The sequence below is a fragment of the Mytilus galloprovincialis genome, chromosome 10 (assembly GCF_965363235.1).
Source record: "Mytilus galloprovincialis chromosome 10, xbMytGall1.hap1.1, whole genome shotgun sequence".
Taxonomy (NCBI): Eukaryota; Metazoa; Mollusca; class Bivalvia; order Mytilida; family Mytilidae; genus Mytilus; species Mytilus galloprovincialis.
The window spans coordinates 54,397,588-54,541,766 of NC_134847.1; the positions used below are offsets into that span (position 1 = coordinate 54,397,588).

The 144,179-nt window shown below is 31.7% G+C and overlaps 4 protein-coding genes and 1 long non-coding RNA gene across 14 annotated transcripts; 2 read left to right on the plus strand and 3 right to left on the minus strand.

Moving 5' to 3' along the window:
• Positions 1-12,358: 12,358 nt before the first annotated feature.
• LOC143047864 (uncharacterized) lies at positions 12,359-72,406 on the plus strand. Of its 10 annotated transcripts, none has more exons than XM_076221173.1 (28): positions 12,359-12,487; positions 27,284-27,554; positions 28,030-28,237; positions 28,667-28,780; positions 31,780-31,881; positions 40,208-40,464; positions 41,406-41,663; positions 42,625-42,830; positions 43,650-43,768; positions 44,157-44,310; positions 45,564-45,760; positions 46,610-46,731; positions 47,371-47,439; positions 48,243-48,464; positions 49,964-50,156; positions 50,765-50,859; positions 51,309-51,387; positions 52,131-52,332; positions 53,056-53,097; positions 56,030-56,235; positions 56,946-60,080; positions 61,350-61,417; positions 62,166-62,370; positions 62,751-62,847; positions 63,542-63,615; positions 64,333-64,398; positions 67,370-67,484; positions 68,967-72,406. In XM_076221173.1, exons 2-28 carry the CDS (start codon positions 27,300-27,302, stop codon positions 69,082-69,084), a joined length of 6,978 nt encoding a protein of 2,325 aa, XP_076077288.1. In that variant the 5' UTR covers positions 12,359-12,487; positions 27,284-27,299; the 3' UTR covers positions 69,085-72,406. The 10 variants fall into 10 exon arrangements, with proteins under 10 accessions (XP_076077288.1, XP_076077294.1, XP_076077293.1 ...); XM_076221179.1 differs by lacking the exon at positions 64,333-64,398 and adding an exon at positions 64,699-64,716; XM_076221178.1 differs by lacking the exon at positions 64,333-64,398 and adding an exon at positions 65,685-65,702.
• Positions 33,858-39,181, minus strand: LOC143047861 (uncharacterized). The gene is made up of 7 exons (XM_076221168.1): positions 37,943-39,181; positions 37,047-37,468; positions 36,657-36,775; positions 35,469-35,592; positions 34,895-35,168; positions 34,503-34,706; positions 33,858-34,078 (listed from the first exon to the last, which is right to left on the minus strand). The coding sequence occupies exons 4-7, from the start codon at positions 35,573-35,575 to the stop codon at positions 33,890-33,892; spliced, it is 774 nt and encodes a 257-aa protein (XP_076077283.1). The 5' UTR covers positions 35,576-35,592; positions 36,657-36,775; positions 37,047-37,468; positions 37,943-39,181; the 3' UTR covers positions 33,858-33,889.
• A 6,526-nt stretch (positions 72,407-78,932) lies between the features above and the next one.
• LOC143047862 (deoxyribose-phosphate aldolase-like) lies at positions 78,933-91,365 on the plus strand. The gene is made up of 8 exons (XM_076221169.1): positions 78,933-79,035; positions 82,183-82,280; positions 83,356-83,503; positions 86,043-86,141; positions 86,832-86,966; positions 89,335-89,463; positions 89,804-89,916; positions 91,023-91,365. The coding sequence occupies exons 1-8, from the start codon at positions 79,005-79,007 to the stop codon at positions 91,227-91,229; spliced, it is 960 nt and encodes a 319-aa protein (XP_076077284.1). The 5' UTR covers positions 78,933-79,004; the 3' UTR covers positions 91,230-91,365.
• Positions 91,366-93,761: 2,396 nt separating this feature from the next.
• Positions 93,762-112,970, minus strand: LOC143047863 (putative neutral sphingomyelinase). The gene is made up of 8 exons (XM_076221170.1): positions 112,869-112,970; positions 109,334-109,436; positions 108,601-108,677; positions 106,355-106,538; positions 104,837-105,046; positions 103,426-103,555; positions 95,566-95,685; positions 93,762-94,217 (listed from the first exon to the last, which is right to left on the minus strand). Exons 1-8 carry the CDS (start codon positions 112,898-112,900, stop codon positions 93,874-93,876), a joined length of 1,200 nt encoding a protein of 399 aa, XP_076077285.1. The 5' UTR covers positions 112,901-112,970; the 3' UTR covers positions 93,762-93,873.
• Positions 112,971-139,697: 26,727 nt separating this feature from the next.
• On the minus strand, positions 139,698-141,527 carry LOC143049236 (uncharacterized). Its single transcript, XR_012970139.1, has 2 exons — positions 141,331-141,527; positions 139,698-140,010 (listed from the first exon to the last, which is right to left on the minus strand). It is a non-coding gene; the product is annotated as an uncharacterized LOC143049236 (long non-coding RNA).
• Positions 141,528-144,179: the final 2,652 nt, after the last annotated feature.

The window sequence follows — 144,179 nt, forward strand, 5'->3', positions numbered from 1 at the left end:
TGTTAACTTTGTTTTCAAAACAAGGAACATTATAATGTGTTGCCATGTTTTCAAAACAGCACTGACCGAGTGAATAATTTTTTGACGATTATATGAAATGGATGCGTAAAAAATGATAAAATCGTGCACATATAACTACGTTCATGATATTTGCATGGTTCAAGAATTGAACTAACTTTATTTTTCATCATTCACTCGTTTCATATGACTTTAACAGGTATCTTATCATTCATTACATTTTCATCTCAAAATATATTTTTGGTTTTCTAAACTCTTTTGAAATTGAAGTTCAAGCCATGTACGCACAAACTACCAAGTACTTCAATATTGGCTAACCTATCGTATCTTTGGAATGGTATATCCTGTTACCACATTGGGTCATACATATATATTTTTTTTAATTGATACTACAATGTATTTCTTCGTATCTTGTTTGTTATCTTAAGTTGTCTGTTTAATCAAGTCGAGAGATTTCTACATCGGTAAAGTCATTTCGCCTTTGTTTCATGTAGAGTAACAATAAGAATATTTTTATTTTTCTCGTTTTATTATTTTTTGAAACGTCTGTGAATACAGCTAATCGTTCACTTGTATTTTGACATATCTCAAACAAGATCCTCTTTCTTTTTCTTTCAGACAAGTCTTGGCAGATCAGTAGACAATAATTAAGGACAGTGTTTCTTTTATAGGTTTGTATCTTTTTTCTTCTTTTCAACGAAAACGAACATTGTTCTTTTTTATTTGTACTTTCTTACTTGTAGTTTATATTTTACATTATATTTTGTATTATAAATTTCAGATTTGTTATAAGCTAGAGTCGGACATGTTTATTTCATACACGGGCTTGGTGCATAGCATTTTTCAATATCTGCTTTACATCATTCATGTTATTTCAGAACTAAACATGCATTAGAATTTCAATCATTAAACGCTCATAGAAGTGGCGTAAATGGAAATTAAAAGGGAAGTTCAAATGTTTTAAATTAAACAGACGGAAACAATTACATTTGTTACGTTTTAATAGTCTTACAAAATGATGTGTTTTGGTATATTTTCGCTGTTTGTAAGTACAGTATGCCTGGTAAAAGGTATTGAAAATGTCAAAACACATGTTTAAGAGAATATATGAGTTTATGAGCAAAACAGAATACCTATATAAATCATCACCTTCAACGTTGTGCCATATGCAAATAATTAATGCATATGCATTTAAGGATGTACACCTCTGAGGAGCAAAACATTTCTAGAATTAAACTTTTTTTCTTAACCTGATTTTATGGTTTATAAGACTGTAACAAAATAATTGGTAAAGAAAAAATCATATGGTGGTGCACTTCTTTTTTTGCTACAGCCCTTTGAAAATGCCCAATTTTAATGATTTTCCCATTTTTCATCGATTTTTACCTATTTTTGGGCTATTATCGAGGAAAAAATCACAGTTCCACAATTAAACTTCTTTCATACTTTCTATGAAGATGAAGTTGACCAATCTGAATAAATTTTACTTATAAAAACTATAGGTAGGTGTTAATATAAGAAAGTTTTATCATATTTTGACGCTTTTTTGTGTAAAATTTACCATGCTGTCAATTTTGTATTTTTGTGATTTTTCTCAGTTTTAAGAACAAAATGCATATTATTTCAATTTTTTTGTTATAAATGATAGCAAAAATACATATCTCAGAAATTTAAAAAGACCAAAATGATATGGGATGTACATGGTTCTTGTAAAATCATTTTTGTATCCCTTACCCATTTTCTCAAAATTTTGGCTAAAAATATTGACTTGATTGTTTGTGACAATTTGAAAACTGGATTACTCAAAAACTATTCATTTTAGATACACAATTTTTTCACAGAGTTATGTTTGATTATAATGTTTTTAAAATTTATTGATATTTTCCACTAGTATCACATGTTTTGGAAATAACTCAAGAACGAGATTTCAACGAGACTGAACGAGACTGAAAAGTCAGAAGAATACATCCTTAAGTGTTATCATTTTTCCTCCAAAAAAGAAGTTTTGTTTTGTATTTCAAACAACAAAAATGCAGATTAAATTTGATTATTATTGATTCTATTCAAACAGCAGAGATGCGATGTCAGTTGCGAAAACAAAACTAGATCAATTGTGTCCTCATATCAATATGTGTATTAAGGATAAGTATTATTGAAACTTACGTAGTTTTTTTTTTTTTTTTTTTTTATTATTGAAGAATATAGTTAAAAACATACTGCTGATGAAAATCTAGACATAATTTTTTGGAACTATACGAGGGAACACTTTTAATATTTGAGTAAATAATTTGTAAAAAATATATAAAGAAAATACGCGTGTAGGGTTGGCAAGATTTTTGATTGACATCACGAATTTGTATAGGTCCAAGTTTCGAAAGAATTAGTAAAATCAGAAAACACCGAATACACAACGTCAATTTTAAGTTCTTAAAATGATTTGTTAGTTAAAGTATGATAAAGACAACCATTGTACATACCATAAAATGGCTGTTGCCTCTAAAAGACAAAAACAATCTATAATTGCGACAATTAAATAAAAAATAATTCTCACAAGTTGTTAAACCTATTTCTCTTATGGCAAAAAGTTGTATGTGCGTGGCCTATTTGTTGCGAGTTGTGTTGCTATGGCCGTTTTTCTTTGCAACGCGTACTTGTTTACTTAAGACAGATATTTATAATTTTTTAAAGTAAAATTTACCAAAATCGTCTAGGGATCATCAAATTAACGTAATTTTGATATCACTTTTTCATATCACACTCCGTACGGTGTGATACGAAAAATATCTATTCATGTGGGAGTTAGATAACAGGCCTCAACCGTAAGACATGTATCTTTGTAATGGATAGAAACGTAACAGATATTTATAAATATAAATTCCATTTTTAAATTAAATAAAAAAGATATAGTATTTTAAGAAAGACGAAAAATATTAAAAGAACAATCAAACAAGTAAGTCCATGTACACAATGTTACAATACCAGTTCCTGCTTTGCGCTCATTCATTGACACACATTGTTGTTAATATGGTGAAATTAAACTTGAGAATGGAAATGGGGAATGTGTCAAAGAGAGAACAACCCGTCCATAGAACAGACAACATCATAAGGTCACCAATAGGTCTTCAATGCCGTGAGGAACTCCCGCATCCGGAGACGTCCTTCAGCTGACCCCTTAACAAATATATATACTAGTTCAGTGATAATAGTCGCCATACTAAACACCGAATTCAAGAAACGAAAATTTAAAATTATACAAGACTAACAAAGGCCAGAGGCTCCTGACTTGGGACAGGCGCAAAAATGTGGCGTTGTAAAACATGTCTTTTGAGATCTCAATCCTCCCCTATACCTCTATCCAATATAGAAAAGTAAACGCATAACAATACGCACAGTAAAATTCAGTTCAAGAGAAGTCCCAGTCCGATGTCATTTATGCACCTGTCATACAAGTGAGAGGTTTAATTATCTATAAAACCAGGTTTACACCACCATTTTTTACATAAGAAACTACCAGTACAAAGTCAGGAATATGACAGTTGTTATACATTCGTTTGATGTGTTTGTATTTTGGATTTTGCTATTTGATTAGAGACTTTCTTTTTTTAAATTTCCTTGGAGTTCTGTTTTTATGCTATTTAACTTATTGATGAGAACATTTAGAAGATATACATAGTCATCAATGATTGCTTTAATGAGTTTAGCCTTCAAAAGACGATTTTATAGACCATTTATTTTTATGGTTATCATCCTGAAGAAATATGACTTTGTTTTTCGTGGAATTACAACGATTCTATGCACTTCAACTTTGTATGACCGTGGTCTTATCTTAATGATTTTGTTTACCCTCTAAACGGTTAGCCTTAGCATGTTATTTGCTTGTAATCATTATCGCTTACCTTCTAATGCTAATTGTAAATTCGTTTGAATTAAATCTGATTAAATAAACTGCAGTGACCAAGACTTAAAGCATTTATCAATAAGCTCGTCATAGATACCAGGATTGAAATTTTATATTTACGTCAGACGCGCGTTTTGTCTACAAAAGAAAGTAAAATCACAAAAATACTGAGCTCCAAGGAAAATTCAAAAAGGAAAATCCCCAATCAAATGGCAAAATCAAAAGTTCAAACACATCAAACGAATGGATAACAACTGTCATATTCCTGACTTGGTACAGGCATTTTCTAATGTAGAAAATGGTGGATTGAACCTGGTTTTAAAGCTAGCTAAACCTCTCACTTGTATGACAGTCGCATCAAATTCCATTATATTGACAACGATGTGTGAAGAAAACAAACAAAAACAATAGGCAAAAATGTCACAAATACCGGTAAATAGTCTAATTCGGTCAAAGACTCATGATTGAGGCTCGAATAAAAAAATGTTAAAAAGGCCAAATAAATTACAAGGTTGAAGATCATTGAGGACCAAACATTTCTATCGAGAAGGAAATCATGCATCACATTAGACTCATGATTTGAAATGGTAACAATGCATTAAAAAACCAAATACACATAACTCTAATATGTTTAAGAATCTGCTAAACTTTAAAAACAAAAATGAATTATAAGACAAAATGTGGCTCCTATTAATTTTTAACTTTAAAACAAATATATTGTGAATATAACCTTGACTTATCAAATGAGTCATATTTGTCTTTCGTTTAAGATAATACTACATGGTTATTATTTAAGCTGTGAATTTGTCGAGTTCGTTTTAGAATATTCAGAAAACTGCTTTGGTGACCGTGAGGAATATTTTACAAAACCTAGTCACATGACATGCAAAATGTATGTGAGTATTGGTCAACGAATAAGATATAAATCAACAAAGTTTCTAGGCGTACTTATTTAGCTTTAAAAAGATATTTATCATCATCGATGATCAAAGGTCAAGGTGACTGCAGTAATATTAATTCAGAGAGTCTCAGACGATAATGATAAATTTCCACTTTACAACAAGCTATTCTTGAAAGTGACTAAGATTGGTCAGTAATCTTATAATTGAGTAACAAATTCTACAAAAAAGGATGAAAAGGGTATGAATACAGGTTGATTCAAATGCAATACTACAGATTAAAAATTGGCTGGACATTTTGGAAGAACCACTGGTCAAAGCACTTCAAGTTTGGCCAACACAACTAACATTTTAGGAAGAAAACACACAGATACTCTGCAGGGATTTAAAAAATCAAAAGGTATATCTGAGACAATCGAGCCTGAAATAAAACATTTTGAAACCCAAATCAAAGAAAAAGATGATATGATGTGTTCATTAGGAAAAGAAGTTTAACACCTTAATAAATTACAACATAAAAACCAAAAGAAGTATGCAAAAGAACTTGAAAAAAAAATCAGACCAGTGTGATCAGAGAAAAAAATCCATCAAATATTGAGACTAGGAAACTTTCACTCAAGCTTAAACAAATACAAAATGAGAATGAGAACTTAAAAATTACATTCAAAGAGAAAATTGATGATAAAGATAAAATAATTTAGAACCTTCAAGGTAGGATACAGTCATTTCTGTATGATAGTGATGGAGAGCCATGGAAAAAAACAAAAAAGGTCTCTCAAAATAACAATTCTTCCCTTAACAAGAAGACTCTGCATCCAAACTTGATTTAAAAACCGAACACTAAAACAGCCCTGAATATCAGTAACAACTGATGAGAGACAGCCATCAATCCAACAATAATATAATTAGAAACAGACACAAGTAATTCACACAATGACAGGAATGATGGGGGACATACCGGTTCCCTGTAGAATACTGAAATCTGCGGTAAATGGTGAATGGTGAATTTTTAAATAATGCAAAACTTGAAACTATTTTCTTTCATGATTCTATTGGCACCAGAGTAAACATTAAAAAATTGTTAGCAGGCTCTGGACAATCAGGTCTCAAACAAACAACATACAGAATAGAAAACGTTATTGAATCATTTGATGATATTTCTTCTGCAAAATAAATTATAATTCATGTCGGATTTCATAATATCAAAGTGAGAGAAGAATCGGCAGAAGATATCTTCCTAAGATACGAAGAAATGATAAACAAAACTTTAAATGAGGCCAATGGTGTCGTGCTCTCTTTAGTAATTCCAACTACGCACACCTTGCTAAATAAAAAAGTCAAACATTGAATGAAATGATAAAATAAAAATTTGGGGCATTATCTAGATTACAAATATGTGGAAATAATAATTTCACATCAACAACGGAGATGTAATGGAAAATTAATACTCTGACTAGATTCGCTTGTCTATATGTCAAGGCACTGGAGGTTTTGCGGGAAATCTGAGGAAAGCTATGTTTTCACACAGGCAATTATACAAGGCTTTATAACTGTTTTGATATGAGCGTCACTGATGAGTTTTATGTAGACGAAACGCGTGTCTGGAGTATTTAATAATAATTCTGGTACCTTTGATAACTATATTCAGACTGATCACACTTAAGTTAGTACCAAAAGAGGGACAAGAGATACCAAAGGGACAGACAAACTCATAAATCGAGAATAAACTGACAACGCCTGACTATAAATGAAAGAAGACAAACAGACAAATAATAGAACACATGACACAAAATAGAAAACTAAGGAATAAACAACACGAACCCTACCAAAAACTACAGGCGATCTCAGATGCTCAAAGGGTAAGCAGATCCTGCTCCACATGTGGCACCCGTCGTGTTGTTTATGTTATTACAAATCCGGTAAATAGTCTAATTCGGTAGGTCACATTCATGAAAGGGAAGGGGATTGTAGTTACGACGTAAGGAACATATCCGATATCATTTGTGAACCGGTTATTCCATAACGGTCAACCAACTGGTGATGGCATCCGTAAAATTGACGAAGGAATGATTTCAACTTTACCATTTGAAACTCTTGGTTTGATAGTTTCCTTGTAAGAATGAACCCGCCATCAAGAAAATCATGATAGGAAATGCAAGCACGGGAATATCGTATCAATTGGGAGATATATACCCCGTATGCAGGTGATGCTGGAATGTTGCTACTAACTATAGAGGACGTACTAACTACAATTACAACCATCGATTCAGAAATACAAGTTACAAGAGTTCTCAATGCAAGAGTGATGACACTAGGAGACCATTGCATATCAATAATTGGTATACACATGATAATAATACAGAACTTGACCATTTGAGAAATACTAATACAGGAAAATACATTCGATTACGATTACTCATACATGTACAATACAGATTGAGAAGTTAACCAATACAGGTATGATGAAAACAGAACATCTGAATATAACCAATCATACAGACATGGATGGAATAGTGACCTTAGCCAAAGTCAGATATCTGACTTACAGAACAGTATTGCATCTGATTTTACTAATGTACTTAAATGGAATGAATTCATACTGATTCAATTATTCACAATCATTACACAAAAATGTAAAAGACAATATTATAATTATAGTATTAGTAATAAGAAAAAATACGTTCAGGTTCTTTTTTACATAGGGGAATTAAAAATATGTAAATTTTAGATTTTGTAGTAGTTCATTTTTTTTCTCTCTCTCTCAATCATTTATAATATATTTGCTAGTTAAAGAAGGATAACTCTAGCTGTTTATTTTGAAAAATTCTGTTTAACTTTGCTATGAATATATATGTTACAGACATTTTCTAAATTTAGGCACAAAATGCCTTAAAAAGTGCAGTCATTTTCTAAAATACCTGCAAGACTAATGCATTTTACATAATGACTAAGTTTTCTAAGCATTTTAAAAAATGCCTTGAAAAAATGAAAGGCTTTTACAAAATGCCTAAAATTATTTTATAGACGATGAAATGTTAAAAACACAATTAAAAGCTGTTTTTTATCATAATTAGTGAGTGTTTAAGTTTGCAATTTAAGAGTTTTGATTATCAAAAATAATTGTTACTGAATTATTCCAAATTCACACAAGCACAGAACTCGACAATAATTTGTCATTTCTTAAAATGGTTGGATGATAGAACTGTTGCACAGTATTTGTCATGAATTTGGCAAATAAGAATAAGACTATTTTATTTCCAATTAAAGGGCCCTATCAAGAGCTTTTGAATTGTTTTACATTTGTCATTTCGAGGCCTTTTATAACTGACTATGCGGTATTGGCTTTGTTCATTGTTGAAGGTCGTACGGTGAACTATAGTTGTTATGATTTCTGGGACATTTGGGCTCTTGTGGAGAGTTATCTCATTGTCAATCATACCACATCTTCTTTTTTATATTTCATCACATTACATACACATACATAAGATTAGACATAAATACATTGTTTGGCGTGATATATTTACCCATAACAAAAAAATGTGATAATAAATCATGTTTTGATGGTAATATTTTGAATAATTGTTACCAAAAATTAAATGCTTCATTAAACATGTCTGTAACGGAGGGTGTTTTAATAACCCCTCAAACTACAGAGGTACGGCAGTTTCTAGCTACTTAGAAAAATTGTTCTCAAGAGTTTTATATAATCGTTTCGAAAAGTATCCAGAAAATAATAATATTAATTGTCATGAACAGATTGGATTTTCATAAAAGTATGTATAACTAGCGATCATTTTAACTCTGAAAACTATTGTAAATAGTAGTTTAAACATATTTATTTATAGTGGAGTGGGAAACTTGCAACTTGAATTAATCCCTTTTCACTTTGCGGGTGCGAGTGCTGGCTTGTAAATATTTAAAATCAACCTAAAGAATATATGTATGTTTTATTGATTTTTAACAAGCTTTTGATATTAAAAATAAAGAGGCCCTGCTACACAATCTTGCTGAATATAACATTAGGGACCATTTTTTTCAATATTTTAAAAGATACGCACAAAGAAGTTTAATTTGCAGTCCGTGAAGGTAATTACTGAGATGTTTCCTCCCCAGTTAACCACAAAAATTACAGTTAAAACAAGGCTGCATTTTTTTCAAATTAAAATAAATACGCTTTTCTGAAATTGATTATAAAAAATATCCAATTAATTTTAACAAATGCAATTGTTCAGTAACCAGACATGCCACCTCAAGACCATTTATTTACATTAAAAAAACACACAAATAATTTAATCATTTCTGCATATATATTCAAAATATCAAAATAACCAATAAAAACAATATCCAAAGATCTCTTTATGGTGTTATATTGATAAATCAATAGAATATTAAGTTATGCAAAGGATAAACGAGTTTACATTGATCATATTTCAGTTTATTGGCTTTGTATACAACATCGCCATGAAAATAAGGTTTTGACATCTCGTTTGTAATAACAATTCAAAATGTAGAGTCAAAGTTGAAAGATATACACACAGTAGGATGGGACAAAAGGAAACCCCCTTAAAAATAGTATAAACAACAGGGAATGAAAAACTAGAGGCTCTAAAGGGCCTGTGTCGCTCACCTTATGATAGGTGCATATTAAACAAAGGACACAGAGATATTCATGACAAAATTGTGTTTTGGTGATGCATGGTAATGCGTTTGTAAATCTTACTTTACTGAACATTCTTGCTGCTTACAATTATCTCTATCTATAATGAACTTGCCCATGTAGTTACAGTGAAAAATATTTTGTAAAAATTTACAAAATTTACAAAATTAATGAAAATTGTAAAAAATTGACTATAAAGGGCAAATAGTCCTTGAGGGATCAATTGACCATTTTGATCATGTTTGACTTATTTGTAGGTCTTACTTTGTTATACATTATTGCTGTTTACAGTTTCTCTCTATTTATAATAATATTCAAGATAATAACCAAAAGCTGCAAAATGTTCTTAAAAATACCAATTCAGGGGCAGTGACCCAACAACAGGTTGCCTGATTGGTTTTGCTCAAAATGCTTTGGTTTCAGAGATATGAGCCAAAAACTACATTTTACCCCTATGTTCTATTTTTATCCATGACAGCCATCTCGGTTGGTTGGCCGGGTCATCGAACTTATCTTTTAAACTAGATACCCCAATGATGATTGTGGCCAAGTTTTATTAATTTGGCCCAATAGTTTCAGAGGAGAAGATTTTTGTAAAAGTTAACGACGACGGACGACGGGCGCCAAGTAATGAAAAAGGCTCACTTTGCCCTTTGGGCCAGGTGAGCTAAAAAATGTATCTTTTGTAGTCAATCTGATTGAAATTTAGATCTATATAACCTCGTGTGCTAATTTTAGCGAAATGACATTAGATATCTATATATTTTGATGGGATTGTTTTGTTATAAACCTTTATTTTGGGCTTCCCGTTAGAAATTGAAATATCAAAATCTAGCAATTATTGCTGTGTATATATACTAGATTTCCGCATCAAAGTCAGAAAATTCTTGATTATTTTAAGCAAAAATATCTTTAAGTGACATTAAGTACATCAATTAAATTGAATTTACGCTGATTTTTATTGAGTCTGACGATAAAAATGGATTAATTGTGAGACATACCTACAACATGTCGATAAACTTTATTGTTGAAACGTGAATGTGCATCTTTAATTTTTCTCGTCACATGCATTTCTAGTAGGTATATACCTAAAATTGAGAATGGGAATTGGGAATATATCAAAGAGACAACAACACGACCATAGACCAGATAACAGACGAAGGCCACCAATGAATCTTTAATGCAGCGAAAAAATCTCGCACCCGGAGATGGGCCTCAGCTGGCCCCTAAAAAGAATGACAATAAAATATATACTAGCACTGTTCAGTGAAAATGGACGTCAGACTAAACTCCAAAACATATAAATGAACTTAAATTAAAAAATAACATACAAGACTAACATACAAAAGTCACAGGGTTCTGACTGGGGAAGGGCGCAAAATGCGGCGGGGATAAATTAACCTGTTTTGTGAGGTCCTATCACTTCCGCTATACCTCAGTCTTCATTATATGAAAATCATGCACAATACCTTCCGTTGGGGGTTTAGTATCAAACAATCATAAAAGATTCCTCGGAAAATAATGTAGTCTTTTGTGTAAGTCTTTAACACAAGCCGCAACAACAGCTGTACCACTAAAACAATAAAATTATTTGGATAAAGAAAGACGAGGTACCAAAGAGGTAATAAATCTTTTAAAAACCACAAAAGAGAAATATTGGCTATGAAAACAAAATGGAAGTAAAGATGACGGTCTAAAATCATGATAAAATCGTTGCCAAAATAAAAAAGCGACGCCAAATGAGTAAGGACCGTGTAACTAAAGCTTTTATCCTTAATAAATCATGCATCAAAACTGGATCGATCAAATCTTAGCTGGACGCTGAATAACATCATCATACACCCGTCCAAAGAAACAACCCATCTGGGAATAATAAGATCAGAACAAAAAAACTTAACATTGATGCTAGATTGAGCATTGAAAGGAGAACACTATACTCTCTTATAAAAACTGGAGTGCATAGATCGAACAGATCTCCTACAAAGTTTAAAATATGAATATTCTGGAAGAAAGGAAGCACCGAATTGTCTTGAAATGCTGTGGTTTGACTGATGAGGATGAGATTCATTTCTTGCTCGATTGTTCGGCTCTATTTAAACAAAATGGTTAAAGAGGCCTTGCAAGAGCTGAACAAATATATGCATAAACATAATTGGACCACAAACTTGGAAAAACACTTTCTGAAATAAACAAGATATTTATATATATATTTACAGCTTTTGGATCGACTGTACAGGCTGTAGCTGCTTCTATCCATTGTTCCAGAAGGGGGACATTAGGCCATATGGATAATCTGTAGGCGAGACGTCATGTCACACGCATAGAATCAGACTATCAAAGCTCTTACTCGGATATATAGTAAACAGGAGATGATTTTATACTGAAAGCATATATAAAGTGGCTTCTGAACAGTGCTCTGCTAATAACTTTTTTTTTCTGTTATGTATATGTATAATATAACTGATAAACAAGGAGAAACATTGTTCTCCCCCGCTTAACTCATACTATATAAAGTAACCTTTTAGATTTCAAGCTTAACCCTGCATAATTTGCATTGTATAAAGTATGCTTTTAGATGTTAAACTTATTCCCACTAAACTTGCAATGTATATTTTTTTCCTTATAAGTTTTAAGCCGGCTCTCTTCCATCGGCTTTATTTTTACTGCACGGTCTCTTAATTTAAAAATATTTTTTTTATTTTAAATATTGATACTGTATAGAATCAAAATGTCCATTTATTTTTTAAGTAAGTTTAACAATTGTGTGACGCGTTTCAATACATACTCCGTTCAATACACATACACAACTGTATGTGGTGTTCCGTGACTGGAAATATATCCATGCAATAGACGGAGTAGATTACGTCCCTTTATCGGAATAAATTCTCAACAGGTGTCCTTGTTATAATTTCAATGGCTGTGTATCAGAAATGACGAATTTCTTAGTCAACAAGGCCTTCTCTATTCTTGCATAACTTGGGATTGAACCAGCATCTTTTTTTAACAGATGAATAGGTAAGGATAGGTTTATGTGTAGGATTTTTTTTTTGTGTAGCCTGGGACTTGGACTAATCTCTTATAAATGCAAGGTAAAATAAAAAACAATGTTTGCGATATTTTTTGAATGTAATTTGTGAAGTTGCATGCATACTTTGTTTACTGTTAATATTAAATAAATAAAAAAAAAAATAACTGTGAAATGGCCCGAAAATATCAATACTAATTCACCCATAAATAAAATGTATGGAAATTTAAAAAGGGTAAACTAAGATCTGTTTCAGTGTTGGTTTCTCTTGTTTTATGTTTGAATTGTTTTGTCTAAAACATGAACATGATGAAGATTCTGATTTGTGTAGATACTGCTACTACCAGTCTAAAAAGTGTAGGAATAAAAATTAATTGCAGGTTTATTAATTACACACCAATTAATGGTTATTTCTTACCTGTCACATGGCTGTCAGCATTGTTGTGTAACAGGTTTTATGTTTACCTTTTACTAAAAGTTAGAACAGTTGATTTCTTTGTTGTATATTAATTTTATTATGAAATTTGAACAATGTGTAAAGACTTAAAAGAGTTAAGATTGTTGGAAGAAGTTTTCTGATTGTCAGACATTTCAAAGTAGAAAATATAAATTGTCCAAGCGTGTACAGTGTAGGGAACCTGTATTCTATTCTATAACAAAAAATCCTGAGGAAATTTTACACATTTGTGATAAATACACAAATTTCTAGTGTTTTTTTTTCTGAATTGAGTTACACCAGTTGACCCGAGATCAATAGGCATAAACAAGGTCGTAAATAGAAACAGAAATGGAGACCAAACACTCATGGCACAGCATTGAGTCAGATTTATAACATGTTCAAAGGTTCACAAGTGTTTCTATCTTTGTCTGTTACCAATGATAACATAAAATGTACAGGAGTTTTGCTTATTGTTAAAAGCCTCACAGTGGCTTACAGTTGAAAATTTGCTCATTGTTGAAGCCTGTGCAGTGACCTATAGTTGTTTATTCCAACTGGCCTACTTTGATTCATCCAACTAGAGAGTCTGTTGAGTTTACTTTCTGAAAAATGTAAAAAAAATATTTTATAATTATTGCTCAGTACAATGTAGATACATGTCCCTTTTTTCACTTCCCTTATAAATGATATTCAACTCGATGGAAGAGTATTGACTTTGATTCCGAAAAGGTTGTGCACATGCACATTTATGTTTTTAGTGCTGATCTTTTTCACTCGAGTCAACCTGAGTTTGAATCGAAATAGGCCCCTGTGTCATTTGTCAAATGATGCATCCTGGATGTAAATGTTTTGCCTGTCAAAATTCTGAAAAGTTTAAACTATAATGCAGGGGTTAGACATGGGCCCTCTAAGCCAGAAGCAAGTACAATTTCCATAGGGCCAGTTGAACATAAAGACTACTAGCCCCAGTACATTTGATTATATTTTCACTTGATAGTATTAATAGTGCAAATTTCATTTTGAGTAGGACCTATACTTTTAAATTTTGTTATGTAAATTAGTAACCCTCTGCTAAATGTACAAATGTATTACAACACATTGAAATGGAATTTTATCAGAGATTGCAAGAATGAATGCATGCACATGTATGTTGCATATATTAAATACCTGCATGTAATAAAATACAATAATGTGGGAAGAAATCTAGTGAATTTGTATTTTATGTTTAATCTCAATTTTTCATCTCGGTTTATTTATAAATAACTGCTATCACAGATTGTAAGAAAATTAAGTCACAAAATTTAGTACACCATAGTCTATAAAAATGGGTCTTCAAATTTCATCAATGTTTTGTTGTTTAGATATTCACACCAAAGTTTGTTAAATGATACAGTGTGATTAGTTGCATTTCCAAGGTGGGCTTTGATTTCGCCAAGCAGTAAAAAATTCTAGTTTTTCTCCATATTTTATTATGAAATTGTTCATAATCTTGTGTCACGCTCAGCACAACAGTAAATACATGTATACATTTGTATTTGTGTTGTTTGCTCTTTGGTCGGGTTGTTGTCTCTTTGATATATTCTCCATTTCCATTCTCAATCTTAATATTCAATTATCAGAAGTTACAAAATGTACATCCACCTAAAATTCAACATGTGAAAAAACCCAAAATCCCTGGTGATATAAATTTGACATGATAAGAAATGAAAGTAAAATTTTTCAGCAGTAAGAAAGATTGATTGTTTTATTGATCATGTTGAAGGTATTACACCACTTTCAAGACTCTTGGCTTTTTTCAGGGATTTTAGTTTTTCAGTAAGAATGGATAAAAAGTAACACAAAAAGCACTCTATTAACTAATGATAAACATCTGATTGTCATCATTTACATGTAGGAACCCACTAATAGTTATTCACTGTAAAACCTGTAACACGCTATTTATTCGTCAGTATACATTTGTACATTGTACTTGAAGATAAGCACGTTATGTTGTTTAAAACTTAAATTTCTGTATACATGCATCATGCATGGACAGCTGTGGTTTTTAAAATTTTTAAGTTTATGTTTAAATTATAAAAACAATATTTATGGTTATTTGGGTTAGAATTGCTAAAGATATGAAATCCACAGAATGTTTACAGTCATTGACAGTGCTTTATCTGGACATAATTTGTAAGAAGAGGAGAAGTCACTTAAAATAAGACTAAGAACTCTTATATGTGTGTATTTTAAAAAAAAATGAGTTAAAGGTATAGATCGTGCATTAACTTCATTTATGTTTGTTTCAGCAGTATATACTTGTATATACTGAAAACGAAAACTATGATAATGAAATAACAGGTAAATTAAGATGTTGTGACTTTGCATTTTGTCTAAAGTTTGAGTGAACTGATAAAAATATATTGTTCAACCTTATTTGGTGTTTTATCAGAACTGAAGATAACAACGTTAAGACATACTTGAATTTTCACTTGTGGATGTAACAAAATACTTCCTTAAAAGGATGAATTGTATTGTGTATGACTAAAAAATATAATCAGTGACATTTTTTTGTTTCAATGTACCTGTCAGATTATGAGTAATTTTATAGAGATGGAATAAAAATGCTATAATATACCCTAAACTTAGTGAAGTCAAATGATTAAAAGTGTTAAATGCATATATGTACTTATATATGTTGAATTGATGATACAAACAGAATCTTTTATCATTGTTAATCTTTTGTTGAAATTAGGTTGTTGGTTGTCTCTTCTGAATTGTTTAACTTTTTGTCAAGCCTGGGTTTTAGAACTTACTATACATATTATGTACAATGTACATGTACTCACTACTGTATGGGTTTCATCAGTAAAGGCCATACTGTGCCATATAGTTGTTTATTTTACCTCATTTGTACTATGGTCATTCTGGTATATGTACATGTAGGTACGTAACTGATAGGATTTCATTTATTGAAATTTTATACATCTCCTTATTATACGTGTGAAATATTAAGACAGATTCTTGGGTATCTGTTGATTTGTTTTCAAGAGCAGTTACATCATATTTACAATTTCTTTTAATGTTTACTTTGAAATGATGATATCTAGACTCGATTAATTGATACATCATTTTTAAAATCTTGATTCTCCTTTTAATTTGGACTAAATGGTATTGAAAATGATGACTCATAAACCGCCCTTAGTGAGAACCCTGGAAAATATATTTGGTGCTGACATTTTGGTGTACAGCATTTCACAAAAATAATGTTGTTGACAATATAATGTACTGTCATTATCCACACATCATGCGTCTAAATACACCCCTATGACTAGTAGGGTCAGTAAACAATAGGGGAAAGTGTAAACGATCTACATTGTGTATGTATTACCTACATTGTGTATCAGTTTCTGTTATGATAGTAATCTATTCATAACCAGTTCATTGTTCTGGTATGTTTACATTTTGTTATGGAAAATTGAATGAAATTGTAATTAGAAAAAAGTGTTGAACAAAGGATGATTTCTTGGACACTGAACTTGACAAGTATATTTGATTGAAAGAAATAGAGCATAGTTTCTTACCTGCGAAGATGATGTAATTAAATTTGTGATGTTTTATTGTCTTTCTCAGCATGCATTGGTATTTTTATGGACTATAAATAACTAAGTTCTTACTAATATAAAGCTGGAAGGATTTTATAATTTTTTAAATTGAATGTACACAGATGTAAATATTGTGAAGCTGGACGTACACATATACATGCATATTGACTTTTTTTGATATATATATTCCATGTATTCTGGTATCATTAATCATATTCATGATTTGAAAGTAAGTAAGATTTTAATATTGACAAGGAAAAGGTCTTCACAATTGACAGTGATCAAATTTGGACAAGGAATCTGTATTTTTAACAGTTTTTTATTGTTGTAAATTGTGTTGGACAATTGCTTAAATTTAGTAATTATCCGACATGTCAACATTCATTTGCAAACTTTTGACCCTGAAATTGAAAGTCTCTACTATACACACTATACTGTCTATTATACATAGACTGCGTTTTGTGTACTGCAATTTTCATATTATTAATAATGGAATTACTGTAGGTGTTTATAGTAGCTGTAAGAATGTCTAATGCACAACTTAAATCCCATTTGAATTTGAGATTTAATTAGCTACTGACCCTTGTAAATATTGACACTGTTGAACTGACACATGGTAAATGTAAACAAAAATGTTATTTATCAAATAGGGAGATATTAAAATATTGAGTGCCTGAGAGAAATATTTTAATGTATTGGCATGAGAACAGGTTTGGTATGATTCAGCTTGGGTAATATAGCACTGTTTCAACTGTCTTTTAGTGCAAGGATGTCAGAACTTTTGGAATAATGACAAATATTGTAAAGGTTCCATTTATAGAAAAAGGTCAAGTTTGAATAGCATTGTTCCCTTTTGGACAGCTATTTCATAAACTGGATATATGAGGGTTTGGATGGGGTTAAATGATTAAAGAATAATGCCCTTAAAAATGAAGATTACAGAATAACTGGCAAAAAAAATGAAGAGTAGGGAAATGCGTGGTCTAATTTTTTTAAAGATAAGAGAAAAAAGGGGTTAATTTTTTGAAGATTAGAGAAAAAAGGGGTGAAAATTAAATATGGAATGAAGTCTTTTATGATGTCATGAAAAAGTTGGCAATATGCATATTTTATGATTTGATGATTTAATCATTCATCAATAACATGAATAATCATCTCTTCATCAACTTTATGATTGATAGACTATTGTCTGAGGTCATTATCCACTCAGCTGACTTGTTACAGTTGATAAGTGTATGGTTTTTCCTCTCAAAATTATTGCAGTACGCAAAATTAAATTATCAACATATTACACAATACACATAGACTGTTGTTTTCCTTTAGTTTAGTTCATGTTTTGTTTTATAGCCATGGCAATTTCTGTTAATTTTCTACCCTTTGGGTTTCTTCGGCCACTCTTAACAGGACTTTTGATAAAACATACATGCATGCATATTATTGCAAGCCAAAAAATAGAGAATAGTGTATACTATTTCAGTAGACAAAACTATCCACATATATATATGTACAGGTGTTTGCAATATTTAATATATTTTTATTTCATAAATGAATGAAAGTTAAAAGTATCATGACCAAATTCAGTATCATATGTTTCTTATTCAGTAACCATTTGCAAGTCTAAACGAACATGTCTAAATGAACATGAGTGAAACTTGATAAGAGAGAGCAAGCTGAAATAAGTTAAAAGCTACTCCAATTTCCTCAACTAAGATTTTATCAATTTTTGAATATATATATACACAAATATTATTCTATATATATATTATACCTTGATATTGTTATGATAGGTAATCAACACCTGTCTGTGTATTACCTTTTATCTCAATTATACAGGTGACTAGACTTGATGGAATATGAATACCTCCTGTTGTGTTTATGATACTCTGGTGTATGACAGTTTGATTATAACTTATGGCATTATGGAAACACATGAACATCTTTTTGAAATGGAACATGAGCCTTTTAAAGATGTGCTAGTTAAAACAAGTTTATAGTTTAAAAGTATTATTGTTGACAATGAACATTAATTTATTCATCAATTTTTAATTCTTTTTTTTTCCAGTATGTTTGTTTGTTGTAGATTTGTTTTTTGTTGTTTTTTTTTTTTTTGGGGGGGGGGGGGTAGGGTGTTGAATAATTTGAAAGAGCTTTGTGACCTCATGAATCTTGTTTGAAGTGGTATCGCAGTTAATGTATTTCTACTTTGTATTATGTTGCAGTGTCTAAAAAAATGTCATTCATCCAGAAAAAAGTGAAACTTTACATTTTATTAGTACCAAATATTATACATTGTTATATTCATTTTATGAAATGAATATTACAATTGAATCAAGCTTTGTTTAAAATTTCCATCAAAGATGGCAGTGAAAAGATATTGATATTAATAAAATTTTACATTTTAACACAAAAATTTATTAACTTATTTCTCATGTAGCAATGACTGGAGCATACCTGAAATAAATTATTCAGTTATGAAAGAAATTTTGTGCACTGAAATTTGTAAAAACATATTTAATACCATTGCTTTTATAAAGAATTAGATTCACTAGTACATGTAGTATAAGTACTTTTTACTGTTGACGAATTAGTTAAACCTGTATCAATATTACTACCCGTCCATGTACTAGTTTCTATTCACCTTACATGTAGTAGTTCAAATGTCTTCAGGGTTAGTTTGGCCACTCTTTATCTTTATTATATACATTGTAAGTTACAAGTACATGTAATAAGCCTTAAAACACATACCGGTATACATAATAATCAACAGGTGGCTTATACATTTTGTATATAGGTGTAGGAGGGGATGGAATTAGTCACAGGTCAGTTACTATTAATTATAGGTCATTAGATAGGACTATAAACACCCATACTTTCCTTTCATATCTTAATACCATTTTGAACTCATTATAACGGTACATGCATTTTCAAATTTTCAAAAGACTGCATTTTCATTTTATGTTTTGTGTCATTTATTCGGCTCATTATTATTTCGTTTTAGCCAAGGTGTCTGGGTAATTTAAGTCTTTATATGAATAAGACCTGTTTGACTTTGTTCAGCTTATTAAGATAATTTAAACCACAAGTTTAATCAAAATAGTTTTGTATGTATACATGATTGTACAGGATGGGTTTTTATATATACAATTTAAAGTTAAACTGGCATAGCATTCTTAGATCTTTAAGGTGCAAATCTAAATTATCTGTAGACAAATTAGAATCTCATTAATGCTATTTTAAAGGAATTTTTATAAACAAGTAGGTAAACATTTGTAAACATTTGTAAAAAGTGTTATGTACTCATGACATCATCTATTTAAAGATAAAGATGTTTGAATATTTTTTCTCTTGTATTATTAATCAAGTTAGAATTAACATGTACATGTATTTATATAAAAAAGTAGTGAGTTTGAAATTTCAGGGGTAAATATCATCATGATCATTCTGCAGATTAATAAAATTAATAGTAAGATGAAGATTTTTTAACAAGCTTGACTACCCACGAAGTGTTGATGGTGTCACACTGTAGGATCTAATAAACAGAAGTTGATGGATCAATTTATAATGTTTTACCTAATTAATGTATTTTGATTTATATTATGCAAAGCCAAATACATGTATGTGTCAAAATCTGTTTTGGATGTCAAAAATAAAATAATGTGTGACCCTTACAACAGCCTTACCTAGGGGCCTAAATGATGAATACTAACATAATATCATGTAGTGACTCTATTTTGATATCAGCCTATCAAATATTTGTTCAGATTTGTACGTATACAGTAGAATGAATTTAGTTTCACTAAGTTTTGAATCTGCTTACATTGATGGCCAGTACAAACACAGGCAATTCAGTCTTACATCACTCTTACTGGTTGCTTGTTAGGCAATTCACTGTGTGATAGAGTGATTTCTTTTGACTGGAAGTGATAAAACACTTAATTATGACCTTTTTATGAGTTGAAAATAAAGAACTTGATGATTAAATTTATAATTGAGATTTTAAAAGAATTGTCACAAATCAGAGATTTTGAATAATTGTAATTTCAGGAAAATTTGCATAAAGATTATGTATGTGTCAGATAGTAAAATTAAAGTTCTTATGATTGCAATACTTGTTAAACATTATTCACATTGTATAGAAACCTGACAATAATTTCTGAAATTACAGTATATGGACCATAATTTGGTATTCGGTCTTTGGTTTCTTTTTGTATCCTTTTTTATAAGTTCTAAAACTTTAACTTTTATTCTGTGGGTTGTGTTGGTGTTAGTATTAATGGAACAATTGAGTTTTTCAAGAAAAAATTAATACATTTTGATTCACCGTTTACGTGACAGGAAACCAAACAGGAAACCAATCTTTATTTTCTTTATTTTGCACAATATATTTCAAAAGACATAAATGAACACCATTACTTGTGTTACTTGCTTCATGTTTATATTTAAAATCTATTTTCGATGTTAGATTAAAGTTTTTTTTAAACGCGACAGGAAACCATAAGAAACCGAAAGCATTTTTTTAGTTTTATTTTATTGCAAAATCTGCTTAAAATAATCTGAACAGTATACTTTTTCTTAAAATCCATCTTAAATGTAACAGTATTATAAAACTCCTAAATATGTGCTTGTTTTGAAAACAATTAGTACAATTTATTCAGAAATTTCCATATTTTCTTCATTGATACAGGATACCATAATCGTTGTATCTTGATGTTTTAGCCAAAAAAATGTATTTATATATGGTTTTGAAATTCCAGTTATATACAATTTATTCCAAATCATTGGCAATGTAAAATTCTTTAAATCCAGTAAAGAAATAAACTTTGAACTTGGAATTGAAATCTTTAAAATAGGCACCATGTGATATTTGTGACCTGTACACCATCTACATGGTTTCCACATTTTAACCTACTTTAGTGGGCTAAAATCAATAAAGTACTTCCTTTCAAGTCATGCATGGTAAAAGTTAACTTCTCCTTTGACAAGTTTATTGCATTTCTGAAAAGTGTTTGCAGAACATGAATAAAAAAAAATAATTAAAAATTGTGACAAAGATACCAAAGTTGTACATTCCAAGTGTAACGGTATATTAACATGTATTTTTTATTAAATTATCTTAATTCACCTAAAATATCCAGTAATATTTACTGCTGAAGCAAAATCAATCCAACGAGCATCGGCACAATGATAAGAGACGTAATTTCGATTGAATTTTCTAAGGACCCTTTACATCGTTATCTGGAAACGAAGTGTGTTATAACATCGTCAAATCTGAAATCGATTTTGTCAAGTCATTGGGCATTTATTTTCACACAAGATCGTATGTAACATTATGCACATAGGAAAAATAATAGACCCCCGGCGCAATCTCTTTGAAAATTGTATTTTCCTTTTTGTAACAAGACAAACAAGTCTACAGATTATGTTTGCTAACATCCTGTTGGAAACAAAAACAATGTTTAGACCTAGTATTTTGTATATCCGGCCGTAAGGGCGTGATCACGTGTTAGTCACATGTTTCACGTATGACCGGAAATGATTAGAACTTAACGACAAAAACAATTTTAATAAAAAAAAGGAAATAGCTGGACTTCTGTTTCGTGTGAAATGTAACGCATAACGATAATGTCATTTTCTAACTTAATTATTACGAAGAATAAAACTAGAATGTAAATCATCTCTGATTTACCTGTTTGAACATCTCTCGAGAGTTCATATTTGCATATATTGATATAAAGAATTCTGTTACAACAAAGCAGATTACATCATCTAAAGTTTGCGTTATGAAATCGGAAACGAAAGTAACGCCAGTGTTCTTACACCTGCTACAGAAATACTTATAGTTCTCGGCAATTTCTTCTGACTATTCTTATTGGATGATGTTCTTTATTATTTGAAAGCAAATTAATTATTACGAATTTGCCAGTGACGATTATTTATAAATCAGTCAGCATTGTGCACTTCGGAAGCGAAAAGTAACGCGAGAAACGACACAAAAATACGGTCGTATAATCTTTGAAATTTGTTAATTTCAATTTTTTTTCTAGAGAAGAGTAGCATACACTTGTATGTTGATAAAAATAAAGGCATCTTTAGATGTAGTTACAACTTTTCTTACAGAAATACACATTTTTATCACTTTTCTATTGTTATAGGAAACAAGCCCAATAGCAAATTATGGACATTGGTCCATATATAGTACTAGTCTACTGAGAGAAATTTTGGAGTGAATGAACCTTAATCACCAGCATTCTGATTCACTATGAAAGTTCACTTTCAACAATGATTTAAGGATGCACTGTATTTTTTGCCTTTCAAGCAATCTCAAGCTCCATAACCTTGTATATAACTGAGTGAAATTGTATCTATAGAACATGCTACATGTGAATATGCAAATATGTGGCAATTAGAACAATGTTAGAGTTTGTTTAAAGAATGATTACATAATATTGCATATATATTAAATGAATGGACAAGGACAATTTCAGAGTTTGTAAAATAGATTCACCTTGGTATTACTGTCTTTAGCAATGACAAGGTCCATTATGGTATAGCTGACCGAGATTATATCTCTAAAACATGTATGTAATCTTAATATATTATAAATGTGCACAAAATTAGTGATAATAGGACTGGGACAATTTCAGCAATTGTTTAAAAATTCAGATATTGCACATTATAGTATGTCCCTTTAAGTGAAACATAACTCTAATAGCAGTAAGCCAGTGTCAACCGCCATGAACTTTGCCATTTTAAATCTATTTTATCTTGATTAGCATTTTAACTTAACACAAAACAAAAACATTGTTAAACATTGAGTAATTATAGACTACATGTACCAGTTGAGTAGACAGATAATAATCAAAGAATTCTGAATATGTTAAAGATGGCTGTATACAGTGTAGGGTGATTTAAACCACATTTTAGGACTATGTATTGGTACTCTGTTTAGGCTATGCAACAGACAAATAGTTGAAAGAAGTTATTTTTACTACTGCATTAGAAGAGAACATAACTTATTTTTCACCTTTTGGAGTCCGCTTACACTTGGCAAGTTGTGTGCTGGATGTTCAAAAATTTTAGCAATGACCAATGTTTTTGTTACTGCAAAAAATTGCAACAAAAGTGGTTTGGAACATTTAAAATTCCTTTCTTTTTCTTTTGACATGTTTGAAACCCACCAGTGACAAGATTTGGGATTTGGGACAGGCATATGAACAATTGACAGGGATATCTTAGTTTGTTGAGCCTTATTTCAAATTTAAATCTTGAACAGCTGAAAAACTGAAAGGTTTTTAAAAGAAAGTACATTTTTATATAAAAATCAATTAAGAAGGCTTACAACTGTATTATAATACTAGCTATTTGGATGAGATGCAATAGTACATAGACCTTATATAACATTTTAATAACTTGGGCGATTATATAAGGAAATATTTGTTTTTATTCTATATGCATTCTTAATGCACCAAGTATTTGTAAATAAACTTTTAATATACATTTATTTATAAAGTTGAAAGAAGAGTTTTAGAGACCCTTTCACGCAGACAGACTGCATCAAAAAACATTTGTGTTTTTGCATAATAAGTTTGTTCGTTGTTATTTTAATTTATAATGTAGACAATACATAAATAAGGTGGAAAGCTATTACTTCACCCTTTAAATAATAATCCCTTTCTTTGGTTGATAATAATTACTTAAGTAATAAGTACTTGAAAGTCACTCAGTGGTAATATTTCATTTTTTTTAAAGGATCAGTTTATTGGTTTGGTTTTTGCCCAAGGAAATTTTATTTTATGATCTACATTTTTAAAATAATTGATTTTGTTTTTTTATAAGCAAGATTGATAATAAAATGTCCCCATAGGGCAGAGATCAAACATTGTTAGTATCAAGAACATATTTCATGTAAATAGAATCAAGTCTCAAAAGTGCAGTCATATTGTAGATATATTGATTAGAGTAAGTTATGAAATATCATCTAGTACAAAAATGCATTGTGATGGAATGTGCATATATAATCTAGGCTTTAAATGTTTGACTTGGGAAGTGAAAATAAACAGCCCCTTTTCATTCAGTATGGATAGCTTTTTGTCTATTTGAAATAAGATTGAATTTCAAGTTCATGAAGTTGATGTAGAAGAATTTCAACTTGATGATTTAACTGGTACATCTTCCCTTTTTTAGAATTTAAAGTTGTGTTCTAATTAGCTTTTGACTTTGGCTTTCCTCTTGAGCCATGTTCATAGTTAAGCCGGCAACAATAGATCAATCAAAGAATTAGCAACTTAGTACATTCTTTTCTGAGGTCAGATAGTATTAAATTGTTGTGGTTTGTATTTACCAGATATATGCACATGTTGTGTTTACAAGTACTTCACTACTTGTTATTATTGAAAAAAAGGTACAGTGTAACCTGTGTTATCTGACCCAATTGGGGGACCAGAAAAATTTTTCGGATTAAGCATCGTGTCCAAATACTTAGGTTTTTTCTGCAAGAATAGGCATATTTTGGAACTTTGATAATGAGTCGAATAAAGCAGGAAGTTGGAATACTTAGGTGTCCGAATAGGTAGGTTACACTGTAATTGTTCCATCAGGGAAATTGACAAGATACAGTATAAACTGTAATAATAATGTTTACATTATATTATAGGATAGTTTGAGCTAAGATATTCAACAGTTTAGATTTTACGCTACCTGAATAATTTGTTTTCAATTTAATCAAGAGAAATAAGTTATGATATATTAATAACAAGCATGACAGACATGTGCATTCTTAAACCCTGTATAATTCCACTCACCTTATTATGGCTCTCTCCTACTTGTACCCTTTGTAGAGCATCAGAATATAACAACTGAATTATTTGGGTTCATATAATCTGGAGAAAGAATGGGTACAAAACTCCTACAGAACATATATTCCATCTTGTTATACCCCATTTATGGGCATTACTTTTTGCTGTCTGTGTGTCTGTTCGTTCGTCTGCCTGTTTTTCCGTCTGTTCATTTGTCTGCCTGTTTGTCTGTCTGTCCTGGTTCAGGTTAAAGTTTTTGGTCAAGGTCGTTTTTGATGAAGTTGAAGTTCAATCAACTCGAAACTTAGTACACATCGTCATGTTCCCTATGATATAATATATCTAATTGTAATGCCAAATGAGAGTTTTTACCCTGATTTCACGGTCCACTGAACATAGAAAATGAAAGTGGGAGTGGGGCATACATGTACTATGGACACATTCTTGTTTTGTCTATTTTGTCATTTTTCGCTTTTTGTTATGGTCATATTTGTTTCTCTTAGACTTATAAACTTTAATTGTTTGTCCCTTTTTCATCTTCAGCCTCTTTCTCATATTTTTTTGCTGTTTGGAAATTTGGTATAATCAAATGTTCCTTGTATTTCACCTGCAGACATCTGGTTTAAATATTGCATTGGTAACAAAATAAAGCAGCTGGCAGCATCAACAAACCTCAGATCTATATTGTCTAATTAACCAAGTGGATTTATATCATCCATTCATACAACATGTACAAATTGTAAGTGAATAGAACATTTTGTTACCTATGTCTATTTATTTAAAACGATGCAAGTATTAAAAAAAATAACTGGTCTGGTTGATTCAAAATCAAATTAAAATTGATATTCAAATGCATGTTTTCAATCAAAAATTTGATAACCTCTGATTTTGAGGGTTTTCTGCATTAGATTCCTGCAGCGGATAAATTAAAAAATTATATATATAGACCTAATCACCTTTGTTCATTTTTGAAAGCCATTTGGGAGTCATTTAATAAGCAGATTGTATTGTTCTAGGTGTCATTCCAATAGCAGAATGCATTGTTCTTGTACACCAACAGACACATATGTGCATGCATGGAGAGAGATATTTATATACTTTTTTAGAGTGACATGGCAGTTTTATTTCAATTAGATTCATCATCCTGAATTGTGTTGGTATTGCTAGACATATCATATTATACTAAATGAAATAGACAGGATAGATAAAACATTTATTTAATGAATTGTGTAGTTTTACAAGGTCTATGTTTGCAATATGTGTGGAAACATATGTTGGTGTTATCTGTGAAATTACAGGGAAGTGTGGGGGAAAATTAAACCTTGTATTAACCTTCCAGAGACAAAACATCTGTAGATAGTACAAAGTATGGGGTAACTTCCTGGCTTCCTTGTGTAAAAATAACTTTTTGTTGTTGAATCATACATGTATCTATTTCTGTATTTGAAATAAAACTTTGTCATTTCAAAACAAATGATCTTTGATAAAGTATCACCTGTGCCATATTTGATTTGTCAAGGTGCATAATCTGATAATTTGGCTTATTATTTTGTATGTAAGTGTCATTTATTGAAAAATGTTTTTTTTTAATTTTTTTATAAGATTTGAACTTCAAAACATAAGGAATTACACAATTAAATACAAATGAAATTAGAGATTTGCTAAAGACAAACATTAATCTGTTTTCCTAAAGCTTATTTTTTACAAGACAACACAAATAAATTAAACTTAAAAAAGAGGGAAGTCTGTAAACATGAAAAAATCAAATACTTGAGAACAAATTAAAAACTACTGTCATACTCCTGAGTGACTTAGTTTAGGCAATACCTGAATTACCAGTTCACACCATGACAGATTAAGTATAAGTTAAAGTTACAAAAATATTGTATATATGCATGTACATTTATATTTATAAAAACTCTGTATGTTTATTAATGATATTTGTATTTTTATCTTTTTTATTTGCAGGTAACAGACATGCAGTATGAATGGAGGTGAGCCTGCCACGTTGGCTTGGCAGTTTGAAAACTTTACCAAGGCAGGCACGTGTAAATCTGTATTATCTACATTCCATGACCTCTGTGATGCAGCAGGACTTAAACATGACACGCACACCAACTTTTATCGTAGACTGAAATCTAAGATCAACTTCTGGAAGGCTCAGAATATCTGGGTTAAACTCGACAAACATGCTTCCAGGAAGGAATACCGTAGAGGAGAGGCCTGTGCTAATACAAATGTAAGTTGATGATGCTTAAAATGTATAAAAATCAGTTAGGACTTCTTTCTCAACAAACACTTTTTTTTTAAATTTCAAATGGCTTTTTTCTGAATGATTTTTTAAGGCAATTTGGGAAAATTAAATTAATTATTAAATTGTTTACAATAAAATACTGTGATTTTCTGGTCAAATAAAATCCTACGCTTACATGAAAAATAAAACCGGTTTGATCTCCTATTTAGATACATAAAAAAGCAAGAAGTTGTATAAAAAGATATGTGCAATGCAGAAGACTATACTAGTCAATTAAGATTGGAGTCAAGTACATCTGCCCTGTGCATGATTTGAACTCACAACGTCAGTGTTGATTAGCTGTGTTGACTGGCTAGCTACATAATGATACAGTAGTTTGACTTCCTTATACTTAAATAGACAATTTTGCCACTGAGGCCCCCTTTTACTTTAATGAAAAATAATCTTTCTTCTTCTACAGGTGTTGGTAATAGGTGCTGGACCATGCGGACTGAGGACTGCTATAGAATTAGTATTACTTGGAGCTAGAGTAGTAGTGGTAGAAAAACGAGACAGTTTCTCACGAAACAATGTACTCCATCTCTGGCCATTCCTTATCACTGATCTCAAAAATCTTGGGGCCAAAAAGTTTTTTGGAAAATTTTGTGCTGGTGCCATAGACCATATCAGTAAGTTATTTATTTTATTTCTGAAAAGTAAAATGATAAAAATACTGAACTCTGAGGAAAATTTAAAACGGAAAGTTCTTAATCAAATGGTAAAAATCAAAAGCTCAAACAGATCAAAGGAATCAATAATAACTGTCATATATTTGTTACTTGGAATAGGCAACTTTTTATATTTGATTAAACCTGGTTTTATAGCTTGCTAAACCTCTCACTTGTATGACAGTCGCATAAAATTCCATTATATTTACAATGATTTGTGAACAAAACAAACTGAAATAATATGTAAAAATGTCAAAAAATGTTTATCAGTATTCTTTTTTCCAAGATCCATGATCTTTGTTATAAGAAAAAAAAGAGCTACAACTGTTTCATATTTTTATGATAAAACTATGTGTAGAATTTCATTTTGTTGTTTTCTTGAATTTGTAGGCATCAGACAGTTACAATGTATACTGATGAAGGTTGCCCTCCTCCTTGGAGTAGAGATTCATGTCAACACATCATTTGATGGCTTGATAGAGCCACCCTCAGATCAATCTCATAGTAAGTATATGACAGAAAACAAAGGGTATGGGGTATTCATCCATGAAACAAAATCAGAACATGTATGTAGCAAAAAACACCCACAAAAAGTCTTTTATTTGCCTTTTTCAGAATCTAAAGGACTATAGGTAATCTCATCGTTTGTACACCAAAATTTAAAAATGTCATTGGTTGAATTTCCATTGTTTAGAACGTTTTAAACCAATTAAAATGTTTTAGCATACAATTTTGAAAATATTACCCAGATTGCATTTGATTCTGAATAGGCGAATTGCTGTGGTTTATCTCAAAGTCACAGTGAGGCATTTAACACAGAGTAATATACATGTACTATATTTATAGATAAATGTGTTTTAAATCCACATATTTGTTGAGGTATTTAAATCTCAAAACTAAAAAACACTTTGCTTTCCAAACTTTAGAATTTGTGCTGTTGAGAATAGCTAAATGATACATTTTGTAATAGAAAAAGTTTCTCCAGAGTTTTAGACCAATTTGCCTTTTCAGTGATACCAATAAAAATGTTAGAACAATTAAACAATGAATTGAAGACAATAAAAATGAACAACTGTAAGAGAATTAGAGCATGAGGATTCATATGGGACACAGCGTTAGGAAACAACTTTAAAAATATAATCAATTAAACAGATTAATTGAACAGCATTCTACAATTGAATTTTCCATTATTATCGTTTTTTTAATCATTTATACAAACAATGTAGGAATTAAGTAACACTAATTTCTTATGTAATACTAGTGAATATCATATGAATGATATTGAAGTAGAATTACTTAAATGTACAGATGCATATATAAGTGCAAATTTCTACAATCCCAAAAAAAGTGGTTATGTATAAAATAGATATTTTGGTTTTCTCCAGGCACTTAGGTTCCTCCACCAATAAAAACTGACCACCACGAAATAGCCCAAAAATGGCGCTTAAAGTGGCTTTAAAAAAACAACGATCAATCGATCAATTAGTTTGGGACGTAGCCTTAGCATTTGGAATATATAAGAAGTAAACGTTAAACTGTAAGGTTGTGTTCTTTCTATATTAAAATAGTTGACTTAGCCCCAACAAGTACCATCTTCAAGATGGGAAATAATGATGTAAAAGATAGTGGTGTAAACATAACCTGTACTCTTTCTTTGAGTAGTATTTTCATTGATATCTTGGTTGAATCACCAGTCAAACAATCAATCAGTGTGAATGTGAATAGAGTAAGATGGAAATGATGGCATTAATAAATAGTAAAGTAGTTCTCTTGTAAAGGATAAAGATCTGTGTCGAGTCTGTGTTGATACAGGCTTAAATGAATGGCTTGTAGATCATTTTTATGGTCTATTTACTTATTTTATATTGAATCAATTATATAAGGAAGAAATTATTTCTATTGCACTGGCTATCCTTTGATATCAATGCTACATTTAATCTCCATGATCTTGTTAACCAAGTAAGCGTTATAATTCAGATTCATTAAACAGGGAAGAAACTGGTACCTTAATAAACTATAATGATTAGTTGATAGGATTACATCTTATATTGATTGAATGATAATTGAAGTGACCAGGTCACCATGATAACTGGGTCAATATTTTTTTCTGTCACAATAAGAAACTTGGAAGAAGCTAGTTCTCTAATTAACATGTAATACTTTGTTGATAGGATTATATCTAATATTGATTGAATGATAATTGAAGTGACCAGAATTACCTGGTCAGTAATTTCTTCTTTCAACCTAGATTGACCATAAATCATAATTGAAGTGACCAGTATAACCTGGTCAGTAATTTCTTCTTTCACCCTAGATTGACCATAAATCATAATTGAAGTGACCAATATAACCTGGTCAGTAATTTCTTCTTTCACCTTAGATAAATCTGTGTCCAGGTTAATAATTATGTTATTGACCCTATGATCTTCTACTTGGTATAGCTTACATTGAAGGGTGATCTATTCAGGGTTTGACAACTTTACAATAAATATTGATTGGTTTTCACAGTTGTAAGGTTCAATCCAACGATGCTAATGTTATGTGCATAATCTGCTTATATACATGCACATGTGTGTCAAGAACCGTAAGATGACTTTTATTGTTTTTTTTCAAAATGATGGATAAAACAACATATTTATTTTATGAATCATGAAGTGAAAAAATCAATGAAATGTGCATATTCATGAAAATAAAGCAATGATCAAACAAGTTAAAGAAAGATAGAAATCAAAATGAAAATTGCATTAATTAGCTATCAATTAAGCAAAATAAAGTTTACTTATGGAAGGTGTTATTTTAAGTAAAAACGGTGTATTTGTATTTTATGAAAAAGTGCATTCAAAGACCCTTTGGTTTTTTTTTTGTGAAAATTCACTATCTCATTAATTAGGGCTGTCAGGAATGCAAATTTATCAGACCCTGCAAATGATAGTCATTAGAATTCCTAAAATAATAGTATTATAAATTCTGTCAGATATGAGTATGAAACACTTTATGTTCTTCCTAACAATTATCATTCCATTCCCCTTTACTTTGAATTTGAAGAGTCCTTATCATTTTGTTTTGTAATAATGCCCCCTCAGAGCAGAGGGAACATTAAGTTTAACACTTTCTGTCTGTACATCCGTTCTTATGCATGCCTCCACCAATATGTTAGAAATTTTGTACGCAATGCTTTTAAAATACAACAAAACTCAGACCAAGTACCAATTTGGTAAGCATCACTTTTATATCCCTTTATAATGTTATACATGCATGCAAGGGCATCATTCCCCATTTATTTTTTAGATGAATTACTCAGACAGCTCAAACCACATAGGCCCCCTACCTAATATTGATGATATATAAGGGTTGATGGGGAAAAGTATTTTATTCAAAGTCTATGAAAAAGTAAGAGGTGTACATAACAAAATATTGGGTAAAAATGAGAAGGACTACTTAATGATCATACATATTTTTCCTTTTTGTTGAATATATTTGTAATATAATGATTGTCTTTCCAGAAACAGGATGGAGGGCTAAAATAACACCAGAAGATAGTCCTGTTGCTGAGTTTGAATTTGATGTGTTAATTGGAGCTGATGGGAAAAGAAATACATTGCAGGGTAAGATTACATTTAGTTTCATTAATAAAATGGATTGTTGTATGTGAAATTTTATTATTTATTGTATACTTATTGTCCGGCATTTCATGGTATAGGTGAACCAAATTTTGAACATTTGACAATATACAAATTTTCTAAAGGCTTTTGTATAAAATTTACAAAACCACAACATATATAATTATAATATCTTGGTAAATACTATGAAAATTGGTACCCACAATAATAAATGAATCTACAGTGCTTTTCACTGCTTAATGTGGCTAATATAAAAGAAGAAAACAAGATTAAAGAACCTCAGGCTCTTGAATCCATCATGAAAACCAATTAGTTTCATATTTTTAAACGACCGCAAAATTTTTAATTTTTCGTCGTATATTGCTATCAAGTTGGCGTCGTCGTCGTCGTCCGAATACTTTTAGTTTTCGCACTCTAACTTTAGTAAAAGTGAATAGAAATCGATGAAATTTTGACACAAGGTTTATGACCACAAAAGGAAGGTTGGGATTGATTTTGGGAGTTTTTGTCCCAACATTTTAGGAATTAGGGGCCAAAAAGGGCCCAAATAAGCATTTTCTTGGTTTTCGCACTATAACTTTAGTTTAAGTGAATAGAAATCTATGAAATTTTGACACAAGGTTTATGACCACAAAAGGAAGGTTGGGATTGATTTTGGGAGTTTTGGTTCCAACAGTTTAGGAATTAGGGGCCAAAAAAGGGCCCAAATAAGCATTATTCTTGGTTTTTGCACAATAACTTTAGTATAAGTAAATAGAAATCAGTGAAATTTAAACACAAGGTTTATGACCACAAAAGGAAGGTTGGGATTGATTTTGGGAGTTGAGGTCCCAACAGTTTAGGAATTAGGGGCCAAAAAGGGGCCCAAATAAGCATTATTCTTGGTTTTTGCACCATAACTTAAGTATAAGTAAATAGAAATCTATGAAATTTAAACACAAGGTTTATGACCATAAAAGGAAGGTTGGGTTTGATTTTGGGAGTTTTGGTCCCAACAGTTTAGGAATAAGGGGCCCAAAGGGTCCAAAATTGAACTTTGTTTGATTTCATCAAAAATTGAATAATTGAGGTTCTTTGATATGCTAAATCTAACTGTGTATGTAGATTCTTAATTTTTGGTTCCGTTTTCAAATTGGTCTACATTAAGGTCCAAAGGGTCCAAAATTAAACTTAGTTTGATTTTAACAAAAATTGAATCCTTGGGGTTCTTTAATATGTTGAATCTAAAAATGTACTTAGATGTTTGATTATTGGCCCAGTTTTCAAGTTGGTCCAAATCGGGGTCCAAAATTAAACTTTGTTTGATTTCATCAAAAATTGAATAATTGGGGTTGTTTGATATGCCAAATCTAACTGTGTATGTAGATTCTTAATTTTTGGTCCTGTTTTCGAATTGGTCTACATTAAAGTCCAAAGGGTCCAAAATTAAACTAAATTTGATTTTAACAAAAATTGAATTCTTGGGCTTTTTTGATATGCTGAATCTAAACATATACTTAGATTTTTGATTATGGGCCCAGTTTTCAAGTTGGTTCAAATCAGGATTCAAAATTATTATATTAAGTCAGTCTTCACACTATAAATTTTAAGGCACAGGCCAGGTGGGCCTTTGGGTTTGGAATTCTACAGGCCCACCTTAAATTTTACAGGCCCCACTATCACCGGTGAGTGTCGCGCAGCGACACGAACCACCTAGGGGGGTTTGGGGGCATGCCCCCCCAAGAAAATTTTGGAAAATTAGATGTAAAATCATGCATTCTGAGGTTACATTTTTGTATCTTGTAGTAAATATAACTTATCCAAAAATGTAGTTTTTTTCACCATGTTAAATGAAAAATTATTATTTTCTCCAATAAAAGTTATAACCGTTCCTTTGCCAAAAAATATTTTTTTAGCACTGAACTACTTCTGCTATACAAGTAATTGAATTTTTATTAGTGAATGTCAAAAAATCAAATCAGTGTTTTTCAAATTATTTAATTTATTTCAATTTTTAATCTCTGCTGAATGAAAATATCATGTTGTCCACTAAGTTTTCTGGAATTTCACTGTCTGATTCATCATTGTCACTTGTGTAATTATCATCATCATCATCATCCTCATCATCATCACCACCAGATAGCAAGCTGTCAATTAGGGCTTGTTTGGCTGTCCTCACTGCTTTCAAAGCTGTAGTTGCTGCCTGAAGTATATAATACATACAATACAGTAAATTTTAGTTCTTGAAAACAAAATAAAAAGTATTGTAAAACTTGACATGCTAATATTTTAACTCTTTTAAATAAAGCATTGTATTTGATATAGAATCATAACCTAACAATAGCAATAATCAAAAGGTGAGTTGAAAGAGAAATTGAAAATGTGTGAATCCAGCACTGTCTCAATGATTATTTTTATTTTTTGAAAGCTTAATGTAAATGTGCACACATTTTTTTTTGAAGATCTAATAAATGCCATTCAACTATCAATTTAACATAAAAATGATGACACAGTCAAAAAGGCTGTCATTGATTTAATTTATTGTTGTTACCAGGTTTAACCTGGTTAGCACTTCAGAATCAGTGTTTGGGCTTACAAAATCATTATTGATATTACTAGTGGCTCACCTGAACATAATTTTCTGAATTGGGTTTGACAGCTACCACTTGTTCAGACTGGTCTTCAGCTGGTTCAACTTCATCAGGCTCTAGTGGACCCAACACTTGTGGAACAGGTTGTTCTGTGTGGCTAGTACCAGGCTGGTCTTCTGTCACAGGCACATTGGTTTTGGAGGAATAGCAAACCTTTCTTTTTCTACCAGAAGGGGTTATCTGTATGAAAATCAATGATAGTTTTTACAATATTTGTACCACACAAGTTTAAAAGTTACAAAAAATATTAAAGCTTGACGTCTCATTGAAGTTTAAAAGCCAAACAAGATTTCTTTATATCTATTTCTTTAATTAATACTGATATCTGCAACTTAAGTGAAATAGTGTATACAACTTAAGAATCTAACCAGCCAGTCTTTGATGGCAGCATCTGGATTAAATTCCTCTATAGACGGTGACTGGAGTTGTACAGACATTAATGTGTCCAGTGTGCTGTTATTAAGTCTGCCTCTTCTCTTGTTTTTGGTCAACTTCATTGATGAAAAGCATGTCTCATTTTTCACAGAAGTGGGAGGCAGACTTCTTAACAAGTCAAAGACACACAGCACATTATCAACATCATTGTTTTGGAATGCTGTGTGGACATCCAGTAAATCCACATTGTTCATGTCTGATCCAAACCTACAAAACATTAAATTATCATATCAACATTGGAGAAATATATCAAAGGCAGGTATGACAAATGAACTGGTTTCATTCAATACACCTCAGATCATAAAGAATGATATGAGGCGCATTTAATGGAAGATCAATTACAGTATGCATCGCCTGTAATACATGTACCCAGGATTTTTTTTATAATCAGAAACAGAACAAAATCATTATTTCACATGGAAGTTATGGACAATATGTAATGTCAAAGTCTGATTAATATTGTTTAAAAGTTAAAGTTATTTCATAATATAAAATTGATATATTCACCTTTCATAGACCATGGCCTTCAACAATGACCACTCCCCAGACAACTGTGCAGTATCCACATTTTCAGCCTGCAGTACAGCCCCAAATTGTTTTTTTACAGTGTTCATCTCCTCATCACCAAAATCTGAGAAATAAAATTCATATCTTATTTTAATATATTTTTAAGCATAAATCTCAAAATTCTAATAGTCATTACTAGTCTACATGTACATGAAATGTTAGTTTTGATTTTTAATTTCCTTTCACATAAATCTTTGATATGAAAACTTATTTCTTTAAGAATATCTAAAAGTGAGCTGGGTTAATATTTTTTAGTTTTGTACAATCCATATGAATTTCTTTTAGAATATAATAAGGTAAATGACTTAATATTAAAACACTATTTTATTATTTCTTATTTCATATCATATGCATTGCAGCATGGCATTGATGTGTAAATAAAATCATGTGTATGCATATTCATAAAACCAAAATTGAAACTCTGGTTTATGAAAGATACTGATAATTATAAAATTTTACATACAAATAATAAAACATCAGAACAAGAAACATGTGCAGGCTGAAAATAAAAACAGAAAACATGCAACTTCAAGAATTGACAACATAAACTAAAAGGAAAGAATAGGCTCAAATCAATTATTAATCAATAAACCATCAACTATAAACCTGAAATATTATCTGATCCACGAATAGGCCAATGGGAAAAGCAAGTGATCAAAGATGCTTTGATTATTGAGGTGTTTGGATTTTCAATAGGAAATCTAACATCCATCTCCTTGAGCACGCATGTCAGGAATTTTTTCCGTAATTCATCAGGATTAAATTTATGCCCTTTGAATTTTACTTCCTCTCCTTGGTATAACTCTGTATCCATAACTACCTGTACATCTTTTACAATGTCATTTGTTTCCCTAAAATCATTCGTAATTACATTTTGCTTATCTTACAATGACTTATACATAAAAAAAAAAAGATAAAATTGTACTAGTGGCAATAACAAAAGTACTTTTTTATTTTCAATTCTTGTAATGCAAAACTGAAAAGAACCATAAGAAATTAGAAACTTTTGGTTTGTACAACTTTTCCAATGAGCAAAGACTGACTGAGTCTTAAAAAACTTGTGCAAAATATTACTCATAAAATCATAATTTTAGAAAGCTCAAATGCAATAAAACATAGTATACATACTTCTGAATTAGTTGTGAAAACATTGCCTTTGTTGCAGTTACTCTCATGTATGCAGCTCCAAGGGTAAGACCATTTTTTTGAAGGAACAACGAAAATTTTACAAGTTGAGCAACAACATCCTGTGAAAAAAAATTAAAATGTCATGTAAGTTACTAAGAAGGCTGAAACAGTCAAATATAGACAATGAAATGTTAATCTATGCTTATAACTAAGACAATGAGATGAAATGTATACTTGAACACAAATAAGTTTGCAAAACAAAGGTCACAGCATGCACAGTGACACTGACTAAGTTGTAACAGTGACAGTGTTAACTTTTATAAAATTCATTGATTTAGATTATACTTCTAAAGTTCTTAATTCTATACTGGTTACTTATGCGAAAATTACCTTCAAAATTAACATGTAAGAAATTATTGAACCGTCTCTAGCCAATTTTGCCAGTCCCTCTGCTTTGGCATTGTTGTGAGATGCAGATTCCAGTTGCAGTCTTATTGCCCTGTATCCTTTAATAAATCCATTTATTGCCCTAGCAACATGTGGCAGCCAACGGGTTCCACCCACTCTTGACGGTAAAATTTGATTTATATTCAGAATTTTAAAAGATCTCTTCAGTGCCTTCTTCTGTTTAGGACTCTTTCTGTATAGGTAATAGAGACCCAGAAGTAATGTCATAAGTTTTTCATAGAGAGCTTTAAAAGTAGATTTCAGGGAGTCTTTGAAGGCAAGCTCTAGTCTATGAGCCAGACAGTGATTGGTGACAAGATGAGGCCATTTTTCCCTCAATCTTGTTGCTAAGCCAGTTTTGTTCCCTAAAATTAAAACAAAACATATTATTATATATATAACATGTTTAAGTGTATTTTGAACATAGAAGAATTTCAATTTACAAAACTAAACATTTACCATGTTTACATTTTAATATTGATATGAGATAAAGAGAATATTTATATCAACTCCCTTTTGACATATATAATTAAGCCTCTTTCAACCTTCTCTTATTGTCAATTTTTGGCTGCATATTATTCTACTAAATTTGAAGCACTTAGCAGACATCACATGTTCAATGTATATACTTGGTCATCAAATTAATGATTATGTGGACTGATATTGAATAAAAAATAATGAATTAAAATTATTAAAATTATGTTTTTCAATATTGATTTATTGTAGTGTTAACTAAGAATTTTGTTTATATTGCAATGTTTTTATTTAAATTATTGCGAAAAATTGTCGTGGTTATAATTGCTTGCACATTTATGAAAATACAAAATAATTAAACAAACCTTGCATATTGGAAGCACCATCAGCAGTAAAGCCTACTAATTTTGAATTTACTGCCTCTGTTAGTCCCATAGTGGAGAACACATTCATAAGGAAATCAAACAAATCACCAGAGCAAGCAGATTCAGCCTCTCCAATGTGCAAAAAAATATCTTCAACACGTCCACTGGTACATGACCGTATATAAACTGATTCTAGGTCCTCCCCTGTAAAGTCAGTGCTGCCATCCATTGTTACACTTAGAAATTTAGCACTTGTCAACTTTTGGACAATTCCCTCTTTTTCTACATTTGCAATACTTTTTATGAACATGGAACATGATTTGTCATTATTATAGTTCATACTGGTATCAATCCCCTTTTTTCTGTCTAATCGGCACAATAGTTCAAAGTCCTTAAAGGACTTGTGGTGTTTTGCCACTGCGTGTGCATTAATAAATTTCATTTTTAAACTGTCGTACTCATTAGATTTAAGTTGAAGTAGACATTGTGAAGCCAGTGATGTTTTAGGCTGTGACTGTGAGGTGGTGTTGAACTTTTGCAAATAGTGAAGATGGCTTTTGCTTGCCTCATGTTGTTTGACAGCCTCTATTTTAAAATTATTTGTGCCATTGGCAAAGGCAGAATCAACTTTTTCTGTTCTGCATGATATGCAGAACATGTTATTTTCGGCCTTATTAAACGAAAGCCATGGCCGTTTATCTTGCCATTGTACTTGAAATTTACGTTCCCTTTTGTTGATTTCATAATCTTTTTTTGCATTTTTCTTTTCATCTTCACTAACAATTTTGTTAACTTTTAATCTCTTGCCGGGCTTTGCCCCCTCAAAATAACGTAGAAGACTCATTCTATCATGACTTGCATTTTGTTTATTTACGTTTGCGTCTTTTTAAACATTTATTTTCTATTAAAATTTGAGGTGTCTTCAAACACTCAAGTGATACAGAAACAAATCTGGATTCCGGTCGGTTGTCATGTTATATTTGCTGCATTACAAAGGTAAAGGAACCAGATGTACACGGTGATGATAGAAATTTTAACTGCGTAAGAAGCGGAACGTTTTTAACGATCTTTCCATACAATTTCGCTACAATTTTTTACGCATATGCTTGTTTCTATCACGGCTGAAGTTATTAACACTACGGAATTTCTACAGGCCCAACGGGCGCGTACAAATTAAGATTTACAGGCCCGACGATGATTTTACACGCCTCGGGCTTCGGACTACCGCCCAAATTCGAAGACTGTTAAGTATTGTGCAATAGCAAGAAATTTTCAATTGCACAGTATTCAGCAATAGCAAGAAATCTTCAATTGCACAGTATTGTGCAATAGCAAGCAATTTTCAATTGCACAGTATTGCGCAATAGCAAGAAATCTTCAATTGCACAGTATTGTGCAATAGCAAATATTTTCAATTGCACAGTATTGCGCAATAGCAAGAAATATCTAATTGCACAATATTGTGCAGTAGCAAGAAATTTTCAATTGGAGTTATCTTTCTTTGTCCAGAATAGTAGTTGAGTCAACTTAAATCATTGTTTTATACAATATACAATGTTAAATTTTTCTCATTTCAGATTTCATAAATAAAAAGAAAATTTCTTCAAACATTTTTTTGAGAGGATTAATATTCAACAGCATAGTGAATTGCTCAAAGGCAAAAAAAAAATTTAAGTTCAATAGACCACATTCATTCTGTGTCAGAAACCTATGCTGTGTCAACTATTTAATCACAATCCAAATTTAGAGCTGTATCCAGCTTGAATGTTGTGTCCATACTTACCCCAACCGTTCAGGGTTCAACCTCTGCGGTCGTATAAAGCTGCGCCCTGCGGAGCATCTGGTTATCATGATATCCTAAGTTTTATCAACCCTTCGTTGAATGTTGTTGATTTTCGATTTTCAAATATTTTGGCCTGGGGTATCATTGAAATGAATTGTTGAAATGAAATCAGGTGTAATAAAATTGATACCGTTAATGTTATAACTAAAGAATAATAACAAGGATAACATGATAAGCTTTATGGATAAGGTAAAAGTCACAGAAGTATCAGTCAGACTCAGTTATTGTAGAGTTTTTATTTTCTATCTGATACATATTTTTTGGGGTATTACTGTATTGGTAAAACCCCTGTTTATATATTTAAAAAAAGAACAAATTTTCTATTAGAATATATACAGACTTAATCTAAACCATTATCTGAAATAACCATGAAAATGAATTTTTTTTGTTTTTAGATTATAACATTTTTTTGTTTTTATCAGGGTTCAAGAGGAAAGAATTTCGAGGGAAACTTGCCATAGCCATCACAGCCAATTTTATTAACCGTAATTCACAACAAGAGGCCCGTGTAGAGGAAATCAGTGGTGTAGCATTTATATTTAACCAAAAATTCTTCAAAGATCTAAATGAAAAGACCGGGATTGATCTGGAAAATATTGTTTATTATAAAGATGACACTCATTATTTTGTTATGACTGCTAAAAAATCAAGTCTATTGGATAAAGGAGTTCTTTTGCAGGTTTGTAACACTTTGTTGTTATGTAGAAGGAAAAGAAACCTTATCCTTATGAATTTTTTTTACAAGACATACATTTCACTTTTTTGTGCACAAGACACACATTTCACTTTTTTGTGCACAAGACACACATTTCACTTTTTTGTGCACAAGACACACATTTCACTTTTTTGTGCACAAGACACACATTTCACTTTTTTGTGCACAAGACACACATTTCACCTTTTTGTGCACAAGACACACATTTCACCTTCTTGTGCACAAGACATACACAAGCCACACATTTGCCTACAAAAGACTCATCATTGACACTAAATTTTAAAAAGTAAGAGGGCCAAAGAAAGTATGAAGTTGAAGAGCATTGAGTATGTTGAGGTGGAAAGTTACAATGTATACCAAAAACAGCTACGCTTATATATTCTTATAATTTCAAACAATTTAAAGTTATTTACCTGTGTCATATTGTCTTTGCATCATTTACCTATGTTAAATTGTCATGACATTACTTACATTGTCTTTGTATTATTAACCATTTTCTACCTTTGATGCTTTTCAAACATCATTCACTGGAGTCACATTGTTATGGCATTATTTTAATTGTCATAACATTATTTACCTGTGTTGTATTGTCATGACATTATTTACCTATATGTGACAAGTCATGGCATTATTTACCTGTGTTTCATTGTCAAGACATTATTTACCTATGTCACAATTTCTTGACATTATTTAGCTGTGTCACATTGTCAAGACATTATTTACCTATGTGACATGTCATGACATTATTTACCTATATGTGACAAGTCATGGCATTATTTACCTGTGTTTCATTGTCAAGACATTATTTACCTATGTCACAATTTCTTGACATTATTTAGCTCGGTCACAATGTCATGGCATTTAATAGTAATCAATGTCACATTATATGTTGTTCTGTGTTGTAGGATCACCCAGACACAGCCACACTGTTATCACAACAAAACGTATGTAAAGATAAATTACTGAACTATGCCAAAGAGGCTGCCGATTTCTCCACCAATCATCTTCTTCCTCATTTAGACTATGCCATCAACAATTACGGACAACCAGATGTTGCCATGTTTGACTTCACATCCATGTTTGCTGCTGTTAATGCCTGCAGGGCTGTTAAAAGAAATGGTCATACATTACTCAGTTGTCTTGTGGGTGATAGCTTGTTAGAGGTTTGTATATATTAAAAGCTTGTACTATAAACATACATTATGTTTATAGTACAAGCCTCTGACCTTTGTTAGTCTTGTATTATTTTAATTTTAGTTTCTTGTGTACAATTTGGAAATTAGTATGGCGTTCATTATCACTGGACTAGTATATATTTGTTTAGGGGCCAGCTGAAGGACGCCTCCGGGTGCGGGAATTTCTCGCTACATTGAAGACCTGTTGGTGACCCTCTGCTGTTGTTTTTTATTTGGTCGGGTTGTTGTCTCTTTGACACATTCCCCATTTCCATTCTCAATTTTATTATATTTATCATGTTAATATTTAATATTAGTAAAGTTTGTTAAATTTGAACTTGTTTAAATGTTATTTAGAAGTTTTGCAAAATGTATCTGTTCTTATAAAACAATATTCTAGATTAATCAAAGAGCATAGATCACCTCACTTGAGGGAACATCAGCAAAAAGTCTATGATTACAAATCAAACTTAGATAAAATTGAGAATGGAAAGGGGGAATTTATCAAAGAGATAATAACCCAATCAGAGAGCAGAAAACAGCCCATGGCTATCAACATACATGTAGCAGGAAAAACCAAATAGATAGTTTGAAGAAGTCCAGTAAATGATTTTTATCTTTGCATAATGAACATAAATTTTTCTTATGATTAATTGAATTTTTATTCAGTGATTTCACAATGGTCCAACATTCATCAAGAACAACAAATGTTAACTTTTAGCTACTAGATTTTTCCACTGTATTAAGTCTGCAAAACTTGAGTTGTGAAGTTTTAAAAGGTACCTCTGCAAATTGTTCTACAAAATGGAATACATCTCAACTATTGCAAGTGCATCAAATGTGTCTTCAAATAATCATTTTAAGTTGAAGCTAAAAATATCAGTCTCTGTTTAAATGTATAATTTACATCTTTTCACACGCAGTGAAACATTTTCTATTTCTATTTCAGCCTTTCTGGCCTACAGGATCAGGTTGTGCCCGAGGTTTTCTGGGAGGATTTGATTCAGCGTGGATGGTAAAGAATTGGGCCTCTGGGAAGATGACACCATTACAAGTCATCGCAGAGAGAGAAAGTATTTACCAAGTGTTATCTCAGACTACTCCAGAAAATCTAAATAAAAATTACAGTGAATATGGCTTAGATCCCAATACAAGGTAAATTAATATAGAAAACCTCAACAATTATCTTTACAATTATATTTTTTTTAGCCCCAAAGTTGATAATCAGGTGCAAAAATCGTCAATTTTGACGATTTTTCATCCCATTTTTTCACCTGGAAGACACAGAGGGATGTTGATATATGTATCTATCTGTAGTCTGCATGTACAGTGGACCCCAGTGAACACATTTATCACAACAGTTCTTAGGTCACAGTGAAGCTGATCTTTCTTCAGCAAGTCTAAAGAAGGTCATTTTGACCAAAAATTTGAAATTTCTCATTTTTTTCTCTCATTTTTTACTTCAACTGAACCTGCAACTGGATGTAATTTTTCCTAGGCATAATTGATAATAAACATGATTAGTAGTTATATGCTCATGGGTTAATACTATTTGTGGAAGATTGGCCTCTTAACTTATTGTGTCAGACATTGAAGGGAAGCCCACCCCTCCAAATATCACTTTTATCTGATTTCTTAAGTCCATATTTGAGCTTGAAATGAACATAAAAACAGAGGAACATGACAATAAATGGTTTTAAAATTAAGATAACATGCATACACTACGAAATAAATGTTATAAACTTGACCAATTAAAGTATGGAAAGCCATTGGAGCCAAATAGTGGTATGCTGCATGTTAAGGGTTAACATTCTGTCCATATCTATTACAATTACAAAGAATTGTATTTTCTTCATTTTCCGGCTTTGGCACTTTCTGTACTTACACCCATTGATATTATATAACATAGTCCTGAAAAGAAGAGTATGCACATAGTTGGTTCACAGATTTTATTGTATATAAATTTCTTTGTAGATATTCCAATATGAACTTTAGGACAGTGTTACCACAACAAGTAAGGCATTTATATGATACAGGAGATGGTACTTACAGTGATGAAATCATAGAGGTGCCTGCTAAACGACCAAGAAATGGTGAGAAATTATTCAATCAATTTGATCCATTTTAGAAAAGTTATTAGTTATTAGAAGATAAGGTGTGAGTGCCAATGAGACAACTCTCCATCCAAGTCAAAATTTGTAAAAGAAAACTATTATAGGTCAAAGAATAGTCTTCAACACGGAGCCTTGGCTCATACCCAACAGTTAGCTATAAAGTATTGTCCATATGCAAATGTCAACCAGAAATATTTAGTCCCATTACTGTATTTTAACTATACACAAACTCCCAATAAATGCATTTTCCTGGAAAATTTATGTCTGAAGACACTGAAGACAAAAAATCTTTCTGTGATAGATAAAACCAACAATGAAATCTTTTTCAAGATGTTTTTTCTTATTGATAATTGTTTTTTTGTTTTAGATGAGTATATTGACAGTTATTCATTATTACGGTGGAGTCAGAGAGTATTGAACAACAGTTCCTACAGAAATGTACACATCATAGATCTGACAGCATCCTGGAGAAGTGGACTGGCTCTTTGTGCTCTTATACATTACTTTAAACCTGATCTCATGTAAGTTGGTGAAAATGGGACATGGATTAATGCACTGGCAACATGAAATGAATAAAAAGACAAACTGACTGAAATAAACATCTTGTAGCCATGGTTTATTACAAGTATCTAAAAACACACTTTTTTCTACCTTCTGTTCTTGTAATTCTTACATCAGCCAATCAAAATGTTATCCTTCAAATTTTTATGCCCCACCTACGATAGTAGAGGGGCATTATGTTTTCTGGTCTGTGCGTCCGTCCGTCTGTCCGTTCGTTCGTCCGTCCGTCTGTCTGTCCGTTCGTTCGTCCGTCCGTCTGTCCCGCTTCAGGTTAAAGTTTTTGGTCAAGGTAGTTTTTGATGAAGTTTAAGTCCAATCGACTTCAAACTTAGTACACATGTCCCCTATGATATGATCTTTCTAATTTTAATGCCAAATTAGAGTTTTTACCCCAATTTCACGGTCCACTGAACATGGAAAATGATAGTGCGAGTGGGGCATTCGTGTACTGAGGACACATTCTTGTTGAAATTGTAAATCGTTACGACAAGACCAGAGGATTCTGAAAGTCTTTAAAACAGAAAGTAGAATGAAGCATTGTCAGATGCCTGTAAACAAAGCCCAAATATAGGTTTGATATTTTGATAATTGGAGTGCAGAGCATAAAAATATAGGTCAACACCTTGAAAGTGTTAAGTCACTATACACTTTTTTATATCTTTTATAACATTAAGGGGGTGGTATGATAACTAATGTGGCAATTGCTAAATCAGCAGTTGTTCTGTTTATCTTTGAGATTAACAGCGATTAATACCATTTGTGCTTCATGCAATGTGCATATTTGTGTCAAACTGTTTGTGATACCATTGATGCCAAATGTATAAATATCAAAATGCATAAAAAGAATTGGAACATTTAAAAAAGAAAACATTAGCAATAATTTTGTGGAAATAAAAAGAAATGTGTAGACAATACCAAACCAACAATCACTGTGATAAACAAATATTTCCATGTTAATGAGATACACATTTCTGACCAATGATATTACATGTAAATACAAACCTGTAATGTACATTTGTAATGGATAGAAACGTAACAGATATTTATAAATATAAATTCCATTTTTAAAGAGTAAATCATGAATAAAGAGCAATGATGGTGTCATGGTTAAATGACAAAGGTATGTCTATGAGCTGAGCATAGACAAAAAACTTTCAGCCAATTGGAAGATGTGTTGCATCCAAAATTCATTTATTTAATATTCTATTTTCAGAGATTTCCAATCATTATTATCTAATGAACCAATCCAGAATAACCAGTTAGCATTCAGTGTGGCCGAATCCTCACTGGGTATAAAGCCTATGATGACACCCCAGGAGATGGTCAACTGTTCCCTTCCTGACAAACTAACCATGGTCTCTTATCTGTCTCAGTTCTATCATAAATTCAAGAAAGAAAGACTTGCAAATGGTAGGAACCGAAAATAGATGTTCATTTATTGTGGATTCAGTATTATTCATGGGATACCAATTTTCGTGGGTTTTGTCAGTACAGGTGAACCATGAATTCAAATGTTCAACAAATAACATATTTTCAATTGGCTTCATATACAGAGATACTCAAAACCACGAAATCATATATCCACGAAAATGCAAGATTTCAGTAATCCACGAAAATTGATACCCACGAAAATATGATTCCACAGTATTACGATAAAAGATTTGATAAAACAATTGATTCTAGTTTTTAACAGCCTTAATTAGTTAAATGAGGAAACAGTAAACTGCAATGATAAATGTAAATTCATTGATTTTGATTAATTATTTGAGCAAACAATTTGTACAAACAAAAGCAAGCAAGCCAACCAAAGTCTTTATCTACAAGCATTTGGAAATTAGCTCTAACAGTTCAAAAAGTATTGATCTAATTTCACTAGATACAAGATAAGCAACACGTGAAACAAGTTTAAGCAAGTCAAGTTAACAATTAATTATAGAGATAATTTCCTTAATGTGGACCTCATGTTTTGCAACTTCATGGATTGCTTCATATAGCTTTCAAAAAAAGTTATTTGGATTTTAAATTGTTGAAATTTTTGAGTGTGCGTCAAGCTAGTTAAAATCAGGATAATGGTTTTCATAATGTTATTTATTGAAGCTCAATGAAAGATCTAAATGATATATTTTACATTAATTTTGAAAGGTGTATACATTGTTTCGAGTTACGTTGTTTAAAAGCGCGGAGAAGACAACAAATTTAAAAACAATTGTGTAATGCATATTGATTATATCTTTAATTGTATTTTGTATTTTATTTCAGCTGAATCTGCCAGTACTGTCTTGTTGAGAGATGAGCCACAGAAATCCCACAAGTCTCCTCTAAGTCGACTGTCTATACTTCAAAAACTTAGAAATAGTGCAAAGTTTCACAGATCAAAAAAGGTATTGTATAGACAGAGAATTTATAAAGAGATTTGTATGATGTGTTTTGTATAGACAGAGAATTTATATAGAGATTTGTATGATGTGTATGTAGAGAATTTATATAGAGATTTATTTGATGTGTATGTTTCTTAGAATTCAGCTACTGTAATTATAGAAATTAGTATGTGCATTTTTTATTGTGATTTTGTCAATTTAGACATGTTAGAGAAAAATGCAATTTTAATTTTGCGATATTGAGATATATCCTGTTTATTTTTTATAAAAATTCAAAATTCGAATTTAAATTATTGTGATTATAACCCTATTGCATTTTTCACAATAACGAAAAACATTGCAATAATTTCTGAATTTACAGTATTCAAATTTATTAATTAAAAAAACATAACTCTATAATGCTGTGAATCTAATTCTAAGATATCATTGTTTGGAAGAAAAATGATACCTGTAAAAATATTAATTTTCATGCTTTTCAAGTTGTAAAAAGATATTTTGTGAAGTAGATTTTATACTAATTTACTAATATCTGATTCCCTCTTTCAAATAACTTGACCACCAAAAGCTACAGTACACAAAGTCGTGAGGATTTTCATTGTTACAAATTTTCTTAGTTAATAATAACATGTTCTCTTATTCCAGAGAAAAGATAAAGATGAAGACAAAGTCATTGAATCTTCACTGTCCAAACGAAAACATAAATCTCCTGAGGTAAGTGGTCTGTCCTTAATTGTATGATCCTCAAAGCAGACAATTATTGGATGACTGTGGATTTATTTATTTTCTTGGATTAAGGCAAACTTACATGTTAGTGGATATTTAATTTTGTGGATTTGCCAAAGTCTGTATACTACAAGACTATAAAAAAGTTGGCATTCATTGAATATTTAATTTTGTGGTTCAAATTTAACCATGAAATCCTCCAAAATTGGAATCCAACAAATAATAATAAATCCAAAGTAGTATTTTTCAGAAATGAGGGATAATTTTTTTAAGATTATATAAAGAAACTTTTTATTTTAAATGACTCTAAAAGCAGGCATTTTTTATTTGGACTTATTTTAATAGAAAAAAGGGAGACATGATTATGAATGAATTTAATTTATTTTAATATGTTTCTCCAAAAAGTACTTAAAACCACTAATTTAGTAAATTATAAATAAAAACAGTTTTTTTGTCAGCATGGTTCTAAATATCAGTACAAAATATGAATAAAAGATTGATATACATATAAATTTGTCATAGAGATACACATATACAAATTGTAAAATGGACTGTTACCAAATTGATCATATTCATGTTAATTATGTGTGTTGGCATTCTATTTTGGATTTTTTTTGTAACAATAAATATTTAAGAAAGATGAAATTGAGTTTTTTTGTACAAGATATAGAAGTAAAATGAAATTCTATTTTCATGGGTTGTTGGGGTCTTCGAAAATGCCCTACCATGACCCTGATGCACTTTATAATTCAGGATCAGCAATAAGAAAATCAAGTCATTCTACTTTTCAGCATTTTGAGAAGACTGAAGTAGAGTTAACCAAATTTAACAAACTGCCAATGGAGGAGATCGCTAATAAACTTGACATGAATCAGAAGTTCAAGGACATCAGTAATCAAAATAAGATTGACATTGAAGGCAATGTCAAGGTCAGTGCCATGGCAGAAATATTGGCATCCAAATTCCAGAGTCAAGCAGAACAAGCAGTAAACCAAACACCTGTCAAGAAACTGGTAAGTTTGTTTTTAAGGATTTAGGGATTTCATTATTTATTATAAAGAGGAGTTTCATTGGGAAAAGTGCTGCTATGAAAAAAAACATATTCAGAATAACCGATGACATTTCTAATGCTTAAAAAGTATGTATGTAAACAAGGAAATCAGATTGCTCGGTTATCATGGTTAACAGACAATGTTAACTTCAAGTTAAAAAAGAGATACAAGATACGAAAGAGAGATTTGAAAGTCAAAGCAAAACTAATAAAATCATGTCAATAAACAAAAAAAAATGTTGAAAAGAACAGTCTACAAAATACAACTTTAAAAAACTAAACAATTAGCATCACAAACCACACCAAAAAACTAAACAATTAGCATCACAAACCACACCAAAAAACTAAACAATTAGCATCACAAACCACACCAAAAAACTAAACAATTAGCATCACAAACCACACCAAAAAACTAAACAATTAGCATCACAAACCACACCAAAAAACTAAACAATTAGCAACACAAACCACACCAAAAAACTAAACAATTAGCAACAAACCACACCAAAAAACTAAACAATTAGCATCACAAACCACACCAAAAATCTAAACAATTAGCATCACAAACCACACCAAAAAACTAAACAATTAGCATCACAAACCACACCAAAAAACTAAACAATTAGCATCACAAACCACACCAAAAAACTAAACAATTAGCATCACAAACCACACCAAAAACTAAACAATTAGCAACAAACCACACCAAAAAACTATACAATTAGCATCACAAACCACACCAAAAGACTAAACAATTAGCAACACAAACCACACCAAAAGACTAAACAATTAGCATCACAAACCACACCAAAAGACTAAACAATTAGCAACACAAACCACACCAAAAGACTAAACAATTAGCAACACAAACCACACCAAAAGACTAAACAATTAGCATCACTAACCACACCAAAAGACTAAACAATTAGCATCACTAACCACACCAAAAGACTAAACAATTAGCATCACAAACCACACCAAAAGACTAAACAATTAGCAACACAAACCACACCAAAAGACTAAACAATTAGCATCACAAACCACACCAAAAGACTAAACAATTAGCAACACAAACCACACCAAAAAACTAAACAATTAGCAACACAAACCACACCAAAAAACTAAACAATTAGCATCACAAACACACCAAAAAACTAAACAATTAGCAACACAAACCACACCAAAAAACTAAACAATTAGCAACTCAAAACACACCAAAAAACTAAACAATTAGCAACTCAAACCACACCAAAAAACCTAGTTGGGATCTTGTTACCTCAGAAAGGGTAAGGTAAGCAGATCCTGCTCTACATGTGGTACCCATAATGTTGCTCATTGTTGTTCAAAAGTCATAAAAAGTCTCCTTTAATTCTCCAAGTTAAACAAAGTTTGCTTTAGCTCTCATTTAAAATGTTTTAAGAAATGTATTTACATAACAAATTCCAAAATTTATTTAAACAGAAGACTCCTGGCGTATTACTAGCAGCAACACCAGTAAGTGAAACCTGTTTCTTCTGTAAGAAACGTGTCTACCTAATGGAGAGGATGAGTGCCGAGGGTCTGTTCTTCCATCGAGGATGTCTCAAGTGTGATTACTGTGACGTTGGTTTACGGTTGAATAATTATAGTGCTGATAAACTGCCAAGTGGGGAAGGTAATAACTCTTTATAATTTGTAGATGATATTTAGTTTGTAATGCAATCACATAATTTTTACATGTATAAAGTTTTGATGGTAATAAACTAATTAGGTGTGGAATTTCTGTCTTAAAATGATGATTCTTTGACTAAAACATCCTTATAAGAATAAAGAGAATTGTGGTATAATTGCCAATAAGATAATTATCCACCTGACACCAAAAGACAAATACAAACAGCTAATAGGCCTTTATCAAAGAGCAAAACTTCTTCCGCATGGTAAGCTATAAAAGGTCCTGGATAACCAAATGTGAAAAAAATCAAAGGGAAAACCAACACCTATATTTGTGCTAAAAACAATATGCAAAAAAACAAATATTGCATTCAATAACCAACAACAGGCACGTAATGCTAGGCTCCTTACTTCAGATAGGCACCAACAAAATCTGGAAGGATTCAAAAAGGTTGTTTGGGCTTAACCCTCTTCTAAGTTTTGATCAGCCACACTCACTGAAAAAACAATGTATTATTTTACAGTAAAACCAATGTCATAAGATTTGTGAAAAAAAGAAATTATTCAATTGAATGAAGAAGTCTGTATTTAGAGAATATTATTATTTTTCAGTGAAGTTTTTCTGCTTCCGGCATTCCAGGTTAGAAATGAGATTTTCTAAATTTAAAAGAAAAAGAGGATACAATGAAGAAGAGGAGCAGATCAAGGTAAACATTTTTTACAAATTTTTTAGATTTTTTTCAGTAAAAAAATTGAGAGGGGGGGATAACCCCTACCACCAATAATCCATAATTGCTTGTTCATATTTGTATCAAAATAATATTTGCTTTCATCCATATTACACACAGAAAAAATATTATGAGGTGTCAAACATTCCAATAATCAATGCTGTGAATCCAATGACCTAATACAAATTGTAATAATTACCAAATACTGTACACCAACTTATTTTCAGGGATACTTTATTTTCACTTTTAGTCCTTTTATGCCCTTTTCACGATTTTCAAATTTACTTTATGAAGTATAATAAGGAAAGATCCAAGTTTTATATTTTTGGGACTATTTATATTCGCATAATTTTTCTACTGGCAAAAGTCACAAATAATATCTCTGGCAAAATTTAGTTGGTTTACAGAATACTTATGTATAATTACAGGAAAATATTCCAAAGGTTGTCATTGATGCTGGTCCGTCACCAAAACCTGAGAGGAGAACATCTCCAAAGAAAATTCCAAGTAAGTCAATGTGTTTATGATTTTAAATGAATTTGTTTGTATTGATTTTTTCAATCTATAACAAGACATACTGAGTACTACTTAGAAGTCAAAAGTATTGATAATACAGAGAAAAAAATTATGTTGTCTGTTGGATACTTTTAAAAGATCTGACACATGTGACATTAAGTACATCATGCACATAAGAGAAGAAAAAAAATATTCCCATGATAAAAAGATTTTTTTTGTTGCACTTTCGAAGTTTAACGAAATGTGTTGATTAAGGAAAAGAAGACAATAAAATTTGTCTATATACCAAAAATGATTCTCTCACAGTGTCAGAATTCATAGTTCAGAAATGTATTAATAGAGAGAGAGAGAGAAATAGTGAAAATTATGAAAGAAAAAATAGATATAATATGGACATAGTATCTTAAAAAAACCAAGAGATACTAGTATTAAGATAAAGCCCAACAGATTAAGGCAACGGTAGGTTATATAATTGCTATGTTCAAATCTAGTAAATCAATAAAGAAGACATATGAAGGTAGCAATCTACAACTGAGGAACCCCAAGAACTTCAAAATGTGACTACAGGGAAAGCTTCTCCTGCTATACATGTATCAGTTACTTAGCTAAATAACACTCCATCAAAATGTCAATTTGTAAAATTTGTAAAATTACAGATTAGATAATATATTATTTATTTTCAGCGCCATTAACCCTTCTATTACAGATTAGATGATGTTTTAATTATTTTTCAGCGCCATTAACCCCTCCGTTATCCCCACCTGATGATGAGCCAAAACCAAAGAAGACACCAGAGCGTATAGAGTTTGAGAACAGTATAGATGGTCTACAAGAGGAGTCTGAGGAGGAGCTTACAGAACACAATCTGAGGGCTTCCATGTCGTCTGATGCCTTACTACTGGACATGGATGATGACCTCAGTGACTCAGATTTAGAGTATGTATATGTATAAGTGTATAATCTTTTCGCAGAGCTTACTTATAATCTGTATTTATCTCATGTGTTTTTTCTTAGTTGAAATTCATTTTATGGATTTGATATTTGATACTTTTATTGATGCAGGATTTTTTGGGATTTGTATTTAAAATGTCAAATAATTATTTTAAAAAAGGGGGACTGTTACCAATAGAAATCTTGTGCAAGAATAAATGTTTTTTTATTGAAAATTCATTGAAACTGAAAAGTGAAATAGACTTTATAGGATGCAATTAAGTTTAAATATGTACTATCAGAAATGGAGACAGTAAAGTCAACTATTGCCTAAATAGGACGTTTCTTTAATAATGATTTTTAAGTCCTGAGATGCACATGCTATAAAAAAGGTTATTGGTCTTATCAATCTTCTCTTGAATTTTAGTCTTTGTATTTTGAAGCTAGATATTACAGAGATCTTTGAAAATAAAATTATTTGTATAATGAAAAATGAAACTCATATTTTGGGGATTTCGTTGGTAAGTGTAACACCATAAAATTAATTGCTCAACAAAACTTAAATAGTAAGACTTGTATTAAAAAGTGGTTCAAACTGAGAGATTAAGTATGTATGAAAATAAAGGTTACCGTCAGTACAGAAATTTGGTCCCCACAACAATAAATGAATCGAAAGTAGATAAGGTTTTAAAATGACATCACCAGTAATAATTTGCATTGTATTTTCAGTGATTTAATAGATTATGAGATGGCTCACACGCTGAGTCAATGGTAGGCTTTGAATGCCAGTGTGTTAAATTAGTTCTTGCTACATTGTACCTGGTTGATATTTGTTGATTTGTGTAGCCTAGATTTCTATCCCATCAAGAAACTGCACATGTTGATTTGTGTATTCTAGATTTCTACCTCACCAACGATCTGCACATGTTGTGCATCCATAAAATCACTTTGATATGACGTTGTTTATTATTTATGTATATAGTTGCATATAGTTTTATATTCAATATTGATCCCTTTAGTTAGTTGGTTTTAGAGACCAATTAGAAACAAGAAAAGATGGGTTTCGATTGACACAATTGAGCCAGACTTACTTCCCTTTTGTTGCCTTCATGCACATGTACAAAATCTTTAAACATCAGCCAAATTTGACTTGTTATACTGACAGCTAGACTTAAAAACAAATTTCTGATTTCTTTAAGCCTTGCTTGATTCATCACTACAGAGAAATAACTTTAAATCAAATTATGTCATATAGAAACCTATCTGTAAGAAAAACACACCACTCAGACTCCTGTAGAAAAATTGAAAAAAAAAAGTTTTCTAAGCATTTGATATCAGTTGTTGTTTCTAAATAAAGTTCTTTTTAAGCATGTTTGTTTGTTTGTTTGTTTGTTAGTCTTATTTTGTTTTTCTTCTTATATGTTCACAGCCTGTGTTGTCTTATATGTAGACTTGAGTCAGAATGAAATATTCATTCTTAGAGCAATAAATCAGTCAATCAACTAAATTTACTTAAAAGAAAATCATAAGTTATATGAAAAACAAATGAGAAAAAAAAGTGAAAATCACAACAAATTTATTTGCAATTTGCATATTTTAGATCAAAAAGGTCTTTATAAGCAGGCTGTGACATGCAATGTGCTTGTATTTTTGTGCAAGTTTGAGCAAATAATTCTTTGTTTCAGGAAATACAACAAAAAGAGAAGGTACAAGTGATCTGTTGTTCTCAGAAAATATAATGAACTCATTTTGGTTTACAACCAATTTCTAGTTTTATGGTTCTAAACTTGTTTTCAATGTTTTATACAATTTACTTTTGGTCAGTTGAAGATGAACGTCAAATAATAAAGAAAGCAGAATTAAAAAAAAAAAATATAAAAAATATAAAAATTCTGTAAAATTAATCATTCATAGTCAGTTTAATTGAAAGATGTAACACTTTTCTATATCATGTACATGCCCATCGGAATCTTAAAAGGTTTAGTGTCAAAAAGAGGAAACAGATCAGTGAATCTATTTATAGTACAGGCAACCATTGATATTTGACTGAGAACAGCAGAAATGCACAACTGATTTACCTCCAAGTGAATCCCTACACACCCTAAGCTCCTCATAAAGTAATGGAGTGCATTGTTTATTTTTCAGAATGAGATCATCATTAAAAACTTTACTTATGTTTATGTAAAGTATAAATTATTGCTATCTATCAATTAATTAAATCATTTGTAGCAGGGCTATTAAAACGTAGAAACTAAAATGAAAGGAAAGGGCACATTTCTTCAATACCTACAGTGTTCACCCAAGGACCTTTTAGCATTATGGTGATTTGACGTTATTGGAAATGATTTTCTATTAATTTTTATCTGGATTTTTAAATGAAAAAAAATACATGTACCAGTTATTTTATAGGCATAGTATGGATGGTGGACAGGCATCCACAGCTGTTTGAGTTCAAAAACTTCAGAACCTTTTAAACAATACTATTGTAATTTTACAATGTTGTTTCTAATGACAAAACGAAGATCAAGTTTGATTAAAAAAGTTAAAATTTTAAAATTTGTCTATGTGAAATCTATGGGGAGAACACTGACTAACACAATTAATTTATTTCAGTAGCTATATAATTCTTTATATTTTAATATCTTATCATTGCATATATAATAGTTTCAACAATTGCTGTTATTTATTGGAATTCTAAGCACTCAATCTAAAAGTTTAGGATTTAATACCACTTAATAAAATCATTGCCACTTCACACAATTTACATAATCTTTAGATTTAACTCTTTGCCTCTTGCTGCAATTAAGCCAAAGAGCCCATGTGTGCCTATGCAGCATTCAACCACCATCATTAAACCTATGACAGCATATTTTTTTTAATTTACATCTGTAATAATTCTTTGATTTCTTTTATTTTTTAAAGTGTTTATTTTATATCAAATTAATAAAACAATAATTCATAAAGTATAAAGCATACTGGTTTAAAATTTAAAAAAAACAAAACAATTATTTTATCTTTCAAAATGTTGAACTTTTGTTTGTGTTCTTAAATCTTTGAAAATGAATACAATACATATATTAACCATATTCTATCATTTAGGAATTTTATGCACATATTTGTTTTTTTTTTTATCTTTGCACTTCAATTTAACAAATCTTAGATTGGAATATTTAAAATTGACTAGTTAAAACAAAAAATAAAACTAGACAAATCAGAATGCAGACAACACAATGAAAAAATGAAAAAAGTTCAGAAAATTACAGGAAAATGTTAAGGAGTTATGGTCCTTGTTTAGTTGCATGTGATGTAAATGTAAGGGCTATGTGGTACAGAGGTCATAACTAACTGAAATGTTTATTTAAGAAAAGTTCTAGTACTTTATACAAAGTATTGATTTTAAATGTATCCAGGTAGTTTGTGATAATTTAAGTTATCAGTTTTTTGTTCTTGAGTCAATATGTATACAAAAATTTTGAAATAACCTTGAAGGACTACTGTTCCCCTAAGAATACAGTATGCAGAAAAAATGTCAATTTATTGTTGTCTTCTTTGTTTATTATCAATAATAAGATAAATTTGAATTCTGAATATTTTTTTTGTTATTCTTATTGTATTTTGCAGCCCATTAAAAACATGTTTAAATGTATTTATTATTGAAATAGATTGAAATTGGCAAATAGAATGAATTCAAACTATTTTTCAGGCCAAGCGATGATGAAGAATTGAATGAGGTCCTCAATGAGACTGTGGGACACAGCAAAGATCTGACTTTAGAGGAAGCTTTGCAAGTAGTGGAAACATTGAAAAGAAAGTCGCATGAGAATCTACTGGATGCTCTGAAACTTGAAAGTCAGATACAGTATGAAAAGATGAACAAACCACCAGAGGAGGAAGAAGAGTCAGAGGCTGGTAAGTGTAAAAAGTATTCAGTAAAAAAGGGGGGGATTGGGAACATTTACATATTCTTGAATTTAAAGATTTAGCATTTGTGATGTTAGAAGGGCTTCAAGTGGAAAATGACAGTCAAAGTTGAAAAGAATTAAATGGGGAGTAATATTATCAGAAAGGCGAAATTTAAAAAAGGTAAAGACAACAAAAGATTAATATTGTTTTAAGAGAGTTGTAAGCTGAGAATTATGAAAATGTCCATAATAAAATGATAATTAAGAGCCCATCTGTTTTACATTGTTCATCTTTTTAACTTGGGTGCATGTGTATGAAGAAGATAATTGTTTTATTTAATAAAGGGGGTACCACCAGCCACAAAAGTTTTCACCAACATAACTTTAAGAGAATTTGTGCCTCAAATATCAAATAAAGTAGATTATATCAAACAGAAAAAATAAACAAACAAACAGGGATCATAAAAACAAGATAAAAAGCAGAAAGCAAACATAACAAAAAAAATTTTTAAAGCAAGAGTACATCAAAATAATTGGAGAGGGTGTTTTGAATGTTTCTGCATTATTGCTTTATTCAATTGCCGAGAAAAAGCTCAAATCTGAAGTTCCATATAAAGTAAGAAGAATTCAACTGGGGTAAATTCCATTCTTATCTGCCCATTTCCATTTTGATGGAATAGCCCTGAATAAGTAATTAATTCTTGAAATGAATTTCAGACTCAGATACAGATGAACAGGATGATTCTACGAGTGAAACTGAAAAAGAAACGGACCCCAGTAAGGAGAGTGAACCTAGTCAACACAATGGTAAATTATCTCTGGTTATCAATCAGGAGAAAAGTCCATCAGCAATGAAATCAGCCAGAGCAAACTTCTTTAATACCCCACCAGAACCAGTCCGATTAGACCCATTTAAAATGTTCCCTGACATGGGAAATAAAACGAAAGAATTGAAAGAAGTGAAGAAATCCACATCATCAGAAGAGGAAGAATTCATAGAAGAAGAAATAATAGAAATTGAAGAATGGGAACAAATTGCTGATGAAGCAGAAAAGAAAATCAAAAACATTAATGGAGAACTGAGTGGAGAAGATCGAGAAGAAAATGTGGATGCTGATCAAGAAGAAAATATTGATGAAGATCAAGAAGAAAATGGGGATGAAAATCTAGAAGAAAATGTGGACGAGGAGCAGGAAGAAAATGTAGATGAAAATAAGCAAGATACTGGTGACGAGTTTGAAGAAGTGTTTGAAAGTGACAATGAGAATATGTCTGATGGTGAAAATGATAGAACTGCAGTTCAGAATGAATTGGAGAAATTATTGGCAGATTTTGATCATAAATCATCTGTCAGTAGTAGTGAACATATTATAAAAACCGACAGTTCGTCAGTTTGTGATGAAGAGTTAGTGATGTCTGACGATAATAGATATGTGATGTCAGAGGATAATCATGCCGATATTGAATGTGAAGAAGAGGATCATGTCTCCAGAAATAATTCAAAAAGGACAAGCAGCAATGGTAGTTCTAAAAATACAACGCAGGCTGTCTTAGAGAGTGTAAGAAATATGGGAAGTTCTGACGAAAATAAAGACTTCGCAGGTATTGACGATAGATTTGTGACATGTTCAAGAGGCAGGGGTAGAAATCAAACCCCTGGTAAGAAACAGTATAGGAACTCAGTCGGATCTGATTCAAGCTTTACAATCTCAACTCCAAGTAATTCTGCTCATTCCTCATTAACTTCTCTTTCTGAAGACAATAGAAAATATGGCGGAGATGATGAGCGGGAGGATGATACCCCAGATAATGATTTGGACGATGATATTTTCCGTCAGTATCAAGTGACAATAAGTCAGAAACTTGATGATGACGATGAAGAAGAATACTCAGAGGAAGTGACTCCTTGTGTACTTGATAATTTGGATGATACATTAAATGCTGAAAAGGAAATTGAAATGGATAATGAGCCGAAAGATGTTGATAAAAGTATTTATGAAACCCCAAATGCAAGTGTTACTAGTGATACGTTTGTGTCTGCTGGGAACTCAATAAATATGAATAATAATTATGAAAAGTCTCCGACTTTGGAATCTAACGAATCAGAAAGTTGTGAAAAATGTATCAGTGATGGTAGTGTACTCAGTTCTGATAAAAATAGTGAAACTATAAACCATGTGACTTCTCAGAAAAGAGTAATCTCCCCTCAGATCAGTAGTGATGGTAGTGAAATAAGCACTGAACAAAATGTTGTGAGTAATCAGAAAAAATTAATAGCCCCATTGATTAATAGTGATGGTTCTGTCTGGAGACCTTTACCCAAATTACCAGATCATTTAAATACACAACAGAAAAAGGAAAAAGTTTACGATAATGCAAGTCCCCGTAAAAGTTCCACTTCTCCAAAAATTTCAAAGAGTAAGAAATTACTACAAAGACAAAAGAAACTTCCATTAGACTCAGAAGAACAATCAAATAATGTAAAAAGTTCTGAAAGAAAATTGATTACAATCGATAAAAGTTTAGAGGATTTTAAAATTCCTTCTGCTGTGACCGAACATACGAAATCAGTTGGTGTTTTTTACAATGATGTTGAATATTCAGGTAGTGAAAGTAAGGAGAAAAATTTGTCTGTTAATGAAGGAAGAAAGCTGCCAGATATTAGCAATCTGAAGAGTAGAATTACTCCCCCTGGGTTCCAAAGTGAGTTCATGAGGAAACGTCTTGGATCTCCAACTTCGTTAGGATCAAAGACGCCATCTAGTCCAGAACCTTCAAAATCTGTTTCAACCAGTACTAATAGCCCTCGTGTTCTTTCAGATACCCCTGATATTATAAAAGATGTAAATATAAAGAAAACAAAAATCTCAGTCGACAAAACAAAATTAACGGCATTTAATAGTATTGAAGATAGTTCAAGTCAGAATGAAGAAGGTGCAAAGAGAAAAATAGGTGTTGATGTTAGTCTTAAAAATATAAGTCCCCCCGTCGTGTCAGTGGAACAAAAAAATATTGACGATATTCCATTTGCAGATGATAGTGAAGACGACTTTTTAGAGGAAAAAGATACATTTTATACTCCGAAAACATCTGTAAAAACAAAACCTGATAAAAAGATTGAATTACAAAATAAGGATGTCCGTAAACGTATCTTGCCTGTTCCACCAACACTGAGTACACCCAATGCTGATCATATCAGGGATCTTAAAAAGGAAGAAATTAGTAAAGCTAGAGAAAATGCTAGAATTAAAGCAAGGTTGAAAAGCGATGAGGAATTAGGATTATCAGACATAAATTATACCCCTATATCTGCTAAGAAAATTCAACGAAAGTTGCGCAAAGAATTAAGTACTGGGACTTCAAATACACCCAGTACAAGTGACATGGTTACAGATAGTGAGGAAAACAAAAAAGTTGGGATCTCACATTCTACACCTATTAATTCTGTGTTTAAAACACCGAAATCAAAAGACAAGAAAAAGAAAAAGAAAGAATCTTTAGATATTGTAGAAAGTGGACTATCAAAAGAATCTGATACGGAAACTCCTTTAAAATCTACAAAGAAAAAGAAATCCTTATTACAAATTCTCAAACCAAATAAATCTCCTGAACACAAAGAATTGAAGGAAAAAAATCGTTCATCTTCTACGGATACACTGGAAGAAAAATCAGCAAAGAAAAAGAAAAAGACTCCAAAATCTGAGAAGAAGAAAAAACGACAAAAGTCTACAGATATTGTAGAAATGAAAGATTTACCATCTGTGTTTTCTGAAAAAGTTAAACTTCGACAGAATGGGTCGCAGAAACGTCCATCTTTATTGCAGAGAAGATCTATGCCTCCCAGAGCTGATTGTAAGTTATTGTTTTAGATAAACTAGTCCAAAAATAATTGATTAGATTGGAGTTTTATTGGGAAGCTCTAAAAATTAAGCGTTATTTTCATATTAGAATTAATGAATATATGTTAAAATGATCTATATCATTTTTCTTATTTTTGGCTTAATATCATGTTTTCAAAAAGGAGGGGTTGTGTTTTTTTTTATTACTTTCAATAACATGTGATTTCATTTGATTTTGCCACATTTCATGCTTTGTAGTGTTTTCCCTTTATATTTCATTCTTTTTTTCAACTAACTAAATGACTTGAAGTCAAGAGATCATATTTATTTGATTAGAAGAAATGTCTAGTTATAGCCAATATCAGTAAAAAAAAAAAAAAACAGTCCTCATTTAGTAAAGGGAAAACATTTTTGAAGTTTTACCTTTTTTTTAATAAAACTGACAAACATGTTCACTGAACTATTGATTTGAAATATATATAAACAATCAGATATTGATCAAGCTTAACTAGTGCTTTTAACAATATAAATTGCATACATTTATTTCTACATAAACATGATATAATATGTGATTATCTTTGCATGGGTGATCAAAGATTCACAATAGAAAGTAGATACTTCATTGTACTTGTAACTGATACATCTTTAAAGAGATTTTCTATAGATTAGTTTATTGTGAAGTAAATATCTAGGTTTCTTAATGATTGTACTAATTTGGAAGTAAAGGAATAACAATTGCAATAACTATGTCTGAAAAAGAGAAAAGACCTATTTTACATTTGAAAGGCGAAAAGAAAAAAGGTATTTTTCTAAATTTTTAAATGACCTTTATAATGTTTTGTTTGGAGAAAAATTACGAACTATATTTTTTTATCAATAAAAATATATTTTATCAATATCTGATCGTTTATATATATATTTCAGATCAATAGTTCAGTGAACATGTTTGTCAGTTTTATTAAAAAAAATGTAAAACTTCAAAAATATTTTCCCTTTACCATGTTTACTAAATGAGGACTGTTTTTTTTTTACTGATATTTTTACCCAAGTATATAAAAATTATAGTATTGATAAATACATTGAAATCATTAATTCATTTAAAACATTTCTATTTGGTAATAATTCATGTACATGGATATATTGCTTAAAAATTGCAATAAAATATTTCACACAAATATTTCTGAATTTATATGAACAGTTATGATGTAAGTTGTTGTTTAAACCAAACTTACATTGTTATGTTGCCTTCAGCATATCTAAAAAATATTTTGTATGTTTACAGTTGATGAGTTCTCAGATTCGGACGAAAGTCATTTGTCAGCAGATGCCTCACTGAATAGAAGATCTAAGGTAGGCATAATGCTGAAATGTTGTATACACTTAAATACAGTAGACTCCACCTTATCGGATATTGGCTAAATGAATATATCCCGCTATCGTAATATTTCGAAACACCAAACCCTTCCCTTTATCTAATGCTAATGTTAAACAATATGACATTGAGAAAAAAACTAAATCGTTTCTTCAAACAAAGAAATTGATGATGAACTATGAAAATAAATGCAGAAAACACATTCAAAAATAACCAGTTGATGTTATTAGAATTTGTTTTTTGTACAGATCAGTATAAGTAGGTACTTTATATTGAAGACTTGTTAAGTTGTATATTTGTATAAGCTTGATTTGCTACATTCATGATTATCTGTATTTGGCAAAACCTTACAGAATTTGTGGTCCTAAATACTCTTCAACTTTGTACTTTTTGGGGTTTTTTTTTAAGTTCTTTTAAAGACGTACATGGGTCTTGAAAACAAAATTTCTGGTATCTATGATGAGTTTATTTCTGAAGCAGATATAGAAAATTAAATCAAAAGGAGGTTCAAATTTATAAGATCATGTATTATCAAAAGCAATAACAAAAATTGAGAATGGAAATGGGGAATGTGTCAAAGAGACAATAACCCAACCAAAGATCAGAAAACAGCCGAAGGCCACCAATGGATGTTCAATACAGAGAGGAAAATCCTGCACCCCGAGGCGTGCTTCAGCTGGCCACTTAACAAAACTGTGTACTTACATGAACAATTTCCTATTTTAGAGAAATTTAACAGAGGATGAACTGAATATAAAAATTGCTCGCCGTGTTCAATCAGCAGCCCGTAAACAGTTGAAGCAGAAAGAACAGAAGAGATTGAGGATAGCCCAGGAGATACAAAGACAACTAGAAGAGGTGGATGTAAAACAAAAGGAGTTAGAGGAGAGGGGAGTTGTTGTAGAGAAAGCTCTTAGAGGAGAAGGAGAAGGTATGTATGCCATTACCTGGTGGACAGAAATACTGTCAGAGTATAGGGTGTCTCTTATTTGATCAATTATCTGGCATTCTTAAATTATGAAGAAAAAAAAACATTAAAAACTTGATATCGAAGTTGTCTGATTTGTCTGATTGTTGATTGATTATGTTTGCTAATTATTCAGAAAAAACAAAAACGTCCCCATAATAGTATAATTGAAGTCATATAAGGACAGCTTTGCTTTAGGGAGTATAAAATAAAATTGAGAAATTGGGAATATAAAAAAGAGACAACAACACAACCAAAGAGCAGATAACAGCCGAAGTCCACCAATGGGTCTTCAATGGGGCGAGAAATCCAGCACATATTTTTACCTCCATTTATATTTACAGATGCAGGGCGAGATGAGGCAGGATTGATGCAGGAATGGTTTAATCTGGTATATGAGAAGAATGCTTTAGTCAGATATGAATCAGAACTTATGGTCAAGTAAGTCCACTCTTGTATCCTCTACTGTGGATTCATTTATTTCCGTGGGTATTAATTTTTGAGGATTAGGGAAAACTTACACATTCGTGGATATTTAATTTCAAGGTTTTACCGAAGTCTGCTTACAAGCCTATACAAATTAAGTTATTCATTGAACATCTTATTTCGTGGTTCATCTGTACCCACGAAAACGATGAAAGTTGGTATCCATGAATAATAATGAATCCACAGTATATAGCAGAGATAGAATTACTCTAATAATAGTCGTTAAGAGTTGAACAATTTTTAATTGCATTTATGTTTAATTGACCAATAATAGAAAAAAAATCATTGCACATTTTATATTATTTAGCTTGTGATAAGTTTGAGTTCACTTGGTTTCAACACAGCAATCAGATTTTAGTTTTTGGAACAAATTCAAGGGAGATAATAAAAAAAAATGAAAAAAATAGAATTAAGATGACTATGAGTTATGTCCCTTGCAAACATTGAATATAATGAAATTCACATTGGATTTGCTCTGAATCCTTCATTTCTCTAAGATATGAATTCAAAGTTGATAAAAAAAAACACAAAAGTGTGTTTTTTATTAGATTTTTCATTGCATCTTGGATAAATAAAATATGTGCAACGCATGCGAATATTGGAAGTCTGTTCTGTAATACAATTGTAAAGTATGACTGAACTATTGTAGTGCCCAATATATGGAGCTAGAAGACAGACATGGCCGATTAGAACAAGAACTAAGGGAAAGAATGGCTATCAACAGTAAGTTTTATTTTAGGCAGTTAATTTGCATAATTTGAATGTACAAATATTCACTTGCATGGAAGATTGCATTTTTAAATCTTTAATTTTCGAATTATGGGAACTTTCTTTAAGACCTTATCTGTACAGTTTTTTTTTATGGAAACAGTCAATATTGAAGAATTGTCTAATTTTTAGAGACAGAAAAATTACTAAGATAATAGGAAAGGATACGGATGGCATCTTGTGCATGATTTACTAACATTTGTATGATTAAAATGTCTTTTGAAGAGACTTGCTTTTCATCTACTGAGTTGTCAGTGCATCATAAATTGTTTAGTATCACAGAATCAGCTTGTATTCTTGCCACTCACAAAAAAAAAATCTGCAGGTGTTCATTTTATGGAGTGAAAATTAGAACCCCAAATCTGAGAAATAATTTACTAATTTATCACTGAACAAAAGGAGATGTGGTATGTACACTGAGACATCCACCTAACAGCTAGACATCTAGAGGTCAAATGTACTGTAACCTTGATATAAATATGGAGTAGATGCATATAGGCAAAGAATAAATATAATATGATAATATGACTAAAATTTTACATCTACTTGAACATGTTACTTATATGAAAAGTAAATAAAGAATGATTAGATAAAATGTATGAATCCGTCAAAAATTTAATGCCAAAAACGTATATTTTAGTGTCTTAACTATACATTAATTGTGTTTCATAGGTATTTTAAAATTACAAGTTCAAGATTGTCCGTTGTCAGAAATGTTTAGAAAATGTGCCGTATATGGTAAAGTTTCCCACACTTAACACATTAAGGGCATTGGGTATTTTGGCTTGGTGTTTGGTTTCATTCAGGTCTTCCTGTTTGCACAAATCAATGGTTCTTGGTAAGCACTATTTCTACATTTTATTATAAAAACACCTATTGGTATTTTTTGTGGGTTTTTTTTCCTATAAATCAGTTCAAAATGGGTTTAATTTGTGATATGGTTTGGAAATCAAATTCTATGTGTGGGAAATTTCCATGTTTTTTGGCACGTCATTTTTTTTAATGAGAATTTTTAAACAAATTCCATTTTGTTTTTAGTTAAATTACTTCTGAAAGGTAGTTTTATCTTCACAGATAATGTTTTTTTCTATGTGTGGGTGACAATTCACAGTGTTCACATTTCACGTATGTCTCATCACCCTTATGTTCTACAACTGAATCCTTAGTCATGCAGGGACTTGAAAATATGAACAAAAAATCTACACCAGATTATGATGGCAATATTTGATGCAGATGGTCGCATATTCAACATTCAATAACATTTGAGACTGAGTGCATTTCAAAGTAAAAACTTTTTTTTTTATCCGAGGATGTCAATGAAGCTTGCCCTTTCAAAACATGTCTATTGTGGATCCATTAATTTTTGTGAAAACCAGTTTTCTTGGATGGTATCATGGACATTAGATTTTGGAGTTTGCCAGATTTGCCATATATTCTAAAGAAATGTTTTGATTCATATTAACATTTTAATCCTTAGTTTTCATATATCGAAGAATTCCATGAAAATTGGTATCCAAGAAATAATGATGAATCCATAGTTTTTGAAATCAAAGCTTTAGGCTAAATTCAGAAGTTTCTTTAATGATTTTATTATTGAAAAAAATGTGACAGTATAGATATTAATATAATTTGTATGCAATAATTCCTGAAATACAAGTACTCTAATACCCTATTTGCATCCATTGTTCAACAAATGTGTGTGAAGTAAAAGACCTGCAAGGATTCAGTCATACATTTATTCATGTGGAATGGGTTATATATATATCTGGTAATAGGGTCATCTGTTGAGTGATGATTTATAATGAGCACATGTTGTTGCCTTGATGAGTGTTTGCACTTTGTAACTAGGGAAACATACATCACTCATTCAAATTGTGAAATCATGCAGCATTATATATTTCCTGCTTGATTTATGTTCCCACTTTATCCTACTTGTTTGTTTATCAGTGAATTGTCACCATGTTCAACTACTCTTGTTGTGTATTGTGTAGTAGTGTGTACTGTTTCCTTGTTATTTCCTTAAGGATCCAGGTTATTGTACGGTATGTTCTTTTGAGCATATGCTAGATGCCTTGAGCTTGTTTTGTCACTGTTGGTGCAATGGTTTGCTAAATATTGCTGTATACAATTTCAAGTTATTTTCTACAATTCAATAAAAATTGCTTAAAATGTTAAAATTTAATTCAGAAACAGGTCGTAGAAGTAACCGATTCTCGACAAGCGAGATGACCGAGGTTTATTTACCTCGGAAATGTGAGTTCTCACTTCCTGCTTTGCTCCATTTTATTTCCAAATTTTCCAAAGTTTTTTCCAACAGTTAACATTAGATTTACTTACAATTTTTTTCCTTTATAATTCCTATATTTTTTTCTGTTTGATGGCAGTGGGACATTGGATACCATGGGTTGTTTCAATTGATGTTTGGTGTAAGTGGTAAATACTGAGATTTTGAATTATTTGTAGACAGGATTTAATTATATAAAGATGACTGATTTCGAAAGTTTATATACAAAATAAATAAATCATATTCCAGACATTTATATTAAAAATAACAGAAAAGATTAAAAATTAATACTTTTTTTAACATACATTTAAGAAAAAAGAGTTATTCTACCAGTATATATTATAAAGCAATTTAATATCCTTTTTTCCAATAAATACTATATACAGCTATCGGCTTGTGTGCTCTTAGAAGAAAAACATTCTTTTATTAGTAGATGTTACATGTTTTGACCTATCCTCTTACCTTTTCTCTTTCATGGGAGGTATATTTATGAAGACTATATACAGTAACACATTTATTCTACTCATCTTACAAACTATTCTCAGTTATTCGTGTGAAAAAAATCCAGCAAGTTTTGTACCTGCTTTGATTTTTGATTCATAACAAAGTATAATTCCAACATGACTGATTGCAATTTGTACTGTACACTTAAAAATATTCAGTAAGTAATTTTTAGAAAGAAAATCCTGACTATCATTCTAGATTTCTGTGGAGGGGGGGGGGGGGGCAAACCAATTATTTGAGTTGCACAAAATTATTCTGTAGATTCAAAATGTCACTTTTCCAATTGTATTTTAATTTATCACATTTTACTTTAAAATCCCAGAAATTTTATCAAAAATCACTAAAAAAGAACCTTTTTTAAAACTTCAATGTAAGGATAGATTGAGAAACAAATAGTTTTGAAGAAACTTCTATTCCTGATAACTTAAACTATACAATATTTTTCATTTGTCAGGTTGAATTTTAAATTTGCTGTTTATATTTTGGAAATCAGTCATGTTAATTACCAGTCAATAGATAGAGAAAATAATGAACACAAACATATATCATTTCACACAACATAAACACTGGTGTGTAAATTTTATTTCATTGCTGCTTTCACAGTAACATTTATTTACCTGCAGTATGCACACTCAATTTGCATCTAACTAATTATTCATTTTCTGATAATTTTATTATAATATGGTAGACAACTTTTTTATTTTCAATTTTCAGAAAAAGTCAAGAATTTCAACTGATAAAATGTATATTGGAGATCCTTTTTGAATTTTATGTTTCTAATAAAGATATTGTACTTTAATATAAATTTAAAGGTAGCAGTACTAAATCTGATTACTTGACTTATTCTGTATGGTAGAAGTTTTATTTATTTTTATTTTTTGCTTGTGCATGTCTTTTTTTATGGCTAACATTAATTTACAGATGAGCAAAAGACCCCTGAACAGGCAGCTGAGGAGAAACGAATCCTTGATGAATTGCTAGAGGTTGTTGAAGAGAAAAATAACCTTGTTAAAATGATTGAAGAAGATAGAGTCAGGTATTCAAAGAGACTAATTTATGTGTTGCAGCAGAAATATAAAATGAAAATGATGCCATATGTCTGGAGGGTGCCATACACTCAGAATGTTATATAAAGATTGCATTAATGCTTTATGATGGGTCCTTAAACAACCTGATTTATGAGACCAAAGGGGTATTAAAACTCATAATTCAAAGACTAACTGACAACCAAATGGCAAAATGTGAATAAACAAAGACTAACTGACAACCAAATGGCAAAAAGTGAATAAACAAAGACTAACTGACAACCAAATGGCAAAAAGTGAATAAACTAAGAATAGACAAACAACAGTCCACAAAATAGAGAAAATAAAAATTAAGCATATCTAACCCTACCAAAAACAGAGGTGAAAACGGGTGCTCTGGAACAGTAACTAGATTCTGCTCCACATGCAACACCCTTTGTGTTGTGCTTGATTGTATAAATTGGAATAAGTCTCATTGGATGATGTGATATTCTAGGCTAAGAGGACAGAATTGTCATTATAAAAATGGTTTTAATAGTATATGAGGATAGTTTTGAACTAGAAATATCATCGAAATGCAGTAATTTTGCAATATAGCTGTACATAGTTTTATTAACTGCATGGATTTAAATGTTAGGATTATTAAAGTTATATAATCAGTTTAGAAATAACTTGAATGTATAATAAGAAAACCCTGCATGATTAGTAAAGAATCTCAGACCTTTTGGTGTACTTCGAAGATGTAAAAATTGCTTTCAAATCAGAAAACAGAATATTTGGAGGATCAAGTTTTTTTCAATGATCCAGTTTTAATTCTTTCTTGAATAAAAGCAATGATGGATTGATAAGTCACACTCTTTATCATGTTTATACATTTGATTTTACTCTTACAACTTTATACCTTCTTATGTGGGCTCTATTAAGGTCATTTGGTAATAATACATGTAGTAATTTGCCTGTATAAATGTTCACAGGATTGAAGTTGTACTTAAGGATGTTCTTAGGTGAAATTAAATAACTCTAAAAAAAATAAAAAAATACTACAAGTCCAAAGAGCATTACCATTAGTAAAGGAACAAAATAAGCTAAAAATCTTGATAGGTTATGGAGCTCCATTTGGAGATATTTGAGTTTTAAAAACTGGTGGGGAAAAATGCAGACTCAGACTTATACCTTATATTTGCATTAATATTTTTTGGGTCTCAAATCTTTATTAATGAAATCTAGAATCAGTTTAAATTTAGGTAAATGACCCTTTTAAGAAATTTTGAATTATAATATGAAAAGAAAAATGGGTGTTTTGGGTCAAAATATTTTACCTTGTAACGTAGGAAAAAACCCAAGGAGTACAAACACCTGACACAAATTCTTAAATCTCACCTAAGTACATCCTTTAAGGAAGGCTTTCTACTCATTAAAAATAATAATACAAGTATTAAACAACTTTTAACTTTTAAAAACTTATAACATGTCATATTTTTCACTTTTTCCAGAGAGCGAGAAGAAGACAGAGACTTAATGGTTATGATGCGTGCCAAAGGTTTTGATTTGGATCCCATCGATCACACACGACACTTGAAGAATTCATGTGGATTCCCATTATCATGTTAACAAACTATTTCATAGTATTTGTACTAAAACCATAGGTATCTGTCATTTAAGACTTCTCTTCATCTGAAGGGATATGTATATTTGACAGTACTTTTCATTCGAAAGAACTGTTAGTTGTGTTCTCAATAAAACTGAGGACCAATTGTTTTGCATAATAGTAAGGAAGAAAGTTTTACAAAAAGCATCAAGTGTTGATTTAGAAAAATGAGTTTCTTTTCACCAAAATAAATTTAAACTTATTTCATTTTCTAGTCAAAATTTGAAGGAAAAGTTGATGTTTTGGTAAATGTTTAGAAATTGACCTCTGGTTGATAACAGATGTAAATTAATTTGAAAATGCAAACAAGGTTTATATTAGACAAGACAAGGTACCTGTGAATATGGTTTAATAAAATTTCTTGTAGTTAAGTATAGATAACTGGTACATATAACATGTATAAGCACCTTATAGTGACAGGATTATAGATCTAAGATTTTAAAAGAATTTTCTAACAAGAATCATTGTGAAATTGTGAGATCATTTATGTGTAAAGAAGTGATTCATATCTATTTTCTGAGTTTGTTGATGATTTGATTGTACAAATCCTCATCAAAACCTTCTGTGAAGGTACCAATATGTGCAATGTCTCATACAGTGTAAATAATCATTATAGGTGTGTGTATGTGTGTGCTAATGTGTAGTGTGTATGGGAGATAACTCTGTCATTCAATGAGTTGTTCAAAGTAGGTTACACCCATTAGAAAAATAGCAAATATGGCTACGGTGGCAGTTTTGTTGCTTTTTACCAACATTTATAGAATGTTTCATAGGGTCACAATTGTTCATACCAAATAGATATTGGATTTTTAAGTTCTATGTTATAGGTAGGTCATCATGGGAAAAAATATTCTATGTAGAAGCAATTTATGCATTTAAAATTTTATTTTGAATCCCAAATTGTTCACGTTCTTCAATTCTTCAACATGCTTTAATCACTGCCATTTCAAGTTAATATCAGTAATAAAAGGTTGGTTCAGATTTGATATACAAATCAGTTTTCATGGTTGATGTTCAAAATAATAATACCATTTTGTTAATCATGGGTTTAATTCACGCTCTAACATACATGTATCTTTGTATAACACATACAGTAATTGCTTTACTTTAAAAATTATAGAAATTGTAGAATTTGCAAGTTTATCTTATGAATAATGTAAAAGCCCTTAATATTGGCATTATTGTAAAGATTTATCATCAATAAATCTTGTAAACCAGTTACAAGAAACAAAATACTACATATATATACGTATAAACATAAAAAGAATTAAAACATTTGAAGCGAAGTGGTTGAAATGCTGTTTTCTACAAGTATATGGTCAAAGGCATCATAAAAATACCTGCCTATTAGAGAAATTTTACATATTAATTCAGAATTTGTTATTTGATACAGTGTTTTGCTGTGATTTTGTAGATATATTTATATATATCTTGGTTGTTTATTTTAAAACATTATGCAACATATCTTGTTAAGAACAACAACATGGAGTTGTGTGATATACCTGTTTTGTTAAAAAAAAAAACATGACGTCTGTTTTTGAATTTTTACGATAATATAAAGAAACTAATTAAATTGAAAGATTTTCACATTATGATCCTCATATGACAACTAGATTATTAAGTTTACACATCATGATTTTGTCTTCATTCAGAGACACAAATTAAGTAAAGCTAAATAATAGAAGAACACATATGAATATTGTTTATTCAGAAATTATTGTGAAAAATGCAAAAGGGTTATAACATGCTTTGAGGTAAAGGTTTAAAAAAAATCTATTATTCAAGTTTTTGCCAATATTATCAAATAAGATTTATAATATGGACTTAAAATGAATTACATGTATAGGGAAGCAATTCAGATATGGTCATAAGATATTGTAGTCGAGATTTATTTACAAAATTGTACTGTACTTTAAAAGCATTTTGAAAATGTTTCTCATCCTGAAAGCAATAATGCAGATTTTTGCTACAAGTTAATTTCTAGTTTAGTGATTGCAATTTTCAGTGTATAATTTGATATTGCAAATGCAAATTGCAAATACAAAAATCTTGTTCATAGATATAAAAAGATGTTGTATGAGTGCCAATATTCATGTATATCAAGTATTGACGATTTCATATTGGATTCAACTTTTCAAGAACAAAACTAGATATAGCAATAGATCAAATGAGTATATTCCATGACACATAATGAGGTGACAATGTCAAGTTTTAATCTTTGTGTATCAGACCAGGTGCACAAGTTCTTTTTGTCCTCAAAAATGTTTAAAGAATTTAAATTTTTCAGGATTGATTTTTTTGGGGCAAAGATAAATCCAAGTCAAATTTATGATTTTTCTAGTTAAATATAATTCAATGTCACAAAATTGCAAATGAAAGCAATCTTTACCCTGTACTGCAGTGCTCACAAGCACTTTGATTTTTTTAATTGGTTATTAATGAATGTGTAAAAAAAAGGGGGGAAACAATTCTCCTTGTGGTCCTTCGTTCAACTAATGAAATTGAAAAATACCATTGGAAAAATCTATATCATGAAGATTTTTGCATGAAGGAAACAATTCATTCTTTAAAAATTACATATAAAGCAAATGAAAGCATCCAAAGTGGTATGAATATAAAGTTGGTTGGATGACCAGGAAAGAAAAAGACTTACATAGTTTGATATTTAGAATATAGATAATAATAAAGATAGGAAAAATCATTTATTATATTTATGTGGGAACAAAAAGAAAATCGCATATTCAGAAGTATTAGTTGTTTTATAAAGTATATCTTCAATAAGGTTATTTTGAATAATTTTTGGTTCAAGGGACTAATATTTCTGCATTTAACTTGGGACAAAAAAGTCCTAATCACTAATTTAAATATTCATATGTATTAAAGGTAGTGTAGTCTATACACACATTGAGATTACACCTGATTTTAGTGTTCAGTATGTGTTTAAGTGATATGATGAATAAAAATGTATAAATTATGTGAATTTTATTTTTTCAGACCATAGTATCAAATACTAGCATTCTTTAAGATTCACATATTACTTGTACAGTTTTTATTTATTTCAACGATATTTGTCATCATCATGAATAAAAACAAGTAAATACTTGACTTTCATGTAAGACCATTAATTTATTTTGTATACTTTTTAGGACTTATCATTTGTACTATTCTTTTACACATATGTCTAGTCACATTATATTTTGGTTGTACAGCGCTTGCATATTTATTATGTATATAGCTATCAGGGTTGTGAAGAATGGCCATTAAAATAATGAAAATTACTAAAAATTATCTTATTTCATTATGCCCATTTTATCTCAATTTATATCGCCTCTGTTATCTTGTAGAAGCTTTTGGCCTTAAATGCTGTTGGTTGTCAATTTAAATCCTGGCAAAAACATGAAACTTAGTATTTGTGTTTCTCTGCTAAGTATGCAAAGACTGGTCAGTTGTGAGTCAGAAAGACTGTTACCTTTGAAGTAGGACATTAAAATCTGGCTCAAATAGTCAATCAGTACAAAACTTGGTTCATTCATATATTGATATCAAATTATCATTTTCCTGTCCTGAATATGCATTTAATTTGCCACAGGATCTTAAAGATCCATCCATTTTGATTCATATCATATCCATTTACCTTTTGACATGATAAAATGTTTTATAGGCTTACTGGATCCCTGTATCCATGAACTGAAAAAGTAATTGTTACTGCTTGATATTTCATGCATGCATCTTTATTGTTAGATAAATATATTGCATTGACCATAACATTCTATACATACTATCCAAAAACATTTCCAGAATTTTATCCATGTAATATATGCTCAGATATTCAAGGCACAAAATGATGTTACACTTGTCAAGAAAATAACATTACTTTTTCAAGGTGCAGGAATCTAATATCTGTTCAAAAAAATAAAAATGATGGCATTGATCAAGACATCCTTAAAAAATGGAGTTATCTTCCTTTGTCTAGAATTGCTGTTAAATCAACTACCAATAATGCAATATTTAAGTTTTCTCCCACTGATAAATGAAAGCAATCTTAAACCTTGGTCCTTACAAGCACTTTCATTAAGGTCTTTCCATAGACCTCATCAGGAGGTATAACCTGATCAGGAGACTTTGAAGGATTTCATCACCCCCTTTAGAAGTTTTATTGGGTTTTTTTTCTGGCATCTTATACAAGTTATTTTCCTGGAATTAAACACAATTTAAAAAAAAAAAAACAGAAATCCTGAACACACAATAATCTTTATTTCATGTGACCTTTCATTTGTACCCAAGGTCAAAGATCACTGAGTGCAAAACAGTTTTTAAAATGAAATTTTAAGTAAATGATAAGAGATTGCTGCATAAATGTTGTGTAATGAGGTCTACTCAAAAACAAAAATTTTGAACCCCCTTTTCATTCAAGTCAGATGGATTGGGATATTAAGTGCAAAAAACTAATTGTCATCTAAGGTTAATTATAGAATAACTAATTGAAGAATTCAAATAGAGAAAAATATTTAACAAGTGACGGAACAACATATTAATTCACCAATGCGTGTAGCACATGAGTTAATTATCAGTGTTGTTTGGTCACGAGTTGAATATTTTTCATTATTTGAATTGTTTAATTAGTTCTTCTTTTTATTTCATTGGCAAATGGCTTTTTTTGAAGAAATTAATGTAAAACATGTAAGGAACTATATCTTTTTTCTACGCGTTCACAATTTTTTTTTTATTTGCCGTTAATCGACGTCATGACAACGCCTATTGTTGTATGACGTCAGAGAGTGAAATAACCACGTTTATTTCACATGTGAAATTATTGGTTTTTATTATTTAACTGGGAAATCAATGTAATTCATTGCAACCAATGTAATAAATTGTTGTATTAGAAATGAAAGGTTATGTGTACTTTTCAAGTATCAAGTTCAAGTCCTCCAAAAATAAGTTAAAAGGGGTAAAGTGCAAAATCCAACTTTCTAGGAGATGGTGTTGTCGCATATCAAATGCAAGGCCATTTGATCTACATTACAAATATCATACTTCCGATATACAACATTAAAGTGGATAGGGCCATGAATGGAATGCTGGAATGTTGCTACATAGAAATGGAAAGTTCACAATTGTGAAGCTGAAATCATCTCTTTTGTCATAAAGTTTTGTTTTCACCCGACCCTCATTGTCAATTTATAGAGTATGTTTGTTGCATATCAAATGAAAGGTTGTGAAGAGAGCATTACAGATATAGTTAAAGGGAAATACCTACCAATTTCTCTGTTATTATAAGTAATTGGATAATGATATATTTGGCATGTTTGTTTCTTGCAAGGTCATCTTGTCTGTCAGACAATTTTCGCTTGACCTCTGCTTCATTTCATGGATCAGTGAACAAAGCTAAGTTTTCGTGATCAGGTCCATTTCTCCGATACTTTAAGCAATAACTATAAGGTTAACAATATTTGGTATATGTAATGATTGTAAGGTGTACATGCCCAAGTGGTATGTGTTATCTGACCATGACCATATCTTCGTGGTTCATTAGACAATGTTTACTTTTTGTGGATTTACCGTTTGGTCTAGATTGTTTCTCAGATATTATAAGCAATAGGGCAATTATGTATGATGAAAGGAACTATTGAAGGGTGTAAGTGTCTCTGGCAGGGTTCATATGACCTTGACAATGACCTCATTTTCATGGTTCATTGGTCAATGATAAGCTTTCGTAATTTTGTCATTTGATCAAATATACAATAAGCAATAAGTCATCTATATTTGGTGTATGGAATAATTGCAAGGTGAACCTGTCTGACTGGTAATGTTCATATGAACTTGACCCCATTTTCATTGTTCGTTGGTTAATGTTAAGATTAAGTGTTTTGACCTGTCTCTCGTGTACTATAGGACCACTATATTTGGTATATGGAAAAGCATGTTTTTGTTAGATACATTTCTATTTGTATCCATCTGGTGAGTTCAGTCAAACAGATAGTTATGCCCCGCCGTAGCGAAGGGGGCATTAAGTTTTACCCTTGTCCGTCTGTACATCCGTACGTCCCAAAGTTGGTTTCCGTTCTCTAAATTTAGTTTGCGTCAACCAAATGTTATGAAACTTAAAAACAATGCTTATTACAACAAAACACAGATCAAGTTTGAATTTTGGTGGCGCCACTTTATCTGTTCTAGAGTTATGGCTCTCTACAAAGGGAAACATTGCTTAAACTTCCATTTCCGTTCTCTAACCTTAGTTTGCCTCAACCAAATGCTATGAAACTTATACACAATGCTAATTATCCAAAATACAGATCAAGCTTGAATTTTGGTGGTGTCCCGTTAACCGTTCGAGTTATGCTCGTTTACCAAAGAAAAAAATTGCTGAATTTTTCGTTTCGTTTCTGTTCTGTAATTTTAGTTTGCCTCAACTAAATGTTATGAAACTTATATACAATGCTTATTACCAAAAATTACTGCAGATCAAGCTTGAATTTTGGTGGTGTCATTTAACCCGTTCCAGAGTTATGCTCGTTTACAAATGAAAATATTGCTGATTTTTTTGTTTCCGTTCTCTAACTTATGTTTACCTCAACTAAATGTCATGAGACGTATATACAATGCTTGTTACCACAAAACTCAGATCAAGTTGGAATTTGGGTAAAGTCACTTTTGCTGTTTTAGAGTTATGCCCCTTTATAAATAAAATAAAACTGAATTTTTCGTTTCCGTTCTCTAACTTTAGCCGTTGCCTCAACCAAATGTTATGAAACTTATACACAACACGTATTACCACAAAACTCAGATCAAGTACACATCTTGGAAGTGTCACGTTTTCTGTTCTTCAGTAATGACCCTTTATAATGTTAGTTTGTTCTATAAATGCTGTACTGTGACACCACTGTCCCAGTAAAGGGGAGGTGGCACCAACAAACAAAAGATTAACCCCGTCACATTCTGTATTTGCCTGTCCAAAGTTAGGTAGTAATTCAGTGGTTGCTGTTGTTGCTGTGTAAGATATTTGTGTTTCGTTCATTATTTTGTTCATGAATAAGGTTGTTATTTCTTTTTAGTTTGAATTCACGGTTTTACATTTGTCATTTCGGGGATTTTGATAGCTTACACGCCCGCAGGGGTTACTTCCTATATAATTTAAATGGTACGAGTGTGTCGCAAAACAGGGTCACCTTTTCATGCCCTGCTGGTTAGAACAGGGTCCCTTTTCAAATAGTGTCCTGTTGGTTAGAACAGGGTCGCTTTTTCATGTCCTGCTGGTGAGAACAGCGGGTCTTTTTGAAACAAAGTATTTGTCTAGAACAGGATCGCTTATTTAAATGTTAAAATGTTAAAGATTAAGTCTACTGTCTAGGACCCGGGTCTAGAACAGCATCTATTCTATACGGTCTAGAGCAGGGTATACTAGTACTATAGAGTCATTTTCTGAGCGTGTCTAGAACAGGATATCTTTTTCAATATTTCTGTTTAGAACAGGGTATCTTTTTCAATGTCTTTTGGTTAGAACAGGGTATGATTTGGCAAGTGCTGTTGGCACAATTATACCCAAAAGGATATTCAGTAACCCCCCCCCCTTTTGGGCTGACACGACAATGCGGTCATGGACTTTGCTTGCTTATGGTTGAAGGTCGTACAGTGAACCATAGTTGTTAATTTCTGAGGCATGTGGTCTCTTGTGGAGTTTTGTCTCATTTACAATCATACTACAGTGTCGTCTTCCTATTTATATATATTTCAAGATTAATTTTTTCTGTGGACGGACAACTTTTTGTTGTGAAACTGACTAGTAATTTTAATGTTTTGTTAAAAAATCTTCAAAGAAAAAAAACATTATTTTTTGGTTGAGTTCTCTACACATGCTACACTTCCCATCAATATCCTTGAAAATAGCAATACATCCATTGGATTCTGGAGCTCATACGACTGTGAGAATGGTAGTTTTACAGCTTTTCAATCAGTGCCAATTTTGATGTAATAATTCAGACATCACATAAAAGATATTTATATGTCCTTTTAACTATTCTACAAAAAATAAACAAAGTACATTGTTTGTATATGCTTTCAGTAATTTTATATAAAAGTAAAATTATCAAAAAAAATCTAAGGGGTTTCCATGATGTGTTTATTTGCTTCAAGTGCAGATGGGTAAAGAGACTATTCAATTTAATTTCCAATCTTAAACAATAGCCAAAGGAAATAATTCAAATGGACAATAAGCAGAATTTGGAATTCATGACCTCACCATCTTGATTCTATATGGTTATACAATTATGTATACTAAGAAAATGCAATATACCGTGCATGTACTGTTTTAGGCAGAACATCAATCAACACATAGAAATCAATATTTACATCAAAATTAAAATGTGAACCAAAACTACATTCTGCTTGATTGTTTATAAAAAGTAAAGTATCAGATTTAAAAGTAGTATGTTCAGCAAGTTTCAACTGTTTAGTTTCAACTGTTTGATACGCTAACCTACCAGTACTGATAATTTTCTCCTCAGACTTTCAGGTACCCTGTAGAATATTCAGTTTATTTACTTTACCATTTTTTCAATCTAATATTCCGTAAAAGGGTGTCATCTTTGTTGAAAAAGATGAAGCTTATAAAGGATAACCCTGGCTTCTTTTGTTCTTTAGAAACTGCCCTCTGAAGTCTGCATCATACAATAGAGTATAGATGGCTTCTTCTTAATACAAATGCCTGTAACAAGTCAGGAATATGACATGTACATTTTTTTTCCATTCGTTAGATGTGTTTGAGCCTTTGGTTTTGACATTTGATAAAGGACTTTCTGTTTTGAATTTTCCTTGCTGTTTGGTATTTTTGTTAGTTTACTTTTATCAAATCAAACACAAAACATAACATGAATACACATGGACATATCATTTGGATGCAGAGTATACCAGTCTTTGCTCATACTGCAAAATGTGGCTTGATTAAAAAAAAAAAAAAGCCCCGAAGCTTCAAGTTGATCTCAGGTCAGTTGACTGGACTGTAGTTGAGCCATGATTTTAGATTTAGTTTAAACATAGTTATTTAAAGTGGATTAGGAAACAATTAAATTCAACTTAAACTAACCCCTTTTAACTTTGCTGATGCGAGTGCTGCCTTAATTAATTGTATCTGCAATATTAGCCTGCTCTCTCTTATCACGGCTCAGCCATCTATTGTCCCCTTCCGAGTGTCTATCATCGTTTCTGAAGACCATACTCGCAGATGGTGTTTAGTGAGAGCCGAAAATTCAGTCCCTGAAATGTTCTCCCCGGACTGACGGGGATCATGCGAACCGTAGGAACCTTTGTGTTAGTAGTCCGTTGCGCTAACCACTACACCACGGCTAAGCATACTTCTATGATATGACAAAGAAAGCAGCCTATAACAGAATAAGTCTTCAAGAACAGGAGCACAGTTGGTTCCCATTGGAGTGAAGGTCTCAGGCTAGAATAATTTTAAAGAATATTTGGAATGTCATATGAAACTGGTATCAATGGAAACGCAGGCAATTGAATAATTTGTCACGAGAAATGTATTTAACATGACATGGTAATTGTTTGATTAGACTCGCATTTGACTAGCGTACCATGACTGATTAGCTATTTTTTTATGACATTTGAATCAACACTTTACAGCAATTATTAAAACAAATCATTTTTTGTGCTTATTTCTAAAAACAAATTGCGACAGATTTTTTTTTTTTTTAGTTTTCAGATATTTTTTTTTTTAGTTTTCATCATAAGCTTTAAAATAAACGTATCCTTTCAAGGTTGTCCAAAATGATGAAAATGCACACTGCAAAGTTGAAAACTTTATTCCATCTTTTGAGTGTTTTAGAGTAACGAGGATATTGTCTAAAGCGTCTCAAACACACTGAAGAGAGAAAATATGTCGGACAGAAATCCAGGGATTGAGTTTGGTACGATTGTTTACGTGTAAAACATTTACAGAATACTGATTAAGTGTCATTTACCCCACTGATATGACCATAATCCCGTAACCTCTATTTTGCGTGATGCTAAATGAAATGTCATTCACTGGTTACATTGTTTTGACCCAGTAAACAGTTGACCTAATTGCATGTTCCTAGTATAGGTCATAGTAACTAATCATATTTGTCCTCTGGTACATTTCCACAGCTAATTCATTTGTGTATGTAAGAAAATGTATATTCCACTTAACAGATCCTGTCACTCAAATGGGCTAATATTAACCAGTGATCCATGTTTTTTCCCCAAATGAAATATAATTTTACTGTGCCATAAGGCAGCAACCATTTGATTTTCTGGGGGGGCTATGGTTTTTTTTTTCTGGACAAAAAAAACAATCTATTTTTTTCGCAACAAGTCGAAAACAATTTTTTTCTTTCAATTTTAGCATTACATATAGTGGCAGCTGAGAGTGAAACAAACAATTTTTTTTTCTCAGAATCAAAAACAAATTATTTTTTTCTCCAAAAACTGGAAACAAACTTTTTTTTCCAAAAAAAAACATAGCCACCCCCTCCCCCCCCCCCCACCCCAGAAAATCAAATGGTTGCTGCCTAAACAGATAATCATGTAAATTGACAAAAATGGACAGTATAGGTCAAACAGTCATATTCAAAAGCATCCAATTTTCGAGAGATAGTGATAGCCTACAGGAAGATCTTGATGCTGCTGCAAAGTGGGAAGAAGACTGGCTTTCCATCCGGACAAATTTACAGTTCTCACTGCCTCAAACAAGAAAAATACAATCAAACATGACTGTATACATCCTTCACAGCCATACCCTAGAATCTGTCTCCTCCCCTAAATATCTGGGTATAACACTGCAATCCGACTTAAAATGGACCCAGCATACAAACAACATCATGGGTAATGGAAATAAATGCCTAGGCTTCATAAAAAGAAATCTAAAAACATGCATTACAAACATTAAGTCTCAGGCATATCTAGCACTTGTCCGACCAAAACTAGAATATATGCTTGTTCAGTTTGGAAACATCATACTGCTGAACAATGCAATAAACTTGAGATGGTTCAGCATCATGAGCATCGGGCTGCTAGGAATGCATGTAATGGTTACCACAACACCAGTAGCGTCACAGACATACTCAATACTTTAAATTGGCCTACTCTACAACAACGCAGACTTAAAACTAGATTAATAATGTTCTATAAAATTGTTCATCATATTGAACATTGCAGTACCATAAGAATTACTTATATCAACAGACGATAGAACCTGACAAATTCAGCCACAAACTTACAGACACCTACTTACATTTAAAAACTGTTACAAATATTCATGTTTTCCGTTTACTATTACACAATCATGACAATGGAATTTACTACCTCCAAAGATAGTACTTTCCCCAACTAAATATAATTAGAGAACAGTTTACACCTACTGTTCTCTACAATATAGAACAGTAATACTTAGTAGTTATAATGTAAATAGTTTTAACCACATGCCATGTTAGTCAGTGTTCCAGCTAGGCTGTTTTCAGAGGGCGCGGCGCCTGTCCTTTCCCGAGTGACGCCCTGTGCCCTTTTTACAGTTTTCAGGGCGCCCTGCCTTTTTTGAAGATCGATCGTATATTATTTTGTTCGTATTGATATAATCCGCTAATTACTAAATTTTACCTGGCAAAAAGTTTATGACTTTGTTAACAACCCCAAGCTAATCAACGGTTACAACTGGTGTCATAATCTGTTGTAAAAACTTGTGTGACAAGCTGCTTGACAAGTTTTTCAGCCTAAAAAGAAGAAAGATAGAGTTCTATATGGGCTAATGATGTTGTTCTTGTATAACCAGTGATTTCAACGAATAAACACAATGTTTGATTAATATCTTTATTAAAACATGCCCTTTTCATATTATCATGTTATGCGTTAAATGCCCTTTTTCAGGATTGGCACCCTGCCCTTTTGAAATCCTAGCTGGAACACTGTTAGTATTTGTAAATTTTTGGTACTACTATTTTGTAGATATTTATTTCTTATTATCCTATGCATGCGCAGCAGTTAGTAATAAAAATCTGATGGATAGCTGGATACCATAAGAAGAAGAAGATAACCGACTTGCCTAACTATATTGGCTCTGTCCCGAGTTCAAAATCATTTATCAACAAGCTGATTATTATGTCCTGAATGGTTGGGTTGACATTATTTCCTCATTTAGATGATTCAATACCAGTAATGGAAATAAACTGAAATAACAGTATCACAATCATTTCAAATAAAAAGTATTTGAATTCGTGATTTCCCAGTGGCCTAGATAAATATTTTCATAAATGATTTGGAAAGTTAACAGCTTTACATATATATCTTAAATCAAATGATAAAATCAATCAGAAATATTTTGTTTTCGGTTCATTAATGTTAAATTAGATTGAAAGTTTGGCATGTTTCAATGCTTGTAAAAACACATACACAATAATAGAAAAATAAACCTAATTAGGAATGAATTAAAATAAAGAGCTGTCAGGATTAATGCTAATTAGTCGATCTTTTGATATGATCAATCTTTGTAGTAGATTCAACGAGGTGACAGCTTTATGACTGATTGACAGGTGTCATTAACATAATGGTATTGCGTGTTGTTTACATAACAATATACATAATGTTAGCTTCAGTAAAATAACTGATTTGAGTTAAAGACATGACTTTTAACATTGCTTTTCATTAAGAGATACTGTTATAATTTAAATTATATATCTGTCGTCTTTGAAATCAGTGTTATACAGTATTCCTATATTTATTCTATTCATATACGTGGATATAAGAAGATGTGGTATGAGTGCCAATGATGCAACTCTCCATCCAAGTCACAATTTGTAAAAGTAAATGTAATTAAAAGTTTTTCCTTGATATTTTCGCGGTCGTTTTATTTTCGCGTTTCACTTTTTACCGCGAAAATAGCGAAAATAAAACTACCGCGAAAATTTCCCTGTTTACAGTAGTAATTACAATGCTCTTTATTACTGTGTACATGGTGTACTATACTACGAAATAATATTATATACATTCAGTAAGACGATGTCATGTGTACTTCTATTCTGTTGAAATTTATATACTTATAGATGCTAGTTGGTTGGAGCATGTTTATGTAAATTTGCCAGCTGTAAAGAGAAGAGCAGAAACACTTGGCACAAGAAGATGTGTGAAAAAACAGTGGCAGGTATAAATAATATCAAGATAAAAAAAAATCATATAATAATCTGTCAATAAATTTTGTTCAGGTGGGAAGGCTGATTATATACAATCGAATAAAAATTAAACACCTGCTCTCACTTACTTTTTATGCTCTACCTACGATAGACGAGGGGCATTGTGTTTTCTGGTCTGTGGGTCCATTCGTTCGTCTGTCCGTCCTTCCGTCTGTTCGTCCGTTCGTCCCGCTTCAGGTCAAAGTTTTGGGTCAAGGTAGTTTTTGATGAAGTTGAAGTCCAATCAACTTGAAACTTAGTACACATGTTCCCTATGGTATGATCTTTCTAGTTTTAATGCCAAATTAGAGTTTTGACCCCAATTTCACGGTTCACTGAACATAAAAAATGATAGTGCAAATTTAAGGTTAAAGTTTTTGGTCAAAGTAGTTTTTGATGAAGTTGAAGTCCAATCAACTTGAAACTTAGTATACATGTTTCCTATGATATGATCTTTCTAATTTAAATGCCAAATTAGAGCTTTTACCCCAATTTCACGGTCCACTAAAATGGAAAATGATAGTGCAAGTGAGGCATCCATGTACTATGGACACATTCTTGTTTAAGCCTAAAAAGTGAGTGAGTTTAAAGATTTATTAATGATAAGATTGGTCAAAAATATTTTTTATTTCTTTTAGTTTTATATCTTTATCCTGTTTATTGGAAGACTACTAATATGACATGGATATCAAAGCTCCCACATACAATCGAAAACATAAATTTTTCTCTCCTCAATTAATTTATCCATATAAAAGATTTTTTTATCAATAAAAAAATTCAAAAGTGACAAAACAGACAATATTCTCTACAAAAGAAGGTAGACCCACACCTTCAAAACATTGACTACATAACATTTTTATGAAACGGTTTACAGAATCTTACATTATGCCATTGTGCACTTCAAATTTGGTTTTTGATACAAAATATTTTGTGTTTCACATAGATCAACATAGACTGTCAAATCGGTTTTAATGGTGGAGCTAGCTAAGGATCTGTATTTCAAAATTTTGCCTATTTTGCATTTGCCATTTTATATTTTTGTTTTAGTCAGCCTGGTTACTGAGAGCAGTGACATGTATAGATTTAACAACTTTGTCAGGTGATGACACAGCGAGTAATGTGTCAAGACTTTGTTTTAAAGCCGCAAATCCTGTGCGAGATGACTTGATCAAAGGGCTTCAGATGGAAGATGCAGGTTTGTTTACACAATGAAGACGGGGTGACAAAGAGGTGCTCACTTTCCAAATCACACTTTGATTTTATAATTTGTCCCACTTTTTATACCCCCGCTTTAAAAAAGGGGGGTATACTGTTTTACCTCTGTCTGTCCTTCCGTAAGTCCGTCCGTCAGTCCGTCCGTCCCATGAATATTTTTTGTCGCATTTTTCTCAGGAACTACAATACAAGGATTTCTGAAATTTTGTTTCAGGGTTTATCTAAGTCAGCTATACCGTGTGATGGATTTTCAGATTGATCACTTGACAACTTCCTGTTTACTGAACACTTGTATGATTTTACACATGATAGCCAAGTTGAAAATTTTCGTCACATTTTTCTCAGGAACTACAATACAAGGATTTCTGAAATTTGGTTTCAGGATTTATATAAGTCAGCTATACCGTGTGATGCGTTTTCAGATTCATCACTCGACAACTTCCTGTTTACCGAACACTTGCATATTTTTACACTATTAATATTATCCACTTGTGGCAGGGGTATGATCAGTGAGCAGTAGCTCGCAGTTTCACTTGTTTTTCCTTTTTTTCTCCAGATCTCCCTTTTTTAGCTCACCTGGCCTAAAAGGCCATGTGAGCTTTTCTCATCACTTGGCGTCCGTCGTCGTCGTCGTCGTCGTCGTCGTTAACAATTTTTCAAACATCTTCTCCTCTGAAACTACTGAATGGATTTGAATGAAACTTAGCATGATTGTTCCTTAGAGTATCCTGCACAAAGTGTGTGCTTCGATTTTTGATCCGTCAAAAAACATGGCCGCCGTTACTTAAAATAGAACATAGGGGTCAAATGCAGTTTTTGGCTTATATCTCAAAAACGAAAGCATTTAGAGCAAATCTGACTGGGGGTGAAAATGTTCATTAGGTCAAGATCTATCAGCCCTGAAATTTTCAGATGAATCTAACAAACCATTGTTGGGTTGCTGCCACTTAATTGCTAATTTTAAGGAAATTTTGCAGTTTTTGGTCATTATCTTAAATATTATTATAGATAAAGATAAACTGTAAACAGCAGAAATGATCAGCAAAGTAAGATCTACAAATAAGTTAATATGACCAAAATTGTCAATTGACCCCTTAAGGGGTTATTGTCCTTTAATGACAATTTTTCACAATTTGTTCATCATATTTGCTAACTTTAAAAAATCTTCTCCTCTGAAACTGCTGAATGGATTTGGATGAAACTTAGCATGATTGTTCCTTAGATTATCCTGCACAAAGTGTGTGCTTCGATTTTTGATCCGTCAAAAAACATGGCCTCCGTTACTTAAAATAGAACATAGGGGTCAAATGCAGTTTTTGGCTTATATCTCAAAAACGAAATCATTTAGAGCAAATCTGACAGGGGTAAAAATGTTCATTAGGTCAAGATCTATCAGCCCTGAAATTTTCAGATGAATCAAACAAACCATTGTTGGGTTGCTGCCACTTAATTGGTAATTTTAAGGAAATTTTGCAGTTTTTGGTCATTATCTTGAATATTATTATAGATACATACAGATAAACTGTTAATAGCAAAAATGTTAAGCAAAGTAAGATCTACAAATAAGTCAATTTGAACAAAATTGTCAATTGACCTCTTAAGGAGTTATTGCCCTTTAAAGACTTTTTTCACAATTTGTTCATCATGTTGACTTACTTTAAAAAATCTTCTCCTTTGAAACTGCTGTATCAATTTCAGCCAAACTTAGGCTAAATGAGTTTTAGAGTTTCAGAGTATCTAGTATAAATTTTATATTTCATTTCCTTGTATGTCAAGAAACATAGCTCCTATGGCTAAAATAGAACATAGGAGAAAATGATTTTTTTTTTGCTTTTGAAGAAAATAGGACGATTCAAAGAACATTTAAATAAATTGAAAAGCCAAAATAATCATTGATATGAGATTAAACCAAAAAAATTCAGGTGAGCGATTCAGGCTCTTGAGAGCCTCTTGTTGTTCTGTATTCTTCATCCTCCTTTTTTACCCCCTTTATCCTACATCCTTAACGTGTGTCATCCCTTCAATGACAACTGTTTTTAAGTGACAGATCCAAGCATCAGATTTTGATTAATATTAAATTGTCTATGTATCTTCACTTTGCAGTTTATTATATTGTATGTTTTACTTTTGCTGCATATGTATTTAAATACCGGTAAGGAGATGTTGTGAGGTTGCCAGTGAGACAACTAAAGATGTTCTTATTTTCTATTTGGAAATTCTTTAAATGAATTATTGACAGTAAAAATGTTAGTATTCCTTTTAGAGAAATTGAACTGATACATTATGGGGGAACTACAAAGTGAAACATCCTTCAGAAGAACTATAAAAAACAAACCAATAGACAGGCAAATCAGTGACTTCTATTCATAGCAACTTTTTGTTATTGTGTTTTTCTTCATGACTACAAAATTGAAATGTTATTTGATCTTGTAAAATTTCGTTTTTTGTGTTTCCATTTTTCAGATATTTACATTGTGGTTACTCCAGAAACTAGTATTTACTATTGATATCTTTTATAGGTATTACTGTAGGAGCAGTTTGTGTTTACCCTAGCAGAGTAGCAGATGCTGTTAAAGCTTTAAAGGCAGCCAATGCTTCTCATATACCTGTTGCTTCTGGTAAGCTTATTGAAAATAAATCTTGGGAATGCAATAGATGTTTGTTTTTTGAGTTTTGTAAACTCAATTGAATTTACCCTTTAGGTTTTTTTAGGCCTTTCATATGTTTGCTTTGATCCTAAATGGCTAGCAAATATTCGTCCAGACATTTAGATATAGATAACCAGGGATGATTAGCTCCCCTTTTATGGAATCCACCAAAAGTTTTATATATAAAAAAAATATTATTCCATTCCTTACTTTTATATTACTGTCAACTGAAGCTTGTGCCATCTTGTGTCTACAACAGACTATTTCAATTTAGAGCTGTGGTACTGAGTATTGGGATGTGAACCTTATTGAACAACATTTTAAACAACTGAAAACTTGAACACCAAATCACTTGAAAAATACTTTCTTTACTAGCTGTTGTGGTGCCAAAGATTTTTAGAATTTCTGTCACTTGAAATTTGAATCATATTATTAAAAAAGTGGCAATATGTCTCTTCAGAGTATTTGCAAACAAATTGCTAGTTATCACTTGGTTTGATGTGCCATTTTGATAAAGTTTGTAAAGAACGTGTTATATATTTTTCACCTGGGGCAAAGGTCAGTAATGCAACTTTAAGTTGTAAAAAAATCATATAATTTTAGTTTGCAATACCTGTTTGAATGGTTTTAGTTTTGTTTACAGCTCATTTGATTTTTCAGTGGCAACAGGATTCCCTACAGGACAGACACCATTAAAGACCAGACTAGAGGAAATCCGAATGGCAGTTGCTGATGGTGCTAGAGAAATAGATATTGTCATAAACAGGGAATATGCTTTGACTGGAAATTGGAGAGGTAAGGGAAAGTAACAATTTTTAGTATTATATCATGAGTGGAATCTTTATTTTGAAATGTTAGAAAAAGAAACCAATTTAGTTGATAAGCTGACACACTCAATGATCCCTACAGAGAAAAGGATCCTACAAGTGGCTAGTTGCATGGTAGTAAATACTAGTAAATCAAATTAATTTTTTAGCTCACCTGGCCCAAAGGACCAAGTGAGCTTTTCTCATCACTTGGCGTCCGTCGTCGTTAACTTTTACAAAAATCTTCTCCACTGAAACTACTTGGCCAAATTTAACCAAACTTAGCCACAATTATCACTAGGGTATCTAGTTTAAAAATGGGTCCGGTGACCTGGCCAACCAACCAAGATGGCCGCCATGTCTAATAAACAGCTGCGCCCGACGTCTTGTGTGGAAGTTTTAAGCAATAACCATTTATTGTTTTTGAGACACGGCGGGACATGTGAAATCCCCCCCCCCCCCAACCCTGTTTTTTTTTACAAATATCACTAAAATAAAATTTTGAATCAAACCAAAAAGTATACAGATCTTTAAATTAGTATAACAAAGAAGTGTGTACAGTTTCAAGCAATAATCATAAATTGTTTTTGAGATACGGCGCGACATGTAAAAAAAAACCCCTCCCCTTTTTTACAAAATACTCAATAACTCAAAAATAAAATTTTGAGTCATAACCAAAAAGTATACAGATCTTTAGATTAATATAACAAAGAAGTGTGTAAAGTTTTAAGCAATAATCATAAATCGTTTTTGAGATACAGCACGACATGTAAAAAAAACCTCCCCCTTTTTTACAAAATACTCAATAACTCAAAAATGAAATTTTTAATCATCACCAAAAAGTATACAGATCTTTAGATTAATATAACAAAGAAGTGTGTAAAGTTTTAAGCAATAATCATAAATCGTTTTGAGATACAGCACGACATGTAAAAAAACCCTCCCCCTTTTTTACAAAATACTCAATAACTCAAAAATGAAATTTTTAATCATCACCAAAAAGTATACAGATCTTTAGATTAATATAACAAAGAAGTGTGTAAAGTTTTAAGCAATAATCATAAATCGTTTTTGAGATACAGCGCGACATGTAAAAAAAACCTCCCCCTTTTTTACAAAATACTCAAAAACTCAAAAATGAAATTTTGAATCATCACCAAAAAGTATACAGATATTAAGATTAATATAGCTAAGAAGTGTGTAAAGTTTTAAGCAATAATCAAGAAACGTTTTTGAGATACGGTGCGACATGTGAAAAAAAACACACCCCTTTTTTAGTTACAAAGTGCCGTAACTCAAAAAGTTTAAATCTTATTTTCACCAAAAAGTATACAGATCATTTGACCATCATAAGAAACAACTACATAAAGTTTCATGAAATTTGGATAAGTCGTTCTCAAGTTACGGTGCGACATGTTTACGCCGGACAGACGGACAGACGGACAGACGGACAGACGGACGGACACCGGACATTTGTATACCATAATACGTCCCGTCAAAATTTTGACGGGCGTATAAAAATAGAACATAGGGGTAAAATGTAGATTTTGGCTTTTATCTCTGAAACCAAAGCATTTAGAGCAAATCTGCTGTGATTAAAATTGTTCATTAGGTTAAAATCTATGTGCTCTAAAATTTTCAGACCAATTGGACATCTTTTTGTTGGGTTGCTGCCCCTGAAACGGTAATTTTAAGTAAATTTTGCAGCCTTTGGTTATTATCTTGAATATTATTATAGATAGGGATAAACTGTAAACAGATATAACATACAGCAAAGTAAGAACTACAAATAAGTCACCATGACAAAAATGGTCAATAGACCCCTTAAGGAGTTATTGCCCTTTATGGTCAATTTTTAACAATTTTTGTAAATTTTTGTAAATTTTTACAAATTATTTTCAACTGTCACTTCTGGGCCAAATTAATTATAGATATGAGATAATTGTAAGCAGCAAGAATGTCCAGTAAAGTAAGATCTACAAACACATCACCAACACCAAAACACAATTTTGTCATGTGTCCTTTGTTTAATATGCTCAAAGACCAAGGTGAGCGACACAGGCTCTTTAAAGCCTCTAGTTTTATGAAACACAAACTGATTAAATTATGTGCATTGTACAAAATGATTATGTCATAAAAAAAACAAGACTTATTTAAGTATGTAAACTATTTATTAAGTATGTTATTATTGTTTTAGATAATAAAATAAAGTTAGTCAAAATCATTTATTGGTAATTTTCACCAGATGACATCGATATTTCTCACTGTCAGCAAGTACCAGAAATTGTTTTCTTGGACCAACATTAAAATTCTTGTTTTATTAAACAGTTATTATTTGTTTATTAAATTCTTTGCAGGAGTGTATGAAGAAGTAAAAGCAATGAGAGAAGCCTGTGGAGAAGCTCACCTAAAAACAATCTTAGCAACAGGGGAACTGGGTAACATGGTCAATGTTTATAAAGCCAGTCTTGTTTGCATGATGGCAGGTTAGTATTCCTGTAAATTGGAAAGTCTGCTGTAGCTTGCTGTAGCAATATACTTTCCTAAGGCATCAGCCTCAATCTGGAAATTAGACAGACTATCTTAAATAGGATGTGTGTTCTTCTTCTAGATAATGTAGTACTATTGTTTGAATACTAATTCTAGGAAGATGCTTTTGAAATTTTGAGTTACTTCTATTTTGATAAGCTTACAGTTGAATAAAATTGGACTGAATATTTACTGGCAATTCAAATGAATGCAACATGCATTTGACTTCCATAACAATTTGTTGTATATAAAAATTAAAATTGAAATATTTATTTAATTAGAATGTTATATGATTAGGTGCTGATTTTATCAAGACATCTACTGGTAAAGAAGGAGTGAATGCTATCTTCCCTGTGGCATTAGTTATGGTCAGGGCTATCAGAGAATTTTATCAGAAGACTGGATATAAGGTAAAATTTATTCACTTATTTCCCTCGTATTAGGGAGATATGAAGGCTGTTTACCCAAGCAAATTAATATTTCTGATGGGCACCAATAATGATTATCAAACCGTTATCCGAAGGTTAAGATGAATGACCATTTTGGACACAGAAGTAGCAATCTCCTTTTATCATTGTTTAGCAGAAATCTTTTTTCAACATTGTAAGGGGCTTTGGAAGCTAAATTCTGATTAATTCCCTATTCAATTAACTACAATTACCAAATGCTGAAAGTGGCATTATAACACCAGGTCAATTAGAATCAAACCACAGTATGGTCTAACATCTGTCATTTAAACTTTTATTTAGTGTGACAACCTATCTAGCAAAATGAATCCAATGGCAACCATTTCAGATTTTGATTAACTGCAACTGCTATCAATCATGAAATTAACTGTTCTGTAAATTGAAATTCTGAAATTATTGTGTGTATTTATTATTGCGATTTTGTCATTTTTGACCTAAATGCAATTTTAATTTTTACGATTTTGAGAAAAATCCTGTTTAATTCATACAAAATATCTCAAAATGCTAGTTTAAATTATTGTGTTTACAACTCTGTCGCATTTTTCACAATAATAAAAACTTTTATTTCTGAATTTACAGTAACTAAAATGAGATATACCGGTCTAATCCGACACCTGAGTATTCAAACATCCTGCTTTAACCTATACATTTTCATGGTTCAAAAATATGCCTATCCTTGCAGAAAAAAACCTGAGTATTCCGACACCCTGCATAATGTGGCATTTTTTTCAGGTCAAACAGTGTTTATATAACACAGGTTACACTGTATAAGGTGAAGGTTATTAAAGAACAGTGTAGTTTTAAATCTCCAAAGCCTCTCAGGCTGTATGATGATGAACCTGTATCTGAATGGTTTTATATATTTAAATTAAGAATTATTATAATACCTCATAAATGTTCCTGTGAGTCTTTTTCTAAAATTGAACCAGAAGAATAAAAAAAACCACGTAAGCAAATACAGACTTCTTGCACCTCATACAATTATGTTGAGAAATGCTTAAATATTAGAGATCTTCAGTTTTGTGTCAAATTCTTGGATATATTGACAGGTTGGATTTAAGCCTGCTGGTGGAATAAGGAGCGCTAAAGATTCCTGCACATGGTTGATCTTGATGAAGGAAGAGCTAGGTGATGAATGGTTGAATGGGCATCTGTTTAGACTAGGTGCTAGCTCTCTGCTTATTGACATAGAAAGACAACTGTTTCATCAAGTCTATGGTCGTTATGCAGCCACTCATGAGATACCCATGTCATAATACTTGAACTACCTCTTAATAAATAATCGCCCAACTTTGTTCTCTTAAGGTGGTGCTAACACTACAGGGAGATAAATCTGTAAAATCAGCTCAACGTTTGAATCATGTTGTATTGTTAAGGAAATGTTAAACTTCTCAATGATCAAAATGAGTGTTAGTCAAAGTTGCTACATATCCAACCATTTTTTTTTTTGAGAAAGTGATTGATTCAAGTTTTTTGAAATTTTTATTTTTGTTCAAAGGGTCAAAGTAAATGTTTTGTCAAAATTGTATGAAAATTAAACAGGCCAAATTTTAATTTTAGTCAAGATTTTGGGTACCACCTTGAATAATCCCTAGAATCTGAAGTAAATTGATATGACCATGTACAATCAAAACAAAAATATTTTATGTATAGCTTTAATGTAGTGTATATGTTTTCTATTTGACATTTTGCCTTGACCTCAGTTACAAACCTCTTTGGCACTGAAATACAGATGTAGAAAAGAAGGCATTTTTGTCAACTTTTGTTACCTATATTTTTATTACAAATACTTGATAAATTACAGAAAAATTGTCTAACATAAAAGAAAAATGATGATATGCTTTCCATGCATATATATATATGCAAAAAACTCATGTTTCTGCGTTTAGGTATGACAAATCTCTTAATCAGAGGCAGCTTTAATTTGTTGTGAAAAGTATTACTGTTCTGAGATCTGTTGTCATGGATATATTTTATTATGATGAAAGAATAAAATGAAAATTTATAGTGTATATTTGTAAATAGCTGAGTGGTAGTATGTTATACCCATATACAATGTAATATTGTTAACTATATACTTGTTTTGAGAGGTTTTTGTTTTGTTTACAATACTCGGACACTGTATAAAAATATAAGAGAAATCTCAATTATTTTTTGTGTTACATGTATGTACTTATTTTTGTTAGAGATAACTAGTGCTATCTGATTGATATATTGAAATAATGTTAGAGAAATCTCAAGTTTTGTTCATGGTGTTATTAATTATTTTTTTGGGGACAAATTTTATATAATTGATTATTTTCCTCCTTTTTATATATATTACATACACTAAATGCTAAAAGTGCTTGATTTTTGTCTTCTCCAGATTTCAATACATTGTACTGTCAGAGAGAGAGATAAATATTTCTGTTCATATGCATTTTTTAGGAGGTGACACAGTGTAAATTAATATTCCCTCCACTATTTTTACTGCCCCACATCCAAACTTTTTTACCCCCTTTATCCAACTTCCAAAAAGTGTGTTAATTTTTTTCCAACTCATACACACATGAGACAAACAGAAGATCAAATTGGCATAGGGATAGAAAAAATATATATCAACTGTTTTTTAAGAACTTTTCATGAACACTTTCTAGTCACTGCAGTCCAACATTATATATATAGTTTTCTGTATACACTTAATATTCTTTTTATGACAGTGGTTGTTATATGCATGTGGTAGAGTGCTAAATAAAGTATTTAAAATGAAGTCTACTTTTTTTTTGTACTGCATACAAACTTAATCAGAAATTTTTCTCCAAGTAGAAAATATTAAACTAACCTAGCACCCACAGTTGCATTGTTATCAAGAGGAAATCAACATTTCATTTTCTTCCCAGAAACGACAAAGTGTATACAAATAAAATGAGGTAGTATGATTGCTTATGAGACTGATTTCACTTAAAGAGTTTAAATGACATGAATATAGGTAATTAAAGCTCACTAAACCTTGATTTTGTTCTAAACCTATTTGACCAAATGAAATTATTGCAATAAGCAAAAGTGGCAGTATAAGAAGGGAGAAATTTATTGGAAAAAGAGACACTACATAAAGTGAGGGAAAATAAGGGAGCACTCAACCTGTCTTATACATCTAAATTAAAACATAATAGATTCTGTAAGGAGGTTCAATATGGAATTTTAGTACTAAGTAAGTAAAGAACAGGACTGCCAGATACAATTCTAAATATTTGTCTTGTCTGCAACCACAAGGATAGAACAAAGGTAGGTAATTTAAAAGTAGTTTCTACAACAAAATGTGCATACTTTATTTCTTAGAAAAAAGCTTTATATTTAAAAAAAAAAAAACCTTGATACTTCAAAAAGTTCATATTTTGTGTACATCTGTCTTAGGTTCAGAATTTTCCAGATGTCTGTTGTCCATAACCTCATTTTCAGGTGAATTTTATTTTTAAGGAAAACTATGAAAAAATTGATCAGCACTGATTTTCTAACATGTCCAAGATGTTGCTGTGAATTTTTGAGAAAAAATTCATAAAAACGGTCAAGAACTGTACATGTGGGAGCACATAAAAGACCACACGGATACCAGATTTTCTGTCCAGCAAATCTTCCAGTAGGGCAAATGGACAACAATAGTGATCATATGAAATATTTTATCACATAAATATACAATTATTTCAACAAATTATTAATCTGAATAATAACTTTTCTTTTACATTTCCATATTAAAATATTTCCCCTAGATTTGGTCCCTAACTTCCTGATCATTTAAGAGATCTAAAGTTATAAATGAAAGACATACATTTGCACATTAGGATAAAATTAAAGACATACCGCGGTACAAAAAAATAAATACATCAGAAGCAGATAAAGTAAAGAGAAAATGAATTTAATGTATTAAGATGTTGTCATTTCTGTCTGTAGAAGTAATAAATAATTTTCCATATCTTTCTGTGAATTTATAAGTCCATTTTCCTCCATTTTATTTAGAATCAGACGGCTCCAAAAAGCATACCCAAAAGTCAAGGTTAGTATAACAAGTACAAAACCTCTTACTAATCCTAGACCGTACGGGACTTCTAAGGATGATATGATGTATAACAAAAAGACGGACATGACAGCCAGGATAGTATAGAAAGTACAATCACTAGATGCTTTCTTCAATCCTTTTTCTATTGCAGTAAGACATTTGTTTACGTTTCCCTCAATTGTGTTTGCTCTGATTGCTTCTGTACCGTTAGCTGAAAAATAGGAAAGATAACACATACTTTGTTTCTTTAATTTATTCAGTTTTTAAAGACTTAGTATAATTATTATGTAAAATACTGTCTACAAGACATATAAACTTTTTTAGACTGTATAGATTGCTGTTCAGTGTGAGACAAGGCTCCGTGTTGAAGGCCGTACTTTGACATATAATGGTTTACTTTTACAAATTGTGACTTGGATGGAGAGTTGTCCTATTGGCACTCATACCACATCTTCTTATATATATGTAAGAACATTTTTATATGAACATGTAACTGGGCAGTCATAAAAACTCAATCTCAGAATTCAACCTATCAAAATACTGCTTTTGGTGTTTTGAATAATCAAAGTATTGAGTAAAGTTTTATGACAGAGAGCCCCTAGGCACATGTATTGTTGTAGACTGTTATCCTTTATATGTCCTGGGTTTCTGTCTCATAGATTTACACTCTTCATCTTTCATTCAAAGTTCCAACACTGATTCAGGTTTTACTCCTCAATACTTTTTCTTGTGGTATTAGCTTCAGTGCATAGAAATGTGAAATATAGGACATAAAAACATGAAAAAGGCAGTAAAATGTCAGTTATATTTTTGTCTCCCTGCATTAAATGTTCAAAAAAGCAAGACATATTGACTATTTCCACATCAAAAACATCTGAGGATTGTGATCCAGGTCAGTTTAATCATCTTTTTTTGGTCCTCAATGCTCTCCAACTTTATTTCGACATTATATTATAACATTTTTATTCAAGCGTCACTGATGAGTCTTTTGTAGACGAAACATGTGTCTGGCGTGAATATGAAATTTCTTTCCTGGTATCTATGATGAGTTTATTTAGGAATTATTTGAGCTAATACTTGTAAGAATTAGTAGTAATAATTAATACAGTGACATGGTAAAATGTATTTCAATAACTTTTGGCATTTTTTTGGCTTTAAGGAAGTTTTTAGGTGAAATTAAAAAAAATAAGATTTAAATTGCTACTATTTCATTCAAAAAACCATTAGTAAAGGAACAAAAAAACCTAAAGATTAAAATTGATAGGTTATGGAGCTCCTTTTTCAGAAATTTGATTTTTTTAAATGGCGGGAAATGTCAGACTCAGACTTTTACCTTATACTTGCATTTATTAATTCGGGTCTCATATCGAAAGAAAAGAAATCTAAAATCTGCTTAAATTTTGGTATTATGAGCTATTGAATTTTTGTATGAAAAGTAAAATGGTTGATATGGGCCAAAATATTTTTCCCCTGTATTGTAGGAAAACCCAAGGAGCCATAACACCTGACAAACATTCATAAACCTGACCTATGTACATCCTTAAGTACTACAAACTTACAGCTTTCAGTCTTTTCAACATTAAATATTGCAGCTACCCCTTCATGATCAGTATAAGGATACTTCCTGTCTGGTATTGTTCCCATAGTAACATTGCATTCTTCTACTGTAACAGAAGTACCTACAAAAACAGATCAACCTTTAAAACAAGTTTTTACAGATTTACAAATTAAAGAACCTTTGTGGGCACGCTGCTTACATATGCCTCCATATTGTCTCTTGGCAAGCAAAATCTCACCAGATTCCTAAGTTTAAAGATCCATAACTCCTCTAAAAAAATAGAACAAGAGTGCACATGCTGAAATGTCTTGCCTTCCTTATTAACAATTGATATTATGTTGATAATCCTAAATATAAAGCTTTACTACAACTTTCACATAAACTTAAAATAATAATTTTAAAAAAGGTCACGGTCATAAAAACCAGACAAGAAATAGATGTACACCTTACAATCATTCAATACACTAAATATAGTTGACCTATAGCTTATAGTTTCTGAGAAACAGACTTCATCAAGAAAACTAAATATTGACCATTAAATCATGACAATGAGGTCAAGGTTTGATGAACTATGCCAGAAAGACATGTACAGCTTACAATCCTTCCATACAACAAATATAGTTGACCTATTGCTTATGGTTTAAGAAAAACAGTCCAAATCACAAACTGAGCAATAAACTGTGAAAATGAATAAAACCTGCACGACTGACATGAACATCATAAAACATGTCCATACACCAAATATAGTTGACCTATTGCATATAGTATTAGAAAAAAACGAACAAAACTCAAAAACTTAACTTCGACCACTGAACCATAAAAATGAGGTCAAGGTCAGATGGCACCTGTCAGTTGAACATGACCACCTTACAATCATTCCATACACCCAATATAGTATACCTATTGCATACAGTATAGGAATAAAGGGCTGCGCTTTAGCGCATGATACGCCCGTTGTTTGAAAGACGACGGGCGTATAAGAATGGCAAAAAAGACTACAATGACAATGAGGAGCAGCAAGAAGATAGTAGGGAAAGTGAAGATGGTGAAAGTGACTCTACTGAAAGTTATGATCTAAATGAGGAAGTAGGTGATGAAAGTAAGGATTTCATTGATGATGAAGATAAAGATTTCATTGATGATGAGGAGGCCTCTTCTGAGAATGAAAATGAGGATTTTTCTGATGATGAGGACAGTGATACAGTGAAGAAGACACTGATGATTAAACCTAGTTCAGCTTTTCAATATTTAGCATAAAAAAACAAATATCATTAACATTCGCATATAACATAGAAGTCTTCAATGCAATATAAGGAAAGTGATATATGATTATGGGTTTTAGTAATTCTATGGCTGATTTCCAAATTTTATAGTAGTTTGAAAGAAGGTAATTTTCTTGGGGTATATTGCTCATAGTTAGATTTTGTTGAACACAGTAAGGAATCCATACTAAATTATACAAAGATGTATGCAAAAGTTGTTCAAATGGTGCTTAATATGGTGGATAATGATTATTACCTTTTTATTGTTTAGAATATTCACAAGATGATCATATTGATAAATGTTTAGGAGACTTGATTTCCTTATTTTTTTCATAAAATGACACCCTTTAAAATTTAAGGAATATTTAGTCACATGTTAGGATTTTCATGTTGTCACTTGTTCACTTATTATGTGCTATTGTAGACTAGTTATGTTTTATAACATTTTTTATTGCGCTCAACCCTTCCACCGAAACCGAACTCTATAAAAAAGCTGCAATGCTAAGGTTTCATTTGTGATTTCAATTCCAACCAATTTTAACAAGAGTAAAACATCCTATATGCAAAAACAGTATTTGATTTTTATCCATAGCTTAGATAGTAAAAATGTTATCATAAAATGATATATGCCTCAGGGAACAGTTAGTATCTCAGGGAATGCTAATGTGCTTTCATCCTTGCAACCATTCAATAATAGTACAAACATATGACATTCATGGAACCTATTTTTTACAAGAAATTTAATGTTTTAAATTGAACTAAAGATTTTACAAATTTTATGTTTTCTTCAGATTTTATTAAGTATTATTTGTTACATCAATAGATATAAACAATTCACCAAAGTTTCATGGACATTGGTGAAAGCCTTTTTGAGTTATTGTCCGAAGTGTTAAAAAATCCCCCTTTTTTTTATGAATAAAGCCCCATAAATCCAAAACTTAAAATCTGAAATTTATAAAAATTGAAAGGGAGCTTACATCAATAGATATAAACAATTCACCAAAGTTTCATGGACGTTGGTGAAAGCCTTTTCGAGTTATTGTCCAAAGTGTTAAAAATCCCCCTTTTTTATGAATAAAGCCCCATTAATCCAAAACTTAAAATCTGAAATTTATAAAAATTGAAAGGGAGCTTACATCAATAGATATAAACAATTCATCAAAGTTTCATGGACATTGGTGAAAGCCTTTTTGAGTTATTGTCCGAAGTGTTGAAAATCCCCCCTTTTTTATGAATAAAGCCCCATAAATCCAAAACTTAAAATCGATTGCTTTTCTCACTTTCGCTGTACCAGCAAAAGCGAGAAAATCAATCTCGTTGAGATGATCAACGATAATCTATAAATACGTCCCGTCTAAAAGACGGGCGTATAAAAACAAACCAAAACACAAAAACTTAACTATAACCACTGAACCATGAAAATGAGGTCAAGGTCAGATGACATCTGCCATTTGGACATGCACACTTTACACACCTTCCATACACCAAATATATTATGCCTATTGCTTATAGTATCCAAGATATGGACTTGATTACCAAAACTTAACCTTGTTTACTGATCGGTGAAATGAGGTCGAGGTCAAGAGAAAACTATCTGGCAGGGATAAGTACCTCTCAAGGTATGCACATACCAAATACAGTTATCCTATTGCTCAATATAAAAAAAAAAGAAATTAATAAAACAAAAAATCCAGGGGCGGATCCAGCCATTTTAGAAGGGAGGGTCCTAACCCAGGACAAAAGGGTTGTGTGTGTGGTTCCAACTACATGTCCCCATTCAAATGCATTGATGGTCCAAAAAAGGGGGGTTCCAACCCCTGGAACCTCCCCCTGGATCTGCACCTGAAATCTAACTTTTTTTTCAAGTAGTCACTGAAAATGAAATCAAAGACAATGGACATGTGACAGACGAAAACTTCGTAGCATAAGTCATCTTTATACAAAGTATGAAGCATCCAGGTCTTTCATCTTCAAAAAATATAAAGCTTTTAAGTAGTTAATTACTATCCCTATGTCGAGCTTTTTTCTGCAACTAAAGTTGCAGGCTCAACAAAAATGAACTGATAAAAAATTCTTGTGAATATGCACATCTACATATATTGTCTCTCATTAACTACCTGGTATAAAGTGTCATAAAACCTGTTGTGCAGTTTCAAAGGAGTTGCAATAACAAACTGTTGCAGCAGTATAGGCCAAAATCTAGGTTGAAATAATAATTTCTTCTCCATATGCACATCTACATACATCCTTACTATCTACAACATTTCATTATATTCTGTTGTGTGATTTCAGGAGTTCCCATGACAAGAGCAGACTGCCGAATTGACAGACTGATGGACTGACAGACATACAGGTAAAAACGCAACATGGGCTATCAATAACAGGACCAGAGTTATTACATTTACATGCATTGCCTGCTATAATATCTAAATTCTTTTAAAGGGTAGTGAAGAGGAGAGGAAGGACCATTCACTGGACATCAGGATTGAGCCTGTTTTTTAGGTGGTGGTGGTGGGGGATTCAGGATTTTAACTTTCTAACTCATGAGTAATTCCCCCTATCAATAAAATAAGGCAATGTGAAAAAATATTCCCAAACTTTTTCTCATAAAGAAGCTTTTGTCGAAGCTTTATTAATTCTAAAAAAGATTTGACAAACTTATTGATGTCTAAAAGTATAAAATCCTAGACTTTGTAAAGGTTGACACAATAAATCAGAAAACAGAATACAGGATTGCTATGTCGGGCCTACAAATTTCGTCTCAGGCAAGACAAAGATTTGATTCCTAAATTTAAGCTGACAATGCAACTAATATTGATCAATCTTCAGTACAAATGATATTTTCTTCAATAAACACCCAGTTCATTTGACAGACTACACAAATTTCCTATAAAATTGGTCATTATTTGCAAACAAAATTAATTAAACATAAACCAAGTGTACTTCTGTAATTCAACTCCAGAAACAGGAAGTGACTGGCTATTAACCTTAACTTGTGTGCAGACATAAAAATTAATATAATAACACGTAATAACAAAACAGCTACTCTCTAAGCCAAATGTTGTTATATAATATACATATAATTTGAAAGTTCAGACTAAAATGAGCCTGGAGCTCATTGCTGCTCATATATACATTTCATCCAAAGTTATTATAGAGTCCAATTTTCAAATTAAATTTGATCTAAAACTAAATCAAAATAAGTTATTCTGTAAGCAATGACAGTCTGATAGGTGAACTTAAGATTGTGGAAAGGGAGTGATATAAGACAGACTGGTATTCATTAACTGACTTTGGCAGACTAACTGATTGATAAATGCTTAAGGGTATATGATACAGTTTTGATCCGTGAAATGTGCATACAAGTTATGTTTCGCTTTGTCAATTTTATAAATATGTAATAAAAAATATACCTTTATGCACTACTTTCAAAGATAAATGGGGTCGAAAATTTAGACATTTACTAAAAATTGTGGTTTCTTGGACATTTTTTCTATCCTTTGGACAGACATATATACCAAACTATTTTTTTGTTTTAAAAAAAATAACTGCTAGCAGATTTTTGTAAAAGTGTTTGAATTATTTTTTAAATAAGTAAATGCTTTAATGTTTTGTCATGATTCTTTCTAATTAAAGTTTCATGGTATTATATAAAAAAAACACTTTTTGCTGTATATTTATCTAATTAAAAAAAAAATCGTTTAAATTTTTTTTATAAAAATTGGTACAAATAATCTTCATACATATTCAAACCAAATGTCATTTTTAAAAGACGGGTTAATGTTCTGTTTTCAAGCTAATGATTAAAATCTGTCAGAAAATGCATCTTTTCCTAATATGTCACAATCTGAAGTTTTGAAAATGACATTTTACATTAGCAGCATCATTATCTCCCCTGTAACAGTATTGTATGCCCTTATATCTAGGGTTAAATACCAAAAAGAAATTAAGGACACAAATACATGTATATTGAAAATCAGTGTCAATCTTATACAAATCAAGGTAGGATATCAAAACATCTTATAAACATGCTATCATCTTGAATTTTCATGTTATATTTGCCACTGTAATTTTTGGTGAATGAAGATAACTAGAGGCTCAGAAGAGCCTGTGTCACTCACCTTGGTATATGTGAATATTTAACAAAAGAAGCAGATAGATTCATGACAAAATTGTGTTTTGGTGATGGTGATGTGTTTGTACATCTTACTTTACTGAACATTCTTGCTGCTTACAATTATCTCTATCTATAATGAACTTGGCCCAGTAGTTTCAGTGGAAAATATTAGTAAAAATTTACAAATTTTATGAAAATTGTTAAAAATTTACTATAAATGACAATAATTCCTTAGGGGGTCAATTGACCAGTTCAGTCATGTTGACTTATTTGTAAATCTTACTTTTCTGAACATTATTGCTGTTTACAGTTTATCTCTATCTATGATAATATTCAAGATAATAAATCAAAACAGTAAAATTTCCATAAAATTACCAATTCAGGGGCAGTAACCCAACAACGGGTTGTCCGATTCATCTGAAAATTTAAGGGCAGATAGATCTTGACCTGATGAACAAATTAACCCACATGTCAGATTTGCTCTTAATGCTTTGGTTTTTGAGTTATAAGCCAAAAGCCGCATTTTACCCCTATGTTCTATTTTTAGCCATGGTGGCCATCTTGGTTGGTTGACCGGGTCACCGGACATACTTTTTAAACTAGATACCCCAATGGTGATTGTGGCAAAGTTTGGTAAAATTTGGCCTGGTAGTTTCAGAGAAGATTTTTGTAAAAGTTAACGACGACGGACGCAGGGCGACGATGGATGACCAGCGCCGGACGCCAAGTGATGGGAAAAGCTCACTTGGCCCTTTGGGCCAGGTGAGCTAAAAACTAGAGCCTGTGTTGCTCACCTGTTACTGTATTTACTGATGTCGGCAATCTTGGTTGGTAGGCGGAGTCATAGACACTTTCTTTAAATAGATACCCTAGTAATGATTGTGGCCAAGTTTGGTTAAATTTGGCCCATAGTTTTAGAAAAGAAGATTTTTTGTACAAGTTACAAAAATGACGAAAAGTTGTTCAATATTGACTATAAAGGGCAATTACTCCTTAAAGGGTCATTTGCCAATTTTGGTTATGTTGACTAATTTGTAGATCTTACTTTGCTGAACATTATTGCTGTTTACAGTTTATCTAAATCTATAATAGTATTCAAGATAATAACCAAAAACTGTAAAATTTCCTTAAAATTACCAATTTTAGGATAGCAACCCAACAACAGGATGTCAGATTCATCTGAAAATTTGTGAGGTGATAGATCTTATTCTGATGGGCGTTTAAATATTGAAAGATTTACCCTAAATGTCTTAGTTTCAAAGATATAAAGCAAATACTGCATTTAACCACTATGTTCTAATTTTAGCCCAAAGGTGACTGGGGTGTAAAAATATGGTCACTTGGTCTTCTCCCGACCAGCAGTAAAATGCTTGCCGAAATGAGGCGTCCATTTGGCTGTGCGGGATGTATCAAGTTCGCAGTCACGTCCGGTCAGAAGGGGACGTTAAATCCGATGCCTTGTGTAAAGAGAGTGCCACACTCTTTGCACGTTAAGAACCCTTGCAACAACTCTTTGAGGGGTCCCTAGGTGGCCTGTTGCAAGGCTAAATTTCTGTCCCTATCCAATATACCCTAATTTTCCAGTGGCAATCCAAATTTCCCCGACCATCATCCCAGATGGGCTCTATTGTATCAACCTACCTATTGTATTTATTGTGAACTAGTTCTCGTCCTGAATATGCATGAAATATTTGCCACTGGAAGTTAAGCAACGGACAATCAATCAATCAATCTAATTTTAGCAATGTCAGCCATTTTGTTTGGTATGCTAGGTCACCGGACACATTTTTTAAACTTTATACCAAAATGATGATTGTAGCCAAATTTGGTTAAATGTGGCTTATTAGTTTCAGAGAAGAAGATTTTTGTACAAGTTACAAAAAATGACAAAAAGTTGTTCAATATTGACTATAAAGGGCAATAACTCCTTAAGGGGTCCTCTGACAATTTTGGTCATGACGGCTTATTTGTAGATCTTACTTTGCTGAACATTATTGCTGTTTACAGTTTATCTTTATCTATAATAGTATCAAGATAATAACCAAAAACTGCAAAATTTCCTTAAAATTACCAATTCAGGGGCAGCAACCCATCAACAGGTTGTCCGATTCATCTGAAAATTTCTGGGCAGATAGATCTTGACCTGATCAACAATTTTACCCGGTCAGATTTGCTCTAAATGCTTTGGCTTTTTGAGTTATAAGCCAAAAACTGCATTTTACCCCTATGTTCTATTTTTAGCCATGGCGGCCATCTTGGTTGGTTGGCGGGGTCACCGGACACATTTTTTAAACTAGATACCCAAATGATGATTGTGGCCAAGTTTGATTAAATTTGGCTTTGTAGTTTCAGAGGAGAAGATTTTTGTAAAAGTTAACGACGATGGACGCAGGACGACGCCGGATGCCGGACGCAAAGTGATGGGAAAAGCTCACTTGGCCCTTCGGGCCAGGTGAGCTAATAATGTTAACACTTGAGATACCTTTATTGCATCTATACAAAATATAATCTATTCTCTTTCCTTTTGGGTCAAACTTTAGCGCTTTCTTGCCAGTAAAGGGGTTAGATGGCAGATCACATGTGTTTCCATTTCCAGGACTTTTTGTGGATTTCTGAAAAATAAAATAAAAACATCAAGTTAATTATATCAAATTATCAAACCATCAGGATTCAATTGATCAGAATCAAACAACACATTCCCATGTCTCAGTCCTAACATCTTGAAATTATAGCACAGAGGGTCCATGGTGCTTAATAGGCTTTTGGAGAACACTAATTATTATCATTCAAATGTAAAATGTCAGGAATTGCCATTCACCTGTCTTTTGCCATAATTTTCATGAAAAAAGGTATGTGAATAACTTCATCTGTAGACCAGTATGTATCTAGATCCCTAATATGAGTTCATGTCATGGAAATGGACAAGACAAAAAACACTGATTTCATCTCTTTTAGTCGGTTGCTTGTTTGAAAGTTGAGATTTGGTTTTAGTACCTTATCTATAGGTTTGCTGAGACTGAGCCAGTATATAATATAAAGAAATGGAAATTTGAAAAGTCTTGTCCCTGAAACTGTTATATACTTTTTTGGTGACAAATAAGAATTATAAAAATAAGATGAAAACATTATTAATACAATAGTTAGAAACTTCAAATTAAAAATTTGTAAGGGTTCTGTAGAACCAATTGTCATGCCTAATGATGCTGTAAATTGTACACTCAACAAAAATGAAAAAAAATATTAATTTTTTAACTCTAGATACTATCTTTTGATTGTCAGAAGCTTCTGTCCAAGTTTGGTAAAAATCCAGGACGTTTTATGGATCAAATAAATGTTTTAAGAACTTTAACTGTAGACCGTATGTAATTTTAACTGGAAGAAATACTACCAAGTCCAATTTTGAGTAGTAATTACTGAAAACAGGAAATAAGAGTTTACCTAAATTCCTTCTAGATACATGCTTTTGAATATAAACGAGTTTGGTACAAATCCAAGGTAGTTGAAGTAAGGTAATAAAACTTTAAAAACTTAAACCACAGAGGGAGTGTTATGTAAACTGTCAGAAAAGGTATGTCCATTTATAAGTAAAATACGGTTAAAAAGGATTTTTTTCTCTCACAAAATTAACTTTTGGATACTATCTTTGATCATAAACAAGCTTCTGTCCAAGTTTGGTAGGAATCCAGAATAGTTGAAAAAAGTTTATAAGATGTCAAAAACGTTAACCACTGAGTGAATATTTGAGGACATCACTGACCATGGAATGTTGGATCGATATGTCTTGTTTTTGCAACAAAGGTTGCAAACTCTACAAAAACCTATTAATTTTGTCTTCTTAATAACATGTGATAATGTTTAACAATGAATTTGAAAACAAAAAGAATCTAAACTACCTTTGTATTCCAGCTATCCAAGAGCTGTCCATTATTTTGTATTATCTGAAATCCGAGAGATTCTGGTTTGACATTAAAGTCTCCACCTACTATGACGAGATCACAGTTATCTGGGCTAGATGTTAACTTGATGAATTGACTCATCTCAAATGCCTGCGACACTCTGTGGGCAGCATACTCATCATCATCCATATCATATTCTGCATGCAGCTGAAATATCATAACTTCTTTTGGCCAATGTAAAACATTTATGGCTGATTATAGTATTAAACATTAAAGCTCTCTTGAACGAGAAGACCATTTTCTTTTCTATTTTGACTTGTAGTTTAAATATACATTTAAGTAAATCTAACAGGAAAAAAGTAAGTTAGGGAGCTTTTCACATTGTGATCTTTATAGAATCAAAGTTACAATAATCTGGTGCAATAAATTGGTCAAATGACGACTTTTACATGAGGGGAGTCGGAGGGGTTCTGATCTCAAAATCCCAGGTTTATTAAAAACATGAAATCTTGACATCCTGAAATTCAAAAAAAAATTCCCAGATCCCGAAATGGTCAATTGATTTCTGGTAGATTTTACTAATATTTGAAAAAGAGACACTTAAAATAAAACATTCAATTTACGGAAAAATTATTGATAAAATGTTTGCAAATTATTTGTTTTCAAATGCCATATGCATCAATATATCTGTTAAACAAGAATGTGTCCATAGTACACGGATGCCCCACTCGCACTATAATTTTCCATGTTGAGTGGACCGTAAAATTGGGGTCAAAACTTTAATTTGGAATTAAAATTAGAAAGATCATATCATAGGGAACATGTGTACTAAGTTTCAAGTAGTTGTGACTTTAACTTCATCCAAAACTACCTTGACCAAAAACTTTAAACTGAACTTCGCACTTTCATTTTCTATGTTCAGTTGACCATGAAATTGGGGTCAAAACTATAATTTGGCATTAAAATTAGAAAGATCATATCATGGGGAACATGTGTACTAAGTTTCAAGTGGATTGGACTTCAACTTCATCAAAAACTACCTTGACCAAAAACTTTAACCTGAAGTCGGACGAACGAACGGACGAACGGAGGCACAGACCAGAAAACATAATGCCCCTCTACTATCGTAGGTGGGGCATAGAAAAAACTTTCATTTCTAATCATTTCTATTAGGACACTTATGTACATGTATGCTATTCTTTCAAATTAAAGGGTTGGTGGTTAATTTACTTTTGCAATTGTTTTCACAAGGTTTCCTCAGACCATTAAGAATTTTTCATCCTGTTTTGTTTGTTATTTGAGTTCTAGAATTGGCAATAAAATCATGGACATGTTCATTTGTATGCATTTTATGGTCCTGTCTATTGCATTTCAAGGACCAGTGAGATGTTTGCAGAGCGTTTGTTTCCCAGTAAAATATTTGTATACCGCAAACAAATCAAAAATTAGTCACACCCGAAAATTTCATAATATGCAGAACATGGCTTATAAAAAAGTAATACAAAGTTAACTTACATGTGTACAATACAGGTTAATTCTGATATCGTTATACATTAGTCTGCACATTCCAAGACCTTTCCCACCAAACCAATCACCATGATGTATCTTATGAGCGTATCCATTCAATGTGAAATTATGGTAAAATGATTCCAGGATAGGGAGCTTGGAAAATAGACATAAACCACTTCCAATTGCACCACTGAAAGAAATAAATATTTATTTTTTTTACTTTTCAAATGCCATTACTTTTTACAGTGAGTTGACTGTTAGTGTTGCTCTCCACCAATTGCAACTCATTCAAAATTTTGACCAAATTGCAATTTGTTTTATTAAACCAAATTGTTCAAATGGTCAGAATATTGAACAAATTTTCAGTCAAAATGTGAAAGTGCAAGGTGATAAAATAAAATATATACTTATAATCCTATAAGACTTTAACTCCACTTTAATGATGTTGTGACAAAATTAGTTTGTCAGTTTGTATAGTTATATTATATTCATTTCCATGCTGAAGAGGAACTGTTTATTTTGAATTGCTATAAAATTGTCCAAACTTAGCTTTCATATAGTTTTTCTTTCTATATGAAAGCTTAGTTTGGACAATTTAATAGCAATTCTAAATAAACAGTTCCCCTTCAGCATGGAAATGAATATAATATAACTATACAAACTGATAAACTAATTTTGTCACAGCATCATTAAAGTGGAGTTAAAGTCTTATAGGATTGAAAGTATATATTTTATTTTATCACCTTGCACTTTCACATTTTGACTGAACAATTTGTTCAATATTCTGACCAGTTGAACAATTTGGTTTAATAAAACAAATTGCAATTTGGTCAAAATTTTGAATGAGTTGCAATTGGTGGAGAGCAACACTAACAGTCAACTCACTGTAAATGCCATTCTTTGTATTAATCAGGCAATTTTGTTAAAAAAAAAATTGAAAAAATTGGCAGAAAAAACCCCAATGACTTAAGGTAGATGGGGTGTCTAAATTATAATCCATAGAATCTTTTAATAATTTGCCAAAATGTAGTTCATATCCTGCTTGTTTAAAAACATTAATAAAAAGAATGGGTCACCGGACTTATTTTCACACTACAGGTTGTGCAAAATTGTCAAGATTTTGTATGGATAATGCATGGAAAACCCATTTTTCCGCCATAAAACGCAAACCACACCATAGATTTTTGAGATAAAATATGAGAAGATAGCTCCAATATTATGCTTTCAGATAAGAAAAAGAAAAAATGGGGTCACCGGACTCGTTTTCTTGCTACATGTAAAAATGGGTAAATTCCTAACACATTCTATTGTAAAAGTAACACTATCTGAACTATCTGCCCTTGCATTTGAGTTGCCTCCCCTTATTTGAGAAAGTTGGAAAAAAAATGAATCAAACAAAAGAATTCTTATTTTTGTAAAATACAATCATAAATATGATCAAACATGGCATTTTCTATATCATAATGAAAATTCTTACACATGAATTACCTACTACTATAAAAATTTGCACATTTCATCAAAGATCTAGACCTTGTTTTCTAGTATTTCAAAATCCAAGATGGAGGAAGACACTCTATCTACCTTAACCATCCTTTTTTTTTTAGGTTACCCACATCCAGAGATAGAAATGGTTTGAAGATCTTGACATCAAATGTCTGCAAATTTTGAGTACAAAATAGTTTTGAATTTGGATATCAATTTCACCAGTGCGCTTGGGCAGAAGGTTAGTGCGCTAAAGCTTTTAAAAGTACCCTTGGGAATTGTTCTGTAATCAAATATTCATAAACTACTCTTACTATCAGACAAAGGTCAACAATATTAGGTGACCTGATTGGTTTTCTTTAGAATTAGAATGATTTATTCTAAGGTTATTTCCTGATCTACAATTTATTCCAGTTTTTGCATATTCAAATAAACTGTAAAAACTGGTAGGCTTATCAAGCCAATGACCATTTCTGCATGTACATAGATGTTTTTTCAATGGAATTCTGGTCTTGTTACCAATAAAAAAATCAAGCTTGAGGGAAAAATATCCAAAAAATGTTATAAACAATTATTGAAGTGATTAGATTTTAACTTCTCAAATTACCTGTTTCAGTGATTTTGAAAAGTCTGTGCGAAAATTTTAAATATTTCACAGCCAAGATCACTCAAAGAAGTGATTTTAAAATCACTTGTTTAAGTACCACCCCTGACCTGATTATAATTAATATAACTTTTTTCTTGACTAAATATATATCATTTGAACAAACCTGTAGAAATAATGAGAATATTTGAGTGATTGAGATATCTTTGTTTTCAACAATTCATAATCTGCTTTGTCCCATATCTGAAATATAAAAAAAATCCAATATTATTCGAAAGATTATATTTGTATATATATTATGTAACATAAATGAAAAGTTCCAATTTTTCTTTTATCTTTTTTTTTTTTAATCTAAAAGATAAATCTATGCATTGCTTCATGTTATAACTTATTTTGAAGTAGACTTCAGAGAATATTTAAACCTTCATTACTTAAACATGTTAAAGGTTTCATGCATCTCCTATCATGCTGTTTCTATCATTGATGTGAAGAAGAAAAAGGAGTGCTCAAGTTCATGTAAATCTTACACAAATTGAAGAAAAAGCTATGAAATGAAGTTAAATTTCAAAAATTTCAAAATTACCTTTGAAAAAAAATGTCTAGATCCTGTGGCGATGAATTTCAAAGCATGCTAAGTAAAACTTCCTAAAAGATGTCTAGCCAATAGTCTGATGCCCCAGACAAGTAAAAATATTTATTCGGACTAGTGAAAATTTTCAAAACTTCATATAATCATATATGGAGACAAGTTTTGATATTTGGTTTCCAGACTATAAGATGGAAAAGTTTAAAGCACAGACTGTTCATTCTTCTGACCATAAGAAAAATCATATACATTTGGTATACTCACATGTTAACACAAAAAGCACACACAAAATATTGTTTTAAAAATTGAATACCTCCTGACATAAAATGATATCATATTCTCCTTTAGACAACTCATCCCCAATGGCATTCATTCTTTCATTTCTCAGTTTACAGGCAACTGCTACTGGGACTCCCCTGAAACATAAAACCTGAACATTTTACAACATATTTTTTTTAATTTTAAATTTTAAACTATAGTATAGTTTCAACCAATCAAAACGTCTTTTTGTCATCATTTTCATGATTTTACTTTAACATCATATTGAAAACTATACTAGATAGAGTACATAAATGAATAATTGGTCTATGGGTTACAGATGCCTTGATTGTAAATAAGCATGAGCAAACAACCACATACATACAGATTCACATATATAGTTTAGACTTTTTAGTGATTATTAGCATTGTGTTAAGGAAGCTTGCTTGTCATGTTTTGGCATTTTTGTAAGATTTTCGGAATCCTCTGGTTTTATCCATTTGAATGACTTAACAAATTTTGACCGGTGACCCCCATTTTTCTATTTATAATTGATTTACATGTATAATGATAAGCTGTCTGTTAAAGTCTTATAAAATTTTAGTTATTTTTAATAGTTTTTGAGGACTTAAACTTGTCAATGATAAAGCTAAGAAAAGTCAAGAGAGAACATTTTCCCGCCAAAATTTCAATAGCTAATATCTCGAAAACAAGCACGGTGACCTATATATTTTTTTTTGCTCTTTTGATTCCTTTATTAATCTATCAATATATGCTGTTGTTTTGAAAAGTGAATTATTTTGAAACTGTGAAGCCAACTCCCTTAAAGTTTCATAACATTTGATTGAGGTAAACTCAAGTCAAACAATGGAAACAGCAGATTAACCAATTGTTCCATTTAATAACTCAAGAACGGTAAAAGTGATGCTACATGTACCTTTATGTAATGTAAAACTTGATCTGTGTTTTGTGGTATAATCATGAATACGATTCATAACATTTGATTCAGGCAAACTTAAATATGCTTGAGAATGGAAATGAAACCTTTATGTTTATAAAGGGGCATAACTTAAGAACGTAAAAACACATATATATTCACCTCCCGACGGGAGTACAATAATCCCGTTTTCAGGGGTCTCCTCCTGTCCTCCTGTTAAGGAGACAAAAATCCTGTGTATGAAATATTTCATGAATGAAAATTTTCAACAACCATTTTTGATAATTTCTTACTGCCGTACGGATGTAATTGACACCCGTGTTAAATTTTATCTGTAAATCAAAAAAGATTTCTAATTATATGGCTTCACTTGACAGCTTGGGTGTCAAACATACTGGTAATCAACAATGATTATCTCTGGCTAACTGCCATTGTGTAATAAAAACTTTGTGTATTGAAATATAATTACTTCCCTTTGATTTACCCTGTTTCAAGATATTTTTCTTTCAAAAATGTTAATTGTAAAAAGAATATAAATGAATCATATTGTAATCAAATAAGGATAAAAGGAAGGTAGTTAAATGAATTTAAATGTATTAAGACAGAAAAAAAATATATATAAATTTGTAAACTATTTTAGGAATCTAGACTTCTTTACAAGGATTAAATTAAAATTTATATAGTAAGTCTGACCTTGCCAATTTTTCTAGAAAGATACATATACAGTGATCTAAAATAGAAAGTGATGTTGATTCTGACAAAATTTATAATTTAGTGTATGAAGAGGTATTTATGTTTGGTTTATTTGGATCTATCAAAGGGGTAAATGTAAGTTTTGTCAATTTCATGTTATCTGTAGAGAGATATTTTATCTTCAGAAGAAGGAATTTACTTAAAAATTTAAACAGTAATATTGATCTTATTAGACTATTTAAATACACTGTAAAACATTATATAACTTACCTGTATGAATATTTGTGTGATGCAAGATGTATGAGAAATGTTTTTGAGAAACACTTTTTAAAGAATAATATTCTGGTACTAGAAACCAAAGGTGTCATAACATTTAATTTCTTATTATTGTGCTGATTATATATGTGATTATACTTAAAACATTGCCTTGTGATATTTTTGTGTAATATGTAATATATCTGTTGCATATATATGTTGAAGAATTGAACAAAGATAAAAAAATAAAATAGAAAGTGAATAAAAATCCTATAATATTGTACTTCATTCACATACAATATACAAGAACACACCCGTGAAATTGCGGGCATATACATCTTTTGAACTGATGTTGGATGATTTTTTTGTTAAAAATATTATGTATGGAGAATTTCATAAAAGGTATCAAAAGCCCTCTCCCTTTTTTCAAAGTCCGATATTTGTTTCCTTTCTGTTGAATTCAATTATTTTCGTGTTTCTGGCCTCAGACCACAATTATTCTTCTCTGACTCCTTTGCTACAATGCATATTTTGGTAAAAGTGAAATTAAATTAGAGATTTGCACCGCTTCAAACATGAAATAAATGTAACTGCTTATATATAGACCATTATTAGTATATGCTTCTAGGACAATCAATCAGTGCTTCTTGCATGTATAAATGGCTAAGACCAACTAAGGCTAATCTGAGGGGTGGTCGGAGGGGTCCTGAAGCCTGATCCCTAAATACTGGGCTTAAAAAATGAAATCCCGAAATGCAGAATTTAAAGAAATTCATATCCTGAAATCGAAAAGATATTGCCAAAATTAATCACTACTTTCACTTTCAACAATACATATTTATTCCCCATTTATGGGCATTATGTTTTCTAGTCTGTACATCTGTGCATCTGTGCGTTAGTTCGTTCGTTCTTCCGTCCGTCTGTCTGTCTCGTTTCAGGTTAAAGTTTTTGGTGGAGGTAGTTTTTGATGAAGTTGAAGCCCAATCAACTCAAACTTAGTAAATATAGTGCCAATGTGGCATCCGTGTACTATGGACACATTCTTGTTTCCACATGTTTTACTTATTTTAATATATATGCAACTGGTATGACCCCTTAAATAGTTAACATTTCAAAGAAAACAGTAGACAGAATACAGAGAGTCTCTATATATTAAAGTAGTATAATCATAGTTTACATGAAGATGGACGCGAACAATAATTGTCCTCTCTAAGGAGGTATAGTCCAAATAATTATGATGTCTCGAAAGGCTATTATATTTTTTTCTTTGACGCCTTATGACGTCGAAGTAAGGCGTCAAAGAAAAAATAATATAATAGCCTTTTGAGACGTCATAATTATTTGGACTAGATCCGGCACTGTTATCTTGGTTATAAAAAAAAAAACCAACACAGCCAGTTTTGTCAAATATTTATGATGAACCTCAATGGTAATTATCTGTTATTTTGTAGTGATACACCCACATAATCTCAGAGTATACAATGCAGTACACAAAATGTATTTTTAAAAAGGTTCAAAGATTTGCCCCTCCCCTAGTCCAAATAATTATGACGTTCAAGACGTCATAATTATTTGGACTACCCCTCCCCCTTTTTTAAATCGGTCGATATTTTTTATTTACTTCATTATATCAACAGTCATCCGTATATTTGTTGTTGAAATCAGTCATTGCAGACATTTTATATGTATAATTATATGTACTAACCAACAGTTCAGAGTTAACACCTTCAACAACATCGTTTACGTTGGTTTGCCTAGCAATCAAGGGAGGTAATAAGTGGAGATTTGTCTTTTTACCAAAAACAACAACATACAATAAGTTATCGATTACTTTGGCAGGGCCGTAACTACATTGAGGCAAATGAGGCAAATGCCTCATGCTGGAAATTAAAAAAAAAAAAAAAAGAATGAAAAAAAAGATTGTCTTCATATCAAATTGTTTTCACGGAAATTGTCGTGCAAGAAGCAAGTTCTCTTCACTCCCTGATGTCGCCCCTGCATTTTTTTTCGTGATCCATGTTTCTATTTAACTTTTGGTTTTCGGAGTTGATGGTCTATTGTTTGTACTTCTGTGTCTCGGGTTTCACGGTCTTTTGTTCTTTTATTTTCCTACTTTATGACTATAGTCTGAGTGTTGATTTTCATTTCTAAACGTGCGCAATGTTGCATGTCCACCAATGTCTAGATATTGTGCGGGAAAATATTTTAAGAATATGCTCTACCAGAGACATATAATACATGTATTATATGTCTCTGGCTCTACGATGCTACTGGACACAGAAAAAAATTGTCTTTTCTGCATCGATAATTGAACTTGATATCAAAGAAAACAAAACTGCCTTTTTTGTATATTAAACCACAGGCCTTGAGCATATATGATACAGATATATTTTGTTCTCGTTGATTAAGATATTCAATTTTCTATATTAATAATGCATATATATCGCTTTTGTGCATGTCTCACCTAGTTTCGAGTGATCTAAACGACTCAGAAAAAATACCCAATTTTTCTTGGTATGGATTGTAAAATTGGGTGTTTTCTCTGAGACATGCACAAAAGTGATACATATGTATTATAAATATAGAAAATTGACTATTTTGATCAACAACAATAAAAAATAAAAATATGTATGTATCATATACCCAAGCGCCTGTGGACAAAACTACATAGCTGACATGGTTTAAATTAAGTAAGACCACCGATTTCCCGGTACCAAATCATTTGAAAAAAAACAACAACAATGTATTGCCATATGACCTTTTACATTGAAGGGTTAAACTTGCATTAAGTCGTGTTCAGACAGAAAATAAAGGAATATGGGGTAAACATACTCGGGAACTTATCGCACAGAAAGTCCATGCATAGAAAAAATACAAATGATCAATGGTCAAAAGTTTTATTCCTGTTCTTCATCTTGATAGTTGCTGGAGGGTACTCAATAATGAAAGAATCATTAATACTGTAAAAGAAGGTCAAGATGGTCCCTAGTGTCGAATTAAGCAGTACTAGTACTTAAAGTATAATACTGCACTGTCACTATATTTAAATCTAGTCATAAAAAAAATCATCAAAATCAGCACAATACAAGACAAGAGCAGACAGAGAGACCCGGTATTAATGATGATGAGAAATACAAATTTTACTTTATCCTACATATCGGTCTTTTAATATTGACCCTAAAACCTAAAAGTCTTAAATTATAATGAATCTATGTTTTTGCATTGAGACCAGAATATTGTCGAAAAAATAGCTAAAGATTATTTGCGTTTCAATGTAAGAAAGAGTCCGTGGAACGCTCAGAATGCACGATTTTGCGTTATTTTACTCAAAGCTTCTGGGGGCCTTGAGCGGCTCCCAGACACTTCGTCAAAAAATTTTCGACGAATATATTTTGCCTCATTATTAAAAGAGGCTAGTTACGGCCCTGTTTGGGAGAAACGACTAGTCAGTATCAAGACAGGGGCGGATTTAGGCGGGGGCGTGGCGGGCGTGCGCCCCCTAAAATTTGGAAAGCATGGGTTATCATCAACACATTTAAGAGGGGGGCAAGGGGGGTCCCCATAACAGCAAAACAGTGAATTGATTTGGTGAAAAACAGATAACAAGGAATTGAAAAGGGATAATAACAAATAACAGTAAATGAAAAATGAAAATAAATCTGTCCAGGACCAATCCAGTAGATGACTCGTAGATCTTAATATATAACTTGTGGTATGGACCTAGAAAATTGTAATTTGTGTAAACAAGACGTTTCGGCCGTTGAGGCAGTTCTGCCTTGGTTGATTTTTTTCCGTAACTTGTACAATAAGTTATAGTATTATGTAATATTATATAGGGATATTTTTAATCTAGGGCATTTGAGGGATCAATTTTTAATGATTCAGGTGTTTTTATTTAATTTTTGAAAATAGTGCAGCCAGCGACACTTTATTATCAATTTGATTTTTAGATTTTTTTCTTCTGAAAAGCAATATATATCCTTTACAAGTAATAAATAAAAACATTGATGCACAATATATTTTTTTTAATTAATGACCTCATGATAAAACTTACTTATAAAATACAAAAATACCCAGATCAGTGGAGACAGGACATGTAACTGAAACACGCATGCCAGTTAGGGTTCTTCTGATAATAGAAATTGACTCAAGTGACAATTCTGATACATGTAGGATGTAGTATAATAGAATTTTGACCTAGTGAAAATTTGGATGACACCAAGTGAAACACCAATCATGCATCTTATGTGAAATTATAGGATATAGAAAATTTGGGTACAGCATTGGAGAAGCTGTAGGATCTTAAAAAGGGTATTTGTCGAAAAATTAAACTGAAGACACATCTTTATTTGCATCAATGGTTTCAGAGCTGCAATTTTCGCCATGTGAAGCGGTTAAAAAGCTTTTAAAAATATGGTGGTCAGGGTTCTCTTTCATGTAAAGAGATAGTAGCACTTATAATATAAATGCTAAAAGAAAAAGATGTTGTATAATTTCAAAAGCCATAATTCAAACCCATACCACTAAGTAATGTAAAACATTTCAAAGGAGAAAACTAACTGCCTAATTTATCCACAAAATAGTGAACGAGAAACTTAGTAACACAGTAACGAACTACAACCACTGAATCCAGGCTCCTGACTTGGAAGTAGGCACATACAGAATGTGATTGATTCAACGTTAGCATGCTAGTTGGTGTCCAATCCTCCCCTAATCAGGGACAGTGGTGTAATAGTACAACATAAAGATTATTATGTGGTCATTGAATAAAAAAAATCTATAGGGTGTACCAATGCTTTTTTATAACGAAATCCATACTATAAGTTATTGTACAAGTAATAAGTGAATTATAATTTGTACAAAATGCTACATGTTCACAGACAATGGAATATATTACAAAGTATAATAATATAATTTATACTGGAATGGCTCTGGGTCCAATTGATTTTAATATGTTTATGTGATGTATGTTACTGAAATTCTTCTGCAAATACAGGGCCATACGATATTACCAGTAGAAAGACCCCAATAGATATACATTGTAAGAAGATGTGGTAAGCGTGCCAATGAGACTATTATCCATTCAAATCACAATTTTCAATTATCTTCAAATTCTGCGGAAGATTGGATGTCAAAATGCTAACATTCCAATTTTCAATAACAGTTAACAGCAAATACATTCTCACAATAACAGATAACAAAATAGATAATAGTCCTATAACAGCTAACAAAGAATAAGACAATAACAGCTAACAGTAAATATATTTTCAGAATAACAGATAACAAAGAATTAAAATGCCCCATAACAGCATAACAGTTAAACTCCTTGCCCCCCCCTCATTTAAGATCATTTAAGTATCAGAAAAGACCATTCCATCAGTTATGATGAAATTTGTGAAAAAAATAGGCAGGACAGGAGTTTTGAGTAAAAAAAGGCAGGATGAGACACTTTCAAAGAAAAAGTCAGGACGACAATGTACGTAAAAAAAAGTCAGTAATATCATCAACGACTCACTCCGCGCCTACTGTTTGAAATGGGTAAAACGGGAAAAAGCTGACAAAAAATCTTTGGACTCTTTTTTTAATTCAGTAATGAAGATAGTTGATATTCGAATACAACATTTTAAAGAACATTTTACCCTCAACAAAAACTATAAAAACCCTATTTCGCGTATCAAAAATAAACTAACAGAACTAGCCAAGGAATTTGTTTTTGTCCCGGCTGATAAAGCTGCTAATAATATCATTATTGTTTGACGTAAATTTTATATAGAGGTTCTGCAAAAGGAAATCACGAATTCACCAACATTCCAACTGACTTCATTTTCTGAAAACGACATCTGTAACAAACATAAACTTTTAGCTACTTCTTTACAAGCAGAACCAAACACAATGAAAGTCCCAACTATGTACTGGCTTCCGAAGCTGCACAAAAAACCTTACAAATATAGATTTATTTCATCTTCCAGCCATTGTTCAACTACTAAATTGTCTGTTTTACTTACTAGTACACTTGGTACAATAAAAAACCTGATAATAAATTGTTCAAATAAGGCCTTTGAAAATAGTGGAATTAATTACTTTTGGAGTGTCAAAAACTCGTTGGAAGTACTTGATAAATTGCATGCATATATTGGTGATTTTGAATCTGTTCAAAGTTTTGATTTTTCTACCCTATATACCACTTTGCCTCATATTCTTATTAAGAAAAAATTCACATCCCTAATTAACTGGGCATTTAAAAAGTCGGAATGCGAGTACATATGTTCAAACTCTTTTAGATCATTTTTTAGTAGCAATAAACAAAAGAACTATGTCAATTGGACATGCTTTGATACTATTTATGCACTTGAATTTTTACTTGATAACATTTTTGTTCGCTTTGGAGATTCCGTATATCGTCAAGTTATTGGAATTCCAATGGGGACTAACTGTGCACCACTTATTGCGGACCTGTTTTTGTATTGTTATGAGTTACAATTTATGACTAAAATTAGCAAAGACCCATCAAAACAACATTTGATACAAAAATTTAACAATACTTTTAGATATTTGGATGACATATTGGCTCTAAATAATGACGACTTCAGTATGTATACTAAAGAAATTTATCCTGTAGAACTTACTTTAAATAAAGCTAACGCTTAATACAAAAATTTATGATAAAAGAGATGATTTTTCATTTCCTATTGTTAATTATCCATTTTTAGATGGTGACGTTCCCTTGTCACCATCTTATGGTGTTTATATATCTCAACTTGTACGATTCGCTCGTGTATGTAACAATGTATTAGATTTTAGCGAGAGAAATTTATGTATTACTGAAAAATTATTACACCAGGGTTTTCGATATCACAAACTGGTCAAAACATTTACTAAATTTTATCACCGGTATAAGGAAATAATTCGTAAATATAACTCAACATGCAGACATCTTATACGTTCAGGTATTTCACATCCAAAATTTTATGGAAATATTCTTTATAAAGCACAAAAATGTCAGTATTCTCCTCAGAAACTAACAAAACCTTTAAATAGACTTATTAAAAGGGGATATAGTTACGATACTGTTGTCAGGTCATTAAAGATTGCATATTTTGGCTTTAACATTGATTCACTGATAGGGTCTTTGCATCGGAACTAAACACATTTATTTCTAAAAAAACAGTTGTTGGCATGACACGGGTTATGTTCTTCTCATATATTTTATGATAGTATGATACTAAACCCCTAACGGGAGGGATTGTACCTGATATTCATATGATGAAGACATAATCTTTCAATCAGTTTAATTGAGGTCTGGAGCTGGCATGTCAGTTAACTGCTAGTAGTCTGTTGTTATTTATGTATTATTGTCATTTTATTTATTTTCTTTTGTTACATCTTTTGACATCAGACTCGGACTTCTCTTGAACTGAATTTTAATGTGCGTATTGTTATTCTTTTACTTTTCTACATTGGCTAGAGGTATAGGGGTAGGGTTGAGATCTCATAAACATGTTTAACCCCGCCGCAATTTTGCGCCTGTCCCAAGTCAGGAGCCTCTGGCCTTTGTTAGTCTTGTATGATTTTAAATTTTAGTTTCTTGTGTATAATTCGGAGTTTAGTATGACGTCCATTATCACTGTACTATTATGCATATTTTAGGGGCCAGCTGAAGGACACCTACGGGTGCGGGAATTCTCGCTACATTGAAGACCCATTGGTTGCCTTCGGCTGTTGTTTGCTCTATGGTCGGGTGGTTGTCGCTTTGACATATTCACCATTTCCTTTCTCAATTTTAGGATAAACTAAAAAAAAAAATGCAGGACCGAACAGAGTGAAAAATAAAAAGGCAGGATAGAGATTACAGCTTAAAAAAAATGCAGGACAAAATTTTTCATCCTAGAACCCCCCCCCCCCCCCCTAAAAATCAAATGGTAGCTCCCTTAGTTATTTGTTACATTGTAGTGCGCTTTTTATTATCAATTTCTTTGATAATCGAACTTCCAAGGCGAACTTTTTTTTTGTGGTGTACCTGTATTTCTTTATTATTTATATCACAACTACCTGAAGCACGTCTTTTAAGGTTTAGTTAAGATATTACCCAATATTGCTATATAGATAATTTTACAACAAGTGATGGTGTCTGGATTGCAGATTAGTTTGCATTGGAACACAGAATCAAAATAAAAGGTTCGCATGATCTTCAGCTTCTGTTTTTGGGCTGCAGCTTTATAACTGTATAATAAACTCATATATGCAATATGAATCCCTTAGCATGCTTAGTGCATGCGTGAATGAGGGGTGTTAAGAGATTGTTGTAGATTTTCCCAACTTGTAAGAGACCTTGCCATCATAACTCGGAGGTTCTTCTCGGAACAGGGACATATTATTTTACCTCTGTCCGTCCATCCGTCACTAGATATTTGGTTCGGAGGATTTACTAGGACGCATGCACATCTATTTCTAGTACTTCATTATTGCATTTCCCCCTGAAGATATTCGATTGACTTAAATGAATGCAACAACAGTTTTCCCAGCAACCATTGACATACTTTTATGTGGAGGGTCAGCTTGTGTACTCCGGATACACGGAGTTATGTCTCTATCCTTATTGTTTACTGCAGAGGCGGATTTATGGCAGGGGGCCCGGGCCTCCCTTTTTGGGAAAAAATTTGGTTGCTTATATAGGGAATCACTAAAGCGTGACTGGAGCGGGCCCCCTCTTAGGTCAGTCAGTGGGCCCCCACATATGAAAATTTCTGGATCCGCCACTGTACTGTCCCATTTTTGGAAAATATATGGGGATAGTCTCAATGAATAGAAGCTCACAGATTTCTTGTTAATTATGGTAATTATAGATTGTTTTTTGAGGTGGATTTCGTCGGTTTTAGCTTGAAACTTGAATTTCTCGTTAATTTTACCACACAATAGTTCGAGATCTGCATTGCACCCCCTTTAGAAGAATATTTCAATACTACCTCCAAAAAAATTCGCGTCGATCCGCTCGGCGAATAAAAAAAAAATGCCCCCCCCCCCTCCCTCCCAACCTAAAATCCTTTATCCACCCCAAGCTATCTAATATTAAGCAATTCTCGTCGTGCTGCAATTCGTACTACTTATTGACTTTACTTTTTTGTTCGAAAACAATAGTTATGATAGATATGTATATCCCAATAGGAGTAACAAAATCATGCCAAGAAATCCAAGCTTAAAATCCCGGTAGACCTCCTATGGCACCCATTAGTATTTAAAGATTTAATTTCATTAAACAAATTTATGTATGACCTTTATGTACGTGTCGCTTAGAACATGACCATATACTAAATGGTCAAAATTTATAATTATCCATGGGATATTTGCAGAATTTCATCGGAGGCAATTTCTTGGCATGTATAACCTTTTTGGTATCAAAATTTAGCAGTTTTACAAAATTTTTAGTTATTTATTAAAAAGAAGAATGCTTCTGCAACATAAGTATGGGCTGTTTTTGACAATAGAGGCTCCCGCAGGGTCAAAAACGACCTGCGACCACTGGGCTTTTTAGAGGCGACTTCCGACCTGTGGGCCTTCTAAAAACGACCTGCGACCTGTAAAGTTTGGAAAAAAACGACCTCCGGCTGACTTCCGTTTTCTGTGTTGGGAAAAACGACCTGCGACCTGTACAGTTCCCTTAAAAACGACCTCTCGTCGAATTTAAAAGCGACCTTGCGACCTGAGGAGGGGGGGGGGGGGGGGTTACCCTGTGGGAGCCTCACAATACAATGCACATATATCGGGTACTAGCATAATTAAGTATTGCTAAATTACTGAGATCTTCACAATTATAGCATTTTAGTTAAATTTTAGACTGTTTCCGTCTTAAATGAAAGACCGCATTTGTGTTCATTTTTAATATTGAAATGTAGGTTGTATTTACGATAATAAATAATATATATAAAGTCTGTGGATGAACACGGATACGGTCATTAAGTGTTTAAAAAGTGTCCAAAATCTTTCGTCAGATCATTGGAAGTAATCCATGGTCAGATGAATCTGAAATCTGAGGCCAAACTCGACCGTACTGGAACAACTCCTTTAGTTTGTAGATTTCTAACTCATATTTACGGTTCTGTAATTAGAATTTACAATAAAAAATATAATGATGACGATTCAAACAGTATAATAATTCGCATAAACGCATGTTTTAACCCACATTTGCGACTTTCGATACTGATATTAACGATTAAAAGATAGAATATCGATGTAAAATAAATATTTTCATAGTAAACCTACAATACAACTTCCATTTTAAACTTGAACTCCCACTTGTTCAAACCCATAATCTCGGTAGTTACTTATGGCTAGGGATCATAGACGCTGTATAGAGTTTCTGGGGTCAGAAAGTGACGGTTATCCAATGCGTATTTTATAGATTCCCCCCCCCCCCCCCCCCTGTGTTTCGAACCAAATTTTGGGCCTTTAAGAAAACTTACACAAGAAATTCTTGACTATCCTATGTAGTACTATAGAATAGCTACTATGATTCGATGAAACTGAGTCTCTATAAAGAACTACCCTGACAATAAGCCGGAAAGTGGGTGACCCTAAAGCGTATTTTATAGATTTTGGCTTTATTCACATGTTCCGGACGAAATTTTCTACCTTTAAGAGTGATTAACACAGAAATTCTTCACCCACCCGTCATATCACTATCGTATTATACTATAGCTATTAACTAGAGCACAGTCTATAATCCCTAGCCATAAAGAACCACAGAAACCATGCGGTTTGGACAAGTGGTGGTCCCAAGGATATGTTATATCGAATATTTTAGATATCCTGATGACATAATTACGGACCTCCCAAAACATAATAATATATTAGTATATAATAGTCCCAGCTGTAACGAAACATATGTTTTACACACATTTTCATCTTTGTAAATTGCTTGGAACTATGAATTCCACTATTGTCAGTTTTGGGACACATAATGCGAACATTTAATTAAAATGGTATACTTAATACAAAATTTTATGACTTCTCTTCCTAAAGTTAATGTTTCCTTTTCGGACGGTGAAATTGCTTTGGTCCATTTGTACGGTGTGTATATTTCACAACTAGGTCGTCATGCTCATATCTGTACTCAGTGTTGTTACGTTTTATGAAATGATGCATAAAAGAGGGACGAAAGATACCAAAGGGACAGTCAAACTCATAAATCTAAAACAAGCTGGCAACGCCATGGCTAAAAATGAAAAAGACAAACAGAAAAACAATAGTACACATGACACAACATAGAAAACTAAAGAATAAACAACACGAACCCCACCAAAAACTAGGGGTGATCTCAGGTGTTCCTTAAGGGTAAGCAGATTCTGCTCCACATGTGGCACCCGTCGTGTTGCTTATGTGATTACAAATCCGGTAAATAGTCTAATTCGGTAGGTCACATTCATGAAAGGGAAGGGGATTGTAGTTACGACGTAAGGAACATATCCGATATCATTTGTGAAACGGTTATTCCATAACGGTCAACCAACTCGTGATGGCGTCCGTAAAATTTACGAAGGGATGATTTCAACTTCACCATTTGGAACTCTTGGTTTAATAGCTTCCTTGTGAGCAGTAACACTCTATCAAGAAAATCATGATAGGAAATGCAAGCACGGGAATATCGTATCAATTGGGAGATATATACCCCGTATGCAGGTGCTGCTGGAATGTTGCTACTTAGAAATGGAAAGTTCACAATTGGAAAGCTGAACTCATTTCTTTTGTCGTAAAGTTTTGTTTTCAACCGACCCTCATTGTCAATTTCTAGATGTAAGTCAAGATATGAAGCCGACTTAACTGTATCTGTAGTATCCTTTATCTCCAATTCGATGGGATAGATGCGTTCCAAATAGTCACCAAATTTTGAATTGTTTAGTGAAAGAACGTCATCTATATAGCGGAAAGTAGAGTTAAAGGATATTGCTAACTTCTTATCTTTCTTCCTAAGAAGTTCCTGCATGAAGTCAGCCTCATAATAATAAAGAAACAAGTCGGCAAGTAGAGGGGCACAGTTTGTTCCCATTGGGATGCCGACAGTCTGTTGAAAAACACGTCATCCGAACGTTACAAATATGTTGTCAATCAAGAAATCAAGCATCTTGATAATATCGGTTTCAGAGATTTTTTTGTTTGAATCAGAGTGATTCTTTACAAAGTATGATTTATCCCTCCCTAAGACAAGATACTTGTATCTACGTTGGCCATTCTTTTTTATGAAGCAAAGTAATACCAACTCTTTCAATTTGTCTTTTAGTTTGGAATGTGGAATACTTGTGTAAAGAGTAGAAAAGTCAAATGTTTTAATACTGTTACAAGATGGAAGAGAGTTAGATTGTATGTACTCTAAACGATCTTTGGAATTTTTATGTATCCACATCTGATAAGGTATTCCGCATTATTGAGTCAAGGATTTCGTTACAAAACAAAATCATTAATTCTTTTACGAATTTTCCCATAGATATACAAATATTTGGTTATAGGGCATTTGATTGTACCTGTAGAATTCTTATTAAAAACGTGATATCACGTCCTGAATTTTACAATGATATAGTTCACAAAGCCTGTACATTAAGATAAGATCCATGTAAAATCATTGATCATTTGAACAAATTTATTCTTAAAAGTTACAAATTAAACACCGTAGTCAAATCTTTTAAATATTGTTAATATCGGCACTAACATTTATCCAGTTTTTGATAAAACTAAACATAACTCAGCATAATTCTTGATATTGCTATATATGAACAGTTTTCGGCTTGCTGAACCATGATCGTGAATCATATCGATACTTTATACTTGGATAATGGCATTGTATAAGCTCATGTGTTTCCCAAACTGTGTATGGCGTCTTTACACTAAATTCGTTATATTGATTGATACTGTAGTCTGGGGAAACATGTTTTATTCATTATCGTTATATTAACTTTCAGTAACTGTGGTGTCTCCTATCGCTGTGCTTTTATAGCTGACTATACGGTATGAACTTTGTTCATTGTTGAAGGCCTCACGGTGACTTACAGTTGTTAATTTATGTGTCAGTTGATCCTTTTGTTAAGCGTTGTCTCATTGGCTCATTTGAAAACTTTTCGGTGACCTATTATTCATTTTTATCTTTATCATTTGAACTCTGGTTGATAGTTGTCTCTTTGGAAACCATACCACACCTCCTTAACTTTTACATTGATAATCTGATGTCTTATGAACATCTAAAGTATGTAATCAGTTTTAAATTATGGTTTGATCTTTGCTTTCTTGAGACCTAAAATGGCCTTATAATAAGCATACCTTTTCCTTTATAAAAAACGCGGCCACGTAAACGGTAAGAACGAGGATAGGGTGTGTGGGTTTTACCCGAAGTATCGTTATGGGTGAGTTGTACGCTCTCTGCACGTTGAAATAACATTACAACAACTCGTTTATGGTATAGGAGTTGGTCTGATCTATCCATAAATTAATTTTCTAGTGACAATCGACTTTCCCCAGTTGACCCACTTTGCAGATAAACTCATCATAGATACCAGGACTAAATTTAAAATATACGCCAGACGCGCGTTTCGTCTACAAAAGACTCATCAGTGCACGTGGCGCTCGAATCCAAAAAAGTTTAAAAGGCCAAATAAAGTATGAAGTTGAAGAGCATTGAGGACCAAAATTCCTAAAATTTTTGCCAAATACATCTAAGGTAATCTATGCCTGAGGTAGAAAAGCCTTAGTATTTCAAAAAAAATCAGAAGATACTTATTCATAAAAGAGATGATTGTCAAAGATTCTTTGATAATATAAAAATCTAGGTTGTAAATTAGAGAGGTCATTAGACGACTTTTCCACAGTGTGAATTCAAGCAACTATAGACCACCGTTAGCTCTTCAAAGGTAATGACTGGAACCCATGCTGCGTTGTGTGCAAAAACAAAAATCATCATAAAACAATGTGAATTAATTAAAACGAGAAAACACAACTACCTGTTCGAGGGTTAAACAATAAACGATAAACGATAAACTGTGACAAATACGGCACACAACTTTCAACAAAAGCAAAAAAGTGCAGTCTCCCGACTTTAATCAAGAAATGTGGCAGGGTGTAGACATTAGTTTTAACAGCACAACACAAAAATAACCTGTAAAATTTGTTGGAAAAGGGCTGCAATCATAACCAAACAAAAAAATACCGACCTCTGAGGCAAATTAGAAACGGAAAGTCCTGTATCGAATGGCAAATTCAAAATCTCAAACACACCAATTTAAACTTCATTGTCTTAGCAGGTATAAGCAAGTAACACTGATTTAAAATAGTCTTATCATTGAAAAGTTTGAAAAAATACACATTCTAACTGCAAATTCAAAATGCTTTATATAGAGTAAGCGCTCCATAGCTTGAACTATAAATTTAAAGCTTATAATCTACGGGAAAAATTTGACTTATATTTGACTGTAGGGTTGAACTATGATATCATCGTTGAAATGTCGAAAATAATAAATGACATCGAATGACAAACGAAATGGTGAAGATATGTGCAAGGTACCGTACCTAGAGCGACAGGTTTACTACAACGTAAGTATGATCTATATCAAGCTGTTTATACAAAAGTACGTTTTAGTTTTACATGATTTGTAATGTAAAAAAACCCACATTTTACTTATCTGAGATGGTGATCTAGGAGACCCCTTATGGGGGAGTCCAAGTAATCACATAATCACTATTTCTTTAAACAAGATAATATAATTATAAATAATACAGTCCTAGATTATCAAATAATCATGAAATATTTGGCACGGTAGTCAAATAATCACTTTAAAAACTGCCATAATCGAAAACCACTTTTCAAAGATTGACTGTTTCTGTCCCCTCTTGGCCTGACAGTCAGTGGGACCCCCGTTATGAAAATATCTGAATCCGCCAATGAGCCTGTTACAGTATTGTCGTCCTTGACACTAGGTTTGAATTAAAAAAAAATCAATAATCAATCTAAAGAACTCTATACTCTCCCTTAACAACCCCCCCCCCCAAAAAAAAATCAACAAAAAAAAAAAAAAAACTCCGAACGAACAAATGAACGAACGAACGGAAATACCACATACTTGTAATGAAAAATAAGATAATAACTCTTGATGAGTAAATATAAATATGTTTTGTTTATTATGCAATAAGTTTCCATAGGGACTCCATAAAAAAATAAACTAAATTATAAAAATATCAATTTGTTTGACGATATTACTCTTGAACGGTAAACGATCCTTGAACCCTTCAAAATCCAAACCGACCTGTACTTAATTATATTGATTATGTCAACAATATAAAATTTAAGAAATGCTTAAATTGTCACCAGGAAAAAAATTTAATCTCAATTATGTAAAGATAATTAAGGTAGATCATATTAAGATAGATGGGGTGTCTAAATTATAATCTATAGAATTTTTTAATAATTTGCCAAAATATAGTTTATATCATACTTTTTAAAAAAAATTATAAAAAGAATGGGTCTTTGGGCTTATTTTCACGCTACACGGTGTTCAAAATTGACAAATTTTGTATAGATTATGCATGGAGAACCCAATTTTCTGCAATAAAGCGTAATCTACACCATAAAATTTTTAGGTAAAATATTAGAAGATGGCTTTAATAGTATGCTTTCAGTAAAGAAAAGGAAACAATGGGGTCACCGTACCTGTTTTCTTGCTACATTATAAAATAGGTAAATTCCTAACACATTCTATTGTAAAAGTACCTTAATCTGAATTACCTGCCCTTGCATTTGAGTTTCCTCCCTTTATGTGGCAAAGTAGGAAAAAATTTGATCAGAAGTTGAAGTTCTTACACATGTATTACCTACTACTCTAAAAATTTGTACATTCTATTCAAGGTCTTGACCTTGTTTTCTGGTATTTCCAAATCCATGATGGAGGAAGACACCCTATCTACTTTAAGTATATATTACCTCAGATAGAATTTTCTTATAATTTGCCAAAATGAAGATTTTACTATGCTTTTTTCAAAAATATAATAAAAAGTATGGTGTTATTTTTCAACCTACAAGTCGTGCGAAAACGCCAATATTTGCATAAATTGTTCATGAAAAAACATATTTTTTAGCATAAAAAGAAATTTATTGATTAGAATTTTTAAATAAAATATGAGTAGATAGGTTTTTCAAATATGCTTTATGAAAAACAAAAGAAAAACTCTTGTCACCGAACTTGTCTTTTTTTTTTTGCTACAAGTAAAATTTAAGAATATCCGTATCAGTCTTGTATATGTTTTTTTTTTTACTAAAAGAGTTATCTATCCTTAAATTACTAATTTGAAAACTTATTTGGTATTTGTTGAAACATTTTGGATCATACAATAAATCACTTATTTTACTTTATATAGATAAACAGTCTAACCAATAAATTGCAAATCTGCCTCAAAATTTGCGCTTTTAGGCAAAGAACTAGACCGATTGTGTACTGCAATTGTTTCATCCAAGATGCAAAAACATTAAAATTCAACTCCACCTTTATTTTATGGTTCACAAATGCGTTTGAATTATTTTATTTATATTTATTGTAAAATAGTTATGTATTATCAACCTGTAAAAAAATAGAAAATAAAGAATTCAACATGTTTCAGTAAACAAGGGAAATAACTCTTGATCTTTTAATATTATAACCATCAAATTAAACCTGACCGGTGTTCATAATTTCAGTGCAGAAGAAAACCAAAACTAAAAGCGAGAGATAGCATTAATTTAACTATTAATAAAAAAACATACATTTACATAATTATATATTATATATATGTTTTAGATTTGTCGTAAACAAATTAAAAATAGATTTTGTCAACTGTATAACATTACAAAGTCATCATAGCCAATTACATTTTTTATTCTTACAAACAATTAATACGTTTTTTCATATGACGTAATGATTATCAATATGAGGTTTCCGCCACATTAAGAAGGTTGTCGGAGTCTATATAGATGTCTGTGGTAAACTGGTTACACAAACAACAGAAATGTTTCTACAGATTTTTGTGGTAAAATTGGTTACAAAAACAAGAGAATATGCGTCTTCAGATTTTTGTGGTAAAATTTGTTACACAAACAAGGAAAGAAGTAATTATTTATGATTTATTTTTGCTTTATTTTGAATTCCAGATTTAGTAACGGTGTCATAACATTGGCAGACACCCATTCCATGGATTAAAAACTAAAATTCAAATACACGGCATGTACTATCAAATCGTTTTGTGTTCGCACCGGCCGACAAAGCAGCCAAACAAAAATTGGTGGTATGACGTAAGTACTACACGGAAGTACTTTAGATTCAAATTATACATTTAGCTACATTCAAGGCCGTATGCTCCACAGAGAGTCATATAGTAAATAATCATGTCACTATCACAGCTCTGATTAAGGCCTACTCAGAACATCTGAAAGTCAATCAATCCCTTTGTATTGGTTACCTAAACTACACAAAAAAACCGTGAATATCGTTCCATTTCGGCCTCTAGTAAATGTTGTACTACACATCTTTCTGTGCTTTTAACTACTATGAAATGACTTATCGTTAATTTTTGTATTAAAACATGTGAAAACAGTAGAATAAACCCTTTTTGGAGTGTAAACCCTTTTTGGATGTTTTAGATGAATTACGTGCATGTGATGGTCCTTTTAATTCGATTGACAGTTATGACTTTTCCACTCTTTTTACTACACTTCCACACTATCTTATCAAACAAAAGTTTTCCCATCTGATTAAAAGGTCTTATGATATAAAATCTAGTTACAAAGGAGTAGGTCCGGTAAGACCCCCTTTTGGCCCCAAAATATAGCAGTTTTACAAAATTGTTAAAATGTAAACTTTTATTTATTAATTGAACAGCAAAATGCTTCTTTTACATAAATATGGGCTGTTTTTGACAATACAATGCACATATATCGGGTGCTAGCACCATTAAGTCATGCTAAATCACTAAAATCTTCACAATTCTAGCATTTTAGTTTACATTTTTCGTGTAAAACGAAAGTGGCCGCATTCGTGTTCATCCTTAATATTAAAATAGAAGTTGTATTTTATGATAATACATAACATATATAAAGGTTGAGGATGAACACGGATGCGGCCACTTTCATTTTTGACAAAAAACATCTGAAAAGTGACATTTTTTGGCATATTTGGTAGATTTTTCATATTTGAGCTTGAATCGGATCGTTTTAAATGGCACAATCAGTTAAAATCTTTCACATAAACTAATTGAATCAAATAAAATAGACACTTAAGTGTTTAAAAAGTGGTCAAAATCTTTCGTCAGATGAACCTGAAATTGAGGCCAAAATCGGTCCTTACCGGACCTTCTCCTTTGTTTGCTGCAACTCGTATAAAACGTTTTTGTCGAATGAGAAAGGGAAATATTCTGTATACTTGAGGTGTGATGAGATGATTAAATCATTAAATTTTCTCCTTGACAACATTTATGTACGTTTCAGCAATAAAGTTTATCGACAGATTGTAGGTATTCATATGAGCACCATTTGTACCCCTTTTAATATCAGACTTGTTCAGCTTCTGTTATGAATCACAGTTTACGGCTAAACTCAGTAAAGACCCAAATCCCATGTAATTGATTAATTCAACAACACTTACGTTTACAATGATGATATTTTCGTTAAATAATCAAGTCTCTAACTTAAAGCTGGAACTTACTTAAGATAAATCTAAAATCAACAGCAAAAACTGTTCTCTCTTAGATTTACCTATTTCAGTATTACACCAGAAACTCAAAACAAAAATGTACGTCAAAAGGGAGGATTTCTCATTCCCTATTGTAAATTTTTCCTTTTTTTTTGGTTGCGATGTTCCTTTGGGACCGTCTTAAAGTGTTTATATATCCAAACTCGTTCACTATGCATGGGTCTATAGTGAAACTCTGGATTTTAATGAGCGTAATCTATGTTATTAATCACTCAGGGATTTCGTTACCAACCATTACTTAAAACCTTTACTAGATTATTTCCTAGATACAAAGATTTGGTCTGCAAAGTTGGCTGTACCAAAAAACTTATTTCAAACGGAAAAGCAATTCATAAATTTTATAGTGATGTTGTAAACCGAGCACGTGAATTGAGAGAGAATCCTGTTTAATTTTTCAGTCTTTTAAATAAACTTATGCTAAAAGATTACCTTTTCAACACTGTAATTTAATCATTATGAATATTGTTTTTATTGTCTTAAACATTGATTTTATGTACTTTCATGGTGCAGTAATCAGTCGATACTTATAGTTTGGAATTGCAAGAATTTATGTTTTTCTTCGACTGTTAATGACATCACTAAATCCATTGAATGTTGGATGTGAACTGATAAATACTTTAGTGTTAGATACGTTTTTTTTTCATTAGTTAGTATTGGCTTTGAACTAGCTGTCAGTAACTGTGAGTACTCTCAGAGATCTGTACTAAGTGTTTTTTAGGTTTTGGGATATTGAAGTACCCGTCCACATCCACGTGCACTTTGTGTTTTTGTTTGATGTTATGCTATTTGTATCCATGTAATGAATTTAGCCGTTTTTAACTGATTTTTATAGTTTGTTCTTATGTTGTACTGTTCCACCAGTGGCCCAGGTTAAGTGCTCACAAACATGTCTATCTCCACAACATTCTTTATGTACATATCAGGAGCATCAGTGTTTGTCATTGACTCATATCTTTCAAATTTGTTTTTCGTAGACTGTTATAAATAAGCCAGATAATGTTACCACCAAGAACCCATGGTTCTATAACTTCCTACCCCGAACATGCAATCATTCAAGACGTTTTAGATTAAACTCTAAGGAAAGCAATAATCAACGTCACCAACAAAGCTCAAGTTTTTACGGTCAATAAAAGTTTATATGAATGAATCCTTTTGACTGCATACATTTCACAGTTGTATAGAGGGTTGTTGGTTACAAGAAAGCTACTAAATAAAGAGTTCCAAATGATGAAATTGAGGTCACCCCTTTGATAATTTTACACACTTCATCACGAGATGGTTGACCATTATTAAATATCTGTTTCAAAGATAAAGACGGATATGTTTCCGTTGTCGTAACCACAACCCTGTCCTTCTCCTCGAATGTGACCTATCGAGTTAGACTGATCACCTGGGTAGTACCTATCGAGTTAGACTGATCACCTGGGTAGTACCTTCATGATCAATACGCTGAATGTGGAGCAAGATCTGCTTGGCCTCCTATAGCACTTGAAATAACCCCGATTTTTGGTGGGGGTCGTGTTGCGCAGTCTATAGTTTTCTATGTTGTAGACAGTTTTTCTTGCTCGTTTTTCACTTTTTGTCATTGTATTATCAGTTGGTTTTCAACTTAAGAGTTTGACTATCGGTTAAGTATCTATTTTGTATCTTCTGCCTTTCTGATGTATCTATTATGAGTTTATTTTTAGTATACATTTACGTACTTAATTTCTTTGAACATGACAGATTATCTTATGAAGTAGTATCCACAATATGATATTTATGATTTATTAGACAAGTTCAATGTCAAGAATAAATTAAGTTTTATTTATTAACATATAGATATGTAAAAATTGTTATTTATTTTCCTTTTATGACGAATTTGGTCATATAAGGTCACGTGTTGGCACAATTAAAAAATACATTAAAAAACCGAACCTACCGGTAATTAATATATTTAAAAAAAGATCTTCAGAAAAAAAAATTTACTCATCACCAAGAACAAAATGTTACACAATATGTTTATTTTTCTTTTTTATATAAAAAATGATAATTATTATTTTGAAATAGTAATATTCATAACAGGAAAGCGGAAGTGTCCATATAAATTGGATATTTGTGGTGAAATTCGAACAAAGGTAAACATACAACGTCATTTCAGTATGTTCGGTTCACATATGTAAAAATACACACAATTTTTATAAACATAAGAAGATCAAATCAATCAAGAATATTTCTCTTGAATTAAAAACTGTTCAAATTTAAAAATTAGCAATTACTAGAATTTGAACGTCCTTTTTCTTATCCCTATTAAAGCTATCAACAAGATAATTTAGTTTCAAGATGACTTTGAAAAGAACGGCTGCACGCAAAGACATTTGTTTTTAAAGGAAACATATAAATATAAAAAGGAAGATGTGGTATGATTGCCAATGAGACAACTATCCACAAAAGACCAAAATGACACAGACATTAACAACTATTGGTCACCGTATGGCCTTCAACAATGAGCAAGACTCATACCGCATAGTCAGCTATAAAAGGCCCCGATAAGACAATTTAAAACAATTCAAACGAGAAAACTAACGGCCTTATTTATGTAAAAAAAAAATGAACGAAAAACAAATATGTAACACATAAACAAACGACAACCACTGAATTACAAGCTCCTGACTTAGGACAGGCACACACATAAATAATGTGTCGGGGTTAAACATGTTAGTGGGATCCTAACCCTCCCCTAACCTGGGACAGTGGTATAAAAGTACAACATAAGAACGATATATATAAAGCACATTTCAATCATCTCACTCTGAATTTTGTTTTGAAGGGTATTCGAGCGTCACTGATGAGTCTGTTGTAGACAAAACGCGCGTATGGTGCAAATACAATCAACAATTCAATCCTGGTATCTGTGATGAGTTTAAAATTTAAAAATATATCTATATTGGTCTGTCCTTAATTTAACAAACATACCAATCAAATCACGAGTTGATCAAAACCCGTTATTTCATATTCAATCTTTTGGGGGGGGAAATGACCATTTGTTTTGAACGCTTATATCTTACAACAGTAAAAGAAAAGTATCAACTCGTTTCCAAGTTTATGAATTTTAATGAATGCAAAAAAATACGAAAACGTTGCTGAACACATTATTTAACGCGTTACATCATTATTAAACGAGTTAAAGCGATGATTCGTTTGGTGGAAGTATGGAATAATGTTGTTAACGAATACTATGATCTATTCACGTTTTTTTTTAAGTAACGTGGTTTCCTAGACATCCCACACGACGAGGAGGATATAAAGATATTACATTTCGTCTTTCTCCCATGATTATACATTCTCTTGAACAAACCAGATTTTATAAATCAGTAAAGTATGTATCTTTCAACCTATCATCCTTTCAATGGGCAGCATTTTGTGTAATAACAGAATCTAAGTCAGTAGACTATTTGCATTGTGTATTTAGTATTAAAAAAGTGTCCCTTATTTGAGTAACAAAAGTTATGGAATTATTCTGCGATGTTTTAACGTATGAGATTATTAATAAATTCCTTTCATCAGAGAGGCAAGTCAATCTGCAATGCTCGGGGGATTCCGCTAGATGAAGGTACGGAATCGGCCGAGTTGTGACGAATGATATGCAAGTATTTCAGTTTACCTTTTTGGTAACAATTAATATTAACTGTATCATGTTTATGTATGAATCTTTCTTCACAGCACTTTGCAGTTCAACTTATCTATACACCCTGCATTTCAAACATTTAAGTTGGTGTGTTCCTTATGATGCTAAGAACTTCGGACCCACGGAATTAGTTAATGTTGTCATTTTATAAGGAATTGCTTTTTTCAACGTCTACAAAATTGTGAAGACTGTTAATGTCATAGCACAGCAAAGTTAAACTGTTAATGTACTAGTTTTTTTTCGATTAAAGTAGAACACAGCTCCCATAACTCAAATATGAAAACTTGTAATCAGCATAGCTAAGTCACATAACTTATCTCTTAAACCTTGACATATTTTATCCTAACCTCTAGTCTTGTGACCTAAATGACTTTGTCAAAAGCCTTTTGTTTTCTAATTTTTGTTATGGTTCGTCTTATTGAAATATGCAGCATATCTTGTTTTTTTTGTGTGAATGGGTTTTGATATGAGTTGGCATTGCTCGACAAGTGACGTTTGAAGGCTGAATTTCTTCTTTTTTTGCTTTTTTCTTGTGTGTCCGTTCATGTTGTAGTTTGCATAATCTATTTTGTGTGACATTTTCGAATGGTCAAACATTTGTTTTTATCTTCCAATTACTTTTGAATATACACCGATACTGAAGCAATAAATAACGTAGATGCCATTATAAGTTGGTATTTACTGAGGGGTTAAATTATAGAAAAAAACTCAAATCACGTGTACTGATGTTTTTCCAATCGCATTAAAATCACCATTAACTTTCAAGATTATGTTTCTGAAACTTGGGTTTAGATTTGATAAATTAAGGTTCAGTGAAGGGTTATATGAAGCATAACTTAGCAGTGGAAAGTGCAAAAGCAAGATTGAAAATTCCACGGAATAAAAGAGGAAACGATTCGAAAGAGAAAATTTACGGCCTAATCAGTATAAATCAGGCCGTAGGTATTCTCCTGATAAACTTATCGATCCTTTGAATTAACTTTTTCTAAAGGTTACCAACTCAACACTGTTATTAGATCTTCAAAAACTGTTTTTTACTGTTTGGTATTGATATTGACTTTGTTATCAGTAAATTAAAAACAAACTTAATGTAATTGTTTTATACACATGGATCTACAATCTGTCGGTACCTGCATCTTGGAAGTGCACAATGTCATGTTTTTTCTCTGACTGTTTATGACGTTTTAACACTTAAGGAAGCACAATACAAAGATTGTTTTACTTCCAATCACTAACCTTTAAAATGCTGTAACTGTCTTACGAATGCATAGAAAATAATAAAAGAAGTATATATAGATAGATAAAAGATTAATCTTTTAAATGGTTGCAATATTTTTAGTATACAATCATTATGTAATCAATTATTATGTAATTAGTGTCAAAATCTGGGTCAGTTCATTTGAATGAATTTAGCTCGATCATCTCTTTAACTATACAGAAATTTTTTACGGAGTCTTAACTAACACATCATGGGCTTCAAAAGTGTGTCTCAAATTGTCCTTATGGTATTCCATTCTCTCATAAATCTCTAATTAGTGTAAACATCCTAACCATATAAAAGAAGATAATGTTGATTAGGTGTAAAATTTGTTCTATACATTCTATCTGAAATATGAGACACCCTTTTGTAGATAATTGCCATAGGAACAACATATATTAAAATCAACCCTTTTGGGATACTTATGCAGAAGCTTATTTCATTTGAAAGTGGAAATTTGGTAAAACATAGTTTAGTTAACATTATAATTGGTTACATAATTGTTGCATAATAATAACATTGCGTTAATTTGAAAGAGTTATCTGTTAGCTACCCAAAACTACCACTTTTATAGATTTTCAAGCATTTTAAAGAAAGTTACAGCATTTTAAAACTTGGGAGTTGGAGTTAAAATATTTGTATTGTGCTACCTTAATCTAAATTAGATGCATGATTTATTTCATGAGTTGTTTTAGCTTTGAACTAGCTGTCAGTAGCTGCGAGTACTCTTATGTCTGAAGTGTAATTTTGTTGTTGGGATGTACAACTATACAGTCACGTTCACTTTGTGTTTTTGTTTGATGTATTTCTATTTGTATCCTTCTGATAAGTTAATTAAGCCTTTTTCAACTGATTTTTATAGTTTATTCTGATATTGTACTGTTACATCACTGTCCAAGATAAGGGGGAGTTTGGTTCCCTGTTTACATGTTTAACACCACCACATTCTGAATGTAAATGCCTGTTCCAAGTCAGGAGCATATAGTTCAGTAGTTGTCATTTGTTGCTGTATTACGTATTTGTTTTTTGTTAATTTGTTTGTTCATTTAGCCGTTATTGTCCTCGTTTAAATTAATTGATATTTGGCATTTCAGGGCCTTTGATAGGCGAGTTTGTGGTACAGACATTTATATTTGTTGAAGGCCGTGCGGTGATCTATAGTTGGTCATTTTGTGTCATTTGGTCCCTTGTGAAGAGGTTTTCTCATTGACAATCATACCAAATCTTCTTTTTTCCCCATACAAAACAACTAACTAGTCAATTATGTACAGAGAACCTGACTCTGTGGTCTTCGTGGTTGTTTTGACTCTAGACTAGGTTGTAAATGTAAAAGGTGTTTGTGAAAGTACTATGGACGGAATACAGTTTTTCATGCTTGCTCAAACACCTGATGTAGATCATGAAGTTTTATTCTGGGACCATTTATAATGAAAACAGTTGAAATGAGATATACAGAACACTTACGCCGATGAATATAAATCCTTCATGTAGCAATTTTACTAAATTCAATTCGTACATTTTCACACATATATATATATATAAATAAGTGTTGACGGAAAAATCCATTTATCGTGTACTTCAAAATTGCACCTTGTTAGGTACACTAAGAACTAATCTATATATTAGTATGAGAAGTACGTATTAAGAAAGCAGGAATATCGAAGCTTTGAAACTGTTTCTGTATAATAAATGCATGTCAATGTGTACATGTTATTGAGATAAACGCTAGTTTCAATCAAAGCTTACACTATGTTTACAGCAAACTATTTCAAGAAATTTTGTAATTCGGAATACCTGGATCATAATCAAGTTTTTACATTTTCTCTTACTGTAACATTAAATTTTTGTATGTGTTTATCGACAATGTGAATAATCCGCAAAGGGGACTGGTTATAAAAGTATGGTCACCTCTGAACCTCTTCAGTTCCGACAGTAAAACACTTGCTAAAATTGGACTTTGCAGAATGAGCATTTTAATCGATACAGCATTGCTGATGTAACCAATAAGTTCATTCAGAACAACATTTGCGTTGCTCTTTATAACACGGTTGTTTATACTTTCAATACTGATATTTTTGGATCACACAAGTTTAATGTTTACCTGGACTGAATTCACTGGATTTATTCGATTTGTAGTGATTTGTATTTTATGCAGTATACCTTTCTTTTTGTTTGTATTGGCTTTGAATAAGCTTCAGTAACTGTCTCATATCAAAGTTTTGTGTCTAATGTTTTTGCTTGCTTTTTTCATTTGTGCTCTGTATCGATATGATGAGTGCAGACCTTTTAAACTGGTTTTTGTCGCACTTCAGTGTTTCTGTTGTTTTTGTTGTTTTCCTCTTAAGGTGATATTTTCCCCTCAATTTTAGTTTGTAACCCGGATTTGTTTTCTATCAATGGATGGAAGGCTTTCGAACAGCGGTATGCTACTGTTGTCTTAATTTATAACTTGTGTTACGTTGGGCTGTTACACTTCTGTCCTAGGTTAGTGGGAATTTTTGTGTGCCTCGGCACACATGTGTAATTCCGCCACAATCTGTAGGGTAGGTGCATTTTAAACTAAGGAGCCTGTAATTCACTGGTTGCCTTAAGTTTTTGTTTATTTTGTTTATTTTGTACAATTTGTTTTTGGTTTGTGCTGTTACACCACTGTGCCAGGGTTCAAGGAGACCTTTGCAATTACAAAAATGTATAATTACGCCACATTTTTATATGTGTCTGTCACAAGTCATCATATCATATTTTTTTCATTTTTGTTTTTCGTTATTTTGTTTTGTACACGAACCAAACTTTTAGTTTTCTTTTTTTTAGCACGTTACTTTGTAATGGAGGGGCCTTTTACAGGTCACTTTGCGGTAAGCATTTGACAATTTTGCTTGCCGTTCGATGACCTTCATTGCCAAATGCTACGGCAATGGTTTACAGGTAGCAATCATATTACATCTGATCATATTTATCGTCGCTGGGCTTCTAAAATGTTGTAAATTACAAATTTTTCAAGAAAAAAATATCTCACAAACAGGCTTTGCAAATTTTGGCAAAATGCAAGCTTCCAAAATGTCGTATGTACACTTGAACATTTTTGTAAATAGCAGTGAAATGAAAACCTTGACATTTCTGCATCATTCAAGAACTTAAATTATTTTCACAGAAATAAAGAAATGTACAATTACTTTTTTTCTCAAAGCCATTCTACAATGATTTTCAAGTTTTCATACAACATTTTGGAAGCAAACTTTACAAACAACTGACATTTGCAATTTTGTAATATGTCTTATGTCACACATTTTGATTGGTGTAACTGTATGCTATTTTGTAAATACCAAAGATTTCCTCCCGCCCAGATCATTTGTGTCAAAAAGTATGTTTAGCCAAAAAAGTCATATACGACATTTTATTAGAAGCCAAGCGACGTTATATCAAATCCGCTGGTTGTATGACTGCTTGCTTCACTCAAATCACGATTTAGAACCTTTTCAAAAACCCTCTTAGTGTGACTTAGGTGGCCTGGAGCAAGGCAAATATTTGCTCATATTTAACCAACCAATATTTTCTAGATGCAATATTAATATCCCGCCCTTCATACTGTTTCCCCACATTGTATGAATGTAAATTTGTTCTTGTTTTGAATGTGCACAACGTCAATTGCCGTTAAACTTGACCCAAACATATCAAGTCATGTTCCGGTTTGCTATCAAAACAAATACTTATTTTCTACCATTTAAAATACACAAATACAATCAGATAAATTGCAATCAGTTATTTAAAAAACACGGATATTTCCTATGCAACACTACATTGTCAATCAAATGTTGAACATGTTATGTTATGGAACTTCTTAGGAAGAAAGATAAGAAGTTAGCACTATCCTTTAACTCTACTTTTCGCTATATAGATGATGTTCTTTCACTAAATAATTCAAAATTTGGTGACTATGTGGAACGCATCTATCCAATCGAGCTAGAGATAAAGGATACTACAGATACAGTAAAGTCGGCCTCATATCTTGACCTACATCTAGAAATTGACAATGAGGGTCGGTTGAAAACAAAACTTTACGACAAAAGAAATGGTTTTAGCTTTCCAATTGTGAACTTTCCATTTCTAAGTAGCAACATTCCAGCAGCACCTGCATACAGGGTATATATCTCCCAATTGATACGATATTCCCGTGTTTGCATTTCCTATCATGATTTTCTTGATAGAGGGTTGCTGCTCACAAGGAAGCTATTAAACCAAGAGTTCCATTCCTTCGTAAATTTTACGGACGCCATCACGAGTTGGTTGACCGTTATGGAATAACCGTATCACAAATGATATCGGATATGTTCCTTACATCGTAACTACAATCCCCTTCCCTTTCCTGAATGTGACCTACCGAATTACACTATTTACCGGATTTGTTATCACATAAGCAACACGACGGGTGCCTCATGAGGAGCAGGATCTGCTTACCCTTCCGGAGCACCTGAGATCACCCCTAGTTTTTTGGTGGGGTTCGTGTTGTTTATTCTTTAGTTTTCTATGTTGTGTCGTGTGTGCTGTTGTTTGTTTGTCTTTTTCATTTTTAGCCATGGCGTTGTCAGTTTGTTTTAGATTTATGAGTTTGAATGTCCCATTGGTATCTTTCGTCCCTCTTTTATGGTAATTGATCAAGCGAGTGCCTGATGTATAATGTTTATATCGTATATCATTAAAGTTGTTGTTTTCTGTCTTTAGATTAGTATTTGTATGGTAACAGTAGTATACTGCTGTTCGAAAGTCAGAAATCGAATTAAGAAAAAGTGCAACAAAAAGCAAACGACAATGCAAAACACACAGAAAAAAACTTTTGAAATAGTGTACCTGTTTAACACTATACAAAATATGTCATTTTTTATTTATATAAATGTTGACCTCGGAAATTAACATTACTCATGTAAATTTATTGACATAAACTGAATAGATAATTTTACAAACCTACATAATCGACAAAATTAACAGCCGAAATAAATATATCAAGGACATTCTAATGACATATTATACTTGACAAAAAAGTCCCAAATTTTATGACAAAGTCACAGTTAAGTATTTAGCAACCAACAGTTATTCCTTAATTCTGTTAAACTACAATCATTCATACAACAGCCACAAACAAGTCTTTCTGTGGCATTTAATTTGTCTTGTAAAACACCTAAAACGAGAATGACATAATTCAAACATGTCCGGAAACTTTTAATAGAGGAAATTTATCAGTGCAACATACAGATAGAATATATATTATGTTAGGTGACAAAATTAGTACATGATATCTGTTTCTGATTGTTGTTTAAATTATATAGAAACACAAGAGCATTAGAAATAAAAAAATACTTTATATCAAAGAGGTCTCAGGTTTCTTATTTTAATTTGTAGACAACGTTTCTGAAAACATTTAAGCAAATTTAGGAATCTGATGTTCAATAGTTGTCGTTTGTTGATGTGGTTTTTAAGTGTTTCTCGTTCCTTGTTTATAATATAGATTATACCGTTGGTTTTCCCGTTTGAATGTTTTTTCACTAGTCATTTTTGGGGTCCTTTATAGTTTGCTGTTCGGTTTGAGACGAGGCTCTGTGTCGAAGACCGTAATTTGACCTGTAATGGTTAACTTTTATAAATTGTGACTTTGATTGAGAGTTGACTCATTGGCACTCATACAACATCTTCATATATCTATTATATTTCTAGGTTCTGCCAAAGAATGACTTAAAAGATCACCAACGTCACATAAAATCTTAATATACAATCTTTCATCCTTTGATAAACTATATTCTACAATATAAATGAGATTTGCAATAAGAATATGCAGACAACCTTATAATTTGTATCTATCTTTAGAATATTGTCTCATGCAATAATGTATGAATACTTATACCATTTTAGTAAATGCAATGAAATATAAAAAATAAAAACACCATATGTTTATCATTCTTTCGAATACTTAAATTGAACAAAGAAATCTATAAATGAATTAAGAAAACCTTTCATGATTTGAAGAAAAACCAAGAAAACTTTAAGAAAAAAAAACCCCGATAGATATGTAGATTGCAAAGTGTTACATTTATAAATGTATATAAGCATTATTTAAATCTTTTTCTTGGACACAGTATAATAACTAAAATACCACACTCCGATGAAAATTCAAAACAGAAAGTCCAACGCAAAATGTCAAAAACCTAAGCTTAAACATATCAAACGAATGTATAACAACTGTCATATACCCGACTTGGTACACTCATTGAAATTCATTTGCAGCATCAGGGATTTATCAGGATTATTTCCAATTTAAACTCTTAAAAGTCTCGCTGTAATTGGGACAACTTTTCGGTTTTCGATCCTTTTCAACTTTATACTTGGCATTTAAACTTTTCCATTGAAGCGCAATTAGCCAGTCTCTTGTTGCAGAAACGCGTTCCGAAATTATAAGCCTGATAACTTTGGTGCGATTCAAGTTATAATGTCTATGAAACCTTACCAGTAATATTTAATTCTGCTTTTGGAGAAGCTAAACTGCATATCATCTCCAAGATGCTACGAATTTCCGAATGGCAGTCGTTAAACATTGACAATGAAATGATTTCACCATTTCCACACTGAATTCGTCCAAAAGATTTTTGAGAAAAAGTAATAATTATAAACACATAATAACAAGAATACACGAAACTCATTATTATAAAAGGCAAATGAGATTACAAACAAGATAAACTGTATGACAGAAATAGACACACCCCACTTATTTTTCTTAATTTTGATAGGCCAAAGATATATTTTACCTAGGAATACACAAAACATATATATTAGATAAGAAAGTTTAATTTTAGAGAAAATAAAATGTGAATTGACAATATATTTAGAATAGTCTTCAAAAATGTTGATTTCATTATATGCATTAAAACAGAATTTGCACTTTTAATGACAAATTTATCTAGACTTATCTATAAATTTTTGCGTTCCAAGATATACAAATAAGACCAGCCCATAACAATTAGAAAAAAATGTATTTATTCTTACATACTTTTGATTTTTCAACCCCATATGCTAGTGTTGCCTATGTAAATTTAAAATTGTTTGTATGCACATTGAACGACAAATTTATGTGACGTATAAAATTTTCTGACGTCAGACACACAAATCAATGAATGTGTTTGTAGATAGATGTTTTTTGTGTTCTGTTAAATTGTTCCTTTAAAATTGTTATACGATGATGACTGATGTACCCATATTTTGACTATTTTATTTATTGTGTCTGTTTATTTAACGCATCAATGTAAATATAACGGAATTTGATGAGACTGTCAACAAAGTGAGAGGGCTAGCGCTATAAACCAGCTTTAATCTACCATTTTCTACATTTGAAAATGCCTGTACCAAGTCAGGAATATAACAGTTCTTGTCCATTCGTTTTTTAAAGCGTTTTGTTATTTGATTTTGCCATGTGATTATGGACTTTCCGAATTGATTTTCCTCTATGTTCAGTATTTTTGTGATTTTACTTTTTGGTTAGTTGTGACTTGTGGTCCTACTTGTTTAACTACAGTAAAGTGAACATGATTGAAACCCAAAAGTTGTATAATTGACAACAAACAGTAAAAAATAACAACAAAACGTCTTGTTTATAAAGAAATTAATTGGTAACATTATATCTTTTTCAAAGAAATCTAGTTTGTTAGAGTGCATGTATAATTAGGGGGATTTTGTAGTTTGTTACTTCATTCAACTCTGTATCAACATGTAAATATAACCATACAGTAATGTCTCTACAAAGAGTCACGAACAAAGCATTAATCATTAATGTGTTCTTTTAATATATTTGTTCCGAAGGTTGTCAAGAAGTATCAAGTGCGCTTACACTTTAAAACAATTGCTTTCTTTTTTAAATACCTCTACAAAAAGTTCATCGATACATCGATAACTTCTGTAAAATCTAGCTGTGCGCAACGCGAAAAAATACCACAAAATATACAAGTTTTGTGACAATCCAAAATTTAATTCGAATGCATTTATAAGACATAGTACCAGGTAATAACAGATTTCAAACTTGTTGTACTTTCTATGAAAAAAACTTGAATTAAATATGAGTGGAAATTGGTTCATTTTCTTAGAAAAGAAATTAAAATAATGGTACAGACAGAATTTGATATTAAATTCTAATTGCCATTCAAATAATAATTATAAACAATTTTTCTCGTAACACGTTTATTATATTTAGGAGTCAAACGTAATACTATATTCCAATGCATATCTGAATCACTTTACATATATCTGTACTTTTATATCATTACGCAACAAGTGCACTATTTTTTTGTATAAAAATGAAGTTGCGGTTTCGAATGAACTTAAGAACACTTTGTGGGTTATGAGAAATGTTTACAGCTATAATGATGTATGTTTGATAACTTTAGGGTCACACATGTCTAGATTTGACAAATAGAAGGTCATTAAACCAAATCACGTCTTATCTTGTCCACAGTATTCATTTTTATTAACATTGTACGTACAAGCGAGAAAAAAACCCAGTTTACTATCTCGGAAACAAGGAAGTAGTTCCATGTCCTGCAGTTTGACTAATCTGAATGGTTATACTAAAATGTCCGTCCTTGATTGTTTGGTGGAGATTCGTGCTATATTAATGGGGAAACATATTTATTTTTTGAGGTTTTCAGAAAAATTACTCGATCTGATTTCGTTATCAAAACAAAGTATTGGTACATACAGGTTGAAAATTGTAAATTATGTCGGAGTGGTTTAATAAAAACTTTACAGGTAATTCCCGTTGGGAAAGAAAACGATTGATGAAAATTCTACATCAACATAGATGTTTTAGTTGGATTCATTTTATATTTTTGTGTATACACTTTTGTATTCCTTGGTTAGTCTTTTTGTCTTATTTTGGCCTTGGCGTTGCCTTTCTTTTTTATTCTTATGTTTTTTTTATGGCACAAATATATTATCGTACAATGTTTGATGTTTGACAGGATCAATAAATATAACGTGCACACAATGTGTGCCTAAATATATAGCCATCCATATAAATTGATCTTATAATTTCATCTGATTAGGTGCCATCTGAAAATTTAATCAATTATACTGTTACGTGAAATTTGTTTTACAGATTTTTTAATAACACTTCAAGCGATTTTAAGATGCCGTTCTAAGTGAATATAAACTAAATAAAAGCTAGAAAAATCCTTAGTTTTTCGAAAATTCAAAGTTTTGTAACAGGAAATTTATTAGAATGACCACATTATTGATATTCATGTCAACACCGAAGTGTTGAATACTGGGCTGGTGATACCCTCGGGGAGATGTGATATGAGTTCCAAT

Coding starts and splice junctions, on each gene's coding strand:
- LOC143047864 (XM_076221173.1), top strand. CDS start 27,300: ATGAATGGAGGTGAGCCTGCCACGTTGGCTTGGCAGTTTGAAAACTTT. Junction 41,664..42,624: donor TGGGTGATAGCTTGTTAGAG/GTTTGTATATAT, acceptor TTTCTATTTCAG/CCTTTCTGGCCTACAGGATC. Junction 47,440..48,242: donor GAAAACATAAATCTCCTGAG/GTAAGTGGTCTG, acceptor TCTACTTTTCAG/CATTTTGAGAAGACTGAAGT.
- LOC143047861 (XM_076221168.1), bottom strand. CDS start 35,575: ATGAACACTGTAAAAAAACAATTTGGGGCTGTACTGCAGGCTGAAAAT. Junction 34,707..34,894: donor CTGCCATCAAAGACTGGCTG/GTTAGATTCTTA, acceptor ATTTTCATACAG/ATAACCCCTTCTGGTAGAAA. Junction 34,079..34,502: donor ATTCAGAAAATTATGTTCAG/GTGAGCCACTAG, acceptor TATATACTTCAG/GCAGCAACTACAGCTTTGAA.
- LOC143047862 (XM_076221169.1), top strand. CDS start 79,005: ATGTCGGACAGAAATCCAGGGATTGAGTTTG. Junction 83,504..86,042: donor GCTTCAGATGGAAGATGCAG/GTTTGTTTACAC, acceptor TATCTTTTATAG/GTATTACTGTAGGAGCAGTT. Junction 86,142..86,831: donor TCATATACCTGTTGCTTCTG/GTAAGCTTATTG, acceptor TTGATTTTTCAG/TGGCAACAGGATTCCCTACA.
- LOC143047863 (XM_076221170.1), bottom strand. CDS start 112,900: ATGTTGTTGAAGGTGTTAACTCTGAACTGTTG. Junction 105,047..106,354: donor TTAACCTGTATTGTACACAT/GTAAGTTAACTT, acceptor ATGATATTTCAG/CTGCATGCAGAATATGATAT. Junction 94,218..95,565: donor TGTTGAAAAGACTGAAAGCT/GTAAGTTTGTAG, acceptor CCTATTTTTCAG/CTAACGGTACAGAAGCAATC.